This window comes from Anopheles coustani, chromosome 3, assembly GCF_943734705.1.
Source record: "Anopheles coustani chromosome 3, idAnoCousDA_361_x.2, whole genome shotgun sequence".
NCBI classification, from domain to species: Eukaryota; Metazoa; Arthropoda; class Insecta; order Diptera; family Culicidae; genus Anopheles; species Anopheles coustani.
In genome coordinates, this window is record NC_071288.1 from 47117437 (window position 1) to 47229110 (window position 111674).

General features: G+C 45.6%; 5 protein-coding genes and 1 long non-coding RNA gene across 6 annotated transcripts; 4 read left to right on the top strand and 2 right to left on the bottom strand.

Annotated features, from left to right (window-relative positions):
- The first annotated feature begins 21897 nt into the window (after positions 1–21897).
- On the top strand, positions 21898–22523 carry LOC131259153 (uncharacterized). The gene is made up of 4 exons (XM_058260581.1): positions 21898–22039; positions 22099–22160; positions 22234–22348; positions 22417–22523. Exons 1-4 carry the CDS (start codon positions 22005–22007, stop codon positions 22484–22486), a joined length of 282 nt encoding a protein of 93 aa, XP_058116564.1. The 5' UTR covers positions 21898–22004; the 3' UTR covers positions 22487–22523.
- A 410-nt stretch (positions 22524–22933) lies between these two features.
- LOC131271970 (zinc finger protein 37-like) lies at positions 22934–26668 on the top strand. Its single transcript, XM_058273567.1, has 6 exons — positions 22934–23092; positions 23244–23397; positions 23465–24353; positions 24438–24857; positions 24938–25138; positions 25200–26668. Exons 1-6 carry the CDS (start codon positions 22967–22969, stop codon positions 25753–25755), a joined length of 2346 nt encoding a protein of 781 aa, XP_058129550.1. The 5' UTR covers positions 22934–22966; the 3' UTR covers positions 25756–26668.
- A 414-nt stretch (positions 26669–27082) lies between these two features.
- Positions 27083–30405, top strand: LOC131271772 (zinc finger protein 43-like). Its single transcript, XM_058273300.1, has 6 exons — positions 27083–27229; positions 27291–27450; positions 27533–28472; positions 28539–28958; positions 29040–29240; positions 29300–30405. Exons 1-6 carry the CDS (start codon positions 27104–27106, stop codon positions 29892–29894), a joined length of 2442 nt encoding a protein of 813 aa, XP_058129283.1. The 5' UTR covers positions 27083–27103; the 3' UTR covers positions 29895–30405.
- Positions 30406–32237: 1832 nt separating this feature from the next.
- LOC131261095 (UDP-glucose:glycoprotein glucosyltransferase) lies at positions 32238–37837 on the bottom strand. The gene is made up of 6 exons (XM_058263009.1): positions 37606–37837; positions 35455–37535; positions 34380–35137; positions 34024–34144; positions 32481–33951; positions 32238–32406 (listed from the first exon to the last, which is right to left on the bottom strand). The coding sequence occupies exons 1-6, from the start codon at positions 37835–37837 to the stop codon at positions 32366–32368; spliced, it is 4704 nt and encodes a 1567-aa protein (XP_058118992.1). The 3' UTR covers positions 32238–32365.
- Positions 37838–42432: 4595 nt separating this feature from the next.
- Positions 42433–102918, top strand: LOC131262122 (glypican-4). Its single transcript, XM_058264050.1, has 8 exons — positions 42433–42736; positions 89235–89402; positions 100431–100665; positions 100751–100907; positions 101011–101277; positions 101431–102128; positions 102197–102369; positions 102460–102918. The coding sequence occupies exons 1-8, from the start codon at positions 42433–42435 to the stop codon at positions 102891–102893; spliced, it is 2436 nt and encodes an 811-aa protein (XP_058120033.1). The 3' UTR covers positions 102894–102918.
- Positions 102919–107691: 4773 nt separating this feature from the next.
- LOC131272200 (uncharacterized) lies at positions 107692–109024 on the bottom strand. Its single transcript, XR_009180132.1, has 4 exons — positions 108715–109024; positions 108611–108634; positions 108217–108515; positions 107692–108155 (listed from the first exon to the last, which is right to left on the bottom strand). It is a non-coding gene; the product is annotated as an uncharacterized LOC131272200 (long non-coding RNA).
- Positions 109025–111674: the final 2650 nt, after the last annotated feature.

Genomic DNA, 111674 nt, shown 5'->3' on the forward strand with positions numbered 1-111674 from the left:
GTGTTGTAATGCTAATAGATGACAAAACTTTATCAATTACTCAGGCTCTGTCTGTGCTGGAGGTGGAGGATTTTTAAAGTATTTTTTGTTAAAATAAAACTTAGAATTTTTACATCATATGAAGAAACCAGTGTTGATAATAATCTCATACTTAACGCTAGTAACTTATTTTTCGAAAGTGTTACCGTACTGAAATAATTCAAATTGATTCGTATTTTGTATAATACAACAAAAATATTTGAGAGTTCATAAATTGTTGATTTCAAAAGAGTAATCATGAAATTGGTTAGTTTTTATCAGACAATTAGCTTATCAAGACATGGTTAAACGAAACAAAATAGATCAAAGAATCTGAAAACAATACAGAAAAAAGTTGTTATGTAATAAACATTAAATTGTACTAACTTTATTTAACATGTCTTTACCTCTACGGTACTGGATCGTACTGAGAGGTAATGTTGAGGAAAATAAACACACTCATCAAGAATAAAACAATTAAATATTCTAAAAAAATTTAATGTTATTCCATATCAAGATATATTAAAAGTAGATTATTCCTGAACTTTACAGAACGACTTCCAGGATATTAAAAACACAAAATATTTGGTATTGTATTGGAATTGAATGTTATTTACAGGGTTTTTCGCTTGTGCTTAATCTTCTCTCCACGAGCATTCGAAAGTGTGCGCAATTTTATTATGGGGAATAAGTTTATCATAAGCCTGCCTATACTTCACACGTTTCACACTTTATTCGCGCGCTTGCGAACCAACAATAATCCCCAATAACGTCACATAAATCTGCACGACGAAGATTTGTACAGTATTTGCTCAATAAATTTCAATGTGTCGTGTCTCTTGTTTCTCACAACTCACGCGCAACGAACCCCAAAATCCGCCCCAGAAAAGCTTTACTTCCAGCCGGTTTCTTTCCTTTTTGCCGGCACGAATTGTTGCGTGACAAAATAAGCAAACCCACCGGTACAATCCCCTCAAGGTCTTTGGGAAAGTATTCCGAAAGCAGAATGTTGGAATCGACGCCATGTTTGCGTTTTCTCGGCGAACTTTCCTCCCCCTCGGTGCTACAGTTGGCACAGAAAAATGCCACAAAACAAAGTCGTACGGATTCGAATCGGCAAAAATTTATGATTGGGATGGGCTGACCTATTGAAAGACGTTGGAACTCGATGGGCAATGTTGGGATTTTCTTTTCTTTCGATGCCTGCGCAAATTCAATTTATCTCAATTCGAGTGTGGCTTGTTGCGGCCCACGTCAGGGCCAAGCGCTACCACTTGAACCAAACCGCACACACAAATGTATTCACAGTGGTTCTTCGTTGGCCTTCGAAAAGGCTATTTGGTTGTGGATAATGATCAGATGTTTTTTTCTTTCTACTCTTCGTTGAATGATCAAATTTGCCTAGTCTGGGGTTTGGCCGTTCGATGGCATTTGGAATATCGACCTTTTTTGTGGTAACCATTTGCAACCCTGGCAGCAATCAGAATTCATCTCTTTTAAATTGCGCCATTAATAATATATTCCACTAGGTCGAATTCAATTGAATGCCTTCATATTGACTGCGGACGAGTTTCGAAGAAAGGCGTTGGTAAGTGCTTTCCGAGCAGTGGTCCGCCTTAACGCAAGCAATCTGAAATAATCGAACCCGAAGACGAACCTCGGCAGGCGGTGGGTCCTTCCGGTAGACCTTATGAACCACGTTTTCATTTTGTCCACTTCGCCACCCTTCTAGCGCGCTACTGGAAAAGTCGTGAAGGGTCACCGGTTCGAGAGCAATCGAGGACTTTAATGGAAAAGAGTTCGCCAACTCAACCGTGCCGTTCTGCACGACTGAATGTTTCATGAACGAAAGCGTCCCTGGAAAATTGGTCCCCAACCGGATGTCTACGGTGGGCAGCGTTTAGTTGGCGAGTTTTGTCGATGGCCAGCATGTGCAGCCGAGTGGATCGGCAGCACCGTTGGACGGTATTCATACGCATGCAGGGATTTGTAGGGCACCATCCCATCGGCTTCGGTACTTATTCGTGCAATATTATGGGCCTGGACCGGATAGATCGGGGCGTTGGTCAGCAGGTGCGCCGACGAATGGAGACGCAACCATTTAATATTTATGAAATTCTGCAGCCCCTGTTCCCTGATTTCCCACCGGCATGCCGATACCTTGCCACATACGATTCCCAAAAGGTTTTGCTTTATTGACCACCGTACACCTTGGGGTAACCATTCTACCTCTTTCTGCAGCATCTGCTCCGTCCGGCGTCTGTGGAAAAGGAAAAGCCGGCAGAAACAGACACGAGCCAGGTTGAGGTGCAGCTTTGAGAAAGTTTTGATTAATTTTAAACCGCTCTGCATGGATAATTACCATTGTCCTGTAGGAGTTACCCTTGAAAACTTTCGAGGTCCGGATCCAATGCTATTGAATTCTACGAAAGAGACGCTTCTCTGATGCCGTATGGTTGCAGGTGGTGTGCAATCAAGACATTTATTGCTTGTCCGTGATTGTTATATTGAGCATTTTTATTGAATAAAATCCAATATAAACCAGTGCAATCGCTCGGAAGTTTCCAGCGGAGATGCCATTTATCAAGCTAAACTGGCAATGAAATATTTTCTGCTGTTTGAGGCCAAGCCGCAATTGAATATTTATTGAAGCGGATCTGTTGTGGGAAGAAGAAATTATAAAAGTTAAATTTTATTCATGAACTGAATACGGCAATACGTCATACCTCATAATACTAGGTTAATTTGCAACATGATAAACAAATATTTTCGTCATACTTTAGTTTCTTTAAATTTCCACCAAATTTGGCAATAAACCCCCTATTTAAATTTTATATCTGATTTGGTGCATGTTTGTAACTGGTTAATTTTATGTTTTTACATTTATTCAATGTTATTGGTTGGTGTTTTCAATACAGAAATCCACTTTCCAATGGCTGTGACATTCATATAAATTAATTGGATAAAACTGTCTTTTACATTAAATAGATCGTAAAAATGGTTCGAAAAACCACAAAAAAACACAACATCACAATATACTCTGTATCCTGAAAGGCTCATTTGAAGGCACATCGTTTTAATAAAAACGGTAATTTGCCTCGCTATGGCAAATGGGTGACATACCTCACCATTCGTCGGTATGAACGCTTGAGCAAAGTGAGTCTGTTAACACAGTATAGTCCAAATCGAACACCAAAACTGAAACCGGACGAATCAATCAAAGTCAATCTTTTGCGGCTTCTACTCCCCGACCAGTGGAGTCTCCGGGGGCCCGTCCCAAAACAGATCGGTCGTTTCGATCGGAATTTATCGCTCCGAGCAACCCTCTCGGGGGCGCACAGAATACCGAACCCGTCTCGTTCGGCGGTCGGAAAATATGTAAACTATGCCCATTTTCCAACATTGCCATTGACGCGCCCCGTCGGGGACGCCCATCCATCATGCATTTTCCAAATGTTGGCTCTGAAGTGCGTGCGTGCGCCGTTGACGCGTGGAAGTGTTGGGCGGAAGTTGTGAAGCATTCAACCCACAGTCAACACCGGGGGCTCCAAGCCATCGTCAGCGCACCACGTTGTGTGAGACGTTCGGGAAATTGGCAAACTCACTTCGACTCACGAACCGTCGAGTCGAAACGGAAGTGTCAAGTCACGGGTGCGAAACGAAACCGGCGCCTTTCCGTTCCACGTCGCGCTGGGCTCTCCCATTCGTTCTACGCGTTTCCCCTCGATTTTTCCCATCGCTTTTGTTCGTCTACCAGCTCCGGGACGTCCAATTCAGGACACGATATGGTCGATGTATCGTCGACGCCGATGCAGCCCTCGTAAATGAGTATGTATTTTGTTTGCCCTGGCACCAAATCCGGTCCACGCACGGGTAGGAAAGGACGCGTGGAAAGGATAAGACACACGAGTAAATACCGAAATCCTTCAGCCAGCTCCAAGCACCCGCCCCACGCCGGTCGTCCACCGATCGAGTACTCGCCGGGGCCAAAGTACGGAGAAGATTTATTGATCAATCAAACAAATGATTAATTGTTGGTGGAAACTGTCAGTTACGGGTAAATGCGTTTTCGCTGTCACGCTTGTCCTCGTCAGCTACGACGACGAGCAAAGTTGCACCAACTGGATAAATCCTTGGACCCCCGCCATGGCATGGAAATTTAATTTATGTTAGCTAATAAGATGAGACGTCACATTCTGACCTTTCGTCCTGGGCGTCCCTTCGAAAAGAATCTGGCTCATTGGGGCACGCTGGGCGTCGGCGAAACGGAGACTTGAAGCATCGAAGAATCTCCGAACCACTACGCCGGAAGGAATATATGTATGTATGCTCGCCGGATTGCTCGCCTAGCACTCGAAAGGTTCGGGGCTCATAAAACCCGAAGTTAACTACGGCGGCATGATGTGTATAATTAATGACAAGTTTTATGGGTGTTATGATACGGACGCACGTAACGAGACGCGGCCGTCGTGTAGCATAGTTGGAATCCGGAAAAGAAAGGACCGCCATTACGTACGTTGCGTTGTACATGATCGTATTATTTATTCCTTCTCAACGGATTGCCTCCCGAACGCGACGGTGCACGTATTATTGAAATTGATTAGGAAACCTAGGATGACCTTGCTTTTGTTCACTGGTGCTTGAATGTAATAATCCTACTTTATTATAGTCCTTTGTAAGTCCGATTAAGATGGAATCTTAGGACTTCGTGTATGCTATTCAATTCGTAACGTTGTAATATAATTTCATTGTATGATCTATTTTCGACTGTAAATATTCTCGAGTGCAGTAGTTTGATGAACAACGTGAAATGTTTGTCACAATTTTACCAAATAATATTTTTCTACACTTGATTAACTTTTGTCGAAGGTTTGTGTATTTTTTATTTAAAAGCAGATTAGTTTTAGCTTTAAGGCATAAAATCCTGAGTGCCAATCTGATTTACTGCCTCATTTGGAGAAAAAGATCAACACATCTGCAATAATTTAAATTAATTTGGATGTTTCTGATTCAATCTACCATGGTGTTTTGTTCCACATAAATGAGCAACGGGATTGAAGGTACCCGAATCTGTGAAAAGATGGCCCTACTCGAGCCATAAACAAACGTGGATGGGAAAAAGGTCAAGCCAAGGATAGAAATTGATTTATCCATACGTTTAAATATGTTTAGTTTCAATACTTCATCGTTGAAAAACACACAATCAGGCTTCCAAGACCGTAACGTAGGACCGAAAATAAAGCAACTCGAACGGAACCTACTTTAATTTTCTCACCATTTACCGGTAGGTTAGGTCGAGATCAAAGAACCGCCGGAAAACCTCCGCTCTATCACATCTCCTTCGTTCGCTCTTCATCGCAAAATCAAGGGTACGAAAATACAACACCGGTGTATCAGGAAGGATTTTTTCTCAATTGACCCCTCCCTCATCTAGCCCTTCTTCCGATATTCCTTCACCCGGATCTTTGGTCCGGTAGAGCTCCGAACTCTAGCCGAGCGAAGAAGTCCAGTGGCGCACCTTCTCGGTGTGCTGGGGGTTGGAATTCGTGAGTTGATTAAGAATCAGCCGGTATTTTAATGGCGACTAAAGAATGTGACCGACAAAGACAGACTACCTTTGGTCGTTTGGCCGGCCCGGTCTAGAGTGCCATCGGTAGAGTGTTTGTCAGTGGCATGAAATATTGTGCCCTGCTATTCCCAGTCCATCCAGGCCGTTTTCCATCTCACTCCGATTGAAACCGGATTATGATTTCATCGAACGCGACGAAGGATGAGAATCCATTAAAAAAGGTACACGACACAAACATGAACCTGTGGGCCGCATGGTTCCTGGTTTGGCCATCGTGCCACCACGTTGCTATCAAAAGGGATTTTATTTTATTCGTGCGTAGCTTTGTAAAGGGCTTTCATGATAAATTTTTTCCTCCATCTTTACTTCATCCTTCTGTTGATTTTTCCTAATGGACACTGTGTCCCTAGGTCCGTGGAGTGTGAAAGCGATCAAATCATCGACCCTCCCACTCCAACCAGCAACTCCAAGCGTGAAAAAAAGAAAAAAATTGCCCGGAAACGACGCTCCTTACACCTCCGCTAATCCTTCATATACAAAATCCATCCAACGACCGTGCGACGAGCGAAGGGTTTTCCAACAAATAAAAAAAAAATCCCATTTTAACAGAATCCTTCACATCCTCCCTGCAGGGTTCGCTCTTTTGGGCTTTATTTAACCACGAAGGTTTTTTGTTCTCCCGATGTTGATAGGGAAAGCCTCAACTCCAACGTAGCGGAAAAAGTAGAACGACCCGGCTATGTCCAAGGCTCTGGCATGTCCGTTTTTTTTTTTGCCAGTCGGAAAGGCAGAGAGGAAAAAAGGGTCCCAGCTTTTTATTTCATTTTGATGTCACAAAATCGATTCTTAGCAGTGCTGTTGTATGTGTTGAGGAGATATTAAAAAATATAATCTCACATTCTTCGCTCACCATTTTGACGCCTGGCACGAGGCTCGGAGGGTTAGGATTTTTTCAAGGAAAGCAATATTTTACGTTCCCCCCCACACTGCTCGTCCCTTCATCGAGAAGTTCCAAAGCGGTGCTCATGGCATAATCCACCTACCCTGAGGTGGACCCTCGAACGAGGCATGTTTGGTGACCCCAGCTTCCAGGCGCAGAGGATATTCTAAATCTCATGAAATCTCTCGCTTTTCCCGCATGGCGGGTTGTTTTTTGTCGTCTAATATATTTCCTCCCCATTTCTGCACTTTTGGATGTCGCGTGTTTTTTTTTCTTTGTTCCCTCCGGTAGGATATTGTTTGCATGCATATTTTTACTTCCCATGATCATCCAAAATGACACTAACAGTGGCTGCCAGGGGTGAGCCTTTGTTTCTGTTTGTTTTCCCTTTCAGCTTGCAGGGGGTGAGATGTGTGTACTTTTACTTTAGCGCCTCGGATAAAAACGTCTTACTTTTATGAGGGCGTTTGATTGTTTTGTTTCCGCTACCCATTCAAGCGTTTTACAGCGCGACGAAAGAGGTCTGTCGCTATTTTGAAGGGCTTGATTTCGGTATTTTTTTATGCAAAGCGTGAACCCAGGTACTTAGATTTGAAAATAGAGACAGTCCTCCGATTGGTTGCGATCGCAGGCCAAGAGTCGCTGAAAGTACTCCAGCCGGTGTCGAGGCTTCTATTCCAGTTCCAGTTGAAGTAAGATGGGGTTGGATCAGTGAAAACATTTGTTGGGAATGACGAGGGGTTTGCACCAGGAAATTCCTGGGAAAACCATAAATCTCCTGGCAAAATATCACTTAGTCCTTTAAAATTATCATCTAGTTTTTACTATAGGTAATGCTAACCTTTTCGCTTTTTTCACACCCGACCAAAGGGCTTCGATCACCGGAGACACGAAGCGCAGGTTGCTAGTGAGCGGAGACACGTACTAAATGCCACGAAATGCTCCGATCGAATTCAGGTGGCAACCATCCAGATGCTCGACCGACATGGTGACTTTCTTGAGCATTTCTTTCTCATGATTGTTGTTGTTAATGCCTTTTCAAGATGGTGAAAATGTGGCACGGTCTCGTTATAATCAGCTGTTTTTTAGGCGCTGACTAGGTGAAACGGCATGAATTTCATCTAACGTGTGTATTTCATTGCGAGCTTGCATAGTATCACCAGACGATGCAGATTTCACGAAATTGTTCCGAACTCAATATGAAATTGGATAATCATTTTATGTCACCGTATTTCAATTATTTTTAATTGATTTTTGAACAATACGATTTCCTATTGCAATACGTTACATAATCACGACGACACACTGTTTACTGGTTTTCGACTCAATGTTATAACCTCACTTCGAACAGCTGGGAATAAATCATTTTCATTTCATTAACGGGCTAATGCACCCACCATCACATTGCACCACTAGCATGAGATGAAAGTGCATACGAAACTATGTGACGCAGCGAGAAGCCTAACGTTATATTTGCTCACGAAAAGGCAAAACACATCCATCACCATGCACTCAACCAGAAGAAAGCCCTTAATCCCGCTTTATCGTAAGTTTGATGATCAGTGCCGACAGTGATCGATTGCTATCTATTGCCTCTGGCCTGTATCCAGCAAATGCTTCCCGGTGCTATATTCAAACGATATAATCACTATTTTTCACTTTTACGACACTCGGCTAGAGATGCGAGAATTTCACCATCCACATTGAAATCGAAGCGCGCACACGAATAACAAAATTAGCCTCGGATGGAGGCGCCTAGTCTTTCACGACCGAGTACGGAAAAGCGGACGCATTTAGCGCTAGGGACCACCGCGCCATCAAACGGCCGATTAACTCCATTGAAACCCCGCCGAAAGCACACGACGAACACCGTGTTTGCTGATGATTAGTGCGTTCTGTTGTCCAGCGGGCTGCAGTTGATACCGTTTGCGTTCGATGACCAGCGATTGGCGCCGGATGATGGATGGGACGCACGAAACGACGAAACGAGCAACGACGGGAACCTTACGTCGAACGGCAAACACGGCATGGCATGGAACCGTGTTTCACTCAGCGTTGTCCGTTGTTTCAGTCTTGACTCCGACTGACCGTGGTGTGCGTGTTCCAGGCTTCCCATCGTGTGCTTCGTGCTGCGAAGGGCTTGGCCCGTCGGGTGAACGGTTAGCGCCCTCTGGTGGCCAGGGACGGAGGTAGGGTGGACGCAATGCGCATGCCAAACAGAGCACCATTCGGCTGGGACGGTGGCTTCATGAAGTCCAAGGCAGTGGTGGTGGGAACGGGGACCCTGAGTGGTTTTCAGCTGTTTGATGAGTTCAACTGTGACACAACATGCTTTTGCCATAATCGTCATGGTTGAATCCAATCCCTGAGTTTGGTTGTGTTACATAAATTCAAACTTATGTTTGACGACAATCGTGCATTCGTGTGGGTATAATAATATAAATACTAATTAGAATTAGTAATGCCGTGTATTCTACGATGTAGTATATCTGTTATTTTTTGTATTAAATAAGCTTTATGTCCCAAAATAAAGTAAAACTTCGTTAAAAATAATTCTTTTTTCAGTTTATACATCCTGTAACGTGAGCAAAACATAGTCCAATAAGTATATCTTTTCTAACCCCATTTTACTTAGTTCAACTGATTTCAGTTAACATAATATAACCTACATAATATTCCTCTTTGTATTTAAACTTTGCTACAAACTACTGGAAAGACGATGTTGCCAAATTCCATCTCCAGTTAGTAGAAGGTTTTTTTACAACATTTCGATATCGTATGAGTGCCAGACTCGATATTTTAGCGCATAAGGAAACCCTCCCTTCCCTTCTATCACATCCCTCTCCCTCCACCTCGCCACCCAGCCAATCGATAAAAAGATCACACTTTAATTTGTGTCGAATATAATTAAGCGTAGTCAAACATGCATCCATAAGCATTTCAGGGTAATCTTCTACCATTTAAATAGAATAGGTAGATTTAGGAAGATTGAAAACAGATTTTTCTTAACTAACTATTGACCAAACTTATCCTCTTGTCGTATATCGCGCTAAAAGCTTTGTTAAATTTTATGCATTTTACCACACACCAATAATGGCACAATTACGAAGCAAATTTAAAAGAATTTGGTTTATTCGTCGTCTTGGCAAAGCCACTGAGAATGATATGGGCGAACAAAGTCCATAATCCTTGCATTTTTCACCGCCTCCTTAGCACGTTTCCACCGATACGCCTGGAGCTTCCAGTCGGTGGAGGCATAATTCCAGAAATGAATTCCTACTCTCTGGTGGAACATTTTAATTTCAAAAAGTGACCCTCTCGTTTGGCAAAAAGGGAAGAGCCGCGGAGTGTGGCGGTCTCGTGGAGGTCGTAATAAAAAAAAATTGGGCAGGAAGTCAATGTTGTAAAAGTGAGAATGGATGTGAAGATTATTACAAAAAGAAGAATTTTAAACTATTTCCCCTCATTTCGTTTTACTAGCTTCCTTCCTTTTTCCACGATTATTCGTTTGGGTGAACGTCGGGTTCCCACGTCCGGGTTTTCTTCGTTCTTCCATAGAGACGGTGCTGGTCCCTCAAGTCCTCCAGGATCCATTAGAATGCTATCAAGCTTCGCATAATGGCTCCGAAGTTGGAATGGAAATCCTCTCTTTTATGTTCCCCCACCCTTTCCTCAGCAGGTCCGACAACGGGAAGGCTCGAATTACGTCCACGCTGGTGTCGGCCACGATTTCCGGTGTAGTTTGTCTTGAACGGTCGCGCCTTTGCTTAAGTCCGTAGCAGGAGCCTTGTTAGTAATCTATTTAAATAGGTTCGGTACAAAGACATTTATAAACACAATACATTATCACCATCAACATGTTTGTACCGCCTCGGGTTCGGCGGTTTCCGGCCATACACCGGCAAAGTGATACTAAACCCACCAGCAAACGTGCCCGAAACGGGCCGAAAAATTCATTTCCACAAGGTGCGAAAGACATTGTTTTTGATCGAGCCGGCCGACCGATATGATGAAATGATATCCTTGTGGTGGAACCGGTAGCGTTGACGTTGATGTAATGAAAAGGGCTCTGCCTATCACACTCTGCCCTTGGTCCGCCATTCACCGTCGTTTGTCGGTAAATTTGAGACTTTTATTCCAACCACGTCCTCGGGCGTCACACGGTGCACCTTCTCCAAGGGCTCTTACGAAATGGGATGGGTTCACCTTGCGTCCCACACAGTTTGCAGCAAACCTCTGGCGATAGCGAACGCAGTGTGCGATAATCTTTAGTGGACCGAAAACGAGGGCATCCGGAAGGAAGGCTGAGCGGTAGGAGCGGATCCCACCGGGGAACAATGAACGTCTGAAGGGTGGCACCGAGGTACAAGCACCGAAAAGCGCATGATAAGAGCAAGTACCCATTGATGGCTCAAGGAGGTCTTGTATCGGTTTCAAGAAATAACGCGACATGGAGATATTGCGAAGGCGGGGGCTCCATGATACCCGGACGGTCGGGGGAAAGCTCTACGTGGTAGGTGGAAAGTCTTTTGTTTTCGAAGCTCCAAGACTCTGGCCCACGCTCGCTACCATTGTCAATGGCGACGGTGGCTGGCGTTTGCGTATTGCCAACATGCACAATACGTGTCTGGGTTGATAACTTCATAACTCTTCGCCGGGTGCCGCTTTCAGCGAGGGTGGTTCCCTCCCGGCGACAGGTGACAGGTGTCCTCCACTCTTCCCCTTTCCATGACATCTTTGCGACAAGCAAATCTAAGAAGGTTCTTTTTTTTTCGAGTGGCAGGGTAAAAAGTAAGATACGTCGTGAATAAAGAAAGGTTGACAAAGCACTTTTGCGTGAGTTTGCATAATAAGCCGCCAAGCTTCGTGCGGAGAGAGTGGCCTGACCAGGTAGGTGGTACCATCCGCGCACCTTTCCTTTTCTCTATCGCATCAGTGCAGTAAAACTTGAACCATATTTTTAACTCTACAAGAGCTGTGTTGTTCCCTAGCTGTGAACGCACCACAAAACAACTGTTCGCAAAAGGATCAAGCTTTCACCCTTGTTTACAATGTGGTCTACGAATAATGTAGAACTTCACCAACCCGTCCAACCGTTCACCCGAGCGCGCCAAAAAACAAGCACGAGGGCGCACGGATGGGTTAAAATTTAATTTAAATGCACCAAAACTTATGGACAACTGCATCACAGTGAACCGAAGCGAACGAAAAACCTCGTAAAAAATAAAACCCACCACACAGTAACACTGTTCCAATGCAGGAGCCGGCACGGTCGGGTTCTAGGGCCCAGTCGGGTTTGGGAAAATCGGTCGCAGCGAAGTGCAAGCGGTAAGCCCCAAAATGGGGTGCACAAAACTCTGGTGACCCCGCTCGGAAAATGGACGGTTCGCGTGAGAGCTTTCCAGGGCCCGCCTGTTGGAGCTACTGCGATTGTATAATGTGAAGTCCATTTCGCGCACTCTAATGACTGCAGCGGCACTGGAGTGATTATGCTTTCGCTGTTTCTAATTGTATATTGAGTCTGCTTTAGTCGGCCACCCTGTTCAAGCTTGACTGACTCTGCTGGGAGAAATATATGGCTACCGGGAACACTCTGTTTGTAAACAGCTTACGTTATATAGCATTTTGCTCGACTATTTTTCTTCTTTAGTTAAGAGTTTTGGTTGTGTTATTTTATTGAAAAAAAGAAATAGTTTTGTAGGGAAAATTAAGCCTTCATAAAACGATGAAATATTACTATGGAAACACCATGGATTCGTCTAATCAGAACCCATTGTAGGATCTAAAACGACTAGACTTTCGCTGGTGCATTTCACACATAGACCTAAAACAACAACGCTGTTCATGAGTCAGTTAAGGGTGGAACAGTTAAGGGAACATTAACTGCAGAGCCACGGATTATGAAGCTGCGATAATAAGCGCTGCCGAATACACTACCAACTATAAACAACACTGATTATTAGCCGTTGAACTCTTTGGGATCAGAATCTGCACCTCAAAACAACGGATGCAATTCAACTATAGACTATAATGCAGCTAAATGGTTTAGCAAACCAACGGTTATCGTTCGCTCAGTTGGCCCTTTTCATTTGTTCATGCTTGGTGAGGTTAATAAGTACCTATTTTGACACAATAAACGCGTGGATGATCGAAGATTTTCTAGGTTAACTTAATTAAAAACAATGAAAAAATAAAACAAACGAGAAAGCGAGAGATTTTTTAAAATACTAATCAATTAATTTTCATAAAGATGATATCGAAAGAAATAATGTATTGAAGACTAGTCAATCAGTTCTCTGAAAAATGATATATCTAGATCAACAAAGTAATGGCATATTATTTACTTTCTAATGAACCATGGACCAACTTTCCTGGCCAGGGTGGATAGAAAAAATATGATTCAAACAAACAAACAAACAAACAAAAACAGGTGATTTGTTTCGACTGCGCCACCGACTACTCTACACCAGAATACAAATTCACAAGCAACGATATTTGCATTTACATCATGATAAATTGATTAGTTTACCATTGATGTAGTTATTATTGAAATGAATTTGTCTGAATTCGCAGTTGGCGGTTACCGTGAACTTATCTATGTACGATCGCACTGGCTCACATTACTCACTGCTGGCAACAATTACTTTCCATCCCTTGCCACCCATTAACCGCCGGCACCCGTTCCGGCTGCTTCAGGATAATCAGCACCAACCATCAATCACCTCTGCTAGCGTTTTAGCTTAAAGACTTTCTCCGGTGGTTCATTTCCTCTCCCACTCAACCACCCGAGACTAAGTCATTACCCTGACGCCGTGGTCCATCGAACTTTTACACCGTTCAAACAAAAGTTATCTAACCGATGGGATTGAAATGCTGTTGTATTTTCTTTCCGTTGTTTTTTTAATACATTGGTTCCCATTATTTTAGTCCACTTCATTTGAGGAAGGAATGTTAGTAAGCGGGTGTGTGTGCGATTTACAAAACAAAAGTAAATAAGACTCCCTTTTGCCGCACGGCAAATCATATCCAAGAGTCACCGCCATTTATCGTAACGTTCCGGTGGCACGCGATTGTAATGCGAATGTAATTTAGTGCGCTCACCCGGATGAAGATGGGCCACAAAAACAATACAAAGAAAACCTCGGCGCCGGAATGTGGTTTGGGATTGTGTTTTTCTTTTCCCTGCCACGAAGGACGGGTATTTTTGTAGTCCCATTTCGTCCTTCCGTGGCCGCAAACGGTTCCCCCGATACGCTTTGAGACAGTGGCCACCTGTAAATCTTGTCCCGTTGGGAGACGATGGTTTTTGTTTGGTATTTGTAGCCTCAATGCCAACGATAAACGCTTCGGCCACCCTCTCGACCCCGTGTGTATTTCTTCGGTGAATTGCACGTTTGTGCCGTCACAATTCAATACCTGACTAACGATGTCGATATCGTTGCGTCTTGGCAATACTGGCATGTACTCGGTTGGGCTCTAGAGCTCAAACGAAGGTTTTCTTTCCTGCCGACCACGCTCGCCCATGAATTGCCCGATTTTACTCGTATAGCAATAAACACGCCATAAGCTCGACGGAGCGCACGAAGGACAATCGTTGGCATTTTATTTAACTGCAGATCGGGCTGCCTGTCGTCACGGTTTTTTTTTCAACCCAGTGAACCCGTAATACCTGCGCTCAGGCAGGTCGAATGATTTTCTATTTTCTTTGCATATTTCCTGTATTCTTTTCCACTCGCTCGGGGTGCCAAATCTTCGCGGTGCTCCTTTGCACCGGGCACCTTCCAATGCGACAGTTTGTTTTAGCACATATTTTAGCGTACATTATTAGCCCACGGCTGGAAGGAGCTCGGCATTCCTGGAAGGACCAAACCGGGGTTTTGGCTGGTTGGCATGATAACGGGACTTTATTCACCTATCATGCGGAGGCACCATTTTCCGAACGTTACTTAGTTATCGTGGCAGTGGGAAGGATTTTTCCGACCGGGCCAAGGTAAACACGGTATATCTTGGGACCATTTCTTACTGCGGTACCTTCGGTGCGTGCTGAAACCGTGAATGAAAAACAAATCTTCCTCCGAAAGCAAACGGATAAGTTTATGGTTGAGTGAGATCGAAGCTGCTCAGGTTGCAAGAATCGACTGCTGTAATTAAGCATGCCGAAGATCAATCGCTTCAACTTTTAAATGGTAATCAACCCTTTTGAAAGGTGTTTCCATCTGGTTGCGTTCATCGAAAGCAATAGCTGGAACTAAAATCAAATAACATACATTATTGGCATTCATTGCAAACGCTGTTTTCAAATTTTGTATTTGGTCTATCATCATTCGAATTCTTTTCAAAATTTATAAAACGCGGTATTTTCTAACTAAAGATTTTAATATGATGACCCCGTGAACTCCATACTGAGGGTTTCTCATGATTCTCATGTTGTTGCTTGAGCAGAACTTATCAACTTGAAATCGATTGAAATTGTATCTCCCGTTAGGTAATGTGGGGTTTTCTGTTTTCATAAAGAGTTTGTGAGTTTTAATACGAAAGGAGGTGGAGGTTGGATTTAAAGAGTTTCATTTTACTTTACGAAGTCGTATTAAATGTCATGTGGTGAAAACTTAAACGATAAAAAATCCCTCCAACAGCTCGTTTTACACAACCTTTAAAAAGCTGTCACAACTCCGAAGAATTTTTCAACCATTAACATAATGTTTAAATTAGCCTGTGAGCATATTCGATTCCGTTACGTAAAGGTAGAACGAAAAATCTGAAAAATTATAATATGCCATACATCTTTCCTTTATTCTCACAATGCATCGAATTTATACACATTTTATGAAGTGTTAATACATTGAATGAGTCAATGTATTTCAGATTTCAGATTTGTTTTCGTAACTTCCATTTTCATATTTCCGATTGGAAAAACTATTACATTTATCATCATTCCACTTAATGGAGCTAAAGAATGATAAATCACTTCTCTACTCAGCATTGTCCTTCGATAAATTACTCAAACTACTTAACTGATTTACTATGAACTGTAAATGAAACATTATTATGTTTTCCATCATCTCGCCAATAATGGGAATGTTTTGGGCGATGAATGTTTCATGTTTATGGTCATTACTTCTTGCAGCTGCACAAATTAAACTCTTTGTTTCCATCCAGCCCATCCAATGTACTTGAGAAATACATCCGGACGAAACAAAAGTGAAAAACGATTAAATTGCTCCTTTAGTACCACTCGACACTCCTTGACATTGGATTATTGGGAAACGACAGCAGATTGCGAGCACGAAGATGGGACGAAATCAGGAACGAAACTGACGGAAAGTAATTAAGAAAGTACAAATTATCAAAGTGACGCCCGAATCGCTCGGACAACCGTGATACAAATTTATAATAAAAGAAATCCCCCTTGGCTGGATGTACGAGAGCCTCGAGGATTGGATTGAAGGCAAAAGAGCGAAAATGTATTTTTTTTTTTTTTCAAGAGAAATATTGTTGTCCGGAGGGTGCTAAAGCATTTGCGAAGAAGTTTTCGAAACGAAAATTTTTATAAATTTCCTTCGCCTCCAACAACAGCATCCACAGTGGCAATGCGCAAGGACAAAGTTGCGATTATTGCACCATTACGCCACCGGTAAGAACCTGCAACCGGAAGAAAACCACGCTCTCCTTCGACCCAACATCTTGAAGGGGTTGGAAGAACGGCGCTGCATTAAACTTCCCAACCATTTAACTCCTATCCACCCTGTCCTTTCTGCATCGGTACAGTTCGCACCGTCGGCGGTCTTCCGGAGGGGCACGTTTTCTTCCACCGCTCAGGACCACGTTAAAAAGTGCATCGACGGGAAAAAGCGGAAAATCCACGTGATGAACGCTTCAAGCGGCAATAGAAAGAAAGAAAAGCAGAGGAAATGAGACGAAAAAACAGCCACCGGTATGATTTATGGATGGCAAGTTTTCCGATCCCGTTCCTTCGAATTGTCCAGTTTTCTTCTTGAGGTTGGCGGGTTCAGAGCGACTTGCATCCACGGGCCGCGTCCGCCGAACCTGTTTTCCCTTTCCCTATCACTATTTTTCATTCTCACTCAATTGCCTCCGAACCAAAACCTGCACTCCAAGTGAGGCGAAAGCAATAAGACGAATTGTGCCGGCATAAAGTAAGAAAGTTTTGCGCTTCTGTTTTTTTTTTTTTGTGAATGTGGCCGAAAGATTTTGTACGCCATCCTGGTACACTGGTACTAATGCCACTCTTCAGTACTATCGTGGTACTTCACGGTACCAAGGATGAGGTAAGGAAGAAAATGTGCATCATAGCTGCAGGACGTCGCCACCAGTCTACGATATTTGCAAAGATTCGGTTCCTCCGTGGCAGATTCCATTTCCTTACGTTCCCAATGTGCAGTATCAGCTCTCTCGCTCTCTAGCATATTTTTTTCTTTCCTTATGTAGTCTACTAAGTGTAGTGGTGGAACAAAAACAGAACCCTCAAGAACGGAACAGCCGTTCCAGCCCGAAGTGAAATGGCTTCAACGCGCTGCACCTTGCCGAGCGAAGTGAACTCGGCAGGAAGCTCTAACCGTGCTCGAGACCGCAAATAAAACGGTCCAAACGGCGTGGAAAATCCTCACAGAAGCACGTGTGCGTACAGCGAAATTTGAGCGTCTGGAGCCAACAAAAAGACCCAGGACTCAGGCAACCAGGATCCGTGCAGGCCCTAACAAACTTAGCGGAAAACAAGTGCATCCTGGTTTTCTACACTCACACATTGAACGCGCCAGGGAAAATCCCGCAACGGGATCAGGTTGTCCCTTACACGGATGAAAAAATTTGCCAGTAGATCGATGGACGGCGAGGACGAGAGTCATCCAATCTGAGCTCCGGGAAACCGTAGAAACACAAGTCCTCGAAGCTCATTATGGGCGTTCGATCGCGATCGAAGGGAAGATGGGCTGCCCTCGAGTTGTTTTTCAACAACTCCTACCAGTCCTAGCATAACTGGCTCCTCTGGCTTGCCTAGCGAAAAGAACAGAAAACAAAAACACAACGGAAACCAGCGCTATCGCCTCCGACCTTGGGCAAAAGCACCCGTAAAAACGCAGCTCGATTGTTTGCGGGGTAGATTTTCGTGGAAAACCAGCACAGTGCAGAGGATTCAGCGCCAAAAGGTGTAACCAAATTCCATGGTCACGGCACGAAGGCTGAAGTTTAGCCTGGAGATGGACATTTAGGTAGCATTTTGCTGTGCACTTCGTGTTAACTTTAAATGAGCCGGTTATACAAACACTGCCGCTCAGTAGCAAGGATGCTGTTCGCAACTGTGATTTGTACTCAATCAACGGACGACATTACAATCATTAAAAGTTGCCCCAAGGCTTGAAGCGGTTGGGGCAATAATGTTAATATAAATAACATTATGTCCACGGTGATGAGCAACAGATTAAACTGGCTTGGATTATTACAATCTCGAAAGTTTAAAATCTGTTTTCCGTTTCATCAACGCCAACGTATTATAAAAGTCTATAAAACATATTTGTCTGTGATATTTCCATTAAATTCTTTTGAAAAACTTTTAATATGAGTAACCTACAATACAAAACTGAATATAAAAATGTTTGATTGTTCAAATTTCCTCTGAACGGATATTCATATTAAAATCAGCTAGTATCCAACGCTCTAAGGCTTTTCTATTTTCCCAAGGGTTTCTTCCACGGCTCATCTCCCCCAGGACTCACACTTAATCAAACGGTGCTTAAAACCGTTAAGCCTTACAATGTTGTAGCCGAATACATTGTTGTCCGCACTACATTGGTAGTCCGCAACGAAGCGACTGGCAGAAACCCTGGATGCATTTGGCCAACGCTCGGCGCCGGCGGTTTTTGAACCGTTTTACTCGCCGCTGGAAATTCTAATAGTACTAGGGCCATTTTCCTCAGCCGACCATCCGCCTAGCTGCATGTGTTCCTTTTCCCTAGCGCATTCCCACCAGGGAACAGGGGGCCCCTTTACAGCCCACTTTCTAACCCCCTTCTTACCCACCCCTGGCGCTTGTCCAGTTAAACCCAAGACGGTAATCCTCAGGACGTATCCTACCCGCTAACAGACGACTGTCGGGCTGACAAAGGGCCTGTCAAAACCGACAGTCTTTCCCTGGTGAATCCGGTGGATTTGGTTTGGTGCGATTCTGGCAGGCTTTCTGTGAAACGCGAGCGCGTTTTACCACCATTCGGCATGCAAATTGGGAGGGAGTAAAAAAACACTAAGGTGGAATAGAACTCCTCCCAAGGCGACTCACAGGCTCACGAAGGATAATATATTTCCCTTATTTTTTGCTTTAACTACCATGTCATAACGGAAGATCTTGTACACTACCTTCATTCTGATATATTCGTTTTCTTGCGCCATTTCGAAAAGGTCTTGCGGTTCTCGCTGCTTTACATTGTAGTGTAATGGTATAAACCGGAGCAGTCAGTCTATAGAAAAGTTAGATATATTTCATGAGAGCTCGAGGTGCATATAAAACCATATGTTCAGTTGTTAAAACCAAAATAATAAATGATAATAATTCTAAAATGCCCTAAATCTATCTCTCTCAAACCACAACTTAAATCTAAATCTCGTAAATCTCAAACTACAACTTAAAGCCACAACGGTATGGAAAGAGAAAACAACATTCTGTTAAGTAATTTCTTCCTTATCATACAATTTCAAAATCTTACAAGAAACCCTTAGATATTTAGTACAAGTTACGTTCAGGGAAATGGGTGGTAAAAATATGGTGATAAAATTTAAAAAAGTTTGTGAACGAATAGCGTAAGAATTTTCTAAGGAAACAGTGATTTACAGGCGAACAATTCCGTTTGCCAAAGCGTATAACTGTTTTGAAACATTCCTTTAAGATTATAGTCTTAAACTACTACTGTGTCCAAAAAGTAAGGTGACTTTGGTGCTCAAACTGAGCGCGTCAAAGGTATTGGTGGATTGTTATTTTTTTATTGTTGCTATATGTGTTTTTGATTTTTACAGCAAATTTCATGTAAAAATATTCATCAGGATAGGAGATATGATTTTTTTTGTGGCCTACTACACGTATGACCCTCGTTTGGCTAGTTTTTTGGTCCTGGCTTATTCCTGGCACGGTATTTATTCGATTGATTGATTGTTTTACAGTCTGGAGCATAGTTACAAGTCTCGTCTACAGTAATAATGCACTTCGTCTTGTCAATTTAGTCGGATAGCGCTGTTTCACCCACTTCAACGCAACACCTTTTTTCAAAAAAATTCAACGATTTTGGTACCAGTCGAGTTCCAGGCCCAAAACCTCCTCTAAAATGGTATTTTCTGATACTTTCGATATTTCAATATCATCGGTGAAGTCTCTAATCATCAATCGACGATTATTTAACATTGATTCCTTAAAATTTTGAACGTGAGCTTTGTCGAATGACGAATCGTTGAGGATGATGTGTCCCATGACGCCATTTTGGCCATTGTGGCCATGGCGGCCATTTTGGAATTCACTAAACCCCTCGTAAACATTTTTTTTCGACATTACTGCATCGCCAAATGCTATTTCAACGAATCCGCAGCTAAAAATTAGTTACGCATACAAAATTTTAAGCAAATTCTTTGCTCCCCAAATGTGCCCAGGGTCGGGTCAACGAGGGTCATACGTGTAGTAGGCCACAAAAAAAATCATATCTCCTATCCTGATGAATATTTTTACATGAAATTTGCTGAAGAAGTCAAAAACACATATTTCAACAATTAAAAAATAACAATCCGCCAATACCTTGGACGCGCACAGTTTGCGTACCAAAGTCACCTTACTTTTTGGACACAGTAGTATACTGTATGCTTGACAACGTTACATTCGCTCCTTTACATCCGAACATCTTGTTCCCCAAACCCATTCAAATATACTTCTAGCTAGATTCCATCTACAGACTTAAAAAAAGTGTTTCTCCGTTCAAGACAAACTACAAGGGAAATCGTGACCAACACCAACGTGAAAGTAATTCGAGGATTCGCGTAGTCCGAGAAATTGGTAAGAAGGGGAAATGTAAAAACGAGGAGTCCAACTTCGGAGCCATTATGTGAAGCTTGATAGCATTCTAATGGATCCTGGTGGACTAGAGGGACGAGCGGTCGCGGCGTCTCAATGGAATAACGAGGAAAACTCCAGACCCCCGTGCGACCGACATTCACCCAAACGAATAATCGGGGCAAAATGAAGAAAGCCAGAAAAGGGAAATGAGGGGAAATAGTTTAAAATACTTCGGTTTGTATTATTCTTTACATTCTTTCTCACTTTTATAAATACGACTTCCTGCTCTTTTTTGTTTTCTTTTACAACCCCCACGACACTGTCATACTTCGTGGCTCTTCCGTTTCCGCCAAATGTGGGGGTCGCTTTTCGAAATTAAAATGTTCCACCAGAGAGTAGGAATTCAGTTTTGAATTGTGCCTGGCACATCGGAGAAATCGTGCTAAGCAGGTGGTGAAATATGCAAGGATTATTTAGTTTGTTCGCCCATATCATTTTGCCCTTATTCCTGCATGCCAGCACGAATAATCTACCAAATTCTTTAAATTCACTCTGCCATTGTGCCAAAATTGGTCGGTAGGTAATATGCATAAAATTTAATAGAGTCTTTAACGTGACAAACAGGTTTGAATATCATTGTGACCATTTATTGTTAAGAACATTCGTTTACGAAAGGTCCTCCGGAAATCGCGTGTCGATTGTTGCTCGAACGATGACGGGGTAGTACCTTGCCCACTATTCCTCTAGCCAAAAGACATAGTTAGCTAAACTAGCCTATTTGATTAAAATGGATTCAAATAGTAAATCTGGACAGACAAGCGGAGGCGGTGGTTATAAAATCTGCACTTGAGCGCTGGAACATCCACTCGGCGGCATGAGTTCGAAAGAGCCCGGACCCTCCCCCTGAATGAAAGGATTTACATTCCATGGGTGGGGTGACCGAGAAGATTCAAACAGTAGTCGTTAAAAAGCTAATGCAAAAAGAGTTGCAAAATAAATTTACTACGAACACGTTTTTGATTCCGTTAAATTGTCTTCGGTATCAAATCTAGAGTTATTTCGAAATTCATCTACCGTTGAATATTTTATTTTCCGGAAAAATGAAATTTAATATTCTTATCGCCAGCCATAACGATTTTTTTTTGTCCAAATAGCGCACTGTAGTTATAACCAGAAAATTATTATTATTATTTTGAAAATTTAAGTTAAAAACGAGTGACATTTCAAAATCAAAATGGCAATGTAGCATAACCTGCAACTGCCTCCGGCCTTGGATAATGCAAATGTCAAAACATCTGTTTCGAAACAGATCTGTTTTTGTTGATAACATCACAAGCTTGCAGTATCAGGCATAAAATCGGTGAAGATTTTGCCCGACCTCAAAAGTTGCGTTTTAGTTTCGTACAACAGGCCAATTGTGCACACGAAGTAGAATGGAGCAACAAGTAGACGCCATTCTCGACAAAGTGTAAGAATATAATTGATGTGTGGTAATGAGATCATTACATTATGTTCAAACATTTACAGAATGGAAGTGCCTGGTAACGTTGGGTGTATCCTGGCCAACAGTCAAGGACTCTGTCTAGGCGGTATATTCTTTGTGGCTTTTATTTGTATTTAAGCTGTATCTGATAACGACAAACTTTATTTTTCTTCTACTAGCCAAAGGTAATGCATCAGAGCATTCTGCCGGAATCATCGTTGCCATTTCAGATCTAGCGTCGAAGCTAGACCCCAACAGCCCGTCACCTGTGATTTCACTGGAATCTAACGATAAGTAAGTACCGCAGAACGAACGAATACTACGCATAGTTTAATACTCCTATATATTGCTAACAATTGTAGGATTTGTATGATCCATAAAGACGGAATCACCGGAGCGATTTACAAGCAGAAAGGATCATCTGTGCACTAAAAGTTGTAAACACATCGTTTGTTCCTAAGTGTTGGTATTTAATCAAGAATAAAGATTTTGTCCAATTTTCCATACAAGTGTTTTAAAAACTGTCGTTATTTACATTTTTCTTGTTTATTTTGATTCTTCTTCACACCCTCCAGTCCTGTCAAAACATAACAGGGTTTCCTGCAGAAATCATGTTGCAATTCTTAACTTGCACAATATCGCGTACACTATTGATCAAATATAATCAAAACATCTAAGCTTATCTACATAAAATAATAATGAGGCGAAGTTCTTACCATACACACCAATAAAAATATGAAATGTTAAGAATTCATTGAAACAACACGTAGAAAATTCTAACTTTCGGAACTGGGTTCACAATTCCAATGCCTGGAACGGCCTGAACTCACAGCCAAGCTGACATTCGACATAGTGTTGATAATTTAAGAAACACAGGAATGCACTGAAAACAGGATCTTTTTGCGGACAAAAATGGTGGAATCCGAAAGTTGTGCACTCTGCCTGACCACGCAATCGAAATGGTTTCTCGAGGTGTTCTGTGAAGATAGTCAATCGAAGGATATAGCGGTGATAATATCGAAACACCTTTGGTTCGATGTACGTACTCCTTCCGATGGTCCTTCTCCCGTACCCCGTGCCATCCCATTGTGCATTGCGCGATTCTTTCGCAATCATATAATGAAGTTTTGACCAGCGAAATTCATCATATTTACCTTTTGTGCTTATTTTTTTGTTATTGTTGATACAGTTAAAACCGACTAAGCAAACGTACGTTTGTGCGGATTGTTGGAAAAGTGTGCACGATTTTCATCTTTTCTACACCAAGCTTGAACGAATACACCATCTGGAAGAAGAAATCACAGAGCCTCCTACGAATAATGCTAAAACCAACTCCGAGCCTCGTAAGTTTCACCCGGAAACCCTGGAAAGAGTTTCTACTTCGATCGCTACTAACTCGATTCCTTTCAGATGAAGACTTCGAGTTTCATCCCGTGGAAACGATTAAGCTGGAACCGCTTGAGCACGACTATGGGGACGAAACGGCGCAACCTAAGCAGGAAGAACACACAAATGAAACAGTTCAAAATGAAAGTGAAACAGATCGCAAGAAAGAGCGCCCCAGAAGATCTAATGTTGCCACGGTGAAGTACAAATCGGAGTCCTCCGATAACGAGTGGGACGTTGGGGGTAAAGATTTGCTCTCGCTGGATCTCGAGGATGACGATGTGGACGATGACGATTTTATGGATGATGAAGACGATGAGGATGACGACGATTTCATCAACTACGATGCGATAAACGATAATAAGGAACAGGTCGTTGTGAAGGAGGAGCAAAAAACTAACGATGACACGAAGGTACCACACGCGGCTGGTGACACGGGAACGCCGGATGTTCCGGTAAAACGTGGTAGAGGACGGCCACCTAAACGAAAGCTTGATGAACATGGGGCTCGCCAGCCTAGTGCGTCTTATGGGGCCTCGCTAAAGGTTCGCAAGCGGCGGGCTCGGAAAAGAATGGATTCGATCTCCTCCAGCGACTCGGAGTTGGACGATGGGTCGGACTTTGAACGTAAAGAATGGAAAAAATTGCGCGCAAAGTCGAAGAAGGACAGGGGCAAGCCGCTCGGCAGTCGGCAGATGCGGGATAAGCGAATATTTTCCTACGTCGATGAATTCTTCTGCTACTACTGCCCGGAAAAGGTTCTTTTTGAACGGTTCCACCATGCGAACCAACACTACAAGCGGGTGCATGATGAGCCGGCCTTTCTGCGGTGTCCCAAGTGTGGCAAGAAGTGTTTCACCCCCGGTGGCTTTGTGAGCCACATGGAGACACACGATGATCCGGAGAAAAATAAGTAAGTTCAACACACGGAGGCGATTTACATCGATAATTTTAAGTAAATTAAAATATCTTTCCCGTTCCTCTTGTTTATTTAAAGGTGTAAAATTTGCGGAAAAGTAACCGACCAGAAGATTACCCTAAAAAAGCACATGCGTGCGCACCAGGTGAAACTGGAAGAGAATCTCCCATACGCCTGCAGTCAGTGTCCGCGACGGTTCGAGCAGGAAAAGAAACGGGACAAACACGAGCGTCTGCACGGGCGTAAGATAGTGATCAAAAAGGAAAAAGGACGCGACCTGGAGCTGCTCGCGTTTTACAAGCGCATCTACTGTGAGGTGTGCGAGGAAGCCAAACCGGAGTCAACCTCTTTCGACAATTTTTGGGATCTGAAGGTGCACATGGGCAACGAGCATAACAAAACGCCGTACCTAAAGTGTCCGATATGCTTCAAGAAGAATGCCTGCCGCCAGCAGCTGATGGTGCATGTGGATGTGCACAATAATCCGGAGCACTATCGGTAAGAATCGTCCGATGTTCAACTAACAGCTTATTTTGTGCCAATTCTGATAGCAACCTCTTCACTATCCTTTATTGAAGATGCGAAGTTTGCAAGGAGATACATCAGAATCTTGAAAAACACATGATTAAGGCTCACTCACCGGAAACGACAATACCGGATGAAAAGAACTATAGCTGTGAGCACTGTGGAAAAATGTTTAAATTCAAAACAAATCTTCGGAGCCATATCGATCGAGTGCACGGAGTTAAGGATGTTTGCTGTAATATCTGCAATAAATAGTGAGTATTCTTAGTCTTCGTTTGGAAAGAAGAAAATTAATTCAATATTCCATCCTCTAAGCTTCAACCACAAGGCACTCAGTGCACACAAGCGATCGGCGCACACCGATGAGATGTTCATGTGCGAGCACTGCCCGAAAATGTTCAAAACACGCAGCGGACTCGAATCGCACAAAGGGGACCACGACGAGAATCAGCGCAAGTCAGTCAAGTGCACTCTGTGTGGCAAAGAAATGCGGCGCGGTGCCAGTATGGCGAAGCACATGAAAACCATCCACTCGCAGGAAGATCCGGTCAACTGCAACCTATGCGGTAAGGTGTTCCGTACGTCATTCCACATGATGCGCCACCGGGCGAACACGTGTGCGGCTACGATCAGCTCGCGGCCGTACAAGTGCGAAGTGTGCGGGAAGGGTTTTGCCATGAAGCTAACAATGACCGAGCACATGACGACGCACACGCGCACCAGTCTGTACCAGTGTGCGTTTTGCTTCAAAACGTTCGGCTACATTTCTAATCTTTATAAGCACCGCAAGAAGGCGCATCCGCTTGAGTGGCAGGAAGTGCAGGCACGACCAGACCAAGGTATCGCCACGGTGATCGAGATGCGCAACTAGGCAGTATGTGTCGTTATGCATTCGGCACTCTTTTTCATAGTAAATCAGCCATAGCCATCACTTCAGTATCCGAGGAAGCGTGGCACGTTGAACGTGCTTGATATGGAAAGGCGCCATAAAAGCTAGAAGACTGATATTATTTTCCCTTGTGCAAAAGCGATAGGATTATTTTATTCGATTTAGATTATTTCACACCTTTTAATGGAGCTTTATTTTGACTTCTTTTGCAAAGCATGTATAATTTATTTCCTTCTGCTAAGCATCTATTATTTGGTTACGTATAACAAATGGCACCTATTCACTTTCAATTTGCAACTTATTCATATATTGTATTAATATATTTTTTATCATAAGTGGTCGCTGGAGATCAACATTTTTTTTAACATATCTTACTTTCGTGAAAAGTATATCATTCATTGAGGCGTTAAGGGATAGTGTAATAACTCCTAGTGATAATACTCAGCAAATGCAACAATGTCCCGATTGTATGATTGGTCAAAATTTAATTAGTAACAATAACCCGCCAGAGAGCACACAGCGAATAAGTGGTTTTAATTTTGAGACCGCCAATTTAAATAAGAGATATGCTTTCACAATAAGCTTGTAGGTTGATATAGAATAGTGAGATTTAAGAAACAAATACAGGTGAACGTCGATTATCCGGGTGTGTCGGGACCGGGAGGTCCCCGGATAATCGAATTCCACGGATAATCGAACATATACTAAAATACGTTTATAATACCTGGTTTGAGTCTTGGCTAGTTCACTTTTGAACAGTTCCAGTTAGTTGGTTAATCATAAAACTTGTTTGAATTATTTTTTTATGGTAATTTTGAATGCTAATTTCGATCAGACAAATTTTATTTGACACTATTCCTAAAAAAATGTTGTGAACCAACCTGATATTCATGGAAACAGTTCAACCCGGTTGTGCAGTTGTCAGTTGCAAGACACCCGGATAATCCGCCCCCCGGTTAATCCGGCCCCGGATAATCGACGTCCGACTGTATTTGCATTTAGTAATAAGCATTCTAATATCAATAAATATAGAATCGAAAAATCTTTGACTTTATTTGATCTTTCCTCGCATATTTTCTTTTCTTTTTCATAGCATTTCAGTCTTCATGTAAGTCTTTTTTAAATGTTAATAATCTGTTATGAAGCTACATATTTAACAACAATTATTTGAATTCAGTATACTAACGGTTAACCGGTTAGAATTATAACCGATTCAGGAACCGTTTCAATGCAATCGTACCGGTATTTTTGCTGCCAAAACGTCAAACTAGTTTTCGCTGAATTTCGGGATGTTCAATTGAAAACAAACATCGAGCTGGTGGCGAAAAGAATGGCTCAGACTAAAAATTGTGTACTTTGTTTGTGCTACGAACAAAAATGTTTGCTAGACGTGTGCTGTGAAAATAATGAAACGCCGAACAAAACTCGCATCATAACAAAACACCTGGGGTTTGATGTATGTGCAAATCGCGTCGATGCGATGAAGGAAATTTACTTTTGTTTGAAACTGTTTTCAGCTCAAAATAACGCCACAAGCGCAGGTATGCGTGGAATGCTGGAAAAGTGTGTACGACTTTCATCTGTTCTACTGCAAGGTACAAACCATACACAATGAGGAATACACCGAATTGGATCCAGCTGGAAAGATAGCAGATGCTAATGCCAAGGACGAACTGGGTAAATATCGCGGACTGAATGTGGTCGAACGGCAAGCGAGCGTCGTATGATGCGGAATCGTTTCCGTTGCTTCTCCCCGTAGGATGCGAAGTAGAGTCCTTTTTGGGAGGTACAGTAAAGGCTGAGCCGTTGGAGGTGCATCATGACAGGGATGACACGGAAACGGAATATATCGGCAGCAGCTACACCCAGCCTAGCGGTATCGAAGATGATGCTAGCAATCGACCCAGGCGCCGAGTAAAGCCTCCGGAAAGGTTTAAACCGGACCCGAGTGACATGATGCGGTATGAAGGTAAACTACCGTTCGTGGAAGTGGATGTCATCGCTACCGACGATGACGACGGGGACCAGGCGTCCGTCGGAACGAATTATCTCGACGGTGCGCAATCAAACACCGATACCGAAGCGGTCGTGGTTGTGCCACCGAAAAAGAGGCGGGGGCGGCCACCGAAGAATCAAAAGACTGTCGTCCAGGAAGAAAAACCACCCAAAAAAAATGTAACCAGGGGTAGGCCACCGAATGCTACCGATGAGCCTCCTAAGAAAAGAAGGGGACGTCCGCCGAAAAATACACCGCTCGAGAGTGAGACCCCAGCAAAGGTGCCGAAAGCGAAAGCAACCAAAACAAGAACCCGAAAAAGTATTAACGATTTGAGCACCGACTCCGAGCAGGATGTACATTCCGATTTTGAATCTTCCGTAAGCCTGTGGCAGTGGAAGGCAATGGGTGGTAAGGAAGAAGACTTCAAAGGGAAGATGGAATCATCCAGTAATTCAGGCAAAAAACGGGTCTTCGGACCAGGCGGTCGAGACCTCAGACTGTTTGCGTACATCGATGAGTTTGTCTGCGAGTACTGTCCCGAGAAGGTCCAGTTCGATCGGTTCATCCATGCGACCCGACACTACAGGGATGTTCACATGGAACGAGCCTATTTAAAGTGTCCCAAGTGCGACAAAAAGACCTACACGTCGGGAGAATTTGTGACCCACGTGGAAACTCACAATGATCCGGATAGATGCAAGTAAGTCTACCACTAGTTGATTCACGTTTAGTTACGCTTGCCATGACCTTTTCATCTCTTCTAAAGATGCACAATCTGCGGTAAGATGACGCTATCAAAGGTGGCTCTGAAGAAACACATGCGCTGCCATCAGCTGGATTTGGAGGAGAACAATCCGTTCCCGTGCAGGCTGTGCTCCCGGCGGTTCGAGGCGGAATATAAGCGGGACAAACACGAACTGCTGCACCGACCGAAACCGATCATCCCCAAGCAATACGGTCGTGACGAAGCCATGCTAGAGTTCTACCAGCGCATCTACTGTGACCTGTGCGAAGAGGTGAAACCGGACTCGACATCGTTCGACAACTTCTGGGATCTGAAGGTGCATATGAACAAGCAGCACGAAAAGGCACCGTATCTCAAGTGTCCAATTTGTTCCAAAAAAATGGGCGTGCGGCATCAGATAATGATGCACATTGACGTGCACAAGAATCCGGAACTTTATAGGTTCGTTATTTTACTTCCGTAAGTATGCATTTTTGTGTCCAACTTTAACAACTATCGGTCTTTTGTTTCTTTTCCGCGCAGGTGTGAAGTTTGCAACGAGATTCATCAGTACCTCGATCGCCACATGATCTCAGCCCATACGCCATCAACGGCGGCACCGGAAAAGAAACGCTACAACTGTGAGCAGTGTGGAAAAGTATTTAAATTCCGCTGGAAACTGAAGTATCACATCAACGAAGCGCATGGTGTGAAGGATGTGTCCTGTGACATTTGCAAGAAATTGTAAGCATAGTTTCCAAATTAAATCCCTGTAAAACTTACATTGTATTCCTTTTCTTCAGCTTCACCCGCCCGGCGCTTGCCGCACACAAACGAAAGGCACACATCGAAGGCGAAGCCTCCTTCCTGTGCGATCATTGCCCAAAATTGTTCAACAAACAGCAAACCCTCCGGATGCACATAGCCGTTGCGCACGAGAACCGCCGAAAGCACAAGAAGTGTAACCTGTGCGGCAAGGAAGTCACCGGCATGACGAAGCACATGCAGATGGTGCACCCGTCGGAAGGCCCGGTAAGCTGCGACCTGTGCGGTAAGAACTTCCGCTCACCATTCCACATGAAGCGCCACCGGCTGAACACATGCGAGGTCACCATGAACGATCGGCCATACAAGTGTGAGGTGTGCGGGAAGGGATTCTCGCTCAAGCTGACGATGACCGAGCACATGACGACGCATACGCGCACCAACCTCTACCAGTGTGCGTTCTGTCTGAAGACGTACGGCTACCTGTCGAACCTGCAGAAACATCGTAAGAAGGCCCACCCGCAAGAGTGGCGCGAGGTGAAAGGGGACCAAAGTATTGTCACCGTCATCCCGCTCAGCGCTCCCGTTGTCGCGCCGGTCACGGAGTACGAAATTCCGATAGCAGGACAGTGAGCTTTGGTGTCCAGTTAGCACAAGACCGGCACATTTTAGCAGGTTTTACTAAACAGTTGAGTTCTTTCACTCTTTTCTAACCGGGAAGGTTGGATGAGCTAAGCTAAGGCATTCTACATGGCGTCCACACGGAGCGGATAGCAGAGTTAAGAAGTTTACTCAACCAGGCCCATTTAATCTGCTCTCCTCAGCAGGCACTGGATGCCGCTTGCAAATAGCTTCAAATCTCGAATCTTTACCCCAGGCAATTCGGAATGGGTATTGAAAATGTTTTTACTGTTCCGTTTAGGAAAAAAATCACTGAAAATGTCTCGTTGTTAAGGAGAGGTAAAACTAATTAAATTGTAGGTAAACTGAAGGACACATCAACACAGATGAACTTTACCCACAAATTTATTATGGCATCTATAGCGTACCTCAAAGAGAATTAAAAAAAAAACTATGCAACAGGTGTATTACCGAGAATAATAAACAAGAAGAAAAAGGTTCTAACATTTCTTAACACTTAAAATTGTTTTGCACTCTATTTTTCTTTCCCTTAACTATCGTCACCTAAAACAATATTTGTCCATCGTGTTGGTTTATGCCTCCAAGGCGATACACTAACACAGCGAATTTTCAAACGAACGAAGGTTCGTTCCCGAACACCACACTGAACATCTACAACCGTCGCAATAGGAATAGAAATTTCGCCCAGATCGGGTCACAGAATCGCCTCACAAGAACGCAGTGATTGCATGCACTCTCATCCTTGTGTGCACTGCAGTTGCATCGCACACTTCGACGTAGACGCCGGCGTTAAAACGTGTCTTGTAGGCGGTGCATTAAGTCATACCTCCCCGTTCCGGGTCATTTAGATAGTGAGCGAGACGGTAATCGGCTGTTGTTAAGTCGAAAATGGATAACGCAAGCAATTGATAAGCCTATCGGGGCAATGGGTTAGACCGGGTGTCTAGTGTTATTGTTTTCCTGTTTGTGCGTTAAGCTTCGCGTCCTCGGTGGGATTTCAAATAGGTGTAGTATTTCAGTGCGGTGTGGCAAATAGTAAAGCATCAATTTAAGTACAGTAAAAGTGGTTATTACAGTGAAATTTTATTGGAAGTGATCAAGTGTGTAATAGGAAACAATTTTAAGCGACTTCTGCATAAAGATCTATGGGGACCGCAATCGTGTCATCGGCAACAGTCTCCTCATCAGCTGGTGATTGGTTGAAAGTATTCCTCCACGTATGAAATGAACAACACAGCGATGCAGTGCAGCTAGCTAGTTCTTATCACTTTTGGCGTCTCCGGGCCGAGTTTATCACAGTTACCAGAAAAAATCGGAAACCTATAAACGAATCGAAAAGAAAAGGGGCTCGTTCGGAGAGTGCAACAGGAAATCTAGCGAGATGAATTTTGAACAAAGCAATCCCGCGGTTGCCAGGAGACGGTGCGACTCTTGGTTGGCATGGATGTGGGTCATGTTTCTCATGGAAGGCGGGAACATTAAAATAGTGCCAACGGTTGGCTTAAGGTGAGAAATTCTTAAAAACTTTAACCCGCACTTACTGAATTATGAATGAGCCCCACTGTATACACTCTTATTATATATTGTTCTCCTCTACAGACCTATCGGTTGTGTAATCTGCCAGCATGATATCGCTCCAAGCCAGCGGTTCCAGGCACTCTGCGGTCACACTTTTCATCGCAGCTGTTTAGCAGTCTGGATGCGTACGTACGCGTTCTGTCCCGAGTGCTCGGGGGGCAGGATGTAGCGCATTAGCTACAATTCAAATGTCTTTCTATTTATTCCAACTTAATTGTACGCATCCCGGGACGATCTTCTGCTGCGATAGAAAACATATGACTTAGATATTTACGAAGAGTTTAAGAACGCTATTACGTTTTTTAAATACTCATTTCATTTTAATCAGTGAGTACGCTTAATTCCGCCAGATATTGTTCGCTAAGAAGTATTAATTAAAATTCAAATCAAATGGTTCATAAAATATAAAATTAAAGTTTTAGGCAAACGCATAGAATCTTATTCTGTTTAAGCAGTTTATTTCGGGTTGAAATGTATGCAGGAGTTTTCATTAATTTTCGTGAGGCATGATAGATTGTCTCTCGAACGATCGTATTTGAAACATTCGCATATTGCGAAATGGTATCTTGTGTATGCCAATTTTCATATTCAGGGTGAGATTAATCGACTGATAGCGTTTAGAAATATTTTGGTTTGCCCCAACACGCGATGTGATTATTAAAAACATTCATTAAAAGATTCACAAAAAAACAATGGTAATCTTCTTTGTACCAATGTCATCCGGCTGCAAATGGAAGAGGCGAGAAGATTCTTGGCTTAAAGTTTTGTTCTTTTATTCCGCACAATTTATGGCAATTCGCCCTTCAATTTTTCTATCTTTCACATCCGGCCCCTCTTACATTAGCAACCGATTCCTATCGATCGCAGCACCAATTACCAAGCGATCACAGTTCAGTGTGTCGCGTCTCTGGATCAGATCCGTCATCTGGAGGTAGGGATAAACAAATTAGATTTGATTTTGGTTATAGAACTTTGTAAATGAAATGGGAAAACCCTTACCTTCGGAATGTACATTCGAACCATCGTCTGCCTTCGTGATGCGTTCTCCTGCCGCCGCGGCGGCTGCAGCTGCCGTCTGCTCCTCGTGCTCCTTATCGTCTACCTTCGCCTGCAGCCTTTTGATTTCCGCATCGTAGTCCTTCCACTCCGGCACGATGCGCTGGGCCGCGGTCAATTTCGCCTCCTTCGTTAGCGGATTGTTGCACAGATCGATCGTCTTGGCGTACTGGAGCGTCTCGCTGCTGCACCACGTCTCGCACCAAAGCCACTCCTGCGGCAACGACTTGATGGCCACCTGGTGGATCATATTGTTCGGCAGATCCTGATCGAGATTGGACAGACTGTTCGGATCCTGGCTGAGTGCCTGGTACTGCCCGCGGATGCGGTCTCCTGCAGCGATCTTACGGAATCGCTTCAGATCGACCACATACAGCGCCGAGATGTGGTACCGGCGGCCCTGCAGATGGTTCTTCCAGTAGCCCTGCTTCCAGAACCGGAAGCCCTCCATCTCCTGGCGCGAGTCACAGAACGGCGTGTAGCCGTACGGTGCGCCACCGAGGTCGAAATCGTTCAACTCCTTCATATCGGCCCGCACGATCTGATCGGCGTCCACAAAGATGATCTTCTTCACGTCGAGCGGGAAAAGCACGTCCAGGAACAGGATCTTGTAACCCCAGATGATGCGCTGCTTCTCCGTCTGCTGGTGCAACCAGCGGGGCCACTTGTACTGCACCAGCTCGTACTGGAACCCGTACTCTTCGGCCATATGCGGTAGGAAATCGATAAACTGCGGCGAGAGGTAGTTTTTCAGGAACCAAAATTTGACCGGCGTGTGCGTGTGCTTCAACAACGACAGCATCATGATACGCAGCAACCGCTCGTACAGGTGGCCCGACGCGACGGAGAAAATATTCAGCACCTCCGTTTCGCCCGCTCCGCCCGTTCCGCCATCGCCCGTTCCCACGATCGAACTGATCGAGTCCCAAATGCCACCACCAACGCCTCCGCCACCAGCACCATCCTTTTCGTCGCCCAGCAGATCGACCCCGGCCATGCCCGGTTTCTTCGTGACGCGCAGCTTCAGAACGTGCGAACGCAACGAGCTGATGATAACGCGCGTACTCTCCCCCGCGTGCACCGTGTTCGGCCCATCCGCGCTGGTGATGTCGTAAATATCCGCACTCTTGCCGTGACGCAGCTTGAGGATCCACGCACCGGGGTTTGCTTTCAGCTGGAAGTAACCCAAGTTTGCCATCACGATCGTGTCGACGATGATCGGACGATCTTCGGTGCCGAGCGTTATCTGAAGGCCGCGCGGCGGTGAACCCGTTGCACTATCGAAGCAGTGGCCCTCCAGCAGTAGGTACTCCAGCTCGTACTCCGAGTGGACGGGGCCATTGATTTCCGAAAGTTTTACATTGTCCAAATCGTACACGGAGCGGACCACTTCGACCAGCCAGTTTTCGGGCACCTGTGAAAAGTGTGGTTGAAAACAAAACCAAACTTTAATAAGGGTAATTTGTCACACCTTTAAGTAACTCACATTAAGACTTTGCGTCAGCAGTGGATTGGCTGGTAATCCAACGAACTTTGCTGAAGGACCAGGCGATAGACGGCCATCGCTGGTAAAGTGTAGCTCAGGCTCCACCACAAAACGATAAAATCTAAAATAAGAAAAAACGGTTCAATTAAGTGTAATAAAATTAGATCGTCTTTGAAGGAAATTCAAAATGGATTGTGATGACGCCAGAGAAACGTTTTAATTTAAAGTAAATGCTAAGTGAACTCAATAAAATATGTTATGCCCTGAATTTTTATGATCACATCTTTATGGCTTATCAAGTAAATACTAATGGTTTCATTTGTTTTTGGAGCTATTGTTATACCCCTTTTACATACGTTTTGACCGGCATATCGCTGTGCTTATCGATCGCACAGAGGTAGATCTTCATTTGACAATTGACGACGTCGCGCAACAGCAGCAACAGCGAGGACAGCTTCTGGGCTCCCCTCGAAGCCGGATCCAGTACGGCCACAACCTCAAAGAACGGCTGATCGGACCGCTTCGCCGGTAGCTTCACCACCGTGCGGCTTTCCTGCACATCGGACGGAATCGTGTACCGTGACTTGGACTGCTGGCGCGGCACCAGAATCGATACCAGGCGCATGATCGTATCGCTCGTCATTGGCGGCACCTCGGAATCGGAATCGGCTGCCGTCGCCTGTTTCATGGCAGCGCGGATTTTGTCCGTGTACTGCAATCCGTTGAAGCTCTCGAGCAAACCGAAGTCTTCCTCGTCGAAGAACTCACCGGCCTCGAACGCACCGAGAAGGCGCCCATTGGCCATGACCGTGCTGGTCGATGCCTTCAGCTTGAGCACCCGTTGGCAGTAGACGCGCAGCATTTTCAGGTGCATTTGGGTGGCGGGCAGGAATCCGAGAACCGAATCGGGTACCAAGGTGCCCGGAAAATCGGACGACCCAGAGTCGGTGTAGCGATCGAGCAGCTTCATTACCAGATCGTACGTTTCGTCCACCTCCAGCGTGTTGATACTCGCCCAAACTAATGCGTTGAGGTCCTTTTTCAGCTCGGAACGGGCCGCATCTTTGCCGTCCACGTTTGGAATGAAAGCCACTCGCGTTCCGGAGGATGATTTCTAGATGGTGGATAAAAACAAACATTGAACATTTTGCTATCACCAATTAGGAAAACTATCAATACTCCTACTTGGCCCTACTTTTGACAAAAATTGGTTTAATTCTGAATGTTGGTCTATAGTTTTCTAAGAATGTGAATGTGATACGTTAGCATTGGAAGTATGAAATAGAATAAAATGAATTACAGTCGATAAAGATGTTTGTAAAACATGCTTAACAAAGCTTTGCAATGCCTTTTGCGATGTAAATTAAATTACTTTAATCTCATTAGATGGAGCTAACGTACATTGAACTAGTAAAATTTAACTGTACATACCATAAATTTGAGTGCGTTCTTTAGCTGCTTGCGGGTCGCTTCTTCTTGCAAATCTCCCACCACCCAAACGGTGAGGAAGTGCACCCGATATCCGAGAAACTTTTCGTACGTAGACTTGCCACCGAAGTACTTCAGGTTCTTCATCAGTGTCGCCGTTAGATCGGCATTCGAAAGCTGTCCCAGTGCGGTAATATCCTCCAAATCGGGGTGCGCCCGCCCGGACATATCCAGAAACTGTGGCTCATCCTGGGAAAGGATGCGCTGATTCAACCGAGGCATTACGTGCGGTTGTTTCATCAGATAGTCGATGACCGGTTCCCCGTCGTGCATGTCACCCATGTAAACAGCCTTCTGGAGGGACGGTGTTTGCTGCATAATTTCCGTGAGAATCGTCTCCTCAAACTCCTCGCTGTTAAGGGTGGACTGGGGCAAAAGCACCCCGTTGAGCAGTGCTTGCGGGACCGTTTTCAGCCCGAGCCGATCGATAAACTCCTGCGCCAGTTGGCGGCCGTAATCGAAATCGGAATCTTCGCCCAGAATCTCATCCACTTCTTCCAGCTTTAGACGGTTGAACTTTTTCCGCAGCACAGCCCGCACGTCCGCGTACCGGATGACGTTTAGGTCGACGGTGGCCGCGAACAGGTCGGTCAGGAAGCCGAGCGCTTCGGTGGCCGATTTTTTCTGCTGCACATAGTTAAATGCACACGTGAGGGCCCGATAGTCTTCACCCTCGCCCGACTTGAACACCAGTCCGATGCGTACCGGGGCCATATGGACGACGAAACTTTCCGCCAGCTTCACGATATCACGACCCGCTCCGTCCTCCGCGATGGGGTCGACAATGAGCACCAGATTGAAGAGATTTTTACGAATGTTACGAAGCATTCCGGGGAAGGTGGGCCGGAGCAGATCCTTTAAGCTTCCGGGCCACCGACGGTACTGGGCGTCGTTTTCCAGATCATTGATCCAGGTAATCGCCGAGTCGCGGATGTCGATGGCAAACTCCTTCGAGCTGGAGGACAGATCTAACCCGAGCAGGGGTGTCGCACTACGTCCACGGATGTCGATCCGGTTCAGTCCCTCTAGCACACGCATCTCCGAGCGGAGCGTGTCGAGCAGGGTGATCGTGTCGATCGTTTCCGCATCGAAAAACAATCCGTTGAGAAACAGGGCAGAATCAGGCGGCTGGAGGTTCAAGTTCCGTCCAAATACTTCGATGTTGTGACGCATTTCTTTTTTAAAGTCTTCCGAAACCGTTTGTGACAGCAGCGACTTTGCCTGTGTCGGGAAATTCTGCGCGGTGAACTGGAGCATCTGGAGCGCTTCGTCACCCTGCATCTCGGCAATCCGCTGCGCCGCCTGTAGGCCAAGCTCTTGGAACTCCCACGCCTTCAGCGGAGCGATTTCTTCGTGCTTTTCCAGGAGCGAATTTCTAAACCGATCCAGCGAGTGGGTCAGGTGAGGGAAACGTTTCTTCAGTTGAGCAAAATCGAACCCTTCCACTTCCAACTCATCCTCCCCGGCCGCATCATCTCCGCTAGCGGCGGCTGGATCCTGTGCTCGGGGCGAATCATCCTGGCTCTTGTACTCGGTCGACTTGAGATGCAGTTCCACGCCGTACCCGGAAAGGCGCACCTTACGCGAAGACACCTTACGCACGTAGTGACGCAGCACGTACCGCACGGTACCACGATCCGTTGCCAGGCGAATCGCATCGTGAAATTCTTTGAACTCCCGGGTGCCAATCTCACCGTATAGGACCACGGTCAACGAGTTGTTTTCCGATCCGGGGTAAATATGATCGATGGCGAACGTTTCCACCGTGGACGAATCCCGACCACCTGCCTGCAGGATGCTACGAAGATCGGCCACTTCACACGCAACCTTTCCGTTAACGCTGGCAAATATCGTCGTCTCACAGTCACCCTTCGCTAGCACTTCATTGGCCACCTGGAGGTGGGCTTGAACCTTTGGAGAGAAGCTGTGCAGCGATAGGGCGAGCTTAAGGAGGCTTATCTGTCCTTCGCCAAGGATCTCCGAGGCTAGTTCGATGGATTTTTGATACCGTTTTTCTTCCGTTTCTGTATAAAATAAAAAAAAGCGCTTATTCTTTACTTTCCGGTACATGCATTTCATATTTTGTGAACTCACCTAAACGATATAGACCACCCGGAACGTTGTTTAACAGCTCCACAAAGTCCCAGAACGAGTTGCTGCTTTCCTCATCGATAAATTCGGCAATTTCCAGCTGCGCCGGTGTGATTCCCCATTTGGCCGACAGTTGCGTCGTTATGGGATGACTTTTCGATTCCCCATGAACCGATGGAAATGCCAGAAAGGTGGCCAATAGTATCACTAATATGCAAAAGTTGGACCTAATCATTCGCGTCATCGACGGTGGCAACGTCGAGCCCATCGTTACCGAGGACGCTTCCGATCCGAACGCAAATAAACAGTCGCGAATCCGTTCTTTGGCTACGTATTCTATTCTTTACCTCTCTTCTACCCCCCTGCCCGAGAACGCTAACCTATAACGTGTCGCAAAGGAACAGGACCACGTAACACTTTTGGTTTGTTCACTTTGGGGGCATACTGAAACTAGTATCTTGAGCCGTCTATGAGAATAGTACACATAACGAGCTACCCTTCGATAAGTATTCTAATCCGTTTCTATCACAAGTGCAACCGATCTGCAAAGGATCGATCTTTTCTGATAAAAGCGCATAAGCTTTGGATCAAAGCGCCGGGATTTGTTTTGACACATCAGCCAAACATTAGCGAAAATATGGATGTCATTCTGACAAATGCTCAAGATTACTATAGACCATCTATGGAGAGCTTCAAGAACCTTGAGAAGATTTGGTTTAAAATAATTCGTTAAGTATCTTCTCAAATCTAAATAAAAAATAAATGTAAAGGGGAACACAATCTACAAATATTTGCACAGCTGACAGAACAAAGATTTTCTTAAGATTCTTTAATACTATTCCGAAAGCCAAAGGAAGCGTAGTAAGGCTGGTGTCAGTCCTTTGTCGCACGATGTATTGTGGGACGACAGGTCCGCCAATTTTTCTGTAATTTTACAAATTCTAAGGCGATTAAATTAATTTAATTATTTTTTTTAGATGAAAGCCACAACTCCGAGTTTATAAAGTCCAATTTTGTTGACAGATAAAATCGGATGCGTCCATCCGATAAAATCAAATGGTTTTGATTTTATCGCACTGACACGAGGCACTGACTCCAGCCTAAGTAGTGATGAGAACTTCGGGAATCCACACCGACTCCATCTTCCTAAAACCGCATCCAAAACCGAAAGAATACTGAATTCTACTCCGGAAGAATCCAGTGAATCCGGTAAATCCGGTGAATCCGATGAATCCGATGAATCCGGTGAATCCGGTGAATCCGGTGAATCAGGATGAATCCAATTAATCCGGATGAATCTTAATGAATTTGATGAATCCAGTGAATCAGATGAATCCAGATGAATCTGAATTAATTTGATGATTCCAGTGAATCTAGATGAATCCAGGGAATCCGGTGAATCCGGTGAATCTGAATGAATCCGGTGAATCCGGTGAATCTGAATGAATCCGGTGAATTCGGTGAAACCGGATGAATCCAGTGCAACCGATGAATCCAGTGAATCTGGTGAATCCGAATGAATCCAATGGATCCGGATCTGATGAATACGATGAATCCAGTGAATCCGGTGAATTCGATGAATCCTATGAATCTCACTGCAGTGAGTCAGATGAATCCGGTTAATCCGGATGAATCCAGTGAATCCAATGAATCCGGATGAAACCAGTGAATTCGGATGAATGAGTGTTGATGATTTCGATGACTCCGGGGAATCTATTGAATCCTATGAATCATTTGAATCCGATGAATCCAGTAATTGTTGTTGAATCCGGTGATTCCCGTTGAATCCGATGAATCCGGTTGGAACAGGTTGAATCCAGTTGAGTCCGGTTGAATCCCGTTGAATCCGGTGAATCCGGTGAATCCGGTGAATCCGGTGAATCCGGTTGAAGCCGGTTGAATCCGGTTGAATCCGGTTGAATCCGGTTGAATCCGGTTGAATCCGGAGAAATCCAGTGAATCAAAAGGCAATTTGTCGAACTATTCGAATTTTAGCCGAGCGAGAAGATTTCTTTAGAAGTTCATGTACCAAGCACGAATAATGCCAGATATTGCACATAGATACAATCGGGAAGGACCGGAATTGGTGTCCAGCCTATTTCTCTAGGACTTACCAAACTGCTAGTAGTTGCTGGTAATTAGTAGGCGAAACCTCCGAATTAAGAAGTCTGATCTCAGATCTGATCTGTTGTTATTTTCAAACATAACACTCAGCTGATAATAGTTTGAATCTTCTTCTTCTTGGCGTAACAACTTCTAGGTCATGCCTGCCCGTAAAGGGCTTACGAGACTTTTTACCCTATGTGTACGTGGATAATCAGTCCTCTCGTACAAGGGAAGGTCCGGTCTTGGTTGGGATTCGAACCCACGCCATCGAGGTGGTGAGCCCCGGCGCTACCGCTCGGTTGTCCCGGACCTTCCCCCCCCCCCCCCCCCCCGCGTTTTGTTTGAATATTTTCTTTATTAAAAAAGTTTGAATATTATCGCGTATTTTTTATTCCGGGCCTCCAAAACACAAGTTCCGTGATTAACTGAAAACCCCTGTAATCTACCGCAGCTTCCTCTCGCATGACTCACGGGTTCTCTTTTTCTCCCGCTCTCCGAAGAACTATGACGCTTTCTCTGAAATGAATGAAATGGCATTCTGCCGTTTCCATTCATACCTGCAGATTAAACCTGCCCGGCAACTTCTCTCACTCTCAGGCGTTATGTTTTTCTTCGCGAAACGCATGATGCTCACGAACTCGTGCTTTCCGTTTTATGCTGCTCTCGCCGAAAACAGGAAACATTCCAGACAGTCCGCGATGCTCTCAGTTCAATTTCAGCAGTCCTCCGTTTCGGTCGTGCGTGCTTCACATCCCGAAAGGAACGAACGACGACCGGTGTGTGCCAACGTGTGTGCGTGTGTGTGTGTGTGTGCGGTGCGGTGCCGTGTGCGTCTTCTTGAATTCGCATTTAATTGGCTATTTATGTTGTTATTTGCGATTGATTTTACAAGTTTCACCTTAGTTGCGCCAGGCCAGAAGCATCAAAGTTGGCATTACCACAGTACGTTATAGTTTGTTCGAAGTGCAGAACGAAAACGGACGACACATTTCTACGGATAGATGTTTATTTACCCTTTATCCCATCGTTTTGTTTGTGGTTTAATTCTCCGTTGTCTGAAGTACAAGTGATTCAATGTCCACCATTCTCCGGAAACGCCAGCGTAGAAAATTAACCGTTAACAGTTGCGAGTTGTGAACGATAACCGAAGCATAGGCGTCTTCGAATGGCGGTGAATTCGATTCATTGATCAAAAGGTAATCGAAAATCCATTCTATCTGCCAACGGTCTCGCGGATCGAACCGTCGAGTTGTGGAGAGAAAAATAAGAAAACCAAGCCGTACTGTTTTCGTGAGAGGAACGTAATAAAAGAGTCCGACGGGCAATCTTCAGCGTACCGTAGACAGCGGGTGCTTTACATCTTCCCTACCGGGAAAAGACGGCGGAAGTTTATTCTAGCTGCCAAAGGCATATTGCTAGTGTGTTTTCGCGGTGCGTACTCTTTACTGGGAAGTAAAACAAAACAACAACAAAAAACCCACGGTAAGGTGCACAGACCGGCTGTGAAGAAACCGTTGACCCCTTCCACCGGGCACCTTCCCTCGACCGGATGGGAACCATTTTTGCGTTCCCCTGACCACACGGTGTTGAAGCGTGAATTATTATTATACCTACACTTCTCTTTTGCTCACCTTGCGACTCCTGCGAGAGACTGCTCAAGATCTGTGCGTTTCTTCGTGCGAGAGCGAGCGCAAAGGCATCCCCGCGGGAAAAGAATCGGAGAAAGCGAACGAGCGAGTAGGCCGATAAAAAGTCGGAGCACACAAAGGAAAACCCTACAGCAACGGCGGTGTTGTGTTTCGTTCGATGCGGAAGATAACCCGCGATATACCTTTGGCACGGTACGCGGCGAGCGGAGCGGCTTCTTCCACTACTAACGCGCCTAGGTCTGGACCGCGCAGAAGTCGAACGCCGACGTTAGGGAAGTGATCGGAAGGGGCCCCCGAGGGGAGGCAGGAAAGATTGTCCACACACCTGAACACCACGGGAATCCACGGACGGCGGGGCGAAGGCGATGACGGTATGGTAACACAACGGCTAGGCGCGCGGTTGTTGATGAGCATGATTGTTCCCTCTTTATGCCGCTGATGTCGTGGCTAGGAACCGTCCGTCAAAAATTGTGCCAAACGAGTGTAGCATAAAAGTCGCCATATCATTTTCCGCATTTTCAGCGCGTGCAAACTCTGCAGACGGTGAATTGTGCTAGACAAAAAATACCATCCTCCAAAGCATCACATTTCAAACTTTTGGCTTCGTTAGGTGCGGTAGATAAACAAAGTAGCCTTCGGGTTGCACAGCCGAAAGATATATCACTCGTCTTGGAAGAGGGAACGGAAATGCTGCATTTCCCGTGATGCATGGAAAGGTGATAGTCCGACGAAGTATTTTATAGTTCTCTTGTTCGCAGTAGGCGCCGATGGAAGGAATCGAATCCAAGTGACCTATTCCAGTGAAGTGTTGTTTTTTAATGTGAAAGCCATAGTTTTCGTGTGGGTGTCCCAGTGTATCATTTTGTTGTAACCAGAGAAAGAAAGAAGTTTGATTGATTAAATTCTGCTATCAGTTTTACAAAAGTGCCCCAACAAGTGCGTCTTATTGTGGGGGAGTGCCAATTCGCGGTGGTGAGTCGTCATCTGTCGCAGTGCTGATTGCGAATAGTAACACACATCACCCCCCGGTTTGAATCGCCCCAGCCGTCGGAATCACTAACGTATCGACGGCATAATGTCGATGACACACAGCGATCAGCATCACCATCACCAGGCGCGCCGGCGGACGATGAAGGTGACTGTGGCGAGGAACTTGTTGCTTCTGCTCGCCGGCTGCCTTCCCGCGCTTCTCGTCAGTCCGGCTGGAGTGGCCGCCAGTGCCATCCCGGCCGCCTCCTTTCCGTCCACCAACGGAATCGCCAACAGTGCCTCGGCCGATGGCGGCGGGCACCGGCGTGCGGCGTCCTGCGTTGCGGTCCACCCGATCCTGAAGCGCCGCGGAGTCGACCCGATCGATATGCCGATAGATCCAATACCAGGTGAGCGGGCGTACGCTAATAGTGTTAGATACGGGGGCACAGTTATGCCATCACCCACGCCAGGTTCGTGTGCTGTGTGCCGTTTTGTCTACGAGCTGACTTCCTTTATCTTATCGATACTCTCCCGGGAACTAAACGGACATCACTGTACCACACGCCACCCACCAATGTGCCGCCGTGGAGTATCCAAACTGGGTCCGGGAATGTGTAGCCCCGAAAATGTGGGACATAGAAAGACAACTTAACCCTTGGGTGAACAGTAGTGTTTTACAGTGATTTCCATTCATTTTCCTGACTACTTCACTTTTAATATTGAACTATCGTACTATAACCTGTTTATGATGATAACATACCAGTATTTGATCATTTTTTTCTCAAATTTACTCTCAAAACATACATATCAATCAATCAAAGTGAAGTACAAGTACAAAAAGGAGAATTGAATTAAAATTATTTCAATGATTACAATAATTCATCATCCATTATCCTTAGTCAGGATGCATGCATTGACACTCTTAAATACCAATAGATTGTTGAAATTGTAATGAATAATCATTGTTTAATCACGTTTATATTTTATTTTGGTTAGGAAGTAGCAATTAACACAAGCATTATCGATTTTCTTAACCAAAGCTGTAAATTAACCCATAGCGCTGTAAATAACCCTTAGAATTCTAAACCCTGATGAGAAGCTCCTCATTTTGGTTAGCTGTTTGAAATTCTCATCCCTGTAAGGGTTCGCGTGGCGTCATATGACAATCGAATATGTCAACGCGTTGTTCAGGCCCGCGATCGCATGCGCATTATCGGATCGCCGGTGCGTCCAGGTCGCCGTGTCGTACAATTATTGATGTGCAACACCGACACCACCCACCAGCCCGTCAAAGTAAGTCCCCCCGAAAGCACTGTCACCATCAATACCTGTCAAGTGATTCTGGCCGGGCTCGCCGGCCGTCCGATTGCTCAATTGGCGGCGTGATTTATTTCCTTTATCTTCCTCGCCCTGCTGATGCGCAACCGCGGGGTGAGTAAGCGCCTTTCGGTGATGCGTCTCACGTACGCACGTGGCGGTGCATTTTTTCAGTGGAAAGAAAAATCGCGCGGCGTGATTTATGCATGTTTGACATACGCCACTGTCCGACAGGTTGAAAAACCGCCCTTCGTTTCATATTCCACCCGAGCGACTTTCGGTAAAAATGTACGATGGTTTGTTGACATGTACGGTCAGTTCGATCGTTTGCAAGATTTAATTTGTTGTTTGACGGATCTGTTTCCATGCAAATCATAAACCGACAATCCGGCGGTCCGCTTGATTTGCAGTTCGTGTGCGGAATATGAAGCTACCAATGGTCGCCGTTTGCTGTGCGTGGTTCTAACATCGTCAGCTTCATTACTCGGTCTTTTCTTGCTGGCGGAACGACCGTACAGCGTTCTTCAAAGGGCCACTTTTCCGTGGCAGTTATAAAAGAAGTAAAAACATAACGTCCTAGTCATTGCGAATTCCAACGCCGAGCCCGGCAACAAGTGAGGAGAAGGCAAAACCGAACCGCAAAATGTCACAGAGAGCTAAATGACTTAGCCGGCAGCTATTTGTCCAGTCAAGTGGAACGTAACCGGAATCCTCCGCTACCATTTGAGCACCATGAATCAAGAAGTCCTTTCACCTCGCTTCTCGGGCCCGGGTGCTTCTTCGAACGCCGGGCAGCACGTTGACGTCGTTTCCTTTGGGTACGAATTCCAATCCTCCTGTTTGCATTCGAATGCTTTGTTCGTTGGAGTAAAAAATAATATAAAAACCGCCGCCGGTCCTTAAGATGGCAACGGGTTGCCGGTGCTGCTCAGGTACGTAATGAACTCGATTAACTATTAATCGCAACGAATCTCCGTAGCGGGTCACCGAGACAAGGATGTGGTGAGCCAGAACCAGAAATAAAGGCGACTAGTTTTATTAGTAATTTGAAACTTTGCAGCCAGGATCGGATGGTTTATGAAAAATGATGCCTCACCTTTTTTTTCACCTAAGAAAATTTGATCCTTTCGACTCACTTAACAGTTTCAACATTAATTTTTGCTCAACAGCATTGTACCAGCCCAGACGTTTGTTGTTTACTGTTGTTCGTGATCCTTTTGAAAACACCGTCCCAGCAGAATGTCTAATTGACTATTTTTTATTGAAAGCGAAGTAACACATAACAGAATTTTTTCTTCCCGCATTTTGTCTCCTCTCCCATCGATGTCGATCAATGTCTAAGTTCATAAACATAGTTGCTGAAAGGTAGACGGTACACGAAGGGAAAAAGTCCGTCCCTTTTTTTTCTTACGCTATGTTGCAGTTGCCTTCGGGAAAACGCAAATCGACCCGTTAAACGATATTGTCGGGAAGCCTGTCGAACGCGTCGCACCGTGAGGTTAAGGTTGGCTTAGTGGGTTCCGCTAGTGAGGATGTTATTCTCGTTAAAACTGATGTGAAATCTGATACATCGGCGATAGCGCGGGGTGAAAGCAAAAATCGATTGCAACGCGATCGGGAGTGCCCCCGGGCGACGACGAATGGGCAGACAGGAGTGGGTACTTCTACGCCAAAAACGGTTTGTTAAAAATCTGTGAACGAAAGAATGATTTTTTAAGGTAAACTTCAACTTTATCCAGCTGTGACTAATCTTGATCGATAACCTTTTTTTTAATGTGCATACCTTATTGCGAGCATTAGTTCTTGCTCTTCAAGTATTCTTAAAAGCTGTCCTTATCTAACCTGTTTTATTTTGTATATTTGAACTTTGATAAACAGTTCACTGTTCACGTAAACGAAAAGTTGATCGTTCGTTTAGGCCATTTTTACCAAGCAATCTGAATCACTTTATTGTCAAGAACTTCTCTTCGTCATTCAATCACATGGAAGATTAGGGATTAAATACTTTGGTTAGAATCCTAACTTGGGATGCCATAAAGCTGTTTCTCTGTAAACCCATTCATGTCAGATTAAAACTCATTTTCCCACAATTTGCTGGACAGTTGCGAGCCCGTAAAAGCCCACTTTCCAAATATAAAGACAAACAAAGGCGAGCGAACCCAAGCAAACTCGGGAAACGGTAAACCATTTCTGTAATATCCTCCGTACTCGTCAGGAGAGGATTATCAATTGTTCACAGAGTTTCCATCTGCATCCTTCTTATATGAGCAAGAAACACGAGTTACTTTTCACGTTTCAAGCTGTCCCATCCACTCCCGCTGCTGTCCGCTGTCGACATTCCATTTTAAAGAATGACGAGGTAGATTAGCCTAACAATCGTCGCACTCATCATCTACCAACCAATGCAAGCGGTTGAAAGCGAAAATTAGAGGCTCCTTTAATGGATGGCAAAGACCCTTGATGTTACTTGCCAATAGAATTTCATTCCTCTTTTTTTAGGTTTGTTTTTCTCACTGTGCAAAAAGGGCGTTATGGGATACAGCGACAAATTGCTCCCACTGAAGAAAGTTTCAAACTATTTTTTATTGATTTACATTCTTCAATGAGTTGATACTCTTAGGTATAAAAGATTGTTTGCTGCTATCTTCTTGCTTTATTTTCGTTAATTGTTTATTCGTACAAATTACTTCTTCGAGGCACACGATTCTTTAAACCGTTTCCACCAATCATGGGGCAGATTTTTTTCTTGCATTTGTTATATGCAAGCTGCGTAGCTTTTATCTCAAAGCTGATCGCAAAAAACTCTTTTTTCCTTCAGTGTAGAGAGCCTTTTCTGCTGATGCACTCCACAATAATAATTAAGAGATTTACCACTTCATCTGATCACAAGTTGGATGCCGCGCTGGAAGATTTTTTACCTCGAAGTCAAACAAAAGCTTGACTGAATTAAGTGTCCCTTTTTCTATGCTGCTTTATCCAGTTTTCTCCTTCACTTTTTTCTTGTCAATGACGCAAAGTATGAAATGAATGAGGTACCAAACTCGGTTGCAAGCGAGTGAGTCTCCGGAGTTTTGTTCTTTAGAATAGTAAATAAATCCGTAAATTCAGTTTTCGTCGAAATGAATTACCATAAGTTCGCAGAGCTTTCGTTATTTTATTTAAATACATCTTGCAGAAGAAACTAAAATAACCGAAAGTCTCCGACTAAGGCACATACCGCAAGTTGGGCGGCCCGTTTTTCCACAGGCCATCCTTCTACATGGTAGTTGTTGGGAAACGAACTGAACAAGCAAAGCACATTGTATGGTTCGGTGTTGCTGAACATAATAATCACAGTATAAAAATCCTTGAAACAATTAAAAAGCCCAACCGTCCTGGATGCTTGAAAGTGGGCAACGGGGAAGAGAAATAGAAGAAGGCAAGGGAGGCAAAGGAAAAGGCAGCATAGAAAATGGGCAATAGCAATTAAACACTTCCTTTGCCTACCCTGGTACCTGTTTCACAACTGATATTTTCACCTAGATTTCGAACCGGGATCTTTGAGCAAACCCTTGAAGAGGCTTACGGCCCTCGTGTCGGTGCTGCGTCGAAATGCAGCATCCCTTTGGTGTGGCTGCCAGGATGGCTGGATCCGGCTTGACTTACTTGCGCACTGGCTACCTGGTCCTGGACTTGGTCATCACGCTGCTACATACTTGTGCGCTCGGAAATGGGAATCGAAATAATCTCGCTCCGTACAAATAACGCAAGAAAAGGTAGAAAAGAAGCACAAACATCGGGCCAAAGACAAACAGCATGAAGCCGTGGAACTCGTATGAGCAAACCGATCGAGAAGAGTGGCTATAGTATATTAAAGAAAATGGTGTTCCCTGTGGAGCATCCTTCTCGTTTTAGCCGGTAGTCAGTGGAAACAGAACTAGGTTTAACGCCAGAACTGAGCACCAAGTTTTTACCTTTTTTATTCCTAGCTTAATCTACGTTTTTATACATCGCTTGGCTACCGGGTGGGTTGGTAAAGGAGGGAAAAATAGTCATCAGTGAAATAGATGAACGATCCCAGCAGAATGCATTCGGCGCGTGGAAAAGATGGGATGAAAATGCATCCAACATTTGACGGGAAAGACATTCCACCGTCGTCATCTCATGATTGGAATTCGTGTTGGGTAAGGTTCGTTGCTTTTCTTTTTTGTGTTGAAAAATGCAGCAGATAAGCTCTTGTTCCCGTGTGGGTGTTCGTTTGTATTTTCACTCACACTTTTCCCCCTATTAGCTTTGTGCTCGTATTTATGTATGTTAGTCGGTTATGATGGATTCGAGTTTTATCCAAGTGAGATTATTACTTTTCTTTGATGCTTTTAAGCTCTCCGTTTGACGCTATCGCGTCACTCTTTAAATATGCATAATTCTCCCTTCGTGTAGAATCATGAAAGGGGTTTTCTGTAGCTGTTTTGAAATATCCTGGTCCAATTCTGCAACGCGCTACGTGTTGCCATGAATGAAAAGCTATGAAAAGCCTATGATCTGCGGAATTTTACTGCATGCTCTTCAAAGTGGCTTAACATCAATGGGTTTCGACATGCAGCATTAAAATGTGTTGGATCCGTTTTCGCCAGTTCCGTGAATGCATCATAAACGTAACGTATTATAAATGTATGTTTTGAACACTTTTTTTGTTGACATATTTCTTATTTTTTTGTTCGTTTGAAAATGCGGCTTTTTCATAGTATAACTTTTTTGTAGGACTATCAAGTACTTTTTGTAGGACTATCAAGTACCCTACATAATATCTATAAATTCAAGATGTGTTCCTTTTATAGCATTTTATTTCTATACTATGGTACATCATTACTATTTAGCTGTTTCTTGTTTGTAATCTTGTTATCAAATTTTTAAGATTTTGCACTCAATCGTGCAATGAGTTGATGATTCTGACCTTTCAACTTCCCAAGGACTTCATAAATTGATTATGCTTCACTTTTGCTCTCGATGCACCAATATTTACATTTCGTTACAAATGATTTGTTGTCTAGAGAAGGAAAACAAAACAAAAACCTTCCCCAGCAGCAGCATAACATTCCCTTCTACGGTATATTTTGCGTATGGCGCCACGGAAAACCCGCCGGCACCGAGAGGACAAAACAATAACACTACCGCTTGCCGGATGAAAGGGCAGCCGATTGGGTGTAGTAAATGGATAAACGGTAGTGTCGGGAAAATAGTAAGGAAACCCATCGGCTATAGTACGTTCTCTTACGTCCAGTAGTTGCCGCTCGCCGGCCACCATCCGTGGTATATGCATTTTCTCTAATTAAGATGCTATAACTTCGATTGCATCGTGCCGCCACCGTTTGCGGTGAGATTTTTCGCACAACTTTCAACGTGCAGGGCAGCAGCTTTTCCTTCACGTTTCATCGTTTAACTTTTAAACGCCACGCGGCTACCAAACGTACCGCAAACGAATAGCATATAAGTGTTGGCATTTTCATCAACCGTTCACGAACCAGCATCGAGCATCGAAACTCTGTGGCCTGGCTGCGGGCAAAGATTTACCCCGTCCGACGGTTTCGCGTGCTCTCGACGGTTAGTGGGAAATTGTCCATCGGGTTTTCCGGAAAGAGGATGAAAGCGTTCACACATTCGCCGGGTTTTTTGGGGAAGTGATAGGCGAACATGAATCCCCGCTAGCCGGGGTTGCATAAAAGATAAAACAAGTGTGTCAATAATGGCCAGCTTCAGCACGATGCAGCATAACTGCAAAAAAATAAAAAAGAAACAACTCCCCATCCTTTCGAGTGGCTAGCTGCTGCCAATTGAGTTAGGGTACTACGGGGCGGCGATTCAAGTGCTGCTCATGGTGGAACTTCAACCTATCCCTCAACCACAAACTCGTCCGCCTTCAAATCTCGCCAGTCCAAAGCCGCTGCTCGTGACCCGACCGTGCTGACGAGGACAGAGCGCATAAACAATGAGCGCTTTGAACATAAACAAAACTCTGCCGGGATCCGCTGAATATATCCACTGGATCATCGAAGGGGTTTGCGTGTGCGGCTGAAGATCTGCCACTCGCATGTGCTCCATTTGCGCCGCACTGTTGTAAATAGTTTGTCGGATCGGTGTGGTTTCTTTTTTTTCGCTTCCAGGGGGCCCCATGGGTGGATTTCTGCGTCGGCTTGGGCTGATGGCTGATGCAAATGGTGCATTATTTTGTTATTATTATCCATTCAGCATGAGTAATATTTCTTGAAGTGATGCTACGTTTTGTGAGGCATTTAAGTTCTTACAGTGACAAAGTGGATAAAATTGATCCAAAGTACGCACCCTTGTAGAAAGTACTTATCGCAAAATTAAAGTAATTTCACCATTACGTTCACATTTTGTCTGAATATCCCAACATTTTCTGCTAGGCCAAGATGAACCCGAATGGAACCGTAACGCTCCACCGAATTCTGGACATTGCGCAAACCGAAAGACATCTTCCCGAAGGCAAGGTCCACTGGTTGGAAGGGTTGTTGGCATCATCTGAGTCGTGTTTGCGTCATCGAAGCAAATATGAATCGGTCAAAAAGGGGGAAACCGCCACGAGCTCTCGGCTGTGTACATGAAGAGTGACTGCTAGGGAAGGCAGTTAGAGAGTCAGATAACACCGCCGACCCGCCTCTCCGGGCGTTCCCGCTGTTTACACACCACGATCGGGCACTGGGCCGACGAACGCTGCTGGTGTACCATATTTTTATCCACAATATCGTAAATATCTGCGTGTCCCAACGCGTGGCCCCAAGAGTCGAATGTGGTGAGGCCGGCAAAGATAGAACGGCGGACAGCGATTTCTGCGCGTCAGCTTCATTACTACATGCCCGGGGGATAATGTGTGACAAGTGCTGCGGACTGATTAACTACTACCACCCCATCCACAAGTTGACAGGGCGGTGGCATATTAGTGGTAATTAAATGATAAGCTAATCTGTTTCTTCGGTACGAAGCTCGCAAGAAGGGTTACTTTGAGTGCTTAGGCATTAAAAAAAACCCTTGTGCTGTATCAGTCGAGTTTTCTGTACTCGGTTGACTCATGTAAGCGACTAATTATGTCCTCGGGTGATTCACGCTGCAAGCGTTTTTAAGAAAAGAAACCCAACTGTTTGGGAAGTTCTCTCTTATGTTAAGCATACTTACCGGCGCGCAGGTGGTAAGAAATTTGTGTCGAAATCGCAAAACAACCATGTGGAAGGAACTATAAATAAGTGATAAATAAAACCAGATTTGCAATAATCGGTAGACAACCGTTTTATTCCCTCGCCTGCGGCACCAAAGCCCATCGGGAGCCGGGTTTGGGTTCGCTTCGGGGACTCGCCCGGCGACGGCACCCTCGTGTTGGGTGGGCCCTCCGGGTTCCTTCGGGCGTCTGGCAGCCGTTCATAAATCTTTCACATAAATCCCTCCTGTCACATATGCGGCAATGGGGCGGCGGCCCGAAAACACTACCGTTGTATTCGCATCTGTGTACCGAGTGTCGGGGCGCGAGGAACCAGCAAGGAAGGGAAAGAAAAACGCTAGAAAAGACGCTTGGCGGAAAAGCGAAAGGCCCGCGCGTTGGCCGCGTTTATTCTTTGATTTTTTTTTGGTTTCTCCTTTTTACGTCGCGCTTGTTTGTTTGACAACGCTCCGTCGGGATTTGATTTGTGCCGATTTTATTTATTATCTTGACCCTTTGTTCGTGAGATCATCATTTGCTCTCCTCGAGCTGCTCATTTGCATCCGCGTTAATCGTTCCGTGCAAACAGAACGTAGGACGAAATTATGCTTGTCAGATGAAGCATACCACCAGTGGGTTTTGTCATTCACGTGAGCCGAAGAAAAAGGTAACCGCATTATGTTGTCGGATCATTATGTCGTTGCATGTAAGCGATCGTCTCAGCTGGCGCAAAAGACGGGTTTTCGAGCTTTTCCATTCAGTTCGAGGGAAAAAAAAAACAAAATGAAATGCCTTGGGAATCAGGACCTTACAAATTACCAAAACGGCGTCGCTGCCTCTCCACTGGGTATTATTTATTTGTCTTCCCTTGCTTGCTTGCTTGCTACCATCGTGCGTTTCCTAGTGGTTCCCTTTGAATGACCACCGTACGGCTCGACGTAGGTGCCACGATGTTGCGCGTCCATTCTTTCCCATTTTTATTACTCTATTTTGTCGCCCTGTCTAATCCTTCACTCTCGAGCCAAGTTTTGTACGGTTTTATGGACATTTCTTTTCGCTGCGATCCGGGCGCTGGTCAGGGGTGCGGAGTTTTTGACGGGGGACTGATAGACTACACGCAAGAGGTAACGGTGCGGTGCCCACCTCTTTTGTCGTCTATGGGAACTGCTACGGAGGAGCGCATTATCCAAAGCAGGACATAACTTCCAATGCTCTATGGCAGGGGTCGGCACACGTTTCCTGCAAAGGGCCAGATCAGATACCTTTAAATGCTATTTTAATATTTTCAAAGTGATATCAATCCCTTATTGAATAGAGTATCGGTTTTCTAATCTGAAAAGTAGCATAAAGATAAGATAAAATATTTTAAATTTTTTCTCTTAACCATCAGTTTTTTTTTACTTATTTTCGTTATATTTTATACTCAATAAGGGTTCGTTCGTTGTACTTCAATTTATTTTCTGTGATTATACTCAAAATACTGAACGAAATTCACGAGATAGAGACATTTTAAATCGATTAGTAATAAAACTATCAGTAGAAAAACTTATAATAAAAGTATACGGGAAAGTCTCCTAGTATTGAAACACGTCGTTGGACAGTTTCAACACACGTTAGAAGTTTCTTTCTTATATTAAGTGTCATATTTTGATCAAATCCGATAAGGCTTTAGAAAAATTATGACTTGTGTGTCGTTCTAAAATTTTCATTCGGGACGGATAAAATCATTTGGCGGCCAGACTTTGCCGACCCCTGCTCTATGGTGTGTTTCGTAGCCCCGCTAGATCTTCGTGGGAGTACCGATTTTTACGGAAGGGACAAAGAAAGGGCTCCTGCGTGAAAGTCGCCGCTGAGAAATGAGATCACATTAGATCGATCGACGGCCGGAAAAGGCAACTGAAATGCGGTAGCCAGCATTGTCTTTGGATTCGTTAAGCTCGCTTTTCGGATTTAAATTTAATACTTTCGCTAGTGAAAGCCTCCTCCCGTATGCTAATCCCAGTCGTACGACAGCTTACCAAAGGATTAAGAGAGGTATATTTTAGTAACCTAGATAAGGTTTGTGGTTTTAGAGTACCTACTTCATGATCGTGTCTCCTCCCGACTTCCTTACCACCAGCGAATGTCGGAGAACAGTTCATAAGTTTTATTGTTAATTTGAATCGAAACAAAGATATCTTCATTTCTGGACTCACGTTCCACATCGAAATGCGTAAACTTCGAGCTGGCAAGTCCGGTGCAGCATCTTCCCTCCCGCGCGTTCGCTACCTGCCCGCCTCGGCATGAATGAACACGTTTTTGGTGGGTTTCCGAAGACTCTGAGATCCTCCGCGTCTTTGCCTTCGACTTTCCCCGAAACGGGCCTGCACCCATTGTGCAATGCCCCGGAGCATCGACTGGTCGGCTCTCTTAATTTTCACCTCTTCCGGGCCAATGTTTGCTCGCCTCTTATGCCCTGCGTTCCTCGCTCCCTTTTACGGCTGGTTTCCCTTTGTTGGCCGATCCGGTTGGCGCTTTGCTAAACACCAAAATTGACCGAAAACATGAGAAACACACACACACGCACACACCCGAAAAGCGAGGCGGCAAAACAGATAGTTCAACATTTAGACACAAAAAAAAAAGATGCAGACAAACCTTCTGCTTTCTCGCGGGACTTTGGGAAGAAAAAATATGGGAGGAAAAACAGAACTGGATATGAGAAATGGGGAAACAAAAGTACGGGGAAAGGAGGATTCGTCGAATCACGGAGAAGAATCTGCGGTCCGGCTTTTTTCTCGGGTTTGGATGTTTCTGGTTTTATTTTTTGCGTGTGCATGATGAGCTGCATTTGTGTTCCATCGTTGTCCATTTCGACATTCCGCACATTCACTCACATCCAATTCTGCTCACTTTTTTTCATTCCTCCCCTATCGGTGTGTGCGTGCATGTGATCTTCGACTCCGTACTCCGGTGTGTTCTGCGCTGGCGTTTGTCGGGAAGTCGCGTTCCCGAAGGATCGATCCTCGGTTCTTGGCCACCAACCCCCGCTTGCGTCCTGTTGGTCCCTTCGGCATCGGGATCGATGTTACGTTCCCTTTCCCTTTGTGCGCCCTTTACCCCTTGTGTGCATCGGCATCTCTCCCGTTGGGTTCCGGTGATTTTTCCCCGGGCCAACCTGAATCCTTCGCGGGGTCCTATCTGCACTCTTCATCTCGTCTGCTCACTTTTGCTTGCGCCGCCGGTTCTTCACTTCGCGTCCTTTCGTTATCTTGGATGCCCGAAGCAATACTCCACCGCTGGGAATAAGATCGCTCTCGAACCGGGAGTGAATGGAGAGTAGATCATTGTCCTCTCCCCCCTGTGGGTGATTTTGTGACGGAAGAAGGTTTAATGTTTTATTTACACAACCTTACAAGAGAACCCAATGAACGAACGTTTAATGATCGGAAACGACGATACAATTCCGTTGATTTTCTTGTGAAACTTGAATTAACGCTTCCTTATCCTACCCTCGAGGATTTTCAAGTAATGTTCTGTAATCGACATTTAATAATGATCCGAAAATGTATCATTCCTCTTTTTCCTTCCACCACTACCGGGAACCATTAATTAACTGGTACATGAAAGAGTCCGTGCTCGTAGCTGGGGCAGCATTCGATTCATTCAGAAAAACGATCATTGCATCGAAGGGACCACAATAGAAAAACCGGTGAAATCCGTCTTAGTTTATTGTCCAACCATTCTCTCTAGCCCGGTAAAAGAAGCAAACATCTCAAGGATCTCCGGAGCCGGGCACACCGAGACATCTGTTTCCCTTTCCCTCGCTCGGCTGCCCAGTTCGCTCCTTTGTAGGATGGTCCCGAAATTCCGATGGAATCGATTCGACCCTTCCTTTGTCCTGTCTTGCATTGGTCCTGCGCCGGTCAACTACTTTGGTGTTGTTCGTGTGTTGTTTTTTTTTCTATTCACCTTCATTTGTCAAGTTTTTTTTTCTGTACTTCTCCATTATTTTCCTCCAAAACATCTCCCTTCGAAACGGCTTCAACGGTGGTGCATATTTTCCATCCGTCGGAAAGTTCGGTTTTCATAAGCTGCCGTTGTGTTTTTAGTTTATTTTAATTTTCTTCTTCCCGAGGCTCCGAGCTAAACGCGGGTGGCAGGTGCATCCTACCTTCATGTACGGACTTCATCTCTGGCATTTGCTTTTTTTTGCCAGAGCCCTATAAGGCAGGTTAGCTACAGGTTGTTGATTTTCCCTTCGACTTTGTGTATCTTTCCTCTCTGTTGCTCGTCTTTTATGGGCCAGTTTTGGGAATTTACATGCCTGCGTTAAACTTCTCACACCGTCTTCGCACTCCGACCGGGCGGCAGGATGACCCGCTGCGTGGCTCGTTGGCGGAGGAGGAAAGGCCGGCGATAGGGTAGCAGGAAGGAAACATCGTCCAACGTCCGTTCCGTCAGCCGGCCGACCGACTGGGTGGACGGCGATGCGAAGGGAATTAGTCAAGGCAAACAAGGACATAAAACCGAGACCCTTCGAGAGTTATAAAAAAAAAAATAAATAACCCCCGCGGGTCAGCTTTATCCGTGTTGGTCTGTTGTGTATTTTTACGTTTTTTTCTTCTCCAGTGTGTTGCTCCTTTCCCTAATTATTACGTTCAGCCCCGATTGCCGCTCCGGCACGGTGTGAAGAGGATAATTTCACCGGGCGGAGACGAGATGAGTTGTTTACGGTTCAGCCTGCCAGGAAGATTGAGAGTCGAAAAACACAAAAAAAAACCAACAGCCCGTGTTTGTGTTAAAAAACACGATGGCATTTAATTTCCCAAGATGCTGAATGTAATTAAACGAGCCAAAGTAGTATTGCACATGGCAAGGAAACGTTCTGCCAGTGATAAATGAACAGCTTACGATCAGGTAAAACCGTTGGCTTTTCCCCCATCGAAAAACTCCTCCTCCGCCCCTTTGACCCACCGCTAAGTGAACGTTGGGCAGCGGCAGGAAAAGGTCATTTCGCAAGACTTGTAAAATGGCCCTAAGTGCCAACACTGATTGGAGAAGGAGAGAGAGAGAGTAAAAAAAAGGGAGGAAAATAGCGGCGATTTTGAAAGGAAATCCCTTGAAGGGATGCGCCACCAGACGATGATGTGTGCATGTTCAAACATGTAAAAAAAAAGCGACAACAAAAACAACAACAAAAGCAACCGAAATCGGCCCAGGACAACAAAGGCGAAGTAATGGACACATGATGGGAAAGCTATGCTCCTCCGGCACGGTGCGAAACCGTGAATGCGACGCTGACGCCACGATGGCCGATTATGCTCCGAGGTTCGGTTCGAATGTTGCGCCTTGGCCGCAATTCACTCGCGGATCGGGCATTTGTGGATGTGTTGGTCCGCTTGTAAGTGCTCCGACGCCAACCAATATCGGATGCGCATCGGGTCGGTGCAGCGTCGTATCCCGGTTCTCGTGTCCTTTTGCTTTCGGCAGTATCGCACCCACTCTGCTGGGTACCACCACCACCACCACCAAGATAGCCACAGGCACCAGTCTGTATCACACCATCATTACACCACCATTATCGCGCATTCCCGCCAGCGAAGAGGAGAGGAGGCACCATGTTGGGCACCCATTCATCCGCGTTGTCCGTCGGGCTCGCAGGGTTTTCTCACGCACCTCACTTATTATTGCACACACAGATATCAGCCCCGAAGGAAGCAGTGTTTGGCTGGACGGGCAGGGCCGGGCAAGAAGCAGCTCGCGCAGATTTCATTCAAGCTCGAGCATTTTCGAGCGGCCCGCTTCGAACTCGTTCGGAGTGGAATGCGCACGCCTGCACAACAATCTTGACCGGGGCAATAAGAATGGCGATCCAAGGTATGGAAAACTGGAAAACTGGACGGAGCAAGAAAGTAGCCAGTAGGCGCTTGGGGTGTTCGGGGGTTGTGGGATGCGAAGGGGAGAACTTTTTTTCCTCCTTCACGTTTGAAAAACCGAAAAATCAATCGCGATGGAAAAAAGAAAAACCTACTGTGCAGGTTGCTCTCGGGCGGATGCATTACTCAAACCCGGCCGGAGTCGTTTTTCTCGTCATCCTTGGTCCTTTCTTTTAGGCCCCGACTTCCATGGGGAAGCAAAATTCTCACCCACCCAAAATCTTATCGCGTCCGGGTGCTCGCTCGGTCCCATTCGGGAGGCCCTTTCTGGCCGGAAGCGGTGCAAGAGTTTCTCCTAAATCGTCCATTTCCGTTTGGTGGGAGAAAATCGGGAAAATTGGATAATAAGTCATTCACTTAGTTCCGCTACCGCCGTGGCCGAGAGGTGCCAATGTTCTCCGGTTCTCTCTAGCGTTTGTTGGCTACTTGAGTATTCAATTAGCTAGCTAGTTTTGTATGTTTTTTTTTCATTTTTTTTGTTTGTTTGTGGGAACCAAAGCCCAATCGCTCTCAACAGGATTAAGTTGTGCGGCTGAGTCATACAAGTTAATGAGGTTTGTAAATTGGTTAACTATAATTATTTTGTTGAACAAAAAGTTAGACTTTCAAACAACATTTGATAAGCCAGATCAAATTAAGAACTGAAGGTAAAACAAAGAAATGTCGAAGAGAAACAAGCATTGTGTTGATCTTACATGAAAATCACTCTTAAAGCTTAACGCACCTTTTTAATTTTTAAAACAACCTTACCCATGAATTAGTGTTCTTGAATAAAAATACATTGGTTGAATTTTGTTTCTGTTTATGTACAAGTTGTGTATATTTCTTCCATACATATTTCTTTTCGTTAGCTTTTGGTAATTGTTTTGCGGTAATTTTCATTTACCAGCTTAAACAGCCTTTATTATTTACAAAAGTATGCATGAATCATCCGCAATCGAATGCGTGAAATTGTAATCTGAGGCAGCCTCTTAGTTTTTGCATCTAATGACCACATTAGCTGCGAATAAAATGGATCATGAGAGGATGAGTGAACAATCAAAGGAGCGCCCTTGGGTTTACAAAAAAAAACCCAAGAAAGAAATGGAAGAAAAAAGGAAATGTGTTTTGGCCTCCAGCTCTCGATGGTCCTTTTTTTTCCTTTCAACGGTGCACCCTTTTGATTTGGCAACTCATCGAGGGTTGTTGTTTTTTTTTGTCTTTGTTTGCTTCAATTCAAGCAGGACCTGAAAAAGGAAGAGCACGGTGCCCGTTTTTCCGTTCCCCTTTTCCACGGAGGAAGCGCAAAGGAATGCTGTTCTCACCCGGCAGCTTCAAAACCGCACGGATGTGTGAGTGTGTGGCATTTGGGTTTGTTTTTCTGCCCTATCGTGTATCCCGGAGACCAAGATTGGCCAACCTCGGCAAACGTCGACGCCGCCGCAAATCTGGTGTTGCTGAAATTTGACACCCGAAGCCGAAGTGCGGAGAGATTGCAAAGATGCGGCACAAAGCGGAGGTCGAAGAAAAATTCGCAACTTCCCGCTGCCGGGAGGATGGGACATGCACGCTGGTCATGCGGCCATCCGCAAGGCGGTCGGCAAAGGGGAAGCGAAGGGTGAGCGAAATTCCTTCGCTTACCTTCTTTTGCCTTTTATTCTCTCGTCATTAGCTTCCTTCGCTTCTACGCTTCGTTCGCCGTGGCTGACCCTCGGCGTGGGCAACCAGGCCTGCCCACCGTCCACCGTGGCTTAACCCCCCGAGGTTTTCGCACCCTCCTCCCGATGATCACCCGCCGCACGACTCCCACGGGCCCAGGGTTGGGACCCGGGACCGGCTTGCGAAATGTCCGCTTGGAATTCGGGTACCGCTTTCGCGACCGAGACCCGGTTTTCCGTGCGCAAAACGCACATGAGGCGCTCGGCCATTCACCAGCAGCGGAGGGTCAGTTCGATCGATTCGATTGCCACCACCGGTGTGCGGAAGGAAGCGAAGAGGAGAACGGAATCGCAGCGGCTCTCTTAACGAATGGTCGGACCAAAGTTCATTCGCGTCAGTGGCGGCAGCATTCCGCCGATGGGAAGGAATCGCGAGCCGACTAATCTTAATTCTCGTATCACTTCTTAACGCCCGTTCAATTATCAATCGCGTATCAACGATGTCGGTTTTGTTGCTTACCTACCTCCCCTGTGACTGGGTTTTTTTCAGGTACGTTAAGAATGCCAAGAGGAAATAAATCCTACTTGTCACACTGCTTTACAACAGCGGTGCTTGTAGATTTCGCATTCCTTATTGGTGTGCAAGGTATGTCAAGCTAACAATGAATCGTTTTTCCACTAAAATTATTTTTTAAATCAATGCACATTCTACCTGAAGCCAATAACATTTAAATTCATAATAAAAACCTTTTAAAACTACTTAAATGATTTATACATTGAAAAAGCACACTTGAATGGGCAAGTTATACTTCTCGATGCAATTGCACGACGAATTATTTAGAATTTAATTGGGTGAAAATTGCGTTAGAAAAATTATCTTAGTCTGAAACAGACTATGCTGTGGTTTTGAATATTTAAAATTGTGATTTTCTATTTAACACTAGAACCCAAATAGGGGGTAATTTTGCCCTCAACGCCATTTTAGATTTTAATATCTTAAAAACGGCTGAATATTTTTACAAAAAAAGGCTTTTCTTAAAATCCAAAGCTTAAAATCTAAAACAAAAAATCAGATTTTTCTGTTCTACCAGTTCTGCGAACCAACTTGACTATCCCTAGAATGCTGTTAATGGGTCATTTTGACCCCTATTGCTTTACACCGAGCTAGCGGAATGATGACGTGGTACATGAAAAAACAAAAGATGACAATATATAGTCAACAAATATACCAAAATGTAACAGTTTACAGATTTGCAATATCTTCAAAAACAGTGAAGTTATTTAAAATAAGTTTTAAAAATAGGGGTCAAAATTACCCCTAAAAAGCATTCGGGCAAGATTCAAAAGCAATGTATTCTAGTATTACAAAATAGAATTGTTTGATTTTCTATTTAATTTTTAAATTAAAAAATACTGCTCCATAACTGAACAAAATATTTTCAAATCAAATTATCGAAAATTCTCATTTTTATAAAAATTAAAAGTACTACATCTACAAGAACGCTATCTGAATAGAATTTGACCATTGAGGATTAAAGTTTATTTGATACAGGAAAACTTCCTGAAATGGAAAGAACGTAATTTAATCAATTTTGTAAGTGATGAACACGTTTGAGAGAGAGTGGTTTTCCGCGTCCATTTTGGCCACGAACCGAACTGCAGTAATACACCGACATAATTTTTCCTGTAAATTAGGTTTCGGGTGCCTCCCCGTCGGTGTCATTTGCGGTTAATGGCGTCTCATCAATCTGGACGCCGTTTTTCACCATTTTGTGCAGCTTTATGTATATCGGCACCATCGATAGCACTAATAAACTACCTTCCAACGATGCACGCACTCATTGAGACTTTCGTGCGGATAAATTGCTTCATTCGTTCGTTTGCGTTCCTCCCTGCTGCTCCTCGTTCGGTTCATCGATCATGCTCGGGCGGGTGGCGTCTCCCGTTTTGCGGGTCCCCCGCCACGTCCCATCGGACCGGAAAGGGTGGATCCTGCTGTTGTTTGCTAGGTGGGGTGAGCACGAGGAGAGCAGGGGGGTAAAACAAATCTCAGGTTACCATCGCAACCCCCGGGTTCAGTTCGAACTGTCGGTTCGCTCGGGATCCGTGCTCGGATTTCTCACATTAGTCAGCGCGTTTTACTTGCCGCTCGCTAAATATCTTGGGATCCTGACCCTGGGTAGCTGGTGAGGGAGCGGAGAAGGGGGGGGGGGGGGGGTGGGGGGGGGGATTGAGGAAGGAAGTGAACTCCGAAAACTGCTGGACCAACCATCGGGCGCAAGAAGCAGCACAACTACAGCCATATCGTATCGCCCCGCTCGCTGTTGGATCTCTTCCATGATGCTCCTTTGCTTTGCATTGATAGTGCCTCGAATTCGGTCGGGTTCCTCTGCAGCCAGCACATTCCAATCCCATTGCGTTTTGGGCTTCGGTGAACCACGGGCTTCGAGCGAAGCTGACCAGTGGACCAACGTTTTCTTTGTGTTTTCTGCCTGCAGATTGTTTTGGTGTTCTTGCCTTTTCGTGCCTTGCCAACTCCGTTCGCCAAATTCCATTCGGATGACTAAGAACATTTTGGTTCCGCCCGCACCGTCTTTAGCCCCCTGTTCTCTTCCTGTTACTAGTCGGACTCCGATTTCGGAGTTTGAATCCCGAGTTGATGGGAGTGATTTTGTTTCCCTCCCTTCTGATGAAGTTCAGCCCAAAGTACTCCTGTCCTTCGGAGGTTCGGGGAGGGCCGCGAAATAGAACGATATAATTATAGCCTGTTAACTACACACCCGCCGTACGGAGCGATCGGCGTTGAGCTGTTCGCGAAACCTTCTCGGACGGTGCGAACTTGACGGCGTCTTATCTTCAGCCTTATAGCCTCAGCTTGGTTGATCTGTTCACGTGTTTTAATTTCACCTTCGAGCACTTCCCAAATTTGCTGCTTCCCCCCATTTGGAATGGGAATATAGCTGGGAACCGAGTGGAATGCGCCCGTGGAGGAAGCCTCCAGAAGGAGCCCGAACCGAGGCAAGCGTGGCGAACTTTTGTTGAATTAAGTAATTATACCTCCTGTCAGTTTCAGGCCATCCTCTGGAGGTTGCGCTGTGGCCACATTGGCCACGTTTCGGCGGGCCCCAAAACAAATTCAAATGTTGCCTATGGTAATTGAATCTCGATTCAAAATTGGTTCGATCATTATCTCATCACCGGAGCTTTTCGGTTTGTTCCGCTCCCCCCCTTCCCGCGGGAAGCCCAAACAAAATTGCGCGGTGGTCTAAATTACGATGTAAAATGGTTGTACGTTTTGTTTCACTGGCTGAAAAGGATTTTTTTTCGGGGAGGAAAACCGAACCAGCGATCACCCGGCCCGATTATGTCCGGTCGATCTTCTAACATCTTCCAGCGAGCCTCTTCCAGCGTTCTGCTGCTCGCGAAGGTAGTGTTAACACAGATTTGATGCTTTTATCGTAATTGAAATATAACAAAACACGACTACAGTTAGCTTTTGGCGGGCGGTTTTCCGCCCAAGCGCAGTTTTGCCGTGCCTCTTCGGCCTTTTTCTTATTTTGTATTGGTTCCACACTCCGTCCCGGCAAAAAAAAAAAAAACGATTCCAGTTCAAAGCAACCGACCCGCGCCGTCTATTTACGTTTCTATTTGAATACTTCCTGTTTCTCGGGGGGCCTTTCCCAATTTCTATCCGTGTGATGAGGTTTTCACGGCGTTTTCTCTGCCGGCGGGGGAAATCGAATCGGCGCGGAAATCGGCGGAGAACTGTGCGAGCTGAAAACCTCCGAAGCTCGGGAAGCGAGTGTCGAAGCTGATGATGCTACTGCCTCATGATGAAGTCATGAAGATAGAGAAAGAGAGGGGAGGGGGGGGGAGAGTGGGAAGGATCGTCATGCTGCATGCAAACCGATCGATGCGTTACGCGGGCATTTCAATCGCACGTCGACGGCTAACGCTGGGTGAAGGGAAGAAGCTTCTAAAATTAATTCTAAACCAAACAACTTAAACCTACAGGTACACACACACACGGACACGCACGGCTCACCTATCCGCACCTGAAGGAGCGAGGTTGGGGGGTAATCAAGAAAAAGGTATAAAATGACGGTGTGATGTGGTGGTGGTAGTGGCCAGCAAGAACGAACTTTGGGAAACGAAACTCGTTCTGCTGACCGGCCTTTGCCTTTTTTCCAGCGGTTCTGCTCGGGCTCGCACACCAACGCAACGCAAGCTCGAAAACAACGAATTCGATTCGAATTTGAATGAGTCATTTGGGACGTGTGGAAGGAAGGCTGGGTTGTAGGGGGGGAGGCTGAGGGGCAAAGACTTACTGCTTCCATCCCCGTTCTCGATCTTCGCCCGCGATCCCTTCCGCCAATCCCTCACGGTGGGAAAAGGCAGTTCAAAATAAAAAAAAATGGAACGAATTAAGACATTCCTTCCAGCGCACGCAAAAAGGATCGCAATCGCCACGTCGATCTACGCAGCACACACACAAACTATCGCCCGGTTGATGGGAGATCGATTCGCATGCCACCGTGGGGGTCGTTTCGGCCGCTGGGCAGGAAGTTGGATTTTTTTTTTTCGCGATCTCTCTCTCACTTCACGCAACCCCCCCTGGTCGTACCAGGCCAGTTCGTTTCCAAGTGTTTTGTAGGCATCGTAAAGTAGGATAGGTTATGCGTTTTGCACACACCAAAACCGGAGAACACACCAGAACCCCCGGCGCATTGAGGATCCCGCAGATGCTTTTCGCTTGTTCACTCGTTCGATAAATAAACCACCGCTGTCTTGTGCGAATTGCATTATTTCTAGTGGGCAGATTTGAAGTGAAAAAAAAAAATGCTAAAATGAAATGCCAAACCGGGTGGTTCGTGTACCATCCTTCCCCGCACGAAAGCCATCCTGTTGCCATGCCAAATCTAAACATGCGATTCCGGTCGTGCAAAAATCTCTCCAACGCGCTCCATTATCGCTGACGTCAGCTGATCGCGAAGCATCGAATCGAATATTCGCTCATAATAACAAAAACAACAACAACAACTCACAACCCCAACACCGAAACGAATCATACGGTGTGGGGTCTGTTCCGATGGCGAACTCTTCGGTGTTTCCTTTGTTCTCGTAAAATCTGCAAACCAATTTCGCGAAACGGCCAAGGTCCGAACGGTTTCGCGTATCGGCGCTACGCAGAAACCCCCTCCACCCCTCCTCTCCCTCCCCTAAAACACTGCCCAGCTGTTCCCGCAGCATCCGAGGCTGAAATGGATGTGTTAATTTATCGCGCAAACCTTTTCGCCCAGCCGGTGTTTCTTGAGTTCTTTGCCTACGTCTCGCTACGGTGTACGCCCGAGAAGAATCGGTACCGGGGTGGTGGGGAAGAAGACAGGTGGGGGGGAGAGGTCTGTCGAAAAGCATCGACCATTTTGTTTACACGCTCGTATCAAATAATTTATCGTGCGCCCTCGGGGCAGTATCAATAAATAAATGTGAGGAAAAAAATAAATAACCCCCAAAATGAACATATATCGCCGATCCTCCCGCGGGACGAGAGGCGTGGTGCGGGTTGGATTGGGCGGGGGGGTGAAGGGAGCGAATCTAATGCGATGTCTAATTCGGCGCTAATGGGTAGGACGGCGACCGAGCCAATCCTCGAATATACGAATCGAAATGATTTAGTGGTTGCCAGGAAATCAAATTCATTTTATGTTTCGGTCAAATAATTTGTAAAATTTTGATAGGACATTAAACACATCGAGGGAAGTGGGTGACAACGACCTGAAACTGGAAGATGGGACGGAAAACCAGGCGGAGCTTCCGTTCCCCGTCATCGAGATCAGACGGAAGCGCGTGTGCGGAAGATGACAGTTTAATTGATAAGAGACGCCGCTCGGCGTGCATTCGTGAAAAGATGGCGTGTCGGTAATGGTTCCCGGAACGATGCGCCAGAAGTGTTTGCGGCGCACTCGCGGTACATCCGATGATTCGGCCCTCCCCCCGGTGCGAGGTTATGATTGATAACCTTTCCGGCACGCCGGGTGCCCCAAATATGTGCTGCTCCCAGAACGCCACCCATCGGAGTCCAATGCGGTGTAATGAGCGATTGATGATAAATTGGCGCACCGTCGTCAGCGTCGTCGTCGTCGTCGTCATCGCGCTCTAGATAAGCGGGGTGTATCAGGGTCAGCCCGTGTTTCCCAACTCACACAGAAGCATTCCACCACTCAGCTAGCTTCAACTTCTTCCAAGCCCTGGTCAGCACTGTTTGTTTATTTAGATTTTCATTTTAGTTTTTTTTTTCCTTTCCTACTTCAACTAATGGCTTCAGTGGGGCGTTCTTTTGGACCCGCTTGGTAAAATGTTTGTACCCCGCGCGGCTTTCGATTAGTCAAACGCCTTGACACATGCAGTCCTTTCCGTCCCCTCCCCCTCCTTAGCGTACTGTCGATCAATATACGTTGTTATCGGGCAAAATGAAAACGAACGCTTTTCCGGCGCCGCGCGCCCCACCAAGTATGACGAGTTCCTTCCCTACCGGAAGCGGTGGCGATGATCGATGGGTTTTTTTTTGCTTTCAATTTTATTTTCGGTAACACATGACCTAAGCAAACAATTAATTCCATCCCCGAATGGAAGTAATTTCAAACGGCACTAATTTCGTTATCACTTATTGAGATTACGTTTTTCTTTCCTTTCTCTCGTTCCAGGTGAGCTTCGTCTGGGAAATTCATTGGAGTGAACTTTGCAGGATTGGCTAAGCAAATGCCGTTAGAGCTAGCACCTACGCCAGGTATTCCCTATCCCATCTCGTGTGACATAATTACGGTGCCATCCTTTTGAGAACAACTCATTTTAGATGGAGATGCAGATGCTCTATTTTCCAGAAATCTGGGTCACATCTAGTTGGTAGATGTTTTTAGGTAAAAAAACAGAATTCTTCACAAGCTTCGTGCCTAACGTTTATTCTTCTTCTTAGTCAAACCATGAAGGCCATAGTGTCATGCAGATTCCGAACGAGCGCATCCCTCCTCCAGAAGAGTGCCTTCATCGCGTCCGTCTGTTCTGATTTGCACCTGAATCTGTTTTCCCGCGAGGTGTGGATGGGTTGGAAATTTCTGACACCACGCTTTCTATGTTGGCGAGCGGTTTATGTTGGCACACGTGCAATTTTTGACAAACAAGTGCCACCCGGGTGGGTGGGTGAGTCCAAGACGAAACCCAGGGAGTGTCGGAGGGAATTTATGCTCCTTCATGCGCATACTGCTTCACGCTCTCCCATGCTGCGTCGTGTCGTGTATGGAAAGCGAGGCTTGTTTTCTTTTCCAAGCTGCAGCAAAGTAGTTTTGCAGAACAAATCCGGTTGCATCACCGCGACGACCAACGAGGAAAAGCATTTTATTCGCCGTCTTGCGCTGCTTGGGGTTTTTTTTATCTTTCTTTCTTTTTGTTTTGTTGTTGTTCCCATCGTCTACCTTCCAGGCGCGCAATCCCACATCCCAGTTCCCATGGGGTGGCTCGCACGGAGACGAGCCGAAAATATTGCATTCCTCGACGAAACTGGTTCAGGTGGTTGTGTTGTGTGCAGCAAAATGGAAAGAGCGAATCAAAAGCAGCGCTAAGGAAGCAGCGGGACGAGTTCCAGCACGGGGAAAAAGGAACGTACACCACTCCAAACTATCCAGAACCAGTATGGAATGCAGCTTTAGTTGTGGGCTTTGTTTTTCGCTTACTGGCAGAGGCTCCAGAACCGTGCATCATGGATGTTTGGTGCATTGATTCAGCTGGCGGAGTTGGTGCATTCGTTTCGAATGAAACGCGGCTACTGCGGACGAAATGAGCCGAGTGTGTGGGTCTCGAAATGCTCGCTGCAACTGCAACCCGTATGTGGACAAATGTAATTACACACACATGCGTTCATTCAATTGCTTGCCTCCCTAGGAGCTGCCATGCAGTGCCTCAAGCAGTCTCACGAGATATTGACCGTGGGCAATACGCAAACGTTCTTTCACCTGACGGGACGGAGGCTGGGGGGGTCCTTTCCCAGCGGGTTTGGTCTCAGTAGAATAAACACTACATGGAGGAAAGGGAACGGGAATAAAACTCAAACAGAACAACTCGCTCGCGTATCGCGTTTTAAAAGGAAAAACATGAAATGAATAATACCTACACAAGCCGGTCTGAGTGCGCGGTAGGAGGGGATGGGATTGCATTCTTTGCAATTGTCGTTCCGTCCCCATCGGATGCATTTCTTTTCCTCTCGGCTGCAGCGGACAGACGACCCGGGGGACTGGACGGGGCGGCCCACGGATGGAACGTGGTGAAGGAATGCTTGTCCTTTTCAGGGACCTGAGTTCGAGTTGCTCTGCCAGCGATTCGTGGTCGACAACTGCACTCGCCGTCGTTGGGGCAGAAATCAGTTCCGATGCGTCCGGAGAATGAGTGAAAAATGCACAATGAGAAACAGAAATTATGTGGGAAATGCGCGGTATTTTCCTGAACCACGGGCGCTTGGCGCAGGTAGAAGGGAAAGAAAGTCTGGCGTGTTCTTAATGGCGCGTACAGTGACGAATCCTTTTTCCCAATTTTTGCCTTGCATTTATTGGTATGAATTGTGAGCGATGAAATGGGAATTTATTGAAAAGATAGTAAAGAAATTTCAACAATAGTTTTCCCTGTTGGGTAACTAATTCTTATGGAACGAAATCCTCCACTAACAATGCCTATATTATTTCCATCTTGATTGGATTACTTTATAAATGTTTTAAGCATTGTAGCTATATTTTAATAAATTTTAAGCATTCCAATACTATTTTGCTTCTTTTTAACAACATTTATGTTCAAAATCCAGTTAAAATGGGGAACCGACTGTACACGAAATTCTTTCCCAGGCTTGGCTGTTATCAACGCTACCAACTTCCGTGCATGTATTCGTGATTTTCTGCATCCCTTAGCGTAGTATGCGTAAACCGTACAATTCGCGGACTTCTTCACTGCAAAGGGACTTGCTTATGGAATATGGAGGTCGAAAAAAGGGGGGAAGGATCCTTCGGTTTGCCTTAGCATTATTATTGGGTCACTCAATTAGGCAGGTATGGGATGGACCGAAATGATGCAGTTGGTTAAGTGGCTTCATTTTGCCGGGTTGTTATTACTGCCATTGTCGCCACCGCCATGTTTTTATTGTTAATGTTAAAATTTCATTGAAACATTTCAACACACGCATTCGCAAGTGCATGCGGGGGAAATATCAAGAAACGCCTAAAGAAAAAAAAAATGCAATGCTTCTCAAAACGGGAATGCGAGAAAGGAGACTGCTGTAAAATATGCCCATAGTTCTTTGGCTTTGGGATTCGTTGGCCGCGCAAAGGATCTCGATAAACTTGAAGCGTAAGGTGAAAGAGATAAAGAAAAAAGCTTTGAGGAAAAAAGCCCGCAGTTAGCTTTTTCTCGCTGGCCGCCGGAAATGCTGTTTCGATTTTAATTATGCTGCAACTCCGCGAGCGGGTCAATGTCCCTGTGGCGGGCTGTTCGTACAAATGTCGCTCAAAAAAGTACATTCTCTTTTCCGTTCCTCTACCAGCTGGGTTCGTTTTTCTATCACTCTTGTCCGGAATTCAGAAGGGTCAACTTTCGAGAAAGGACTGACAAAATGTTGCATTTTCACAACGTTGGCGATGCTCAGCGAACACAAGGACGAAAAGAAAAGAGGGATGATTTAACCTCGATGTTTGGTATTTTAGGTAGGTTTTTATACGTTCGCGAGCTATAACTGGTGAAGATTGGTGGTGCTAACATTTTATGTTGGCAATAATATTTTATTGAGGCACCTTCTCTTCATCGGACTAATCTTGGGTGCGAGATGAATGACACTGACCCATCTTACAAGTGAACCTCGTTGTGGTTTTTTAATGTCTTAATTTTGCGAAATATTTCGTATCATATCCGGTATGCTCCCCTTGGACATAAAGTTAGGTTTTTTAGTGGAAATATTTGGTGCAATTCAAGCATCCCTAACCAACTTAAGTGATAGCCCCTATGACAGATATGAAAAAATATTTAAAAAATAAAATAAATTTAACAAATATTTTTCAGATTAAAGCTTATTTTTTCCACACATAAATATTTAATTATGTTGGAAAAGAAAACAATTACATTAATTAAGGGGTGGTAATGGAGTTATCTATCGTTCTGTGAATAATTTATTATATTCCAATTAAAATTTTAACTTTGATTCATGTTTCTGCAAATTTGCTGTATCAATCCTTATTCGCGAATTTGGATTAATTAGATCCTTGCCATATTCATCCCAATCCCACAAGGTCTACGAAACAGCCAACGGTGATTTCGGAATCGGAATCTACTGTGGAACGCAACGGAATTTGGTAAAACCTAAAAAGAGGACGCTCCATCCATCCGAGCAAAATTATAATAATAAACCTGGTTCGATCAATTTGCGGAACATATCGGAACAATTAAGAAGATGTATCGAAATTGATATGATCTCATCGGGTGGATTTCTTCTTCCTTTTGGCGCGGTTTCGGCAACTGGCGCACCTCATTATCGGCCGCCCAAACTAAACCGAGAGGGGCCGAAACAAAACGCAGACGATCTCGAATGCGAACATCTTCGGCATACCACGGCTGTCGGATTTATGCAAATAAACAAAGATCGCCAGCAGAATGTGCGGACCAGGCAGCACACATGGAAGAATGTAGAGTTAGGCTGCTCGATCACTCGATCGCGTTGCGAAGCGGAAGAAAACGATGGCGAAAAAATATGCAAATGATGAAGGTGCCTGCGAGGGTGTTTCCGAGCAGAGCAGCAGGGCTGCTGCTCAATTTGTCCAATTATCAAATATATATTCCCTAAAAGCTATTTCACCGGCAGACCGTCACATTTGTCCACGAAAGTGGCTGATCGTTTGCCATTTGGTTGGTTTGTGTTCTTACTTCTTTTTACTTTCAATTTGAATTCGTGCACTCGTTCGCGCAACTTCTTTAATTATTTTATTTTTACTCACTTTTTGTTTTCGTGCTTTCTTGCAATGTTTAAAAATTAGAATATAAAATTAATTTTATCGGCCTTTGTCACATATTTCCCCCGAGGATGCGACAGCGCCGATAGGGGGCCAGATGGATTGATTTACTAATCTGTAATCCTCAGAGCTCTGCGCATCTCGTTATTCTTCACTCCTTGCGTCGCCATCGTTCGTTTGCTGAAATCGGCGTTAATAAGCAACATGATTTCTTCCCTCCTCCTTCACCACGATCGGATCGTGGCGACATCGAGACGATGGAGCAGAAACGGCAAAAGAACGTAGCCTAATTAAGATAGTACGCGATCGCGCGAGTTTGATAACGATTGAAGACGAGAGGAAAGCAAATAGCGCAAGATATTCGCCGGGATTTGAAGCGCGCTGGGAGGTTGCTACATCGCGAATGTTGTGTGAAGGTTGGTTGCCCAAAGGGAAGAGTGAGGTGGAAAGATTTAGCCAAATTTGATCCGGTGAAAGGCGACCCTTTTGAAAGTCCGTGGTCGATCGTCCACCGGAATCAGCTTTCCCACCGCCGGTCGCCTTTGTGCGAGCGCGCGTGCTTCGTTTTTCGTTTGATGTTTTTAAAGTTTATTAAATTATAAAATTATGCAAAACGTTTCGCCTCTTTTTCCGTTTCGCTACCACGAAACAAAGGCCCGGAGACGGAGGGAAACGGGGCTTGGAATAAAGGCAAACCTCGGCAGCCGGTTGGAGAAAAATCAACAGAAATGGAAATAGAAGCAAAAAACGGCCTCCGGAATGCCGAAAGTTGTTGATGGCGCAAAATGGGGTGATTTGGGTTTCGGAGTTCATTTCTTTTTTGTCTTCGCTTTGACGATCGCAAACTGAGCTTGGAAAAAACCCAATTCAGTGCTTGGACGCGATGAGTGTTCATCATTAGTGCAAGATTAAAATTTTATGTAAATTTCATTGACACGCAGCGCATGCATTCTTGTGATCTATGTTAAAGCACTTTTGTTATTTTAACCGCGTCCACATTCATTTGGGTGTTTCCTTTACTTGCGCACTTTTTTTTTCACTTCCTTGATGGCTAACGAGTTCAACGCAAAGGTTTTCCAAACAAATCAAAGCGACATGTTTAATCTATCGCCATTTTTATCAGTGAGAATCAACATTGACAGGAACGCACATTAATACAACGAGTAGCACCGTGAGATAGAAAACTGGAAATTAATCTTGCAAATGGTGGGCGACGGGATAAAAAACGTGATATTAAAAATTCACTCCCTTTTGCCGTATTGGGGCTTAGGCCGCAAATGGGATTACACCGTTACATCCCGTATCGTTTGGAGGTTGACGACTTGTTCAGTCCTCCGTTGGAAGCTGCTAATCGGATCGACGACCAACGAAAAAACAAAAAAAACATACCGACACACGGCTCGAAAGCCGACCGATATCTTTGTGGATGGGGATTTATTGCGGTATTATTTAAATTTACCATGTATTGGTTTCATTTGGAAAACTGATATGTATATGATTGACGTACCTGCAGATGAGGGATTCTACTCAGTTAAGTTTGTCCAGATGTTAGCATGTGCCAGATCATAGGATGAAGATACTTTACTTTGGTCGCAGGCGGAAACAGCTTCCGTTTAGCACTTCACGAGTGAAGTACGGCCAGTTTTCCAACGGAAGAGGAAAAGAAAATAAGCAAAGTGTAACCGAGTGTTTTGGCGATTGAAGCGAACCTCTTTTATCATCACGCTGAAAATGGATGGCCACAATCTGAAACAATAAATGCAACGTTCGAGCCTTTCCGCTCCCGTTCTTGATGTTATTCCATCTGTGAGGGTGGACAATAACACCTCCCGATCATTGGTTGGACCTCAGGAAATCCAACCGGTCCACTGCCAACATCCGGCCCGAATGTTCCGGTTTGTGTTCTATGTCACAGTGTGTTTGGCCAAGTTGAAGAACGAATCGTGCGTTCTAGAGATGGGTAGGTTGGAAAAACGTCGATCACACATCAACGGTAAAGACTCAAGCCGTCATCAGTTGCCACGGTTCGGGGCTCGCCGTTTGTTTACGTCTCGGGCGAAACAAAACCAAATAAATACACGCCAGCCGCACTCCGGCCGCCGGAACGGATGTGTGTGTCAAATGTGTAAAAAAAAACGTTCCCGTGCGTTTGTGTCTTCTTTTGCCCCACGGAACCGCCCAGCAGACGGCGACCACTTCAAAGACCTAGACGCTGCCCTGCTACACTTTCCCCGATGGACGAGTGACGCACTTTCCGGGGCGTTCCCGACCCAGCGTGACGGCTTTTCTTTCATTTTTTTTCCTTCTTTGGTCCTCGGTCGTTTTGCACGAGCCGGGAGAACCGAGAGTTTCCGGTGGAAGAGATGCGGGCGTTCAATTCCATCACACATCACCGCCATGCGCATGTGCGTGTGTGTGTGTGTTGCCAGGGGTTTGTCTTTGTAGACGGAAACCCAAACGACACAAGAAAGGGAGGAAAATGTTGAACCAACCATCGTTTCCGTGCCGGGCTCGACAAGGGGACGACGGGTGCGGGAACCGCAACCGGAAGGGGAACCGGAAAATGGTACAAATTGCCACCGAAAGCTGTTGACAGTTTTTCCATTCCTTTCTCGACAATGATGAAGGCGAAGCGAATCGAGATTCGATCATGTACGGGGTTTTTTTTTTCGTTCGTGTGTAAAAGGATTTTGTGTCCCTTTTTAAGATAAACGGAACAAAAAAAGAATGGCAACTTTATCCGGAACAGCTGTAGCGGAAGGAAGCTGGCAGGCTGTCGATATTTTTACGTCCAATGTATCGATACTGATGGATATATTGATTTCTGTTCTTTTTCTCGACAACGCAATCTTGGCTTATGCCATATTGGACGAAAGATAAAAATGTCTTTACTTCATTTTTACGACAAGCGTCCGGTTTTTTTTTATCTCTTAAAGCGTCAGTTTTTGTTCGATGAGTCGTTGATTTATTCGCCTCATGTCCGCATACCCATTAGGGGTTATCCATATCGATGGAATTACGCCCAGATGGAGCGGTTGTAACATGATCCGACGGACGCTCAATTCGAACCCACGCGCACTCGATGATGAAATTTAAATATTATGTTATCCGCATCTAATCTCCACACAGAGACCCCCGCAACGAAACGCCAACACTACGCGAGCGTGCGTGCCATTAGGCGGGCGACAATCTGCGCCATTCTGGCGTGGGGCTGATCTACGATTACGATGGAGCCGCGCCCGGGAGGTGGCGCTAATGAGAGGAAATCATTGTAAATCTGCAACCAATCGTCGTACGGAATGAAATCATTAGGCACCGCGACCGCCAGGTTTCAGCCGCCTACGGCCATACACGACCCTTCAAAGGGGAACCTTCGAGGCCGGAGATGAAGGAGAAGAAGAAGATAGGGTTCCACGGACGACGGCAGTGAGAGAGGGAGTCCACGCACGTTAGTCACACTGGATTGGGCCTGTTAGAGGGGGTTTGGTTTGGGAGCTTCGAGATGAAGGCTTTATTTCTGTCTGGCCTTAATCTAGATTAACACCTCCCCCAACACTCCTCGCTCCTCGCACCAAAACCCCCCCACGGATGAAGCGAGTTGACTCCCCGCCGTATCGCGATCAATATTAATCACTGTCGTTTTTCGGTGTCCGAAGATTCTTGCACGGGAAACTTGCAAGGTGGGATGGGGAAGCATCGCGGTGGTTTCTTAACATTCTTTCATCCATCCCCCGTCCCCACACACTCACACTCCCCACAGACCATGGGGCTGACTCCGCGGGACGGCGATCTTCGAAAGTTTAGAAGGAACGCAGGAATTCCGTGACCACACACGACCGCCGGCCCCGATCGGAGCTGGTGATGATCACGCTGGCCTGTGTATGTGTGTGTTAGTGCGTGACGGTCATAGTGTGTTTAAATAAAAAAAAAAACTCCCGGCCGAATCGAAACGAATCGGTGGAAGCAAACGGCCGAAATGTAAAGACACGGTATGCACACGGACGGACCGAGGAACCACACATCCCTCTGGGGATGCATTCTTTGAGGAGCGCTGGACCGAGCGGTTAAAGGGTGTGGTCCCTTAAAGCAGCAGGAGTAGCCGGAGAAGCATGATTTATTGGGCCCGGAGACTCCCGGAGCAAAGACCAGCACCATCATCCACACTCTTCACGGCGCTCGCGTACCACTCCTAAATCACTCGAACCCCGGGTTCATTATTTAGAGATTAAGGCACAACACACACACTCCGGGTCACGGGGAATAGCCTCTGGTACGATCGGAAGGAGATCGGTCGGGACTGTCGACTGGTCTGGTGTATGTTTTTGTGTGTGTGTTTACTTGTCCGGTTTCGATGCGGTAGAATAAAACCCCCAATTCTTATCCTTCGATAAAACAAGAAACCTCTTTTTTAGGATAAAACAGTTTTCCTAATCAGCCTAAACCTCCAAGAAGCATAGCATGGAAAGTACACCTATGTAGAAGAACGTAAAATGATACACTTTCTGGGAAAAAAAAACTTCCAGCCAGGTGCATCTAAAATATACCAAGGGTGACTAAAGAGAGAGAGAGAAAGAGGGACATAAACGAACCCATTGGAACGAGCGTAAAAAACGGGCGAACCGGTACAAACCGAACCGATTGGGGCAGGGAAAATGGGGAAATAAAAAACACCTTCGATGGCGCCAACGAAATTATCACCCGGTCTCGTTTCGTGACATATTTTACTTTTCCTCACCCAACCCCCCCACGACCGACCGCTGGTGTTGCGTGCCAACTTAAGTGCAGCCTCCGAAGGGAGAAAATTAAAAGAAGAAGAAAAAAAAACATAACAAGTGGAAAAGGAGATCGTTCTTATCTTAATGAATGGGGAGTGGTTGGAAGAGAGAAAATTGTGATGGGGAGCTGTGTGAAAATGGGTGCATCCACTCGGCGGCGCTGGCGCCGAACGTTTAGCTGGCTGCGGTGGAAAATTGCTCGGACAATCGGGAGGCTTTTTGAATTTTTGTTTTTTGTTATTTTTGGTTTTGTGATCTCTTCCACTTGTGTTGGGATGCTGGCTGCAGGTGGAGCTAATGTGTTGGAAAAATTGCATGCTGTTGAGAGGGCCGATTGTTTGCAGTTTCCCTTTGGCAGTCCTTCTTTTCTTCTGCTCGGGGGCAAAAGGTGCTTCGGGCTCGAGGAAAACGTATTAATAAATGGAATAATTGTGAACTGGAAGAGTGCAATTCCACTGACCGGAAGTGTGTGGAATTATTTAAGAAACAAGTTATATTTTCCAAAAATGCAATAATCGAGGTACGTACAAGTGCAATGCATTGTTAAATTATAGTAGTGATCGTGGAATGCAATTATCGATTCAATGAACATCAATTTACATAAATTACAAATCACCAAACGTGTCTGTTGCGTGGTCTCTTATTAAACGATTTGGATGTAATATTCATTATTCATTGGTTGAATCGAGTTTTGTTTTCCGCTTCTACATTGCATTATTCTATGCAGCTTCTTCCAGTTGTCAGCCTCTCGGTTACTTTCTTGCCTTACAAAACACAAGAGATCCTCAGCAAGAGCACTCACGGAACAATTTCTCCGATCGGGCCACGAGCTGGTGGTCAGTTCCAGTGATCGATCCGAAGATGTACGGTTGCCAGCGGAAAGAAAGAGATGAGCTAACGCTTCAGCGCTATCTTAAGAAAACAAAGTTTGAAGGAGCAGAGGGAACAAAAAACCACGACCCGGGAATGAAGGAAACGCCGAAAATCGATTGAACGAGGATGCCAGAGGGAAAGGGTACAAACCAAAGGCGCGACGAAGGGGGGCGAAGAAAAAACGGGTTTTCGGTTGGAATTTTCACCTTTCTTCGTGGCGCATCACGACGGTGCAACAGTGGCCAACAGAATAGAAGCGGTGCACGATGTGTGGAGTCAAACTAAATCTCGGGCTTAAATTATACCTCAATGTAAACATATTGGGTGGTGTTCCCATGGAATCTTCCCCGGATTTAATCTTGCACCAATTCGGTTGCAGTATCAGCAGCTCACTCTTTTTTGCGGAGCGCACTGTAACGGAAGCTTGTGTAGTGTGCTCTCCTCGGAGATAGAGACTGATTCACGCCGCGCACACGCAACCATGTACGCCCAGTCCAGTGCAGTTGATGGGTTTAAAGCATGTTTTACCGGCTTGTACTGACAGGGGCAGGCAGCAGGAACAGTGCTTAGCTTTGACTGTCGCCGCCTCGCATGCGCAAACGATTTATCTTCCGGCGGAGGGCGCAGGCAACGGGCGTTCGAACCGGGTCGGAAACGAAACCCGACGGCACCGGGTGGTTTTGGAGGACCTTTTTTCTCCCCTTTACCTCTGATTGCTGTACTCCACGGAGTAAGTTATTTGGAGGTTGGAACCGTGTCCACCGGATAGGAAGGAGAGTAACCCGAACACTCGGGGGAGCGCTCAGTGCAAAATGATGGAGGAGATTGGAGGGTGCAGATAAAAGGAGGGAAGTGGAACACCGTGAATTGAGGCAAGCTAGAAAAGTCAAAAATCAATTGCAGTGCATTGGAAATTGGATCTTCTCTCGCGAACCTAGATCAAACAAAATTCAAAGATCACTCACTCGAAGACTTTGCAGGAAACTGGGAACATTTGAATTTCAAAGGAAAGTAAAGAAATCAACAATCATCGATGGTAACGAAAGAGTAATCGAAAAGAGAGCGAACAAGTGATGATGAAGTGTGAGGAATACTCGGTCATTGTTGATTAAACTGGTCGTGTATGACAGTGGGTTGGGGTTTTTGCGCCCAACTCGGTTGTAATCGGAATCTCACGAGCAAAACAAATCCATCCCACAATCAGGTCACGGCCGACGGAGGACGAGGTCGCAAGAAAAGATGGTAAGGAACCAACCTTAACGAGCCGATCCACGATTAAAATTACTCAAAAGTGCATTTGTTCTACAGTATTACACAAAACAAAGCATAACAATACTAAACTATGTAAGAGAAAGGTAATGTACTTCTCAAACTTTATACAAGTGGCGCTTGCTTGAGAAAGTGTGTGCACCATCCGCGGTTTACATTCCACCATCGCATTCTGAGCCGAAAAGCAGCCGAATGCTATCATTATTCACGCTTCTCACATCTCCAACATTCGTGGAAATTGACACACACACATGCAGTGGGGCGGGGGGAAATACCAGCGGGATGCACGAAATGAGGGTAGTAAATTAAATTTGCGGATTGCGTGGAGTATTCGCAAATATTTGCACACTGATTGGTGGCAGCGGCGGTTAACTCATCCAACATTAAAATGATGCAATTACGTCGGCCCGGTCATCCCACTCAAATACGGTAGAAAAACAGGCCCGACAGCCATAGCGGACAGTTTTCGAGTTTATATTTATTGCATTATTACTCTAAGTTGACCTTCCGTTTGATCCACTGTTTATCTGGACAGTGAATTAACATGTTTGTTGTACAAATTGTTTAACAGCGAGTTTGCTCCGTTATTAAATTGAGCTTTATTGAGCCGAAACAATTCAACTTAATTGACGGTGTTGTGGTTGAAGGGAAAAATGTGCTCATATTTAATTAAACCAAAACGACACATTTATGCTCGGTAACGACTCGCATTAATAACTTATCATTTCTTTCCAATGCTTCAGGAATGATAATTTATTCCATTGTTATTACTATGTGTTGCTCGTAGTTTTACATTTATTTTAAAACTGCTGACGCTTTTCCTACTACTGCCCATTATTTATTCCATTGTTATTACTATGTGTTGCTCGTAGTTTTACATTTATTTTAAAACTGCTGACGCTTTTCCTACTACTCTCCTGCTTGGTCCAGCTCAAAAAACCATTACCCAAATAGTGCCTTTCCTTCTTCCACCGGTTTGTGGACAAAGGAATTCTCGCCCGCCGTAATGCCCAAAACTGGTGCACAACAAAAGGATCGATGAAAGCATCTTACAAGACCAATGAACGGCTAACGGCGCCTAGGGCAGGAAGAAGAGGGTGGCCGAATAATAATAAAACTCAAAATAATGAATGAATGCCGCGAGCGCTCTTGGTGGTGTTCTATTCAGGATTTCGGTGGAAGCAGGAGGAAAGAAGAAAAGCCGAACAATACGGGCGGGAGTTTTGGGTGTATCATCGCGCTGAACCATCAATGATGATGACGATCATCATAACACGCCCGAAGAACGTAACGTAACCGCCAGCAAACATCGGAAGAAAAAATAACCCTCGCTCGAGCTTTTCTGTTGCGATCGCGAGATGGTAGAGGGATAATGGGAAGAAAATCTGAAAAATTAAAGCGAAAAAAATACCCCACATAAACATGCACACACACACACACACACACTTACCAAAAGTGCCACGATCATCTCCATTGCTCCAAACAGATACCGCGGCTATTTCGTACGCACCCCGCTTGTGCCCCCCTCCGTCATAAGCCCCGTGAGTGGTTTTACGGTCGTCAGTTCATATATGTAGAGTGCTTCTCGATGAACATTTCGAATCGTTTATCCCAACATCCATATTCTCTGGAAAGGAAAAAAAAACGAGAAGAAAATGGGTGGCACATCAACGCAGGAGGCCGGCAGAGGCCGCATGGAAAAGGGATCAAAAGGATGATGAAAGAATTTTTATTTCCCATGGTTGCCTTCCTTCCATCCCCGCCGGGTTCTCCGGAGGGGCCCGGGTCTTCCCGGTCAGCCCGGGCGATGGGCGGCATTGGCGGTTTGCTGTTCCCATCTCACCGAAACACACACGCGCGCGCGGGGGTTCGCGTTGATCAGTGCGATGATCCGCGCGATCCTGTGGCTGCGATCGATTGCGCCATTCTCTCGCTTCTTGGGCTGTGCCCGGCCCGGATTTTCGTGGTCCCGGGGCTCTTCGTTGGCGGAATGTAGACGGAACAAAGAAAGAGTAAATAGAAACCAACGGACACAGGCACGCACACACACACGCCAGTGTTCGTCCCGCGATTAGCGAAAACATTCACCACTAAAACACGCCCGGACGCGACTTTGCGCATGTTCGAACGGGATCGGACGTGTCCGACACTTAATGTTACCGGACTCTCGATTCTTGGACGCGCGTGGAGTCTTTTGGACAGGCCTGGAACCATATTTTCAGATGAAACAAAAACGAAGGATCTTTAAAATGGGAATTGCATTTTTTTTTTCAGAAAGCGAACCGACCCTTATGGGCTGAATGTGATCGGAAGTTCTTTTCTTTTATAGTGCTCCTTATTTTATTTATGTTGGTACAATAGGTTAGTTCTTGTGATTTTACAATAGTTTTAATTTTTTTTTAAATATTTCTACGGTCAGATCATATGTCCGTGTCCGTACTTGATGTATCAAAAACTTTACATTAGTTTTTAATTTTATTAAAGTATTTTGATTGAATTTTACCCAGACATAATAAATTGTTTTAAATTAATCAAACCAAATTTTCGGATGAAACATAAAACAAGGATCTTTAAAATGGGGATGGCATGTTTTTTTTTCAAAACGGGAACTGACCCTTATGGGCTGAATGTGATCGGAAGTTCTTTCGTTTTTTTTTTGTTGTACTCATTAGTTTATTTATGTTGGTACAATAGGTTTGTTCTGTTGATTTTTAATAGTTTTTTAAGGTGATTTTGAATAGTTACAATAAACTGTTTTAAATTAATATTACTTCACTACCTATATGATGTTTGGAAGATTTAATTACTATATTTGTTTGTCTATTCAATCTGAGACACAACTTTTCCTATCGCGAGAGTCTTTTGAACATGCAACAAAATTCAGAATGAGCGCATCATCATCCTGGTCGGGGGAGACGAAACCGTCCAGGAACGCGCACCTCGTGGAGGAATGATGAACGAGCCCGAAAAAGAAACGTATATTAACGTCGGAAGGGAAGACATAAGGGATGATAATAAAGAAGCCATACTAGCCGGGAAGAATGCACGCGCAGGATAGGGCAGCGATGTAAAAGGAGGGGATGATAGCGCGAGAAGGTGTAAGTAACACAATCGAAGGAATTTATGAACCAGAAAAAGTGGCCCATAAGAAAGGCGGAGTGATGGCGGGGGCCCGAAAACCACCAAACCGAAACACACAACCACCACAAATAGAGCCATACTAAATGGAGCGAATAACAGCTGCGTCCGCGTAGGAGCTAAGCGAGCTGACCTGTTGCACTTGGTGTGTGGCTTTCTTTCTAGCTGAGCAGCGAGTTTTCCCGATAATTTTTAAACAAACTTAATCTTAGTGGCTTTTCAAAAGCTCCAGGATCTTCAATCATATGGGAATATTAAATTCCACAATAAAAAGATCAACGATCTAAGTATGAAGAACCCACTAAATATACGAATAAACATATGGACACATCCTTTCGTGACGATAACCAACCAACTTCTATAAGGTGTTTATTATGCATCCCCCCCAGGTAAGACATTTCCTACACAAATCAAATGTGGCGGGGAAAAGTGCACTTAAAAAGTATGTCGAAGAGTTAAAGCCAGTTGTAAAAGATGTTTCCACGCTTCGAAACGCAAAGGCCCCCGGGCTGCACTATATTTTTGCTTACATTTTTACGGTTTTATTAGTTGTTGCTGCTCGTTTCTGGTACTTAGCTACCTTAATAAAACAATTTCGAGCATCGCCCGCTAGCGGAGCCACTCTTCCGGCAGCAACCAAAGGATGAAGAGCACTAGCGCGTTTGGAGAAGAACCGAAGACTGGAGGGTGGAAAAAAAAAGTGGGTGAACAAAATGCCCGAGAAGCCCGAACGACACTCGAAACGTTTGTTATCTTTATTACCGTGCGCAAAGTGGACGTGGAAATGGGCCGACGTTGGCCACGCCGTATCCATCGCCCGGAGCATAAGGTCAATCTTTTATCCCGAAGAGTGTGTTTCCCGCCATCAGCCACCCCTCCGACCTACCCCTCCCAGCCGGACGGGTTTGATAGACGCCTATTTCTTTTCCTTCCGCCCCCTTTGTGCGTTCCAACCTACCAACAGCAACCTACACTTAAACACACTCTCGCCCGAACTCGATTATGAGTTGCATATTTCCTAGCATTAATTCGATCGGAAGATGATTTCGACAGGCCGCCGGCATCCAACACTCCACAACCCCAAACCTCCCGCCCCATCGCCCGCTTCGCGTTTTTCGGTGGGAACCCGGTGGGATAGAAATCTCTCTTCCTTCGATCCGAACCGCGGCCTTTCTCTCCCCATCAAATTCATTTATTCTCCATCGTGGCTGGATTTTTCTTTTTGTTAAACACATTTTCCCCAACGTTACTGGTTCTGGTTTCAAGTTTTATTTTTGTTTGCTTTTTTTCTAACTCCTAGCCATATGTCTGTGCGCTCAAATGTGTTTGTGACTTATTACGCTCATAATTGAACTCCCAACGGGGTGGTTGCTACTCATCCACTTCCAACGGATCGTTTCGGAAGGCTTTGGTAAAATATTTAATATCTTCATTACTTGGCGAACAGTTAAGATGAAGGGTGGATGTGGTGAGTGTGAGAATCTTTTTTTTTTAGTACTGACTGACGTCATTACGCCGATGGAACAGCCGCCCGAACTTTGTTAGCGAAATGTTCACCCAGTTTGATTATCCAATCAAAGTTCAATCCACTCTCCGCCTAACCTTGAGGGGCTCAAATGGATTGGAAAATGGAAAAATCATCTACACACACACACAAACTTATTGATCGTATTTAGATAGGGTGAATTTTAATATTCCCTGCTGCGCGAAAGTGATTTTCCGCAACGGTCACTTTTATATTGGCAGCAGCGCACTCCTATAAAGGAGTTTTCCACGGGGAGGCGATGTTTATTGATAAAAAAATTGTATAGCACGCCCTTCTAATAAAACATTGGAACCTTGTTCATCTTCGTTCTCAACTAAATACAATCGCAATTATTAAGTGTTTATCGACACTTCACAAAAGTGTCCGTCCGTTTTTTTTATTTCGGACTCTCCACAGGAGGGCGGAAAATGATTTTTGTAATTTGGGGTGTTTCAAGGACTTAACCTTTTTCTCATTGGATTTAATATATTAACTTATGAATTCAGTTTTCGATGGAAGGTAAAATCGAACAACTTAATTTTGTTCCAAATTACAGTTTTATCTGATTATTGGCCTCATGTTGGGCGCGCGGATAGAAATGTGTATTTTTTACCTATATGTGTTAAAAATATTGCGTTTGATCAAAATGATTGAATTACGAGTTATCTGGAAATCTATTGAATGTCCACAACGTGCTGCGCAGAGTAGAACGTAATGTACAGGAACCGGTTGACTTTCACCTCCCCAAGCGCGCGACCATATCGCGAGCAACAGATCGCCAAAGGTGGCAAACCATAATTGCTGCCTAAACGCCGCGTTTTTCCTCTAAATTTAACAATCAATTGTAGATGAGTAACGCTCTTTCGTCGCGGACGGCCGTCGTCGTCGCCTCGCCGTCGTCTTCGAGGAGGGTAAACGCGTCTCAGGTGCGAAAGACGGTGGCGGGAAAAGTGGCGGTGGAAACATAAGTAATGCTACAGGCCACAGGCCACGCATTCGCTCGCCAGCCGAATTGCCTGCGCACACGAAAAAACCGCACACCGAGCGTGTCCAATTAAGATTTGTAGCCAGTTTTATTATTATTTCCCATTGTGACCGATTCGTTTCCCTCTTTTCCGCCGCCTCCGCCGCCCGTAGCTACCCATGATCGTACCTTCGGGCCCTTGCTCGAGCCTATCTCCCCGGGGGTTCCCTGCCCTGCCCTACGCCACACCGAGTTTCCGACACTTCCCGATTTTCCAACATTCGAAGATCGATTCTTTGGAATCCGTATGCGTTTCCATTGCGTATGTGTGTGTGTGTGTTTTTTTCTTCTCCTTTCCGGCAGTTTTCCATTCCAAAAGGTTGGCCCATTCCCTTTAATTGTAGCTTTTCGGTTGGCTTTCCCCGGCGACCACCCACCCACGATGCATTGCGATGAGGTGCGATGGAATTAGGGAATGACTTCCGATTTCGGACAGCTTTTGCTTCTTGCCTGCCCTTTCCGCTTCATTCGGTCCGATGTCACACTTTACGCGTGAAAAATTGACGCCTCTCCTGCACCCTCCTCTCAGCTAGGCGTCGGTATTCTCTACGGACCGGTTTCGCTTCACACTTCGCGCCCACCTTAGCGGTGATTTTGGGAAATCTTAATTATTGGTGCCCATTTCCCTTCAAATCAACGCTAATTATAACTTCCCCAGGTCCACCGAACGGGCCGAAGAGGACTTACTTTCTCCCGGGATTCGGGATCAGCATTTCCGACGTGTCAAGTGACGCGCCCCCGGAATGCACGATAAATCATTTGTTTAACTTTTTTTTTCTCCTCCTGTCCATAATTTTCGATGATTCACAACACCTTGCCGCCTACCCGCATAATGGTTCTGAAATGAATTGTGGGAAATTAATACATCCTTCCTTCGCGCCGGTGACTCAGCGTGGGCGACTCGAGAGGAGAAGAAAACCGGCTGGAAAAGCAGAACCATTCTCTGCTCCGGTGGGCCCCCGGGTCGATGCACAAGTGTCAGCTGGAGTGTGTGTGTGCTGTCGTCCAGCTCGCTGCCCCTTCCATCACCATCAGACGGCGGTGGCGGTGGCGGCGGCGAGTAAGAAGTCGTTTAGACGACCGGAACGGCATCTTCGGCGATCCGTTGCGAACGCTCCGGGTTGCGCTTTACTCACCTTGAAATTTTTCCTCCACCACGAAGTTTCGTGGAAATTACTTCAAACGCAGGACTAATTGCTCACACGATGATTGGCCTCACCGGTGGTGCTATTAGGTTGCGCGTGCGCTCGTGCGTTTTAAAGGGTAGCTTGAAGCATCGAAATGAGTTTCTATGGAGGGTGGTTTATTTTTGAGAAAAGAAAAAATTTTCAAACTAAATAAATGTAGCACTGGAACAAATTAAAACATATTAAATAGGAAATCTATTTGCAATCCACAAATTCATAAAAAAGATTATTAATCCCATTAAAAAAACATTCCAAATTTTAAAAATGCCATAACAAATATTTTATTTAGAATTAGTATTTTTACACGTTCTTGTTTGGTGGGTTTATATTTCTTACCCCATTGGCGTTTCCGCATACCAGTTCCATCTGTATCGGTAATCATGTAATGATTCTTCTTAGACTGCGCTTCCCATTTTATCGCGGTGTAAGCATTCCATCGTTTCCTGCATCCGCCAAACGCCATTGAACGCAAATGGAAATTTATTAACAACCCCCAAATTTTCGGTGAATGAAGCCGGGAAACGTTGGCGAAACGTCGAAGTAGATGACCGAATTTCCACCCGGGAAGGCGGCGGGAAGGTACGACGAAAATCGATCAATCGATCTGAATCGGTGATGGTTGTTTAAAAAAAACACAAAACTAAAACGAAACAGGTAATCCTGCATTCCTTCGCTTTCGGTCGTGAGCTTTGGTGGAGGGAAATAATAATAAGGCCCGGCCGCAGCATTAATTTTCCCACCGAACGCAGCCGTTCAGTGGTGGAGAAGGGAACCGGGTTCGCGGGGGGAAAAGTCGTGAACCATCGCTGGAACAATTTTCGCCCTCGTGGAAAGTAATAGCCCCTCGGCCGGTCCTTCGAACGGGCGGGAATCAGCTGCGCGCGCATATACCGACCTTTGGCCATACGTTGTCCATGCGAGAGTGGCCGCATCTGGCCGCGGAATTCATCATTGGTGCGGTCGAGATAATTTATTACAGAAGAAGATACCCGCGCGCTAATCGATGCACCCTTTGCCCGGCGTGAGCACTTTGGTCTGCTCGGGAAACCGCCGAACAGGTGAGAGAAGATATCCCGAGCGAGCGCCATCTGCTGGCGGTGGTCGAGAACATCCCATCCTGGACCACCGTGGCGGATCGCCAATGGTGAGGTCAAATCCGTTGGACTACCTAGTATGTCTTCGAGACGAAAAGGTTACAGGACTGGCGTCCCAGAAAATGGCTGCCCCCACGAGTGGCCTCGCGCTTGGCCGTTGTTTGCTCTGAGGAATGTTTTAGCTCGTTCAACTTTCGCCGCATACCTGTGGCCACATTGGCACGTTTTTGTTGGCGGTTAGTGCAATTCAATAAAATTCAATCGATATCGGCGTTGAAATTGCGGCTAATGGAATTGATTCATTATTGCCGTTGAATCGGCCGTCTGGCGCTCATCACGACTTCGTGCGGTTGCGGTTTTGTGTCTGCCAGAGAGAGATAGAGAGGGAGAGAGCACGTGGTTCGTGTTTGCGAATTGACGGAAATGGTTTGAATTGAAAAGTTGATGTTAGAACGTTTCCTAAAATTTACACTTTTTATAGCCAAAACAACGTAACTTTACGATTTGAGCAGTTTTCATTTACTTTTTCTCATTTTTTCCCACTTGATAATGCCTCAAAGCTTACAAAGTATGCACAGTTTCTTGTTGATTTTTCTCTTGTTTTATGAACGATAATTTTAGTTTAGTTTCTCACTTTTTTCATTATTTGACGATTTGGAGTATATTTTAGTATTACAATGTTTTCAATTTTACAATTCAAAATAAAACAATGCGTTCTAGTTGAACTTTTTTGCTCCGTTTAATTTATTGTTCTGTATCTTAGTATGAATTCTTGTCCACATTTATGACCTGCATTTAAACGTGCAGATTGTATTTTATGAGTTTTTACACGATTGTGAATGGAGTTTATTGTTGTATTTTAGTAAAAGGAAAATCATTTCTCCATACTTCAGTGGTAAGAAGAAAAGATTCACTTGATTCAATGCACCTATCAACCCAAACTATCAATTCACCCTTTTAAAATGGAAACCAAATGCTTCCTTTCGCTCTTGGCCAAACCTTCCCGACGTTCGTGTATCTCCGTATTTCTGGTCCTAAAAATAGTCCTAATCACCTCGTTCGTTCGCCGTTTGGGCTGCGCTCCCTTCGATCGAGCCTGGAGGGGGGAATGCGGAAAATATTACGCACAGCGCGACAGATCGGCTATCGAGGCGCGCCGGGAGCGGAATCTCAAACCGATGAATCCACCAAACCGCACCACTGTTTGTCGGTTTTGGCTCATTGACCCAAAATTACTGCACTTCCTCATCCGAAAATAGTTTCGGTTCGGTTCTTCGGTGTCGGGTTGCCGCGCGATGCTGCCGAGCATTAGTGAAAGGGAAATGCACTTCAATGGGAGCATAGCGAACGTTCTGCTAAAAGGAGGTTTTTTTGTTTTAGCAAATAAGAAGGAAAAAGGATTTGATGCACCTTTTACTAGGACACTACCTTAAATGTACTCTATCACCGGAAAATGCCAATTGTATGTTTCCATTTTGATGCGATTCTATGCAGTTGAATGAAGTTGGGAATGCTTAAGTTGTAAAGAATGCTTTACGTTATTAAAAATAAAACGTCTGCGTCTCAAGAATAAATAAACGCGCAACTCCAACCAAACACGTGCGTTCCAAATTATCTCGTGCAACGCGTGGCACAAGATTAATGACGTGTAGGAGGTGGCCAGAAGCAGAGCCACGACCCCGGAACCACACGTTGGGAGTAAATGGGTAATATGAGTTTTTTCCCCCTCGCTCCCGTTTACTACCGAATAATATCAACAAGACAGTTTATTTAGTTCATCGTCTCCGGCAGAAAAAAAAACTCGATCTCGACCGGGAGAGTATCGGTTAGACATTGCTTTGTTTGTTTAAAACGACCAAACTATCTGGCACCAGCTCGCGGAGGAACGGGGCCACCTTCTAGCTGCTTGTTCTCCACGTTCCAGCCTCATTTCACCATCACCATTTTGTTTAATTTAAATTCCCGGAAATTAGTTCCTTCCCTCGATCGCTCGCAGCTTCAGCACCACTTTTTTTTTCTCCTCCCCATACACCCCAGTGCGCTTTCTTCGCCGTTCGTTAAATATCATGATAATCATTCCTCTAAAGAAAGCATCTCAAGGGTGGTTTCGAGCACCGAACATATGTTCCATTTCCCTCCGAAGCGGGGCTGCGGATATTCTTTCGGACCGCTCGCGAGAAACATAAGACAGGTGCGCACCTTCCACCGACCCAACCAAAACTCCGCTCGGAACCGGTGCGTGGTCTCCCCGATCGGCCGTCATCATTAATCCGTAAAACTTCTCTCCCTCCGGGCGTTTTTCTTCGCGGCCGATCCGGTAATTTTGCCTTCCGACGTTGTGCGCGGTTCAAGCTTAAGTATGAATTATTAAAAGCTCATTTTGGAGGAAAGCCAGCTCGATCGTTCCCGCTCCGGCGATCCCGGTCCAATTCCAGGAGTTTGGGATTAAGTGAGATAGATTTGTAACCGTGCCTCCGTTAATTTGTCATACAGCTGATTTCGAAGGCAATCGCATTGTACCTGGCGCCACCCTCAGTCTCAGCCGATCGTCCAAATTGAGTTCCACCGTGGGCCGATCCGTTCCAGGGATTAAGTAGCATTTTATAAGCTTACGGTGAATCATCGCATGTATGCGATAGGCAGAGTAGAAATCGAGGTTTATAGTATTTTACTCTCGAAAATCCCTCACTGCGGGATAAAGTTATTTTATTGTAGCATCGCTCCGTCGTGAAGAACCCGATTCGATTCGACATCTCTGTTCCACGAACCCATCGCTGCTGGCTCTGAGATACGCGCCCTACGAACTAATCAATCGTGCGACCTGTTGCTACCCTCCGGTTGGGGTATCATAAAACCAACGCTCTCGTAGGACACTATCGGTCTTTGGTTGCAACCGGGGTGGAATATATCCCCACGCTCTGGAGCCTGGGAATGTGTTGGAAGAATGACTCTCGCCAACGGTTGAGCGAGTCTTTTTACTTCGCTTTCGGAAGCATTCCACCACGCCGGTCCACTCGTCAGCCAGGTGTTAATAGGGATTGACTTTATTAGGACCAATCGTCCGAAGCCGTCCCGAAGGCACTCCGCAACTCCGGCTCCCTCCGGGGGTTTGCGGAACCTCACAGGAGACATCTGCGGCGTGCCGGAGGGGAACCCTCTTCGATACTCGGCAATTATAACCACTTAATGGGACAATGGGACACGGACCCCGATGTAGGGAAGGAGCCTGCGATGGCGCTTGCCCTCTTCACTGGCCCGGTCCTAAGAGAGTTGTGATGCCAGGGGGGACACGTCCGTTTCGCCCACAGGGCTGCGTGCTTGGACCACCGTTCCAGCCCATCTTTAATGCGTCCAGTGTTCTCTCTTCGCACGCCACAAGGAAGGAATCCGAGGTACCACGCATCATCGTTCAGTCACCAAACTGGAGAAGCCCGTTATCTTGACGATACAAGGCAGAGCATTTAATGGGAGTGTGTATGTCTGTGGGAGTTTCTTTGGTTTTTGTTTTTTTTGTACGCTTGTGTGCATGCGTGCGTAGGGCAGCTTTTTTCCTCACGTCTGCCAACTCGTCCGGTTTTCAATCGATGACGAGATCGGGCAACGTCTGTGCGCGCCCACCCTAGTGTTCGCTGTGGGAATTTCGTTCATTAGGAAGCTCATAAACACACATTAGACACCGAGCGTAATCTATGTGGCTGTCTGCCTATCGCTGCCTTTCCATCTCCCAAGCTCGAAGATGCTCCTTCCATGGCTCCAACTCCTTTTTGCGCGATGCTAGGTTCTCTTCTGTTGGGGCGAAAAAGCCACAAGAGTTGAGCATTTGAATTGCGGCAACGATCGACGGAAGCGATAAGCGAACGTTCGAGTCCCTTCCGTTAGTTTCTTCGTAGGTTCCTTCCCCCCCATCGGGCGGTGAGACGCTTTCTTAGCTCAGAACCTTTGCCGCCCGGAAGCGCGTTCGTTTGCTTCTGTTGGAGCTTTTTGTTTTCGTAATTCTACCGGCGGCTTACACCACTCTTACGGAAGCGGTACGCACGCACTCACGCACCAAGTGTAAACACTCGCCTAAACAGCTCCGCAACAATCGGGCCGACCGAAAGGGAGGAGGGCTCAACTCACTGTGGACTCAGGCCCGGAGTAAACCCGCGAGCTTTGGTGGTAGTGGTGGTGGTGGTGGAAAAGTTAAAACATTAATGCCATATTATGTATGCGGTGAAAACTGCCGTCTAATCGGTCGGTGGACCGGCATTTTTCTAGCCCTCCAGACGGGAGACACTTCACCGAGCAAATAACACCCACCCCCGGAGTTGGAGTTCCTCCTCCCGAGAATATGGTAGGGAACCAGTTGACTGGTGTAGAACCCGAAACGAACAACGTGTTAGACAATCGAGCGGAGCGGAAAGACGCGCTCGCCGGTGACTAATCTAGGGTGAGCACCTTCTCAAACAACCCGTCCTGTTTCTTTCCCGCCCGAAGCTTCGTCGGTGGCCTTTTGATGGTCCGAATCCGGTTGGCGGCCGAACACCCGAGTATAGCGTCACCCGAGCCGCTGTTTGCCTTCACACGTAGGCCATCGTGCGGCGAAGGGAAAAAAGGGAAATTCCTTTTCGGAATGCAATATTTATTCACTCATTATAAAACCCGCTGTTCTGAGCACGTGCAATGTGTGCCATTTCATTGTAGATGCCGCCGTGCGGGGAGATGTTGAGCGAGCTCTCTTATCGCCTATGTGCTTTTTTCCAGATTGTTTTTTTTTTTGTATCCGATGACAGTGCGCCGTTGTGACCGCCGCGACTTCTTAAGAAGGTGCGGCTTTATGTGAAAAAAGAAATAATTAGAACTAGAACAAATTCCGACTTCCAAACACACATTCTTCCGGCTTGGAATGCTGTTAAACTAACACATCTGCTTCTTCCTTCTTTCCAGATCTTACCCTGCGCCACTGTGAGGTGCCGCCCGGCGGTGGAACCTGCTGCACGCAGATGACCGAGCACAAGCTGGCCCTGCACGCCAAGACGACGCTCGAGCGCAACACCAAAGACAACATCTCCAAGCTTTCGTCGGTGCTCGGTGCGCGGGCTCAGCGCTTCAACGGTAGGTAGTCAGCCGGCTAGAGTTGTGTAACTTCGATTCATGATTCTGAATGACTCTTTACTTCGTGAGGAATGAGCTGTTCATCAATTCCAAAGATTTATAAATGTTAAAAGAAAGGAAAAGTAAAGCGAATAAATGGGAAGAGGCTCTCCCTTTTTTCTGGTCGCTCAATCTACGCGAATGAATGAATTATGAAGATTCGTGAAAGATTCATGTCAGATTAAGTTCTCGAAGGATTCATCATTAGGTTTGGGTTAGGTTCATCAATGTTTTTTTGTCAAAGATTTGTATCCTAAAAGATCCATGAATCAATCAGAATGAATCTTAGGTAAAAGATTCATATGACTCTAGCCTAAAGATTTATAAGGCACAACACTACCGCAGAAGAATCGTGAAAGATTCATGCAAGATTAAGAAATCGAAGGGTTCATTCATGTTTTAAGATTCGTATCCCAACAGTTGCATGAATCAGTCATCAGTATATAGGTAAAAGATTCATATGAATGATTCTCGCCTAAAGATTCATAAGGTACAACACTACACCAGAGCCATAGCTGCGGCCGGACCTTCGCGCTAAAAGGCCGTACCTACTTATGCACGCACGCAAAACCCATGCAACTTCCCGGGAGTGTGTGCAAGTGTTAACTTACCTCCTCTAAGCGAAACAACATTCCGCACGGCATAAATGGTGCCCCGTTTTGGTACTCTCCAGTCCGGTCCAGTCCATTTCCCGGCCCCGGGAATATCGATATACGGCAGGGTGGCGAACGTCGACGGCTCGCCGGTTTAAACAATTAGTGTCAGCTAAATTTGTACGCACGAAAACTACAACCAAACCCACCGACAGTTGTTGACCACCGACGTTACTACTGATGTTACCGCGCCCGGCCAACTCCGGGTTGGCAAGCTCGACTATAAAATGCCCGTTTTTGGATCGACCCACCCAAACACACGCACGGAATTGACGTTGAGAGCTGCCCGGAGAGGGGAAAAAACTCTTTTCCTTTTCCTGCGACGTCGTTGTCTAGCCTATGCCAACTGTTTCCTTTTTTGAAGCTAATGGCTAAATTAGTGAGCGAACGATTTTACAGGATTTACAGTCCCCCGGCTCCGAACCCGCTCATTCCTTCCCAACGCCGCAAAACCTGCTCCTGTCGCTCAACCGGCGACACGTTAGCGTAACGGCTGCAATTTTCGTGTCACCGGGTGCTGTCAAGTGTTCCACCCGGTACCTGGTACCAGTTCCCAACGACTTCTCCTCGGTCTAGCTGCCCGAAGTCCGTCCAATCGGAGATGATAGAAATGGGGTGTGTGAAAAAGAACCGGAGTCCATCTCAATCTGGACCTACGTTTTGTGCCTGCTGCTGCATCGTTCCGAATCGGGTACCAGCTCGCCTGGCCCCGGGTGGATTGTCGCTCGCCAGCATCTCGCTCCAAGCGGGCAGATATCCCGCCGAAAGGAAGCGAAGATCGCCCGAAGACGTAATCCATGTTGACACGTTCACGCCAAGTCGGACCTGACGCAAATTTGCCTGTCAGACTCGACACCTCGAGACCGGGCACGGATTGAGGACCCACTGTTTTCCATTTATTGTTGTTGTTTTCGCTTCCCTTCCGGTGCAGGTTAGCTGTTGATCTACAGAAGTAATGATCGTTGTTTTCCAAACACGAACCGATCAAGAGATCTTCAACTAAAATCAATCTGTTTCGGGGAGGGAGGGGAATGGATTAGCGTACGGTTGGGTTCTAAAACCAATTGAAACTCCAATGATTTGATCCTCTCTTTTCGTTTCGGTTAATAACACTGATCGGCAACTCACCGCCTCACCATGTTTTACCTCCGTACAACTTTATTCTCGATGCAGAAGGAACGTGTTTCTCGGCCCTTTTTCGATCGCCACGACGCCATTCGTGTGGCGACTTGTACGATCGTCTTGCCTTTTTTTAATGCTTTCTCTGCCCCTCCTCCCCCTCAACTCCATCCGGTTGGTATTTGTCATCGAACCTCTCGAAGCGCATCCGCTTGCACGGTTCTCGTTCTCGGGCGTTGTTTGCCCAAGTGGTAAAACTGCACCGAGGAATCTGTTCGTGTTGTAATGTTTGACATTCTAGGTGGCGTTGTAAATTCCAAACCCGGCAACCATTATCGCCTTCCGCTACCCTTTGCCCCCAATCGATGACAGTTTAACGCGACCACCAACCGCCAAGTGCGTAAGCGAATCCTCCCTACTGCTGGTCGGAGGACCGCACCCTGGGCGTCTCAGGGCTCGAAAGTTTCCAAGTGGGATACCAAGTTTGTTTAACTAACCGGTCGTTGTCGTTGCATGGTACTGATGATCGGTTCTTGCTATCCTCTGCCTCTTTCTCGTAAGGGCTCATAGAAAAGAAGATCTGTCATTCGTGTTTGTCACACACGCCACACACTCATATGTGAGAGCACAAGAACATCCATAACCGATTGAGGGCCTTAAAGGGGCTCCAGAAGCAGGAATTAGATATCTCGCAGACTAGAGTCCTCTGGTCCGAATTCTACCTTTTCTACCGAAGCTAATCCAGCTCAACACATCCACTGGAAAGGCAGCAGTTCCTGGCGCATGGAGGTTCCTGCTGGTTTAAGGCAGACCGAAGCAATGTTTACACGCTGTGGTGTGAAAATGGAATGTCCCTGACGTAGACCGACCCTACCAGGATCGTGTGTTGAGAAATTCCAAATCACTACCCCCTTCGTGTGCCTGCGTCTCAAACACCGTATTTTCTCAAAATTTAACGTAAGAAAGAATCCGAGAGTTAAAGCCATCGTAGTGACGGAAGTTGTACGATCCGTAGATGGACCAGGGTGGCGGGTGGGGTGAATTTATTTGTATTTGGGTGCGGCCCAGAACCAAGCCGAACCTTGGCCTCGCACGTTCCCCTTCTCGACCGGCCGGTCACCAAACTCTCGCTCCATCGATCCTGACGAAAGATTTATCATTTACTTTCGCCCGGGGGAGGGCACCAGGAGGGAGGAAGAGATTGGTCCGAACGCTTTCCAGTTTTCCCGAAGCCCGGAGAGCTTGCCGGGGGTTTTTGTTTGTACATACTGTCCTCTGGATTTCTTGTTCTCCAAGCGGTTTCACAACATTCTACGATCATGTTCAACTTCATCTTTAGACTACCTTTTCCAGTTCCCTGGCGTTCTGTAGGTAGTCACGGGGAAAGCGAACCATCTCGGATCGTTTAGAGCTCCCCTATGACCTCTTTTGCGAGCCAACTCCCTGTTAACTCCGAAGAAACGCACTTGCCCCGACCGATCGAGACGTTCGGCGACCACCAGCAGAAGAAGAGCCACCAACCGTCTCCGATGCTCACGTGGTTTCGGGAACGCTGGGAAACTTTGTTTACTTTAGCGAATCGCCCAGCGTTAGTTTCCTCCCTTTGCCTTCGTCCCTTCGAACCGTTCGGTTGTGTAAATGCATATCCAGTAGTTGCCCGCTCGACGGTTAGCTCGACCCACGTTGATCATCGTGTCGTTAAACGACGACGGCCAACGACGGGAGCAGTCGCTGGTTGACGACCGGAACGCAAGACGACCGTTCCCAACTTCCTTCACATTTCGAACCTCCCCAGGAGTGTCTCACCCTCCGTTCCCCGCGGGAGTGCGGCCAACGGTGGAGAAACAACGACGGGCCGACGAACTGGCGACACTCGGGTCGGTCGGGTTTCTCTCCACCCCGCCGCACGTTGTCTACCTTCTTGACGACGGAACTCTACCCTGCAAATCGAAAACCGGTAGAGTGTTTGGTCGGGTTCAGGTTCAGACTTCCAGTTTACCCACCTTTCCACCCGATACTTTTTTATGGCTTCGGCGCTGAGGATGGGCAGGACCTCCGCCGTAGCGCATCCGGACTCGAGAAGGACAGGTTTTAGGTCGGTTTAGATTTATGTGCATGAAGATGATTTAATTCCGTCTGGGTGCGCAACGATTTGGACGATAGCTCAAACCAGGCGACGGTAAGGTTCGTGTGTGCTTTGGTTTATTCTCCATGTTTGCCAACTTTATATGCGAATCAATGTTTGTATTATTTACCTTACTAATTGTTAAAGGCTTAGAGGTGTTAAATATTGTAAACCGACTCGTTTTAGAAGACCTCAAATTGTATTTCAATTATTCTACACCTTACTATCATTAAATAACAATAATCTGTAGGGCGTTAACAATGTTCGTAACATGTGTAAATTCTAGTCACAAAAAAAACGGCCAGTAATAAACTATTTATTGCCCATAAAAATTGAAATTAGTTGGAATCATAAAACATGCAAATTATTACCATTGTCTCAAAGGTTGTAAAATGTATCGGGACAATTGCATAACCCATTGTTGCCTACCTCGGCTTCGGAAAGTAACTCGGAACGAACGGGGGAAAAAAAAACATTATTGAGAGGCACACGACTCGACCAGACGAAAAAACAAAAAACCGCCCGTCAAGAAGAGCTATAAAAATGCCATTAATGACATCGAAAAAACTATGTCACCGATACCTTTAAGCTGCCGGGGAGCCTCGGCGTGGTTCGCGGTGCCAGTGAGGTGTATCATTGAAATTATGATATCCTGTGTCCCGCCTGCGTTCAATTTATTCATAGCCCGGTTTTTTTTTTTTTTGCTGCCTTTCCTACCGGCACCACCGGTTTAATGACACTTCGATCGCGGGAGCGTTATTAACCTCATGCAGAGCTCGTCCCGTTCCGAGGGCGTCCCACTCGTCGCATCGCTCGTCAACGGATGTGTGATTTTATTATCTACACTCGCCTTCTGTCATCGTCCTTCACTCACACACACGCACACACACACACACACACTAACAAACACACGCTCTCCGCTCGGCTGGCAGACTGGAAAATCTAGTAGAGAGGGGTCAGCCACGCGCACGTCTCCGTTATGCTCGACCGGTGCACCGGTGCATCGAGGTGAGGCCTACACTTTATGTGCCTACACCTTGACTGTGTGTCGCTATGCCTCGTGCAATGCATGCACATCATTTGCATGGGATGAGATTGCCCTGGCCTGGGCTGGTGGGAGGCAAACCGGTGCGGCAGAATTTCTCGATTCGTCCGTGTATAGGGTTTCGTTTATGCTTGCAGCCACTTTTTTCTGCTTCTCTCTTATAATCCACCCCTTCAACTCCCCCCCCCCCCCCCCCCCCCCCCTACTCATGACTTCTTGGGCCCTTCCGCTCGGTTGAGTTGCCCTTTAATATACCAACGGTGTGGCAGGATTCCCACTCCTATAGACCAGGGCATGAAAGCACGAAACAAGGTGTAGACTCCAATCTCTCCGAGGCTCATCGTCTGTGTGAATATTTTATAGGCAATGAATATCAATGATTTAACGATAATGACCTACCTGCCGTGTCGGTGTGCACAGATACCGGGGAAGGATGTAAGGAAAGTTAAATGAATTGACCATCGTGGGGGAGAAGGGCAGAAAATTTAATTTGCACATACCAGACCTTCTTGCAGTTGTGCCTTGTTAGGAAAAACGAGCTGGAGGAGTGTAGTTTGTAGTTAAACTCGGCTCTCGCTGGAGTTCCCGATTAAGACGCGCAGTTTGGTTAAATGCTAAACAAAGTTACTATAAACCAAAAATCATGATGCAGTCGTGGCAGCGGGGAAAAACCATTTCCATGCTAGTTAAACGTACGCATTCGAACGCCGGATATGGTCCCGGATTTAGCCTGCCGGACGTTGGCGGGTGGCGTAGAAATTCCATAATGTAACGTAATAAACCAGTATCAGATTCCAGCCGCCAGTCGCACCCAAACCTTGGGGGAGCTGTACCTTGCGGTTTCGGGTTTACCGGGGGAAACAACTGGGCATCATTCAACGTACCACAACACCCGCACCGGCACGTCCGGACGACAGACAAGGCAATTAATGTCGGGGCCGGGAACATTAAAAAACAAAGGTCCCCTAACCCTTGGACAATTCGGGTGCGGAGTTCTTAACCGGTGGCGCCTAGACGCCCACCACCTCCACCGGTCGGTAGCAGATGGTCGTGAGTGAGATCTTTTAACGACCGGTAGGTTATGCCTACCTCCAAGGGTAAAGAAGTACATTCACTCTCTCGCCCGGGCAGGCCTACGTGACGTTCCGGTGCGACACGGCGGACTGTTGATCTGCGTGTCGATCTGGTACCCGGAAGCTGCTTTAAGGTAGTCTGCGTATTAAACGTCCTCTTTCCTCCAGCTCACAAAGCGAGTGTCCGGAATATTAGGCAGGTACAACGCGGCCCCATCCGTGCGCCCTCAGCCAGCTCTAATCTACTGCAAATCAACCCAGAAGGTGTGGCAACAAAGCAGCACAAAAGACCATCCAAAAATTCCTCAATGATGACAGTTCCCAGGCATCACCAGAAGAAGAGTGAAATATCCGCCAGAAACTGTCGGTCATCAGTGTGCAATACTCTCTACTCTACCTGCTCGTCGGTACCTGTCAAACCTGTTTTGCTTTCCTGGCCGCAACAGGTGCCGCAGGAGGTCGGTGGCGAAGAGTGAAGCAGGACTTCGGAGCCTGCCATTTTTTTCCCCAAAAGTCGAACCGAAAGAAACCTTACCCCTTAAAACAAAAGCCGGCAAGTGGCCGTGGTCGAAGCTGGCAGTGAAGAAGCCAACATTAATGTCTAATCTGCCCACACCAGGCTCGTTCACGGAGTTCGGGGTGCGTTGAATTTGCCTGATCATTCCACCATCCCTCGCCCCAATCCCTTCGACCAGTGCCGGCGTTCGTCGAAGCTGTTTGCATATTTCATCCGGATAATTGAAATAATATGTTAATTTGGTTGCTAATAATGACAAACGATGGGAACGGACGTGAACCAACCCCCCGGACCCCGGTGCGTTCGAACTCACCTCACTCAAAAAAGCCAAAAGAGGAGGCATCCATTCGGTTGTCCTTTGGGTGGTTTTTTTTGTGTGTGCAGCGATTTCCTTCCCCTAAAGTCGGTAGGTAGTGAACTCGCGCTCAAGTTTGCTCTTGGATCTTGTATCGGGCAAAGTTTTTGTGTGCATTTACCCTGACTCTGTCCACGCGTTCTGTGTGTGTCGCGTTGGTTTGAAGTGGATGGATCTCGTGTGGTTTGTTTGCTCCCTCCATCAGGCCTGTATGTGGCAGTTCGTTCATCCACTGGACTATCGTGCGTCCGCTCATCAGCATCCAACGTCGAGTGGGAAGCACTTTAAATTGGCCTAAGACGCCAAAGATGTGCGTTGACCAATGTTCAGATTAAACTGATTGTTAGACAACTGTTTCGTTCGTCGGGAAACGTATATGATAAACATATTGTTTTCAAATTATTGCTTTGAAATTTGCTTCTTGACTCCGTTATGTTGTTTCCTTACCTTACCTTCTGTTTATCTAAATCACTTTACGCAAAATGCATAGTTTCAATTTTTGTCCATCGCTGGCCCCGCTCGTTAAGATGAGTTAAGCCGGATCCCCGCGGAATGGGCAATTTCAGTTGATAAAGAGCCAATTTAAAGCAATCACGAAATATTCGGGCAATTCGTGCACCTAAAATACACGATGCGCTTGTCGAATCCCGAAAGATCCGATCACTGGTTCGTCGGAGTCGATCAAGTGTAACGCAGCAGTCGAAGCGATCAACCAGTTCGATCAATTTCAATCAACTGTCTGGCACCTCCGCAGACGCAACTTGACTTGAAAGCACGCCAACATCAAAGGATCGTACGAGACGTTTCGTTACGATGACGTCAGGCGACCAGTTTCAAGAGCGCCATTTTCGGACGTCCAGCAAGAGTTGCATTCGGTGTGACACGCCACTGTTCGCCAGTGTCCAGAGTTGTTGTTTGTTTTTTTGTGGCCCTCGTTGTCCACGGTGTGGGAGAACTTGTTCCGACTCCGAAGTGCTGGATGTCACTTTTCCTTCTCCATTCTCCGGTGCTTTGCCGTGCGCGTTTCTCGCTGCGATACACAACATTCTTTTCGATTTGTCATCGAAAAATGTCTGAATGTCATATCAATTTATTGTCGACGGGTTCTTTGAGTTTCCAAATGGAAAAAAGAACGCCGAAGAAGTGAAACCAAAGCCCAAAAAGCAGCAACGTTTCTGAACGATCCCTTAATTTCTGCGTCATTCCGATCGGGTTGAATAATGATCGCTGTGCGCGGGCGTCTTGTCGGTAGCCGATTGAAGTCGTCAAGAATACGCGAAAAAGTTATCCCGAAGACGCTGAAGACGATGAAAACGTGTGACCGCTGCGTTCTTCTGCGACGAATGGCCAATTACTTTTACCCTCTCCATCGGCGGACAAAAGAGACGCAATAAAAAGACTCCCACGGCGTGTTCATAGATGTGCTACTAATGTATCCACCTTTTCCCCCCTTTTAGAATCCCGTTAAGATCCCTAATGCGCTAACTAATTGCAGCGCCGTGGTGCAAAGACCGCCAGAGGGCCATTTGTTGGTTTTCCGAAGAATTTTTCCTGCCAACTTTTTCCCGGCCCGCAAAGATTAGAGAAACAACGGAGTCGAAAACAGAATCCACCACCCAACATGATCATCATGATGGTGCACCGATCGGGGTCATCGATATGCGCAACACCCATACGAGCGTACGATTATGTTTTTCTTTCGTTTCTCCACTGGATGGCCGCAGTTCCTCGCACCCCCCCCCCCCCCTCCCCCCCCCACCCAACCCCCGGGCGCTCGTTCAACAACATGCATAGACATGTTTTCCTTTACGACTCTCCGTGAGGCAGCATTGATCCGCGAGCAGATGTTTTAGTGACTCCTCCACCGTGTTGGTGGAGTGCCATGTTTCAACACGATCCCACCCCACTGCCCCTCCTGCGCGAATCGCCGCAGGAAGTGCATTTTTATTACCCCGTGTCTATTTATCGACTCGTTTCATGATCCCATAAAAGCGAAGCCTTCGATCATCCTAAGCCACCGTTCACCGATGCATGTATTAATATCTGGCAGCGGGAAATAATCCGGTGCACTCTGGGAGGAGATATTGATACTCGATGAACATAATTCCGGTATAATAAGCTCGTTAAGTAGCGCCCGTTGCTTAAGTCGCCGGTTCGATATCAGCGAAAGGCAAAAACGAAAAAAAAAAACTATACAAGAAGGAAAAGATCTTTTAAATCCGTTAACGATCTAGCGATCGTGCCACTTGCCACATTTGTGTCCTAAAAGGTTCTCCCGGGGGTGTGTGGGGGGGGTTTAAACATTTCGCACTGAGCGATGGCGAGCTGGCGCAAACCGTGGCGTTTCCATTCGTGGCCGATGAATGGACGGCGATAAATCAGAACTCCATCAGATCGGGAGAAAGATACTATCGCCATCCAGCGCTCCCCCTCCATGGCAGCCTGTGTGCTGGGCGGGTGGCCGACCGGAAAAAGGGCGGGTGAAAAAAAAATCCCAACCCGCGTGTGACAGATGGTGCCGCGCGCGCGTTGTAATTAATTAAATCTTGATATGAAGATTTGAGGTTTCCCCTTTTGGCCGCGGGGTGGGAGGGGGTAAGAAAAAGACGGGCTGAAGAAATGGAACGCAACGGCGGCGTCACGCCAACACATCGCCCGCGCGTCTCGTGATTTTCATATCGGTCCAGCGGATCGTTGTGGTTCCTAGGATTACACCTCCACAGTTCCTAGCTCCCTCCGTAGCCCGCCCGATCGGCCCAGGCTCTGGCATGACAATTTATTTCTTTATTTTATCTAATAAATCCCTCGCTCCCACAACGTCCCCTTGCCCTCCCCCCAAGGGGCCGGGTTCCAGCCGGGTCGATGTCCAATCGGGGGTCGATCGGGCACCGCTAAATGCTTCTAAAAAGCCCATCTTCCCTTTCATCTTGCGACCCCTTGGGTCCGGATCGCCCCGCCGGAGCCGATGCCGCCGACTCCCGATCATCAGAGCGATAAACGGGAGATCTTTTCTGTTCGCGCCTCTCGACCTCCCGCGAATCCGAGATGAGATCATTCCGTCCGGAGCTGGAACCAAGGCGGGTTTAGTTTTTTTTTTTTTTCGCACATCTGTAATAAAAATGGCAAATCGTGGGGGGGGGGGGGGGGGAACTGAAACGAAAAAAAAGGCGACGATGGAAAATAAAGAATGTGGTGATAGATATTGTTATTTCGATCAATTCTCGGGTAGTCGGAGCACCAAATCCGATAGCATTGGGGCCAGTCTCGCACCTTAAAAGGGAGGACAGATTGTGGAGATAAAAAAAAAACCGACGCAGTTCGCAGACAGTCGAAGCTGGATAATGTAGCATCGAAAAGGTCCGAATTTTATCCTTTGTTTTTTCAGGATTTTACTTCGGATTTTTCGATCATTTTTAACCACTTTTCCACTTTTGTAGCGTGTACATTTGTGAGAAAGAATTGTAGTAATATTAAAGAACCGAGGAAACATCTTGTGTATTATCGTGAGATACTGAATTTTAATTACACCCGCCAGAACAGGTTGACAGCTCAAGTCGACCAGTCCTAGATGGCGACAATCAAATGAATCCATGGTACATCCTTTTTTTATTCTAAATTAAATAAGTATCCTACTTCAAGTACAATTCAAGTACAAAAAAAAGTTATATGTTTTTAACCATTATAACAAAACCATCTAATGATCATTTGAGTATACGAAGGAACGTATCGGCAATTTAGGGCGAGTGAAACATCAGCCTAAAGTCCTGCCAAAAACCAAGAACGACTTTGCGGGAAGTTAACTTAATTATAATGCCATTTGGGACCGCGGTAAACAAAAACCGCCATTTAGGTTGAGCACCGGTCAAACCTCGTCCGGCCGGTGCCGGGGTTGATTAGGAGTCCGATTGAGTCCCCTGTGTTTCGTTTTATTTATGTGTGTTTTCTGCCATTTGCGGCGGACAGCTTGTGCATGTTAAATTCCGCTCGCGAAGCGGGAAGAGCGATTCGCTAACGAATTTAAATATATTTAAAGTGGATAAGCCGGCAAGCGAAGTGTGGCCAGCGTGTAATGTGCTTTCGGTTTCCATTCCTTTCGTTGCAGAATTCTTCGAGCAGCTGCTGGGCGAATCGAAGCACGAATTTCACGCCATGTTCAAGCGCACGTACGGCACGATCTACGAGCAGAACTCGTACGTCTTCGCCGATCTGTTCGCCGAGCTGGAGCGCTACTACGCGCACGGCAAGGTGGACCTGTCCGAGACGATGGATCACTTCTTCAACATACTGTTCCAGAAGATGTTCACCGTGCTGAACGCGCAGTACACGTTCGATACCAAGTGAGTGTGGGCACGCCGCTGCGCCGTGGTAATCAGTTTACTAATTTACTACATTCTTTTCGGTTTTTTTCTTTTGCCTGTGTAGATACCTTGGCTGCGTTAGCGAACACATGAAGGAGCTGAAACCGTTCGGGGACGTGCCGGACAAGCTGTCGGTGCAGATCAAGCGATCGTTCGTCGCGACACGAACGTACGCCCAGGCGCTAGCGTCGGCGGCCGAGGCGGCCAAGAACATGATCAACGTACGTTTGCCTGGCGAGCAAAACCGTCACCGTCACCGCCACCGCCAGCTTCCTGTCGACCCGGTAGCTAATCTTCCCGCGCTTCTCCCAACCCCATTTACAGGTCCGCTTATCGGCCGAATGTACGGCCGCCCTCACCCGGATGAGCACGTGCAACGTTTGCGCGGGGCAGACGAAGAAACCGTGCGCCCCGTACTGTGTCAACGTGATGAGGGGCTGCCTGCAGGGCTACGACGAGGTCAGCACCGAGTGGGACACGTTCGTCGGCAAGATGGAGCGCATCTCCGAGCGGCTGCTCGGTCCGTTCAATATCGTCATGGTGGTGGAACCGATCGATATAAAAATCTCCGAGGCGATCATGAACTTCCAGGTACGTGTTTTTTTAATTGTTAAGCCCTCGATTGGATTATTTTTCTTTTTAAAAAATGTATTTTGTTTGTGTTCCTCAATTATCGTCTAATTTAATATGACAAACTGTAAAATCCAACCGTGTGCTATAATAAATTATCTTGTTCAATTGTAGGAGAACGGCAAAGACATATCGGATCGCATTTTCCAGGGCTGTGGTCAGCCGGCCCTTGGCCGTATGCGACGCTCGCTCGAGGAAGGCCTACCGAACGGATCCCCACAGCTGATCACCACGATGAGTGGCCAACAGCAGCAGCAGCAGCTTCAGCCACAGCAGCTAACACTGGTCGACCGGGCTACGATGACGCTGCCCACCGGCAGCGACTCCTTCGAAACCGACGCTCAGTTCACGTTCGAGGGTGACGAGGGTGAAGTACAGGACGACGGTGCCGTCGATCAGAAGCATATCAGCAAACGGGCGGCCAGCAACGGTGGCAGCAGTACCGCCGACTCCACCAGCAAGGAGCTCAAGTACGAACCGATGCAGTTCTCCGACGGTGACGTACAGTTTACGAACAGCAACGGACCGCCGGTGTCCGGTTCGTCGTCCCACCATGGAAGCGCGGGCGGTGGAGGCGGTGGCGGTGGACGGGCGAACCGTCGCAAGAACAAAAACGGCCGCAAGCAGACGGCGGACGACGAGCAGGAAAATCAGGAACCGATGCTGGACCGCCTGGTGAAGGACATTCGGCAGAAGGTGCGCGATTCGAAACGGTTCTGGGCGCAGTTGCCGTACATGCTGTGTAACAACGAGGAAATCGCAGAGCAGCCCCCGAACGATGTCAGCTGCTGGAATGGGACGACGGTCGACCGGTAGGTCCCCAAAACCATGTGGGCTTTGATAAACCTGTTTTGACATTCGCTGTTTATCGTTGTTTCAGATACCAACCAACGATAGTTTCCGGTGAAGCGGAGAGCAATCCGGAATTCCCGACTAAACCCCTCCAGGCGCGCCCGAGTACGATCGTGCAGCAGCAGCTGTACGTCCTGCGTACGGCCATTAGCCACCTTGGCAACGCGTACATTGGACACGACGTCGAGTGGACCGATCAGGGTAAGTTAAAAATAGGCGATCTGTTGTAAAAGTTTTGTACTTTCGTATTTCCTCCCAAATAATTTGCAAATTTCTTTCTTCCCTTTGCAGAGGATGGCTACTATGGCAGCGGTTCCGGCCATGGCGGTGGCATCGACTACGACGACGTCGAAGGTTCCGGCGTGGGGCTCTGGGAGATTGACGTCCGAAACGCTGGCCGCCCACCCGGCGTGATCGATGGGGTCCCGCCAAAGATCAGTCACGACGGTGGCGCGAACTTTGGTGGCAGCAGTGCCGGTTTCCCTACCGATGGTAACGTCGGCCACGGTTCGACTACGAACGAGCTCGACTACACGGAGGGCGGGTCCCATTCCGGGCTGCCGGGTGGTGGCTCCAGTACGGGTGCTTCGGGCGGGGCAGGTGGCACGAGTTCTGCCGGCGGTTCGCACAACATGCCCGTCATGTCGATCGAGCGGGCCCTGCTACAGTTCTTCCTGCCGATCGTGATGGCATGGTTCGGCGGACTGTTCGCCGATTTACTGTGATTCGTTTCTCCACTCCACTCTGCAAATGGCAAGGAACTGAAATGCTAGTTGTTTGTTTTACTTAAGCAGACAGGTTATGTTTAGTTCTATTTCTCTTCCTAAGCACCGTAATGCTAGAAAGGACAATCGTGTGGATCCTTTTTCCTTTCGCCACGCTAACACTAGTTGAAAAATGTAACCAGTTTTATTTTCTGTGTCGACCTTACATGTACCGTTTATTTTATGGTACCATCAGACAAGACTTTTCCGTACATTACATAAAAGCTTGTTCTATCTCGGGCGATTAATTTACACCTTCACCTAATACCGTCCTCATCTGTAAGTTTTGTTTTTTTTATGATCCGATTGCAAAGCAAACGGACTGGAATCGACATTGTACGATCGTCCACGATCTTCGTTTCACTCCTCAGCTTCGAGGTCCTTTTTCTATGGCCGGCAGAGAATGAATCTTGGAGGATGATTTTGCTTTTAGTGTAGGTTCTCACTCGGTACTTGTTTTAGTGTAGTATACGAAACGAAAGGGCTTTGTATGTGATTGTCATTGGGAGGCACATTTATTCGTTTAGGAACGGTATCGGTTTTTTCCCACTAGAAGGAAGGTGTACCACATGAGGGAGAAATCATTCAAGTCTTCCCTCCAATAAAGCCACCCAAGAGGAACGCGATCGAAGTTGTGAAGTGTAGTAGACGATCAGCACAAAGCATATTGGAACTTTCTCCCCGGTATAAGCAATGAAGAACAGTAGCGCAGTGTTAGTGAGAAAAAAAAAGTCGTTATCTGACGGACGGCCAGCGTGACCTGGTGTTTTTTTATTTTTCTCTCTTGAACCACGTTTTAATCGATTACACACATGCCCGGGACGCAGCAGCACAGCAGCCGGTGGACAGACAAAATCGATTTCATTACTAATATGCGTTTAGGCCTTATACGTTTTCCCATCTCTAGTCAAATTGAATAGTTTAAATGTCCCCCGATCCTGCTGCCGGCTTCACGGCTCCGCGACCCGGCTGCGTTCGATTTGAGAACGATGTGTTTGATAAGAGTTCTTTGCTTTTGTGTGTTGTCTGCAAAAATGCATTTCAAAAAAACGTGAGACGTGGTAGGTCACACGGATCCCCAGAGCAAGAGGTGGGGAAAAATCCCAATAAGCAATCCCGAAAGCCAGATGAAAAGGTTCGATCTGGCTTGTGCGGCATAATGATAGGCATCGCGGTTTCGGGGGAGGAAGGACCGCATGGTTAAGGCTTATCGTGCGCCTCAATGTGATTAGTTAAAATTAAACTTTTGTGTTTCGTCGTTTTCCTTTTTTTTAAATTGTACATAGACAGTATCTAGAACTACTTAAATAAGTGATACTCTAGCTAGGACTGAATAAGGGATAGTAACAACAGGCATATATGAATATTAAATATCATTTATTGAAAGTAGCACAGGCAAACGAGGAAGGAAGGGGAGGGAATAACAAAACAAGAATGTAAAGTAAAGTATAAGTGTAATAAGCGTTAAAAAGGAAAAGATAGCGGAAGATACAACAAATGTACTACCAACACGCAACCATCCGTTAGAAAAAGAAAAAAACACAAACAACTGTAATTTAACCGTTTTGCGTTAAGTGTACAAACGATTTAAACCACGAACGAAGGAAAGTGAAACGAATGGAAATATTTATCATTATATTATTTTATCTTATTGTATCTTATCGTATTAACATCGGGGTTTGATAAATTATACGTTCGGAAAGATTAAAGAACGAACCGTTTCTTTCGTCGCAGCATCGTAGCGTTCCATTGGAACACGCACGTCGTAACAAAACACACAAAAAGGAACTGTACGATTTGTTGATCAGTTTTCCATCAATGCCGAGTTGAGTAACGGATAGGTCAAAGCTGTGATTCATTTTGACCCGACGCAAAAATGCGATACCTTTCCATTTTTCGTAACCTTAGATGCTTATGTTTCGTGTACCGAAGAAAACGAACACAATCAAGAAATGTTACGAACTGTAACAATAAGGGAAAAAAATCACTACACCCCCTAAACGATTCCGTTGGTGCACAAAGCATGCTTTTACTCACAAGATGGGCCAAAAACCCGCGTGTAAATAGTAGTAAACGGCGGGACATTGTGGTTTGGACCCCCGTGCGGCTACGGGCATAGGGCAGACTCTCCCTCCGCACCAAACTAGAGTAGAGCGTTCGCCAGTTTGTTGTTGCCCTGTGGCCAACAAATCGCTTAGATCCGAGACTGAAGGAAGTGTAGGCAGGCAGGTTGCAATCTAGCCATCCGTAGCATGTCCGATCGCTGGCCTTTCCAAGTATACTTAAAATAAAATTATATTTCAATCAGAGAGACAAACGTGGTGGCTACAGCAAAGGTGGAAGCCGCCGAATATGGTCGAGAAAATGGAAAATAAAAATCCTTTTTATAAAAAAAAACCAAACTTCGTTGTAGTGTATTTATCCCTATCCAGTGGCATTACTGCATTGAGGAACTGTATTACTGTATTAAATGCCACAAGGATCATATTTTCGTATGCTCAAAATATTTTGGAAACGATTCAACTTGGAACGCTTCAACACAACGGCCCACGTGTGGCAATTTTGAAATATTTTAAAAATTTAAATATTTAATACATAATGTAAAGACTTCTGTTATGTATCTTTTAATTAAAATGGGAGGTTTATGATGGTTTTCAGTAAATTTCAATTGCAGTAGAACGTTAATGATTCGGGGTGTTCGGGACCGGGCGATGCACTATGGAACGACAAGAGCAGAATACCGAAATAAAATTCAAAATAAAAAATTTCGTCATTTTTTGGTTGAAATATTGTGTAACAGTATTATGCATGTTTTTTAAATGATAGTATTACAGTAGCAGTATTATTTCTAACTGCAGCAAATTTTAAAAATTTAAATACTTAATACATAATGTAAATGTATCTGTTAATTAAAATGGGAGGTTTATGATGATTTTCAGTAAATTTCAATTACAGTAGAACGTTGATGGGGTGTTCTGGACCGGGCGATGCACTATGGAACGACAAGAGCAAAATACCGAGATAAAATTCAAAATTAAATATTTCGGATTTTTTACGTTGAAATATCGTGTAACAGTATTATGCATGTTTTTTTAAATGATAGTATTACAGTAGCAGTATTATTTCTAACTGCAGCACATGATATTCCTGTAGCATCAGTTGATTTTATAACCCGATCATGTTTATTAAAGCGTTGTCAGTTGAATTGATAATCGCAGCGGTTTTAGTACAGAAATAGAATAAACAGAAAACTTCTTTTACAAAGATCATTAGATTTGTTGGTAACAACATGTTTTACTAATCTGTCTGAAAGTGCAAACCGTTCGATTACAAAAATAGCAGTTTTTGCAATGCTGCCGCAAAAACAACATTTTAGATTCGTCTGGTCACGTGTCGAATTCAATGAAATAAAAGAAAAAGGGCCACACGAAATTAAAGAAAAAGAGGCAAATCCAAACTTTCTCCTTCATAAACTAAAGTTCTATTATTTAACTATAAAAAAACCGCATTTCTTATCAAACCCCGTCGGTAACGTTTTCCGAACTTTCTGTGGGACAGCGCAAATTGGAAGCATGACGAAATGCTGCAAGTCCCATCAGTACAGATGTGTCAAGCTGTGATAAGTCAAATCGGTCTACTTCGCACAACCTGGAAATGCGCGAGCCTTGGGTTTCCTTAAGCTTCGTCGAAGCTGCACTTGTTTGTTGACATAACGACGATACTTTGTGATTAGATTTCGCACATAAAAACATTTCCGCAAGTGCTACGAAAAAATAAGGCACTTTAGTACATTCAACGTAAAATGTTTCTCCAAAGCATTGTAGGAGTTATGAGTGGCGTGGGCATCGCAGCGGTTGTTGCCGTCGGTGTCTTATTTTATTTGAGCCGACAATCTGAACCAACTCGTACTCGTAACGTCTACCGCAAACCTAGCCCTAATTGTGTCGCGTACCCGGGAGCGGATGCAGAGTAAGGATTCGCATAGCAGCACGAATACGTGATAATATTACATCGTTTAAAGCCTGTCCGCTGCCAACGACACAGACGAAGAATTCCGATGTAATAAAAGTGTTTACTTTTTGTTATTTTTACAGCGCCACTTGTTCCATCTGCCTGGAGATGCCGGAGGGATTTCAGCGAATGCAGGTTCGGTGTGGACATGTGTTCCATCGAACTTGCATTGGTAGGTGGCAGGAAACGGATGTGAGGTGCCCGAATTGTCGAGAACGATTGTAACCCTCTTCGACACCCCCCGTCCATGTGCGTCGTAGTTAACGAGTTCCACAAAATGAATTGTCAAATACAATATTTCCGCGGGCATCTAGATCGAATATTGCAGATAAGGATTTTTAGCAAGCAGTAAGAAGCAATAATAAAACTAAAATCAGCTGGATGCCTTATCATCACAATACTGGAGAACATTTCAACGATCATTCGGCACAATGTAAATCAAATAAGTACTGTCGATAATTATGTAGTCAATCATTCTTTTGCTTTTAATTAATAAGAAAATTGTAGTTTTACACTCATAGATGGTAATAAAGTAAGCTTAAGAAGAATTTGTATACTTCTAAAAAATACTTTTATTTACTTCTCCAAATAATTGAACATGTCACGGGATATGTGTGCGCCGCGCTTTACTCGTCAGCTGGAATGTGTAAAGTGGTGGCAAAAGGGCCCGAATCCGTTTACTAATTTGTTCACTGTGTTGCTTAATGCATAACACGCATGAAACGTAGAAAGTATCGGCTAAAACTGAACGGCTGGTCAGCACGATGTAATTGGTGCTTTAACTTATCTTGCGCTAATAAAATGTAACAGTTTGTTTATTGTTTTTTTTTTACATCCGGCGTCAAATCGACACCGGAGATAGCTACGACCAGCAAGATTTGCGCTAAGTGGGAAAATGGTAATAATAAAAGACAAACCGTAAAAACACACTGAAATTGGTTGTTAACTTAAAAAACACTTGAGGTAGTTAGTATGCTCTATTCATTTTTCTAATTCAATATCAAGAAAAATTTTACAACAGTTCCAGAGTCACATACGTTCAAGATGTTTCTAGTTTCGGTTTGGTTTAAATACGAAGTATGTCTTATTTCCCACCTCACAAATGAACGCTAATAAAAATAGGCCAGCGTATCGGGTCAGTCAGTTGAGCACGCATTGATTTAAACGATGTCCAGTCCAGGCAAAACGAGGAAGAGTAAACTCTTCCTAAACCTGGCAAAAGAAAAGCAAAGTGTCATTACAGGAGACATGAATTATAGTAGTTCATACATACGTGCGATCTTAGCCCGGATAATACCTTAGCGTGAATTATCTACAAGAAAATATCACAAATGTCTCACTTCCATCTGGTTTTCTGGATCCTGCAGAGCCTACTTTTTCCGGAACCGTCTCGTCGCGATTAATCCGGGTCATTAGTCATTTGACCATTAGTTGTTATGGCATTGACAACGTCTGTCCGCAAACGCATTAATACACGCCGTATGGACAGTATGGCCACAGGTTGGGAGAGTTTGTCCTCTTTCATGAGGCACGCGAGTATGGCAGATGTAACATAGATCCGGATAATAAGTGCTGAATACAAAACAAACAAGAAAACCGGACAAGATTTGTAAAATCCTCATCTCTAAATTCTAAGGAACGTGTGATCTTTGGTGCGCAGATCTTACTATGTGGTTCCATGGGGGCGATTACTGTAAACAACAGAACGGCATAAGAGATTAATAAACAATCTAGATTGCAAAAGATTCGCCTGCCTACAGAAATATATTACCGTTGCATTGTTTTAATGCCCTGAATAACCGCAACGGCAGCAGCAACCACCATCACCCCTATTGATATTACTGATGCATACGACATTGTACTTTCACTGCGTTCAATCGATCAACAAACAAAACCACGAAACAGAATGTGATCGAACAATCCGATTATAGCTTTTAGACCTGCAGCACGCTTGACAACAAGAGTCTTCGAGATTTGATTGGTTTTTCTTCACCGTTTAGTTTCGGTTGCGCACACACATCATCTATTCGAGCCGATTCTATACTCCGCAATGCAAGTGGTTCAGATGATGGTGCATGCCTATGTATGTATGTGGAAATGCACTTCTATCAACAATCAGCCTCAGCACGGACTTCGAATCAAGACAGCTAGGCTGAACGTCAAAGTACAGTAAAGCGTCGATTGTAAAGAGGTGTTCTGGAAACCATTCCATCAAACGGTGTATGTCACACTTACGTTTATAATGCAAGGTTATACTTAAGAAGGAATGTCAACAAAATTACATACATGTTTACCTTTTTTATGTGGCACGACAGCCCATAGTGGGACAAGGCCTCTGTCCGATAAAAGTTTCTGTGGCCGAAAGGTATATTATAATAGATCGGTAGTTAGCCGCTCGTAATACCGGAGGGTGCCAGACTCGAGATTCGCGATCCCACACCTGTGGCGTGGTGTTTCCTCGCGCTACCGCTGCGCCATGGTCACTCCCATATTTTTACCTACTTTTATTTAAATTTCACAATTCAATATATTAGGGGTCCGCCACAGCCTAGCAATTACTTTGGCCCATAGGCGCCTGTACGTGAAGACAATTTTCACGTACACAAAGTGAAGCAACCCTTTAATGCGGCCGGTATGAACGCATACGGTCGTAACACCAAAAAAGAAGGTCACTCATCATTAAGGTTTCAAGATGTCGTACCCTTTATTGCGAACTCCCTTGTACTCAAACCTATTTCTACCAATCTGGCGTACGTTAAAAAACTTACGACATGGGTAAGGCTGTTTCAGTGGACTGATGGATCCGATTTTATCGCAAAACCCGATTTTCAGGCTTCGAAATATCCATACTCCATACCGAAATCACGTTCTTCCAACCCAGAAAAATTATCATTGCCTTTAACTTTTAGATGTTCTCTTATTTTAACAGTATGATTTGATTTTACTTGCTTATGAAAAACGTCGAGATCCAAAAATGACTACTAAAGGCGACTTGAGTCAATTCTGGTTTCATTCCACTAGAACATGACACAAATGATCATCTCAAATTACTACATCATACAATTTTCCCAATTTTATGTACACAGTTTAGCTCTAAACGATCGATCGTGTAGATGCAGGTGGTACCTACCTTAAAAATAAACCAACAACGAATTAAGGTTTTACACTTTATTGTATTCATTCTCCAACGATGGACCTTAGAAGTATGACATCATTTTTGCACACTTATTCCAGCACAGATGTTTTGTCGATTTATTTCGGCTTTTGTCGTGTAGTACTAATACGGCAATAATATTGATTTCATGCAATGGGTGGATGGTTTACGGTTTCAACTAGTTTGCTGGTACAGTAACAAATGATTCCTACACCCGGACGAGCCAGTGGCAGCCGCAGAGTTTTGCATTTCGGTTTCGTTTATTCGCTCATAACCATTCCAGCTACCCATCTACCAATTTCCTCTCTACATCAAAGCGAATATAACTACGGTACTAAATATTTTTCCCCGCAGCGTCGACGATTCTAAAAGTTTTCCATTGGGTATGGCGGATAATAATATAATGTCGCAAAACGTACCGGCGGATCTTGCTCTTTTTTTTTCCTAACTCAGGATGAGCCTTAACTTATTGGACAGTAGTAACGATAAGTAACATTGCATACGCTCACCTGGACGACACGTGGACTGACGAATGCGCTGGACCAAGCGGGATCATATATGATCGTAAGTGAATCCTTCATTTCCGCGTCCTGGTAAACGGAAACCACCACCCAACGCCGCCACCAATTTGCCACCCGTTCAACAACGTCGTGGTCTCTTTTTGTGTGTGTGTGTGTGTGAACAAGGGGGTTGTTGATTAACTTTTTTTTTCTTTGATCTTCTTTTAAGGATGGCAATATCCATGGACAGCATGGTGACGGCGTGGTTAACGGTGAGATTCGTCTGTTGCTGCGGATCTGAAATCCCCACATCATCTAAGCCCCGGAACGATCCAGCAGCATAAAGAAAGCCAAATTAGCCGTTTCGAGCTCGCAATATGCAAGGAAAAAAAACAAACATTATAGTGTACGAAACATTCCTTGTGGAAAATAAGCATAAAAATAAATGTCATATAAGACAAATACAGTATCTATGTATGTATGTATACGATAAGAAATATGTAAAAAGGAAACGCCTTAGTTGTACTCTTAATCAACACTAACGAAGAAATTGGGTAAATATTAAAACATGGATTGTCCGGCGAACCATGGTTCCTCTTCCGGCCGCAAACTCGATAACGAAACAAGGATTATATAATAATAATAATTTGCGTAAAATAGAGCACGATACTTGAAGTAGTTTTTTTTGTGTTTTCCTACCCGGCATGCAAAAATGTCCTGCGTGTGTTCGCTCCCGAACCAATTTTCCAGCGTTGTTATGTTGCGTTTGTTTTATGCAATTGTTGCTGCTTTTCCTGCCCATTCTTAGGATGGCCGAAAATATCTGCTACGTCAGTGTGGTGTTAAGTTTCCATCTTCACATCCGAACGATGGCGATTGAGGAAACTTTTGACCCGGATGGCACCATCAACAAAATCCTGTCTCTCGCACGAGTTCCCGTGTGACCCCACGGAACTGATGTTTGCTTTCACAAGATGTTGGCCCGAAAGCGATGTCGTTCCGTTTCGGCACACTCAAGCATTTTGAGGTCGGTGCTCGATGTCATCTTCCGACGACACCCGCAGATCGGATGCTGTT

What these genes read in the sequence shown, in the direction of transcription:
- LOC131259153 (XM_058260581.1), top strand. Translation starts at nt 22,005, where the DNA reads ATGGAGCAACAAGTAGACGCCATTCTCGACAAAGT. An exon ending in GACGCCATTCTCGACAAAGT is followed by an intron (nt 22,040 to 22,098) that starts GTAAGAATATAA and finishes AAACATTTACAG; the next exon opens with AATGGAAGTGCCTGGTAACG. An exon ending in TCACTGGAATCTAACGATAA is followed by an intron (nt 22,349 to 22,416) that starts GTAAGTACCGCA and finishes TAACAATTGTAG; the next exon opens with GATTTGTATGATCCATAAAG.
- LOC131271970 (XM_058273567.1), top strand. Translation starts at nt 22,967, where the DNA reads ATGGTGGAATCCGAAAGTTGTGCACTCTGCCTGACCACGCAATCGAAA. An exon ending in AATAATCCGGAGCACTATCG is followed by an intron (nt 24,858 to 24,937) that starts GTAAGAATCGTC and finishes CCTTTATTGAAG; the next exon opens with ATGCGAAGTTTGCAAGGAGA. An exon ending in TGTAATATCTGCAATAAATA is followed by an intron (nt 25,139 to 25,199) that starts GTGAGTATTCTT and finishes CCATCCTCTAAG; the next exon opens with CTTCAACCACAAGGCACTCA.
- LOC131271772 (XM_058273300.1), top strand. Translation starts at nt 27,104, where the DNA reads ATGGCTCAGACTAAAAATTGTGTACTTTGTTTGTGCTACGAACAAAAA. An exon ending in CAAAACACCTGGGGTTTGAT is followed by an intron (nt 27,230 to 27,290) that starts GTATGTGCAAAT and finishes AACTGTTTTCAG; the next exon opens with CTCAAAATAACGCCACAAGC. An exon ending in TAATGCCAAGGACGAACTGG is followed by an intron (nt 27,451 to 27,532) that starts GTAAATATCGCG and finishes TTCTCCCCGTAG; the next exon opens with GATGCGAAGTAGAGTCCTTT.
- LOC131261095 (XM_058263009.1), bottom strand. Translation starts at nt 37,837, where the DNA reads ATGATTAGGTCCAACTTTTGCATATTAGTGATACTATTGGCCACCTTT. An exon ending in AGCGATATGCCGGTCAAAAC is followed by an intron (nt 34,145 to 34,379) that starts GTATGTAAAAGG and finishes TTCTTATTTTAG; the next exon opens with ATTTTATCGTTTTGTGGTGG. An exon ending in TTCGAATGTACATTCCGAAG is followed by an intron (nt 32,407 to 32,480) that starts GTAAGGGTTTTC and finishes CCCTACCTCCAG; the next exon opens with ATGACGGATCTGATCCAGAG.
- LOC131262122 (XM_058264050.1), top strand. Translation starts at nt 42,433, where the DNA reads ATGTCGATGACACACAGCGATCAGCATCACCATCACCAGGCGCGCCGG. An exon ending in CGGCCAAGAACATGATCAAC is followed by an intron (nt 100,908 to 101,010) that starts GTACGTTTGCCT and finishes CCCCATTTACAG; the next exon opens with GTCCGCTTATCGGCCGAATG. An exon ending in CGTCGAGTGGACCGATCAGG is followed by an intron (nt 102,370 to 102,459) that starts GTAAGTTAAAAA and finishes TTCCCTTTGCAG; the next exon opens with AGGATGGCTACTATGGCAGC.